Below are 139456 nucleotides of genomic sequence, written 5' to 3'. Positions count from 1 at the left end.
TATTTTTTGACATTTTGGGAAAGCATGGGTTCACTTCTCAAGGAAAACATATACTATTAAAATCTATATTCTAAATTGTGTCGTGGGTCACAGTCTGCCAAATTAATGAATATTAAATATAAGTAATCAATAATAAATATAAGTTAATTAGTCTCAAATTAGAAGTATAAACTGGGCCTAAAACTAACTTTTTGCCACACCTGCCACTGGCCGATTTTTTTTTTACAAGCCATGGAACTGCTTTTGCAAAAACAGTCAGTTATGACACCAACATTTTAGATACAATTGAAAATTCACAATTTTCTATTCCAATTTCGATACCACAGCTAACCAGTCATTTAAAACATTATTAAAGACAAGTAAATAGTCAGTAATAGCACAAATAAATACAATATGGTATACAAATGAAATAAGCTTCTTTTCAGGTAGGTTTTTCATGGATTCATGTATACTAAATAAACAAAGGGTGTAGATGCATTCAAGCTATTTTAAGATTGAATGCATGGATCCAATATACTGATACATTCTGTACACATGTGTTTTCTAAACTGTTTACATAAACATAACCAACTATGTTTACTAGGATACTCGCGTGCTGAGACGCGGCTTTCTGGGTGCGCTACCGATGTTTAAACTTCCACAAAGCGTGAGTAATAAATTGAGTTCCCTTTCACATCTTATTGCGCTTGAATATTTAAATGAGCTTAAACTTTCGTGACAATGCAGCACTATCCCGTCAACTGTCCTGTGCGTTGTTCACATGTTCTCACAACATTGTATTGTTAGAAGAATTCATAAAAGTGTTACCTGCCAACTGGTGATTGACACAGTTTTATATATATTTGCCAATGCCAATTTTTACTCGCATTTGGCTCTTGAGCATTAATTTTTGGCCCTGGGCACAAAGAATTACTCCAAGATTAACTTAAGAAAATAACTACACAAAGTCGTAAGGCCAGGACAGACCAAGCCGACAGTCAGCCGTCGGGCAATGTCGTGCCGTTTTTTTTCTATAGTTTTTTGTGTTCCATCGGTGAGAGAGAACTCATGGTCAGCTTAGCGAGAGAGCAGTGCACAAGAATAAAAGCGAAAGTGATGAAAGCGAGCAAATAAGTCAAGACAGTACAGACAGAAGGCTGTTATAATTTTACGTCATCTTACCTGAGCATTTAAATGCACAATTATTTTCAGCCATCTGGAATGAAGAAAGTGACCAGTGTGATTGATAATCAAAATGGTAAGCAAGCCCTGCTTTGTTACGGTTTGTCTATATTGCAGTCCCTGTTTCGGTTTCCCTTTTTGAATGGTGAAAATAGACTATTGATACCTGCTGATATAGACAGATATTTACTTACACGCAGACATGTGTACTTACACTTACATTTACTTACATTTGTTAGATTTTTAATAAATGTGTAGCCTAAAACTAGCTATTTATTTAGAAATATTACCGATTGTATATTTTCATGTTGTAGGAGGAGACCGGGTATATAATATGGGGAGAGTTGTAACACCACCAATTCCACCAATCAGGGATAAGCTCAGAGTCCTATGATCATTTCTTTATTTACCCACTTCATCCCAGATCCCATATGAACGATTGTTAAGGCTGTAAACATACATGCAGAATTTATAAAGAAAAAGCAGCTTTTTAGTTAAAGGAACCGTAAGACTGTGGCCAAAACTGGTACTGCAATCACTTTCAAATTACTGTAGAGCGGTGTATCCCCTCCCCCTCCCCCCTGACTCGAGGTTGCCAGATAGGCTGCAGGATCCAGCACGAACGTTTGTAGCTGCAGCTGTGGTAACTAGAGCAGAGCTGGCAACCCGGATGCTGAAACACAACTGACTTCGTGATTGGTAGATAGGTGGAGGGTGGAGCATCAGGCCAAAACACAAGATGACAACATCAACATCAGTTGAGGGCTGCAACTTCACTTTTTAAATGACAATATCCTGGCCGGACTACTGTTGTCAGTGATATAAGTATTTGAAATGAACATGATTTCTTAATGTCTAGTGACGTATCAGGGCCATTTTATGATTAATTGAAATATATTTCTTACATACAGCTCCTTTAAGAATGGAATTTGTTTTGACTAAAACTATATATTTTTTTAGTACTTAAACTTTTGCTGATAAAATCATATAACTTATATTAGATTAATTTGTAGTTTCAATTCAAATGTAATGCATTTTTAACCTGCCAATAACAAACTATTATGCTAAGATGGTTAGCTAAACACTGGCTGACAGGGGTGGGGTGAGGTCTAACATCTACAACCATCCCCTTATATACAACTAAGAAAAGTTTCTTTTTAATAATCTTACATAATACATAAACAGTGGAAAAGAGAGACAGATAGACGTGTGCCGGCCAGTGTTTAAAACAAAAAGGAACTGAAGAGGTTTCAAAAAAGGGGAGGTCAGTCAGATCAGTTGGGAAGACAATGTTTATTGGCCATTGGTGAGGATTCTGAGACCTCAGACAATGAAAACTTTTATGTTGTCTGTATATGGAGCCATTTGGCAACTCAAAGTCGAAGGAACTGTGGGTAAAATGTTCACTATGCAATCTCTGGTCCCACCAAGCCTGCACTCCAGGATAAACAACACTGATTTTCCACCATTGTTCTGATCTTTACATCTACCCTTAAAGTTAATCCCGTCCGAATAGGGCTTTATTCACACACACCTGTACAAACTCCTGAGTCAAACAGTAATTCTTTTAGATTGTTTCAATAAACCTGCTTTTGATGCATATTGCATGGTGTGGCCGCTGTTTTTGTAACAAAGGCACACCATGTATTCATCGGGGCTGTGATATTCCTGCAGATTTGAATTTGTGCCTTTTGTAGTAAACAAATGTGGGTATTTTGTATAAATTTTTTTGCAAAAAGTGTTTAAACCATACCCGGTCTCCCTACTAGCATTTTTTTTTAAATACTTGTTTTAACCATAAACTTCAGTAATGTAATGTTTTCCATCCATCCATCCAATGCAGTGAGAAGGCTTGATGCAGTAGGAAAAACTAAATGTTAAATTAAATAATCAGGCCTTTTCTCTTCTTTACTATTTTATATCCTAAAATCCCAAATCTATCTAATTTACCAAACCCATTTCACTCTCTCTTCTCTCTCTGTAACACTTGAGGCTGTTGTGCAGCTTTCTAGGATTTACAGCATAAATTCACTGCGGTGATTAAAGCGCTAAGTCTTGCTCTGAAATTGATTAACCTCAGCACTGTGCCCAGGGACTGCGGACATTACACTATAAAAGTGCCGGGGAGTAGGAGAACATGGATTAGAACGGATCAATACTAACAGAGATAAACACACTTAAGAATAAAACATGAACTTCCAGCATGCTGCATCCATGCAGTCTGAGATAATCATGGCAGATTCTTCAGGGACCCTGCAGATTGTGAAATAATATCAATTTCTCTCCGGTTGCTACCAGAATAAGAAATATCCAGACTCAGAACAGAAAGAAACTCTCAGGGAAAATGACCTTCTGGGGAGTCTTTTATAAGATTTCAGTGGGTTGCACGCCTACAGTGCTGGGTTCAAGGTCAGAATAATTTAGGAGGAAATGACAAGTATGAAGCAGCCCCCAAAGTGATCATTAGGAAAAAAGAGAGAGAAAGGAAAGACATTATTTGTCAGCCAAGAGGAGATAACAGAGGTGAAAGAGGAGTTCTGTGCCTCTGGAGGGAGGGATGCTGTCACACAATGAGCTTTAAAGCATGTTTATCCTTAGTAAATACTCATCAGACCTCAGCTTCATGCAGCCAGACTGTAAGATCATAGTTTCTGGCAAGACTTATTATGACAAATTAGCATATAAAGCAGTAAAGTGAGAAATTACTGCATGTTGAACTCTGCATCTTTGTCTGCTTTTCATGTTTTTTTTCAATAGAAGGAAAATTTCCTAGACAAGACTACTGAAGCATAATGACTAATCATGAAAGTACATTCAGGTAAAGCAATGCAAAAGACAATTTTCCATCAAAAATTAACGGTAATACAAATGATGATAACACTTTATAATAAGGTTCTATTTGTTAACATTAGTTAACTACATGAAAAGTTAACATGAAAAGTACTTCTAAAGCAATTATTAGTAATATTACAGTATTTAATGGATTTGAGCTGAAGGGGGTGGATTCTGGAATCCACTGCTGCTTAAATGTATCTAATGAATGAGTGATTATAATCAAGGTATTAATTCATATTTTTTCCATTCCTTAACATCACGAGTTGAATGACTTCTCAAGGCTTATGAGATTTTACTTTGTTATAGAAGTTACTGAAATGTTCTTTTTATGTATTCTCTGTCTGTATTTGATGTCAGGAACCTTTCTCAGTTATAGGAACACGCCGACTTTTTGGGACTTTAGCTTATTCACCGTATCCCCCAGAGTTAGATAAGTTCATACATACCCTTTTCATCTCCGTGCGTGCCGTAACTCTGTCTGACGCAGCCACCGCTAGCCTAGCTTAGCACAAAGACTGAAGGTAAACGGCTCCAGCTAGCATACTGCTCCCAATAAGTGACAAAATAGCACCAACATTTTCCTATTCACATGTTGTGATTTGTATAGCCACAGCGTATACAAATAACAAGGTCACATGAGGCACAGCCATCTTCTAACCGTATACATACTGGGAACTATATTCTCAGAAGGCGAAGCACTGCTGGACCTATCTAACTCTGGGGGATCCGGTGAATCCGCTAAAGTCCCAAAAAGTCGGCGTGTTCCTTTAAAGCCTTACTTTCCAGTCAGACTAAAGTGCCCTCTCCTTGAGAGAAAGAACGCTTTATCTTGATGTTTTGAGAGGACTCTCCTGTTTATAGTTAGAGCCTGGCCAAATCCAACCTTGGAAAAGCTGTGTGTCGGTGTGTGTGTTAGTTTTCTTGGTTACAGGTTAAGGAACAAGCGGCATTATTGGAGATTGCCTGAGTTGTTGTTCTGTACATGCTGGCTCCCAGCAACCCAAGTCTGCGACCAGGAAGGTCACGGCGTGCCTAACTAAAGGGTCCGAGTGTCAGCTGCATAATCGATGGAGATATGCTTCAGTCTATCTGTATATGTGTGGAAAATTACTATGTTTATCTATTTCTTAGCCAATCAGAAACTGCAACTTGAAGTAAGGACGTAGCTTAGACCTTGGTGAAGGGTATAACTGCTGTGATCTTTGTAACTGTAAGTGGGGCGGCCTACAAACTCTCATGTGAGTCTTGAAGCTGACTTCTGCTGATGAAACTACAAACTATCTTCAGTAAAACTTTTCTTTAATTTATTATAATTCTGACTCTGGGTATTTGACTGTAAATCCCCTTACAGAGCTAACATGAAATAACATTGAAGAGTTGTATTTTTATTATCTAACATTAACAAAGATGTAACTTTTTTGTTCAAAATTAACAAAATGTAAATAATGAGTCAATACATCATCAATCCTTCTTCCAAAGCATATTGTCTCACCCTGATTCATGTTGGTAAGCCTATATAACAGTTTATATTTTAGACCCGACGGGATGGTTTTTGCTGAATAAATTGCAAACATTAATCACTTACCCATGCATGTTTTGTTATATTCGAAAATTGAGAAAAGTTGCTCTAGCTACTTCGGTGTGAATGGCATAGGCTAGTTGTCACAACCATAGATATGTATGCGTAGATGCCATGTTCAACCGCTCCAGACACGTCCATCGTGGAACGGTCAGTGTGTCACCACTCACAATCACAGTAAGAATCAAACTGGTTGTGAAACCGCCGAGATTTAAATTCCCAAAGAAATGGGATAACCTTTTAGGTAAGAATGTGTTGGTTTGTGTTTTTACATCAACTCAATATTACAGGTTTTTACTATGGTACTTTTCATGTTTTTACTTTTACTATGTTATACAATGTTCACGGGCTGGCTTTGACCGTTCCAATATGGCGGCCCATAGATTGGTACAAGCACGTCACTTTGTAGGCCAAAACGCGGAAATAAATTAGCATTTTACTTGCACATTTTGTCCATCAAGATAATTACAGATAAACACAACTTTTTTATTTTATTTTGAAGCCTACATGTAGTCGCCAGGAGTAAAAAGCTAAAGGTAGGCTATAAATGAACTACACCACGATCCCACAATTTCACCACCACTAATCTTCCGACAACTCTTTCAGTTTTTATCTAAAAACCTTTTCTCAGAATGTTTGAGTTAGAATAGTTTGTAAGAGCACAATTATAATCATAACGAGGCTGTAAAAGCAGACTGATCTTATACTTTTTCGGCGTGATGACGTTTAATGTCCTCGACAGCCTCTGTAGCCCAATTTAACCACTTAGCTTTAGAAAATCACGAGTGGGGCAATATTGATGTATTTTATGTTGTGGAATAAAGTGTCTTGAGCTTTTGTTCACCACATCACAGATCTTATTTCAGCCATTTAACCAAAACCCCATTCAAAAAACCCACTGACTTCGGGACGATGGAACCGGAAGTGCTAAAATGCTAACTCGCTTTTTGTTGGCCTATAAGTGATGTCATACCTGCACCACTCTGTAGAAACAGCTGCTAAAGAGTCATCTATGTACAGACCCTTTCCAAAAAATTTGAATATCATGGAAAAGTTTATTTATTTCCATAATTCCATTCAAAAGGTTAAACTTTCATAGATTATAGATTCAGGGCCCACAACTTAAACGATTTCAAGTATTTAGTTGTTTATTTGTACATAATTTGGGCTTCCAGCTCATAAAACCCACGAAAACAGGATTTCAAAAAAATTAGAATACATGAAATCACACAGTAATTACACAGTGATACCATGATCATTGAACCAGGTTTTGGTTCTTTTGGCAGTGTGGGCAGGTGCAAATCCTGCTGGAAAATGAAGGAAGCATGAAGATTATTATGATCTAATTGTGGTTTCTTAATGTGAGGTTTTATAACTGCCAGTTTAAATGTTCTTGGAACATGACCTAAAGATAAAGATGAGTTAATATTATTGAGGAGAGGCTCTTCCACTACAGGTAACACTTCTTTCAGTAGTTTAGTTGGTATAGGATCTAATAAACATGTTGTTGTTTTAGATGAAGTGATAAGTTTATTTAACTCTTTTTGTTCTATAGTTGTAAAGCACTGTAATTGTTCTTGCGGGGGGATAATTGAGGCTGAATTATAAGGCGCAATTGAGGATTGAACGTTTACAATTGTGGTTCTGATGTTTTCTATTTTTTCAGTGAAGAAGTTCATGAAATCATTACTACTAAACTGTAACGGGATATTTTGTTCGGGTGACGTCTGTTTATTTGTTAGTCTAGCCACGGTGTTAAATAAAAACCTTGGATTGTTTTGGTTATTTTCTATTAGTTTGCGGAGGTGCTCAGCCCTGGCCGCTTTTAGGGCCTTTTTATAACGTGACATACTGTCTTTCCACGCGATTCTAAAGAACTCTAAATTAGTTTGTTTCCATTTACGCTCTAAATTACGGGTTTCTCTCTTTAGAACATGCGTAGTATTATTGTACCATGGTGCTTTAATTTTCTCTCTGACCTTTTTTAATTTAATGGGTGCAACAACATCCAATGTTCTAGAGAGAATGGTGCTCATAGTGCTAGTTAGTTCTTCTAGTTCATCTGTTTGTTTGGGTTCAGGCAGCAGCTGAGACAGATTAGATAAGCAATTTGAGAAATTATCTATGGTGGATGGAAGGATTGATCTGCCTGGTCGATAACGCGGCGCAGCATGACATATTACAGCAGTACGTAATATGCAAGTTACCAAGTCATGGTCGGTGACATCATCACTTTGTGGAATGATATCTATATCGGTTGGATCGGTTCCATATGATATAATTAAATCGAGTGTATGATTAAGACGATGAGTTGGTCCGGTGACGTTTTGCTTGACCCCAAAGGAATTTAATAAATCTATAAACGCAGCCCCTAACGCATCATTTGAATTATCTACGTGTATGTTAAAATCTCCAGCAATTAATGCTTTATCGACATTGACCAATAGATCTGAGAGAAAATCTGCAAACTCTTTTAGGAAATCAGCGTAAGGCCCAGGCGGTCTATTTCTAACATCTAAGAGCGTAACATTTAGTACAAGTACTTCAAATGAAATAAACTTATAACCCGTTTTCTGAGTAACATTGAGAACATCTCTATAGATTGTTGCAACACCGCCGCCACGACCAATCAGACGGGGCTCATGCTTATAGGAGTATCCAGATGGAGTAGACTCATATTATATGCAAAAGAAAATTCAGGATACACTCATTTTCCCCCTTTTTTGTGAAATTCACATTGGTTTGGAACTAGATGAGGGTATTCAAATGATGACAGTTGTTTAATTTTTCGAAAAGCTGTTTCTGCCATTAAAGCAGACATTCTCACTTTTGTGGCTTTTCCGTTAGTAACAGAGAGATGTAGCTCCTCTCACCTGTCAGTGGGGGTGTGTTACCCGCTGACTGCACCATATAGGTCCCCTGTCTGCAGGTCTGGATGAGTATCCTGAATGAATCAGACACTGATTCACCAATGTGAGCTGAACAGAAATGTGCATTCACAGAATGTCTTTAAGAAAATGAACCTATGAGAGAATCATAAAATCATAAACATTATCAAGCATTTCTCATGATTCACAACATTTTTCAGAATGAGAGAAGAAAGCACAGATGACTGGTTCCCTTTTAGTTCCTGAGCTTTAAATAACAGCTCTTTACAAAGAGGTACGTGTATGGCTGCAGAAAGAGAGTCGGGGGTCGTGTTGCCTGGACAACGCCATTTGAGGAGCCGTCACACGTCATTTTGGAGTGATTTATTCTCCTGCTGATCATCAGTTAGATGCTGTGTGGGTCGGAGGAAAGAAGCGAGGTTGAGTATTTCTCTTCTGCTGTCCGGATAAAGTGCTCCCCTGTTCAGCTGTTTACATGTTTGTGACAAAGCTGGGTTAGTTATATAAGTTCATGTGAGCTCAATAAAGCTCCTTAAGCAGAGAAATACTGTAGACTGTTTTCACTTTTTTTAAATAACTTCATAATTAAATTAAGGACAAGTAGTATAGCCTCACACATTTTTGCAATTTTTTTTCTTTTAATAGACTAATTAACTAAAACAAGCTGGAAAGCATCACGTCCTCCTTTTACCTCCTCTGCCATCTAACTCTTTGCTGTTTCTCACTGGCTGGTTTGTTGTTCTGAGTTTTTAGCCATCTGTCGAAAGTTTTATGCTCACCAATAAATTAATACTGAAGTCCTCTGAGGCCATTTTACCATGGTTGATAATTGCTTTGAGTCACAATTAGTTCTAAGTTGTGGTGCTGTGCAATACTGATCGCATATGCTGCTCAATGCCATGTTCAAACAATCAAAATCAAGTCTTTATTTTATTTTAGTTACACACACACACACACACACACACACTCACAGAGAGAGAGAGACATGTATATATATACACATGATTCTGCAGATGTTCTCTTTACTTATGTAATGTGTTTAAGGCACTCTTTTGAAGATGTTGTTCTCATTAAAGTTTGATGTGCTCCCTTGACTGAATTTACCAGAAGCATCCCAGGTCCTTGAAAGTTTTGCTCAGATACAGGCTTCTAATAGCCTGGAAATCCAGACCTAAATCTAAAAGATTAATGGTCTGGCGTCGACTAATGAAAATCGGCCAGCTCGAGGGGCGGCACCAAGCATGCATTTGAAAATCTCACTGCACGCACTTGGATAACACTACGACCAATCACAACAATAACGTCTTTCTTGCAAAGGAACGATTCGAGCGGCGTCTTCTGTTCCTGTTTTAGATAATAAGCCAAGTCTAACTCGATCATTGTAGCGGCCAAAGCTGTTTCAAACAACTGGTGTTCATCCATAGCCATCTTGCAATGTTTACTAAGGACTTTGACGTCGCAGCGCTGTCGTCATCTGTTCAGCTCACCTCTGGCCCGCCTATCAGATAACCCGATGTGATTGGTGCAGCTCAGATCGAGGGGCATATTTAATGAGCATCATTACTCGACACCAGAGTAACTCGCTGAGCAAATTCAACTTGTGCTCTCGCGAGAACTCTGGATTACCAGGGTAGGCTTCTAATACATTCTGAATAAAATAAATAAATAAATAAGAGCAAAAACTGTAAACACAATATTCTGCTTGCTAGTAATTCACAGCATCTGCTTTTTAACATATGCAAAAAGTTATAGGATTTCACAGGATTAAAATATAATTTTTTTTTGATTTGTTAATTAACTCTTTCCCAGCCATTGCTGAAATTTTTCATAAGAAAAAATAAGACATAAAAAATTAGATTTTTTTTTTTTTTTTTTAAAGCAGAGGATCTGTTCTTTCTTTTGATATATTTTATGTTCAGTTATTTGGATATTCATGCAAGAAAATATTCTGGGGGCCATGAAATTTTTGTTAAAATTATTAAAAATGCTGGAGGTGGCTGGCAACTGTAAAAAAAAAAGCGCTGGCAGGGAAAGAGTTAAAAAAAGATAATTGGATTATTGTTTTACAAGAAAATACTACTTAAGTATTTCTACTTCAAAATTGTATACAATTTTATTAAAATGTTATTATTATTATTATTATTATGTTATTTATAAAATATTAAAACATTGATTCGCGAAAACAACAAAAAACACTGTATTATGCTGCCAGGCCAGTAGTTGGCGGCGATGCTACTTTTACTATTGACAAAATAGTGAAGTGAATTGAAGTGAAGGCCAAGTATGGTTAATTTAGCCCATCCAAGTTAGTGCACACACATTAGCAGTGATGCGCATGATGTCACCATTTTCATAAATTTGCGTTTTTGTATTTACTTCGACGGAGAAAATAACGGTATTATTTGAAAAAAACTTGCACTTTGAAACCTGTTTTCAAAAGTTTGTATTTTCAGACCCCCAAAACGCTGTTGTCGTGTAAATGAACGGCCAAAACGCATAAAAAGTTTTCTGTTGTTTTCTGTCGTGTAAACGGCTGGCTGTTACTGAGTGAAAATTGTTTCAAAGCCATTTTCTCAGTGATCTTTTGAAATAGTGAGAGCCTAAAGGCCTTAGGAATTTAGGAACAAACTTTCAGACTGTAGAGCAGGGGTGCCCAATCCTGCTTCTGGCGATCGACTGTCCTGCACAGTTCATCTCCAACCCTAATCAAACACACCTGAAGCAACCAATTAAGGTCTTCAGAGCACGCCAGGATCACTTGAAAATTAAAGGCAGGTGTGTTTGATTAGGGTTGGAGATGAACTGTGCAGGACAGTCGATCGCCAGGAGCAGGATTGGGCACCCCTGCTGTAGAGTAACAATTTTATTTTATGTTCCAGGGCAGTGTGCAAAAGATAATGCATAATGAATCCCAGTCCTGTCAAGAGTTCTGGTTCACATCCTGCAGTTTGTCTGTCATCAGTATGTCCACATTTATATTTTAACAGTGTCCCATAATCAATGTATGTGGCACCTGAAAAGAATATCTGATACATGAGATCAATTTATCAAACATTCTGACAGAAAGAGGTTTGTTGTGAGACTGAAAGGCATCTGGCAGTGCTGATACTCCCACAGGCCCTGTTCCTCAGGCTGCGCTGAGAGTGCTCTGCCAGACTCTCTTCGAACATTTGCACACGAAACAATCAGCAGCGGGAAAGAAGAGGGAACTTTCTGAGTGACACTCATTCAAGCAGACCTTCTATAAAAGTCCAAGGGCCTCATTTATACAACGTGCGTACACACCGATTTGATCTTTGATGTGGAAAAGTCCTTAGTGTCTGCACGTCAGATTTCTCCATGTGGCAGACAGTTGCAGTACTGCAGGTATTTGGAAAACTATATTTTAGGGAAGGTTAGTTACCATGTTGCCTCCTTCAGGAATCACATCTTTTAAAGATTGTGCATCCTCTTATATTTCTTAAACACAAGCTTTGCTTGTGTGTTCTTACTTCAGTGAGAAACTCCACAGTCAGAATTACATAATTGTTGTCCTGACCCACATAAACAAGCCCTCAAAATGTCCTTCAAGCATATTCTATGCTCTACGAGTTCTCCAAACAGTTCCCTCGCTCCTCAGAGTAACACTTTTCTTTGTAGGATTACTGTTCCGTCATCCTTCCATCCACTATCGGAGCATCGCTTGCTCTCTCTCTTGTGGGTTAATCTGTTTGCTCTGTGTCTTGGGAAATATTCTCTGTGTCTTGGAGAGCTGGGAGCCGAGCAGGGTCTGGTGTGAAGGTGATAACTCTAAAAGGATTAAATTCACAGAGAGAGAGAGAGAGAGAGAGAGAGAGAGAGAAGAAAGAGAAACAACAAGAGAGTGGGAGAGTCAGAAGAGAGTTGTGAGAACTGGCTTGAGAGAATAAAACTGGCAGTGTTGGAGTAAGTCAAGGACAGTCTGGCTAGTTACTGGGCTGCTCAAATTTACACAAACACCATATTATCAGAGTTAATTACATCTTTCTTTGTGCCAGAGCTCATGTTCCCTGTCTTTAACATGGAAAAACCCCATTTAAACCAGTCTGGTTTGTGTAGAGCTTCTTTTCATTGGCGTATACAATAGTGAAGACGTTAGCATCTAATGTCTGATAGTGTTTCTGACTTACTTTTTGCACACAATCAAGCATCCATAACAACAATGGCACAGCTATGGCTTGTTTGAGGCACTAAGTAGCATGTTAACTAGTTCTGAGTTATGTTGTGAAATAATCAGTATACTTATTACTTTTGGTCCTCTTTTTTTCTATTTAATAATAAAAAGGAAGAATGATGTGGTGGGATCTTGAGATTCCTTGTTTGATTAATGTGACCATCTTTTTGTGTTTTGACATTTTCAGAGTTTTCTTTTTACAGTTTTTTTATTTTATTATTATTATTATTTGGATAATCATTGACTGCAGGCCTTTGATGTTTTTTAATCTTTGAATAAATTTTTTCAGTGTTTTCTGTACAACTGCTCATGGTTGGTGGCCACTTAAGATGCCAGTCAGACAGTCTCTTTCTTAGTGGGAGGTTCTTGGCCAGAATAAGCCGCAATGAGGACTAGACCTCAAGCTGCACATCAAAAGTCTGGCTGCGTGAGATGAAGGTCAACCTCTCTCAGACTGGATGGTTGAAAGTGCCATGAACAGTGCTTCTTTGAAAGGTGATTCATTGAGTGTATAGATCCAGCCATCCAGGGCCTAAAAAGGGCCAAATGCGAGTAAAAAGTAAATGAAATGGTGTCAATCGCCAGTTGGCCGCTAAGAATGTTATGAATTCTAATGCAATGTTGAATGTAAATGATGCACGGGGCAGTTGACGGGCCAGCGCTGCATCGTCACGTAAGTTTAAGCCTTACCAATTTAAATATTCAAGCACAAGAAGATGCGAAAGGGAACTCAATTTGTTACTCGCGCCCTGTGTGGAATGTTTTGTGTGCGAATCCGAAGCGTGCACCCAGAAAGCCTTTCACGTCTTCATGCGCTTGAATAGACAAATCCATATAAAATTGTCAAAAATGCCTGTCTCAGCGAGCATAAGTAACATAGTCGGTTATGGCTTGTAAACGTAAACAGTATACTGATCCAATACACTGATACTTACTGTTACACATGTTGTCTTTCTATATATAGAAAGACAACATGTGTAACAGTATCAGTATATTGGATCAGCGCATTAGTCTTAAAATGACAGCATCCTAATAATCCTGCTGCTGTCTGTGTTTTTAAAGCTACACTGTGTAGGATTTTCTCCCATCTAGCGGTGAAATTGTATATGACTACCAACTGAATATTACTTTCTAGCCCCTCCCATTCTGAGGGCGTTTTAACTCCTACAGTGGCCGTATTATTTCAAATCTGCCAGCGGTCGTGAGTAATCTCCCCCTCGCATTCGTCACGGTGCCACTGAGTGTAAAAACGTGAAAGGCAAAGCTTGAATTTCCAGGTATGTCCCTCTTTGGCTAATGTATTTTCAAGATGGAGGTGCAACATGGCTGCCGCCATTCGAGCGACTCGCTCGTATGTATTCTAAATGGCAGATTCTACGCTTACGAGAATACTTGATTAGTTGGTAGAAGTAATTACACATTAATGAGCACATATCATTTTGAAAGAACAAAGTGTTTTTTGCTAAGAATCAACTTAAAAAATTACACAGTGTAGCTTTAATGTTAATCAAACAACAAAAGACAAAAAAAAAAAAGAAAATCACTCACTGCTCTTGACTGAATAACTTTTGTAACTTCAATAAGGATTAAACAATGTTTATACAGTGAAGACTATCCAGAGTCATTTTACATTTGATTACTTTATTCAATGTCTCTACCTGAAAACTGTTACTTGTCTTTAATAATGTATGTTTTTAATTTAATTGTAAATTGTAATTGTAATGACATTTTTAAGTACAATCGACTTGGATTTTTAAGTCATTTCCACTTAAATTACATTAACTGACTTAAAAAAATTTGTTGAATCTTGTATAACATCAAAAATGCTTAATCATAACAAAAAAAAGTTGAAAATTGCTTAATCATAAAATGTTTTACGATGTAGTTAGGCTAGTAGGTATCAAAGGTAGTAGGTTACGCTGTGGTATCAAAATTGGGTTTTTTTTTCCCACCGGTATCTAAAAGTTTTGGTGTCATTACTGCCAGCAAGGTAATTATTTCATGGCCGGTTCAGTCACCGGCCAGGTGTGGCAAAAAAGTTAGTTTTAGGCCCTGTAGATCTGATGACTTGTTCCATTATTTCTGTTTCTTGAGAGTCGGGTTTGCTGTACAGGATGTACAAGTACAAGAAAAAAACAGTACAAACAAATAATCCCAGCTCTGACCTCAGGTCCTTTTTCCAACAGACTGGAGCCCTTTTAGTTCTGCCTACTAATTAACTAAATAAATACCCTGGATGCTTCTCATTTGGACAGATTAGCACTGTAATTAAAGCGATTTGGAACAGAAAATTAAGCTTTGCTTGTTCAGTCTGAGGTGCCATATGCCAATTTCCTAAAATAAGAGCACTGCTTTCTTTGATGCGTGACTTAATTCAGTAGCGTGAATGACTGGCGGTCTATTACCTTTGTGATACGATGTGCAGCTTTATGGAAGGTATATTTTTACTCTATTATGGGGAAATAATGGTTATGTAATGTTGATTGAAGTATAGAAACTGAATGGTCAGCGGGAGTGTTCCTTGCTGTTACATGTGCATTTTAATGTTCTTATGATTTTGTTTTGGTTGCCTTGACGTCATCAATTCCCTAATTTTAGAGTGTGGTTGGTTATGTTGTTGCTAGGTTACCAAGTCCTATGCTCAAGCTTCCTGTCGCCTGAAGAAACTTGAGGCGTTGGGAGAAAAATAAGGAGGCAAAACACAATACAGAGACACACAGAGGCAACAAAGGTATAGAAAAAGAAAGCACTTAGCGTATGACAATCTCTTTAAACAAAAGACAGACTTGTGCTTTTAAAGCGTATACTGTCATTCTTATTGAAATCATTGGACTGCCCCCCTGTCTCTGTCACTGTCATCTCTTCCTCTCGGAAACTGTTTTTTAATTACTGTCTTCAACCATGTAAAAGCCCATAAAGGCTGAATACAAACAGGGGCCCGTGTAATTAAATGGCTGATTAGTTGTATCTAAGGGAAACTGCGAGGCAGGGCTCAATTCAACTGCCACAAGTTATCAAACCGAACTCGCATGCACTTACAAGCACACCCACACTAATACTTATATTAATATTGATTAATACACACACACACACTTCCATCTTTCACATACACTCAAATATATTTCATATTCAGTGGCTTTGCAAAAGTAATTGGTGAAATGTATGCACAAAGAAAGAGAAAGGGATATGAAACAGAAAGGGAATAAAGAACACAAGGTTTTACCATTTGCTCTGCCAGGCGGGCAGCAGCCGTTTGCCCGTTTTGTCTGCTTTGCGGCAGGATAATTACAGTCATCATGCCATCTCTCTGTGGAAAGGATGCAGGGAAAAATAGCAATTATATAACAGCTTTAGTTAGGGCCATTGGACTGCAACCCCGAGAGACGATTCTGCTGTAAAAAGTAACGGCGGAAGCCATCCCTGGATCATTATCAGTCAGGGGTCAGCATGTTGTGGGCTGGAAGACCCCCATTTTGTGTGTGGGAGGAAGAATTAAGGAAAATCAAATGAAGTATGACACAGTGGGGTCTTTTGATTCCTTATTTGACCCCTTTATCTGTGTTTTGACATTTCTGGGATTATTTCTAAATGATTTCTTCTGTATATGTGTGATTGTTGAGCGCAGACCATTAAAAATATATTTTGTTTTTTTTTGCCTAATGTACCTTGTCTGAATCTTTTCTCTTGTTTTCCTCGCTCGGAAGCCTTGGGTGCGCCTGGGCTTCAGATCACAAATGGAAAAGTGCTCGTGCTGCTAAAAAAAGCCAAGTGATTTCCAGTCAAGTGAGCTCTTGATTGTGAGACGATTCGTGTCAGTCTTTTGCACTTTCCCCTAGACTTCTTGAAGGGTATAAAGTAAGAAATCAGTGAGCATTTTAGCTGTATCTGCAACTGAATCACTTGGTAGAATTTGTGTTCTTTGTGCATCTTTGAACAGAATATATCTAAAGAAAACATGCCATCATCATTATTTTTTTCCATATTATATTTGGGAAGACTGAGGCTAGTTGTCACATAAGGAAGGTGTCAGAAGGGCTCTATTTTGAATCATTCAACAAGTCAAGTGTTTTCTCTAGCTGTGGCTTTATATATTTTCAATGATCTAGTTCAAAATGTTTTGTGAATTCTGTCATTCAGACTAAAATTTGAATATAATCATATTCTTGATGAATCAATGAATCAATAAACACAATAAAACCACAGTAGCATACTTTCAGACTGCAGGGTCAATAAGAGATTCTGTGTTCTCAGAACTAAACTGCCTATCATAATAGTAAAATCATTACTATATTTGTTTGCCAAAACTGTTGTTTGATATTTTATGGTACCGTTAAACTTTTTTTTTTTTTCATTGGTTCATAATTATTTTTCAATTTTAAAATTATAACTATAATAGGCTGTTCAATGCCATTTATTCTATATACTGAGACAACACGCCCATTATCTCATGTTAAATGAACTGTATAAATGAACTGTATCTGTTAGATGAACTGTATCTTTTCCTGGTCTTTCTTTTTCATATAGGTTAGGGTTAGGGTTAGGGTTAGGGTTAGGGTTAGGGTTAGGGTTAGGTAGGCTATGTGACTTAACTGACCTTCACGAGTTCACACTTACGTACAATTTGAGGGGGTAAAATTGAATGCGTATTTGGCGTGCTGTCCGGAGGGCTCCGAGCTCCGAGTACGGCCCGACCCCAGAGTACCATTTTTATGTTATTGATAAATCATCACATAAAACTTAATATGACAATCACAATGAAATTGCTTTTGTAAACGTTTTGATGTTATACTACATGGTGACTGTCAACTTTTTTAATTCAATTTAAATTATTTAAATTTAAAGTAGTTGTGTTTGCTCGGGTATAGAAAAAGCATGCAAATGCACCCAATATGGGTACAGGTGTAATGTAATAACCAAAGAAAACAAACAAATAAAACAAAAAACACACCGTTTCGACTACATCAGACATTTTGTGCCCCAGTTGAAGTAATTTCTCCCAGTACCTTTAGAACAAGTTCCAGATAATTTATTTAAGGTTAAATAAATTATAGGCCTGTCGGCACACTATTTTAGCTGGCAGACCTGACCATGTGATCAGGTGGAAATGATGAGGGAGTGTTCTGTCCATCTCTCAATCTACTGTATATTAAGCCTGTGTGACTAGGAGAAACATGGCGTCATGTGCGTCTGTGTCAACTCCATAACTAAGAACCATAAACATGATTTAAAAAAACAAGTGATTTTTATTTTAGTATATGATCTGTAGTTCACTATAGGTTCAAAAGCAGGAAAATGGTAAGTGTATTCTTTTGGTGACTTTCATTGCTTCTCATTTGATTTATAGAAAATAGTTTTAATCAGACCAACATAGCTTCACATGCAACTGACAGGACATTTTTAGGCATTGTGAATTGTAATGTGAATGTATGAATCACTTAAGATCCCTTAAACTGGATATGTACATGCAACCTTTCAGTCAAGAGAGTTTCCATTTTCTTTTATGTTTTGTTTTTGTTTTTTCACCTTTTTGTTGATTTTTATATCTCTATAATTTACTGATCATTGTAGCTGTAATGTTATTTAATCGACATGATGACTGACTGCTGTCAGATGTGAACACACGACTGGAAAAGAACATGTGGGGAAATCAGCACACAATCAAATGCGCTCACACACGCGATTTTGTGTTTTTTAGTGCATTTTAGATGTACAAGTATAGATGATTTAATTGAAATAAACACTCAATATGAACACAGTTTTTCTTAAGATTATTCATGCATATACTGTATATATGGTGTATTGTACGATCATACCATGTAGGACTGTTTATGTCAGGTGATGCCCTGGGACACAGTGTAATGTTTAATTAAAATTTCTGAGATATTAATGATAAACCAAATAAACCACATCTTCCTCTAAACACCCACATGCAATTTCTCATGCCAGTGAACATTTCTCAGGCATATATTTAAGTCTGTACTCACACACTGACTCATAGATCATGCAAATACATATATACTTTTTATACCTGTTTGTCTACCTTTTAAATGCTGATTTTTGTCTCGCTGCCTCTCTCGCATACTTTGGTCTGATATAAAGTCACTTTGTCAGTGTGTGGGAGGTCCTTTGAGGAAATAGGGATAAACTCTTTCTAAGTTAATTAGCAGTCTCGAAAGACCAGATCAGAGAAGCGAAGTCCTGATAGAACTGTGGATCTGCCAGTCTGAATCAAAAGACTTTAAAATAAAAACAAGCATCCTGAAATAGTCATTCTCTGATCTTATTGTACAATTCATGAAGGGATTTCATCTCCCTCCCTCTCTCTTCACCTTTACCAACAATTTTGTCACCTTGAATGAGGCTGATGGGAACGTGTGTGTGGGCGTCGTGCGTCAGGGATCGGATATCTATCCATAGGAAAAATTGCCTCTAATCGTATCATTATAAGCGTTCATGGTGAAAGGCAGTAATTGGTTGGGGGGTGACGAGTAAGCCTTGCTTAAAATGGGCTCGAAGACGATAGTACCCCACAAGGCTCTTGCAAATCAATATGGTTGGCAGGATGTTTAAAAGCTGGAACTTACGGACATCTCCCCTGCTGTGGTTGTGACATGCAGGGGTTCCCCATATAATTTTCGGTAATGGTTAGGAGATGCTTAGTCCTGAAAATATATCAGAAAAAATATCATTATTACACCTCAAAGCAAAAGGTCAAGACATTTAAAACGTGTAGATGAAAACTCATTTTCTATGAATAACTTAATCTGTCTGACAGTCTCAGATATTTCTAATCTTCTACTACATCATATATCTATTATCATCAAGTTACTATTTTTGGCGGGTGTTTTGTGATTGTGTGATATGCATTCTGAATTCAGTGGCTAATCTCTTCTAAATCAACTGTTTGTGTTTGCATGTATTTGTGTTTGTTTTTTGCTAATAAATGCACATGACAGCACTGTGTGCGACCCAGTCATATAGGATTCAATTCCATTGAGTCAAACAGCAGAGCAAACAACAACACTCTTCAAATGGATTTAGGTGGGCTGGTCATGCTGGCTATACTGCTATGGCACAAAGTTGGCCATTCCTTTTATTGAATTAGATAAATCCCGGATATATGGTAAAGATCTTTATTATTAGTTTTAACCATGGTTATTCAAGTCCAGTCCAATGTTATTTCTTGTCCTCTCATTTCTATTAGGTGTGCGGAACCGGACCTGTCTGACTCACTGCAGGTACAACATCACCTGCACCCCCTAAAGCTGAAGTCAGAACTACTGTCACAGTGAATCACAGGCTTTACTGGACTCAGCTAAATTATTTAATGCCATGATACGGTATGTGAACTCAGTTCAGCCCACAGCCCAGAAAGAGAAAATCAGAAACTGCTCTCTAAAAATATGTCAGAAGAAACTGTTAAACTCACAGCATTTAATTATGAAAATTAAAATGTTGCTTAAATTGTTCTTTTTTACTTTCTTCTCTTTCATTTACATCTTTGTGATTAACCTGCTGCTTCTTATAAGTTAGCACGCATATTATGGAGTATACCGCCCCCTACAGGGCTACAGGAAGAAGAAAAAAACCTGAAAAGCCTGATAAAAGAAATATTACATAGTACTGAAAAGATTGTATAATAATACTTTTTTCAGACAGCAGATTTAAGCACCACACACTCACACAAGAATCTCAGGAACTATGTCTATAAGTCCATTTTTGGGCCTTGGCTGGTCAATAATCTGGTCAACTGCTCAGGTCAGGAGACTCTATAGCACAAACTCGTAAACTTTATATAGAAGTAACATGACAGTATGCTGTGAGAAAACAACTGAGCTCAACATAAACGTTGATATGTTTTACATAGTATTGGGACAACATGTCAAATTCATAATACAATTATAAAATTGTATTATTTGTGTCTTTGTTGGATTTTTAATTTTTTTTTGTTGTTTTTTTTTAAATGTTTGTGCCCTTTAAAGGGTTAAAAACACATTTCAAACATTATGATATAAATATTATCAAATGTTTTACAATAGAAAATGTAAGAGACAAGTTATGTAATTGTTAAAGGCAGTGTTGTTTTAGTAGGCCTATCCTTGGTTTACTATTATAGGGGTTTTAATATTTTAAATTAGATTTTATTCTTATATTTTGTTTTTGTCATTTTTAAATTAGTTTTTGTTTTAAAATATATAGTCTATAGTTTTATTAAGTTTTAGTTTATTTAGTTTTAGTCATTTCAGTACTTTTGCTTAAACTAAAGGGCAATGAGAAATGTTGCCTTGGCAACTAGCTGTTTTTTATATTTTATTTTCATTAATGTTTATTTTATTTCAATGAATTAAATTTATTTATGGTTTAAGTTAACGATAAAAAGCCCTGCAGGAGATATATTTTATGTTAACAGAGCAGGACTGTGATCTATAACCTCTCAATTAGTGGCCAAATGTCACAATGGAACAATCCATCTCTGTTTGGGAAAAGATTTTCCCAGTAGCAGAATCACTCGTCTCTAACCTCAGTGTGAAGGAATCTTCTCTGAAGTCATACTTTTTCAATTGAGCAGGCCATGTTTGTTCTCATTGGCAGTTACCATGTCCAAAACTGCAGCTTTGGATGAATTAACTGCCACAAACTTCATCAGGTTAGGCTACTGTTTGTCTGCCGCACGTAATTGAGAACATTATAAGGGTAAATGTCAATGTGTTTTTCCCTTAAATGTTCATGATTGAGCAGTGCTCTTTTATATAGGCCTACATGCACTGTTGTGTCACCAACCTGTCAGTCTTTCGCTTTTGTAATGCTCATTTGCTCTCGTTGCTGCAGCGGATGTCTCGCCTCCTCGTGAATTAACAAAAGCTTTGAGAGGGTATCCCAGCATCGCCCGGCTGTCTCCAGGGGAAACGTCCCGGGTAAACAAGAGCGAATCTCCGCGCAACCGGGTGTCAGCAGCAGCAGCCCCTCGGCTCGTGTTGTGATTGCAGAAACTAGCGCGCGCGACACGTCCATCCACCTCAGAGCAAGACAGAGCCCTTTTCCCAAAAAGAAAGTCTCTTACATTGAGTCACCATTTTAAAAGTCAATAGGTTAAATGAACTTTACAGTGGCTTAAAATTGTGTTTGGTTGACAAGCTCAAGGGCTGTGAGTGATGGACAGAAAAGGAAACACGCGGCGCGCCACTTCGGCTGGGTACCGTTTACCTGACCGACCCAATGGTCCACTCGCATCTCAGTCCTCGGTCTCAGTGTTCAGGAATTCAGCGGACAGGACACGAAACACCGGTGACACACCGGCGCAAGGCGATGATACCCGAGACCCGGTAAAGCAAGACCAGGTTTGGAAAGAGTTTGTGCGCGCGGAGAGAACCGGTATGAAAGAATGGTAAGAAAGAGAATTTAATTCACTTTCAGTCGAGTTGCATGTTTGTTACTCACTTTCCCTGGAGTTACGTTACTAATCTTTTCTCTCCCCTCTTAAATGTGCCATTGTTTGACCCGTTATTTGATACGGGATGGATTGTGGTTTGACCAGGTGCCCCCTGGACGGTGTGCGTTACGGTTACTCATCCTCTTTGACAACTAAATATACAGCCGTGGTTAGCCTACTGTACACTCAACCACCATCATATAAGCTAATAAAACGATGAAGATTTCGCTTCTAAATAATGAATTGCATCGTATCGTCTGGAGAGATAGGCCTAATATCGCGTTGTAAATTATTCATGGTTGTTTTATGACAGGGAGAAGAACTGGAGTTTCCTCATGAACTTTGACCAGCTGGTAAGAAACCCAATAACCAAGATCTGTTGCTGCTTTTTTTTTTTTTTTAGAATATTGTTTAAATGTAAATATAATTTACACTAGTATCCAAAACTTTGGAGTCAGTAAGGCTATACTTTTATTCAGTAAGGATGCATTAAATTGATCTGAAGTGACAGTATAAACATTTGGTACAGAAGATTTATTTAAAAATATTGCTGTTCTTTTACACGTTTTATTCATCAAAGAATTTTCTTTATCACTTTTCTTTTTCCACTAAAATATTATGCAGCATGTTTTCAACATTAATAAGAAATTGTTCTTGAGCTCCAAATCACCACAGAACAGTTTTTTCTGTATTAAAAAAAAAAAAAAAAAAAAACGCAGCTTTGGTGAGCATTTGAGACTTCTTTCAAAAACAATAAAAATCTTACTGATTTCAAACTTTTGGTATCATTTATAAAGAAATAGTGTTAAAATGATTGGCATCTTTTGGTTTAAAAAGTTATTGCACTTTCTAATAAATTGTTATTTTGTGTTATTTGTATACTTTTGAGAAATATCATTAAAATGAGATGAAGGTCTGTCATGATCCTTCTTGTGTGGACTTTTATGTTATTTCTTGTTCTGTGCCATGTTTGTATTTTTTCTTGATTCGTTCTTTGCTAGTTCCCAGGTGTGTCTTGTTTGCCAGTAACCCCTTGTGTATTTAAACCCCTGTGTTTCATGTCATTTATGGCCGTGTGTTTGGTGCGTTCCTTCTGTTCCTAGTTCATGGTTTTCATGTTTGATTTGTTTATTTTCTGTAATTATAGGTGAACTCAAAAAAACGAGGGATAGCTGGATCCAAATGCAGATATTTTATTAACAAATAAATAAACATAAACGAATCAAACAAGAAATAACACAATAGTCCAGGGGAACACAGGCTGGGATCATGACAAATATAAAAAGCTTTTATTTTAGGCTACATGAAGCTGGTCACACTTTGTGTTCATGTGACTAGCCATATGCAATTCATATATGGTTACTATACTACTGATAAACTTCCTGCTTTACAAAGCATTTCATATTTTATATATGATTTTTTATTTATTTATTGAAGCTGTCATTTATCTTTATTTTTCAGTGAATATTTTCATGGTCAGTTTCATGATGGAGTAATACATAAAGCTGCAAACAGGCCTAAATGTTGTTTTTGTTAAATTAGTTGTATCATCCTCACAGGGTCATCCGCGTAAAGAAACCTCTCTCCCCAGCTCTGGGTCTTTATATTCAGACAGAGTCCCAAACACCAGTAACCAAATGTTCGGCAGCGGCCTGTACACTGAGTTGGGCAAGGAGATGATTCGCCTGGACAACCTGCTAATCTTGACAGCGAACCACCGCAAGGCCAAAAGGAATCCAGAGATGCAACCGTGCTGAGGTTTAACAGACACAAGATGTGTTAAAAACAGTGTATCAGAGATCTGATCCCTTCTCTCGTCTCTTGCTTTTATACTCAAGAGTGTTCAGTGGGTAACAGTTTGTTTTTTTGGATGTGTATGTTTGTGTGTCTTTGCTGTATGTTTTGGCAGTGTATTGAGAGCTTTTTTATTAGATTTTGTGTTGACATTAATATGCATCTCTCTGAGTACTGTAATATGCTGGTGGAGGCAGTAAAGATGACCCTATATTTAGAATAAACTATTTGCATATTCATTTTTTTAGATGAACACAGGTACTTTTCAGCGTATAAATGCAAATTAGTTTCAGATTTGAATTAAAACTATTTTGTCAGAGCTCTGTGGTATATTTTTCTGTACTTGTACATTGTTAGGGTTAGTTTTGAAAACCTTTATGCATCTCATTCTCAAGAGAAAAATAGGCATCAGATGTGTTAGTTAATTCTTCACAGTTAAGTTTACATATAATCAGCCAATTCAGATATTTTATCCATGAAGCATTAGGAGGAATAGAACTGGAATATTTTGCCAAGACCTATTTATAATGTTTTAAAAAGCTTGCCAAATTATAACCCAATAAAGTTTTTCTCTTTTCAGAAGGTTTTTACATGTATGTGTCCCTTCTTTTTGGTTCTGAAGGTGTGATCACAGTCAAAATAGATTTAATAATACATTCATATATTTTTTCAGTTTTTTTTCCCCTTTGAATTTTGAAAGAAAGAGGGGTGTAGATGAGATTGTGTACAACAGTTTGAACTTTTATTTTCCTAGTAGTTTAATGCGTAATAATGGCAACTGAGTTGAAATTTGAGGGAGATTAATGCAGAAAACAGCAAGTCAGTTTAATCATTCTTGTGAGATATTCAGGTAATATTAGTAGAGCCAGGTTATTGTAGGCCTATGTGCCATTAGAGATATAACGCACCCTCTAGTGGAAGAACTTGCCCTCTTAAACACTATCAACAAGTGAACATTACTTCATGTACTTGCACCGACAAGAGGTCGCTGTTACACTCTTTCATTGGGAAGTTTCTTTGCTTCTTCAGTGTTCCCTCGCGAATTTGAAAATCTATGCAATAATTCCTTATATTCACCGAATAAATACATTTTAATGTATTAAAAATAATGAACTAAAAAGTTAATTTACAATGTACATCACTGAAGCAACATTCACTGTGAGTTCAACTTTCAACATCATGTGTTCAGTCATCTCACATTTTATAGGCCTACTTAATTGACTTTTGGGATGACAATGTGACAAAAGCCGAGTGATATGGTCTGTGATTCTTCAGTGGTAGGTGTGAGAATTTTATCCGCCGGAGGAAATTTGCATTCTCCCGTGCTACTTCGTGGGCGAGACAAACAGTCAGAGAGAACAGAGGCTTATGGGTAAAGACTGCTGTTATCGTCGACGTTGGTGATGGATTCATTTAAGCGGATCGGCTCTTTTAAACAACTCATTCCAAAGAATCGTTTACAAAAGCGATTCACCAATTCTTTCACGTCATGACGCAAATGCACTATCACGTGATCCTTGATATACTAGCATGGCATATTGCATAGGGTAAAACCTTAACACAAAGCTATAAATAATATATAAATGCTGTTTTCGTTTTAATTCCATGATTTAGAACTTGAATTAATTAGTCGCTAATTTGAGAAGTTCCGCTCACACGAATCGCTTTTGTGAGCCGGATCAAATGATTCATTTAAAAGATCCGAGTCAAAAGAACGATTCGCTCACGGATCGGACATCGCTAGTTGATGTCAGAAAAACGAACTCGAGGCTCGAGCTGCATGCTGGAATACCGAGGAACTGATCCGGGGTTACCGGCGCGAGCGAGCGACCTGCGGAGACACTTTAGGAAAGCGCTTGCGAGTAACTTAACAAAATTAACTTTATCAAAAATATAATACACATAAAACGCACTGGTTCCGTTTCACGTCGCAGTTAAGTGTGTTGCAGGAATGCGTTGGAGTTTGTTCGACTCCAACAGATGCTCGCCTTTGAACAACAGCAGCGTTGTTTATGAACTGAGGAAGATTTGAAGTCAGGCTCAGCCAGTCCGGAGCGCCTGGGAGAGGGGGAGAGAGAGAGGAGACGAGAGAGAGAGGAGACGAGGGGAGGGAGGAGAGAGAGAGAAAGAGAGAGAGAGGCGGAGAGGAGAGGGGCGCCCAGAAAACGCCCTGCTGCTGAATCCTCTCAAAATTAAAACTTTATCGCGCCATTGACGGTACGCTCTCATGAAAGGATGAAAAGTTTGATCCCGCTCAGTTGTTTAAAGTAACCACTTAACAGACTGTTTTGAGGGGAAGTTTGGAAAACCTCAGTTGCTCCCATTGGATTATTTTTTTCTTGCTTTATTCTGGACGAGCCCGGGGTACTTTTTGGAGGGCGGCGAGTCGGAGGCTGTCTAGGCCTGCTGCTCTACAACTAGAAAGAAGATCTTGTATCTTTAATGTGAACCAGAAAAGTTGTGCAGATCGCTCTTCATTGCTCATACTGGCGCCAGGACAAGGTAAAAATGTCGCTAGGAGCGGAGAGAAGGATGGAAAACCGGCTGAGACAACTGGAAGCCATGATCAAAGAGCCGCGGTCTGCGATCAACTTGGAAAGTTTGCTGGTAAGTTCACCGTCATTTTTCATGAATGTTTAATGCGCCTCGAAGATCCGTTGCCTAGTGACACGAGGGGGAAGAAATAGCACGCGAACAACTTAACCGCGATGGTGCTTTGCAGAAATGAACGTGTAGGGAACGTCACAATGAGCTGTGAGGAAGCGCTGTGTGCACGTTGATGTCTCTTTTATTGTGCTCGGCATTTGTACACAAACATCGCTCCCACTTCCTACTTTCCTTGTCAACAACTTGCGGGAAACCTCAAGTCCCAATCTCCGCGTATAAAACTATTCTCATGTACACTTGCCATATTTGAATAACTCTGCTGCGTCAAGTTCTGAGTTCATCTGTTGCCTCTGTCCAAATATAGTAATATTGTTGGCCTGCAACATGACAATTTCGTAATTCCCCCTTCCTGCTGTTGAAGGGTTGTTTGGTTCTGGAAGTAGACTCTGCCATTAACTCGCCTGCAGGTGAAGGCATTTGACACATATTTATGAGGGCAGGAATATTTACAGGTTGATCTAATCTATATCCAAATAGATGTATATATTTTTTTGTCAACTGATAGGTGCTAGTTCAGTGTGTGTTTGTGGGCACGTGATGCTCGACTACACGCCAGAACAGTTGGTGCCAAGTGATAATATTTGGCGAGCCTGTCAATCGGTTTATTTCTGATTTAGCTAATGCCTCCTTTTGGGGACATCATCATACAGAACATTACTTTTACATTACAAAATAACTGCATATACTGTAAATGAAAATCATTTGAAAAAGTTTCTTTTATTTGCAAACAATAGAAGTCAATTGTAATGCTTAACATACAGTTTTTTCAGTGACTGACACTGTCTGGGGCAATATTTATGTGATATATAGGCTAATCAAATTAAATTAGATTTGTACCGCTCTACCATTCAGAAGTTTGTAATCGGTAACATTTTTTAAAAGTAATTAACACTTTTATTCAGCAAGAACTTTACATTGATCAAAAGTAAAATAAAGATTTTTAAGTAGCAGGTACGATTTCTATTTCAAATAAATGGTCTACTTTGCACAACAGTTTCAAACTTGATAATAAGTTTCTTGATCAGCAAATCAGCATATTAGAATGATTTCTGAAGGATCATGTGACACTGAACTGGAGTAATGATGCTGAAAATTCAACTTTGCCATAAATTACATTTTAAAATATATTAAAATAGAAAACAGTCATTTTTAATTTGAATACTATTTCACAGTAGTACTGTTTTACTGTATTTTTACTCAAATAAAATGCAGCATTAGAGACTTAGAGAATAAAATAAATAAAAATACAATAAAATTACCGGATAATGTTGAGCTGGTTGTGATGCATAAACTAAACTGGTCCATGATTTGAAAGCACAACAGTATTCACACTGTTAAGGGAAGCCAACCTACCGATGGCTTACTTATTACTTATATTTTGGATAAGAGAATCTATTTGCATGCATGAAAGAAAGTATTTTAAAATAAAAAGCCTTAGCTTTAAGCATGTGCGTTTGAACATCATAGCAGATGCATCACGTTGGTGTAAAACTTGCTGCTCTCAGTGAAGTGATTCATATGAGGCAGTCAGGGAGACTGTTCTTTTGGTACTGGATGTTCTTTCATGTGTAAACTGTATGTAAAAATGTCAGATCTGTTTGGCTGATTAAAGTTAATCTGGTCCAAAAGCAAACAATACTCGGCAGATGCTCGATGAAGCATGATTTGACTCACCGTATATCTGGGCCACAGTTTGGACTAAACTCTGAGAAGCTGTCTGAGAGAAAGATATGGGTCATCTTTTCTGAGGGAATTGGTGTTTATTAAAGAGGTGTGTTTGTGTGTGTGTGTGTGTATGACGCTGTCCACTCTGTGAGTGTTGGTGACAGAGTTTCTCCATTGCGGAAGAATGTGTGTGTTTCCTGAGAAGGAGATGAGCAGAGGAGAAGTGGGAAGCAGTGAGTGGGAGTGAACAAGCCTCACTCTCTTTGTGTCTTTCTCTCTGCCATTTATAGCTCAAGTCCCTCTCTGGTTAAGCTCAGGGCAGGAGATAGCTCTGTTTGAGAGTTTTTAGCTGTACCGAGATGCTTCTAGAAAACGCATCACACAGATATTTTCATTTCTTCTTTCTCCCTTTTTGCTCTCACCCCCTCATGAACTCTTTAACTTGTCATTAATTCTAGCTCAAGCTGATTACTGTCAGTTATCCAGCATAATGCGATTGATTTCAGGCCTTTAAAACACGCATTTCAGCCTGAGATTATAGCCGCTTTGGCCAGTCTGTGTGTGTTTGGCAGAATGATGCCAAGTGAATCCATCAGGAATTTTCCAGGTTTGTCTCGATTGGTAATCACTAAATTTGGCCGATCTCGCGAACCAATCCCAATTTGATGACGTAAAAAAAACGTATAAAGTTGCCGTCGGCGTGCATGTAAACAGTATACAGATTAGGCTTTTGAGCCACATTCTGCTTTGTAACTTTGCAAAACATTAGGTAGGGTAGATCTTAAAAAAACTTGACTAAAGCTATAGGACTTCCTGGATCTGTTCACGTCTTAATCATGATTTTCCAATGTCATTTGAAAGTTTAACCAATGGAAACTGGTTCTCAAATATGGTGGGTAGGGACAATGTGTCGAGACCAATCGGACACTGTTTTACAGCTGGAGCGCGCTTGGGTTGGATCAGTCGATCTGATTGACAGGTCTTGATTTAATGTGCGCCATAGAATAGGAGCACGCATCTGAATCTATCTATCTATCTATCTATCTATCTATCTATCTATCTATCTATCTATCTATCTATCTATCTATCTATCTATCTATCTATCTAAGTATTATAAATATTGTTATGCTTTGTGGCGTTCTTATATTCAGTAAAACACTCAGTTCACTTGTTTTGAGATGTTTTTGGACTTATGATAAAAAACCTTGGTTTCAAATGCCATAACTGTTGATTGCTTTGAAATATCAACACAAAATTTGGCCCCAGCTGACATGATTGCAAACATTTTAATGATTTTATGACCTATCATATATACTTTGTAATAGTCATCACATCAAGCATGAATAATAACAATAAATTGCATCACATTTTCTGGGGTTTTCTCAGCAGTTTTGTAACATAAGAACCTCCAAATGTGATTGAAATCTATTTTCTTAAAAATGTGAAAGGTTCTATCAAATAAGACCATGTACTTGATGATACCTTGTTTTTTTTGTAGAGTTATAAGCCATTACTTTTAAGGTTGCCACTTGAAATCACATCAAATCATTCATCAAAATGGGTGTAAGGGGTTAACAGTGACAGTCAACAGAGAGCTCACATATCACTTATATAAAGTTTGAATGATCGGGATCGGTATCAGCTGATCATGATGATGGCCAAGAAATCGGAAGTCAGTAAATCCTGATCGGAGCATCCCTAGTGTAATCGAAGCCTCCTTTTTTACTGTGATTATTACATTGTCTTACTGCCACTTTGGCACATTTACACCCTTAACTTCAGTCCAAAACTGCTCCTACATAATGGCACCAAAAGTTCTTGAATTTTACATGCGGTACACAATGCATATGACATAGCAGTAGGCCTAAACTGTATATTAGCCAAAAAAACTTTATGGGCCCTATCATAAACCCGGCGCAATGCAGCGCCAAGCGTGATGCAAGTGTTTTTTGCTAGTTTCAGCCCGTCGCAGTTATCATTTTCACATCCTGAAATCCAGAATCCGGCTTGTCCCGTAGATGGTCTGCTTGCATGCTTTAACCTCGCGCACGAGCAGATCCGTTTCCTCTCAGGAGAAGCGTACAGTCTTTCCGCTTGCAAATTCTGTTGTGTATCCGCCATGGCGCGGATTTTAAAACGGCCTTTTAAAGGGAATGGGAGATGAGACTCTGATTGGCTTATTTCACGCTACACCCAAAACACACCCATTACACATTAAGGGAATAGAGACAACCCTTTTAGACCATGCGCCGCGCGCCGAAACATTTTTCCCGTCGTTGAACTAGCAAAAGTAGATTCAGACTAAGTGCACTTGCGCCGTGCGCTTTAGATCGCCCATGCGCCATGCGCTTGGATCGTTAAAATAGGGCCCCATATATAGAAAGACGGTGAACTCATATTACTATGAAAGAGCAACGCACAATACGGTGGATTAATTGCCGCTTTCAAAATAAAAGACTAAGAGCCAAACACCAATTTGTAAAGTCACTGCAGCTGTCGTCAGAAGCTCCAGTTGATATAAAAAAGTTCTGAGACGCGTGCTTATGACTGCACATGAGCATTGGCTGGTCAAGTCTTTTTTGTCATGATTTGAGCGTTTAGAAACAAACTTTTAAATGCATGAGACAGTTGTTGTCAGATTTCATTGAGAATTTAGCCCCTTTCGCACCGGGTATTCTAGGAACTAGCCACCAGGGTGGTTCCCCTAGAACTAAATGTTCCCTTAGGGCCATTTTCCTGGTTTCATTCACACAGCCAGTAGGAACAGCGCAGTGGACTTTATTTTGAAGACGCTGAGAACACCAGAGCCCAAGCACACAGCGCTCCCATTCTCGTCTTTATTAGTTTACGATCTGTTTAACAGTCCTGTCTAATATGTTATTAGTCTATACGATAGAAAGTAACGATCTGTTTAACAAAATAACCGTCTTGCTTCTGACACTTATAAGGCAAACAGAAATCTATCAGCTTATGCTAATAATTTCGAATCTCAGTGTTACGGAAGTAGGGACAGATCTTTTAATCTCTATTGTGACGTAGTGTAATGGATCCAAATGTAAAGGATTATCGAAAAGAAAAAACTGTAGGGTGAGGTAAGGTATTGGTTCTATTCATCGTTGTTGATCGGATGGAGGGAGATCTGAATGTGAGCTCGCAGTCGATTGTACAAAAGGGGTGGGGTTTATGCCCACTAATTGATTGGAAAAGTCCAGCATATTAATTAAACATGTGCATGAACAAATTATTCATTCACAATAAGATCTTTAGCGTGCATTTAGAAAAAATCATGCCGGAAATCAAACTTTTAACATGCATTTAAATGCACGTGATCTGTTACAGTATTCTAATCCAGACGTGACCTGTTGAAATGAAAATTCAGAAATGGCGTCCGTTCCAACATTCCAGAGAGCAGATTTCTCCACTTCACCTGAAGATCATGTAATATTCAGATCATGCAAACTTGAGTCAACAGCTAAACAGACCCACTATCTCTGAGATTAAGTGTTTGAAGGTTTGCCACAAACTCTTGTATGTTTAAACAAATGATATTTCATATAGCAGCATGGTGGATGATCATTAAGGTGGTTCTCTTGTACAGTTAAAATAGCTTAGCCTATTTAAGATGGCCAGGTGGCAGCGTGGTCTGAGAGAAAGGGCAAAGGTCAGGCTCAGGAAAGAAGGTTAATGAATAACCTGTCTGTCATTTATTTAGTGGCTGTCAGAGAGGCAACACTTACAAAATAATTGTAGCGGACACAGTCCTAGGTTAACCGTATAACCAGAGTGCTATTCTTTATTCATAGAAACCAGGTCTCGTGTTGTTTGGATTGGGTTAAAGTGGAATGTTTCAGTTGTGGGGTGTTTTTTAGACACTTAGTTTGCAACCCTGAGCTAAGATAACCAGCAGTCACGTTGTAGGCTGGAATGTTGATGGGCCTTATCTCTGTTCCCTTTTTTCCTTGAGGTGTGTGTGGATAGCATCTGCTTGTGTGTGTTTGTGTGGTTGCAGTGGGTAAGAGATGCTGACCACAGTCTTCAAATTCCACCCTTCTTCCACACATTCACATTAGACCTGTGTTTTGAACTCAATTTTTTGGATGTAATAAGCAATTTTTTTTGGATGCACATTGCCTTTAATTAAAAATGTGCATGTCATTCAGCTTTGGATATGTCCCAGGGATTGATTAGATTTCAAGATTTTTATAGATTTTTCTTGTTCTTATAAAGATCACTTTCTTTGAAGCTTTTTTTTATCATGCCTTCATTGTTTTTTTCCCTTCAAACTTTTCAATTCCCTTTTATTTATAGATTTTTATAGACCTTTTATAGACCTGTGATACATGCTTGCATGACGCACTGTATGTAGACAAACTAAAGCTATAGAGCGTGAAGTGTTTCAGAGTTTTTGTGTTTACAGGACCAAAAATGGCACAGTTGAAGAAACACCCATAACTTCCTGTTGAACAAAAAATTGACATATTTTGACAAATCTTCACATATACATTTTCCATGCATATTCTTAAAAAAAGATAAAGGTTTTGGGGTCAGTTAGATTTTATTTTAAAGAAATAAATATAAATATTTTAATTCAGCAAGGATGCATTAAATGCTGTACTTTTGAACTTTCTATTAATCAGATAATCTTGAAAGCATTTCAGTTTCCACCAAAATAATAAGCAGCACAACTGTTTTCAATATTGATAATAATATAAAATGTTTTTTGAGCACCAAATCAGCATATTATAATGATTTCTGATGGATCATGTGACTCTGGAGACTGGAGTATTAATTATGCTGAAAATTCTGCTTTGCCATCATAAGAATAAATTACTTAATAAAATAAATTAAAACAGAAAATGATTTTAAATTGTTATAATATATTTCACAGTATTACTGTTTTTACCTTGGTGAGCATTAAAAAAAGTTCATCGACCCCAAATAGTTGAATGGCAGTGTAGGTTCAGAACAACATATTCTTTTAAAAGCAAACCATATACGATGTTAGAGTCTCTGAATCTATGTGCAGGTGTCTCACTGATCTCAGTTACTGTACATTTACAGTAGCGTTACCTCTGGCCCGTCTTCCACACTGAAACAAAAACAGAGCTGTAGTACGGATGACGGCTCTTCCCTGTGACGTGAGTACACACTCCTGTGAAAGCTGTTGTGTTTGTAAAGTTTATCCAGGAACATCTGGGATAAGCAGGAGTCCAGCTGGACCCCGATACTGTTATTGTTTGCTGTCTTTGTTGGATCTTATCAGTCCACAGCAGGTTTAATCTCATCAGGAGAGGATCTGTTCTGCAGCAGGAGAGGAGATGTGGTTTCGTGGGGCTAACATCCATACCTGTCCTGTGTTCTTTCCTGTACGCTGGATATGGAATTTAATTGGATGCTGTGCTGAGTCCTCCCCATATTCTTGTAAACATTTTGTGTCTTGTATTGGTTGAGCTGGGCTGGGTATCACATTGCTTATGTCAACACCATTAGCAGGTGCTACTGTTTTGCAGGAGAATCAGAGAAGTTCTGCTTCTGTAGAGAGAGTGTGTGTGTGTGTGTGTGTGTGTGTGTGTGTGTGTGTGTCTGGAGGCAAATGGAAATATGTCTCCGGAAGAGGGATTGATCATCCTTGAAGTTTCTCTTTTTAGACCTGAAACTCAAGAATGATCAGGTTGCTGTGACACCTGATATTTAAATACTTTAACATGTGGTGTAATTTTACTATTATAAAACATTTAATGGGGTAGTGCACAAAAAATCTAATCAGCTAATCTGCTTTTCGAATTCGACTTTATCACACAGTGCTACCCCATAGCAACCACCCAAAATACCCTAGCAACCACCTATTAACACCATAGCAACCACCCAGAACACCCTAGCAACCGCCTAGCAACGACCTAGCAACCACCCAGAATACCCTAGTAACCACCTAGCAACCACCCAGAATACCTTAGCAACCCACTAGAAACACCCTAACAACTGTGCCGAATTTTGCCACTGCAAGCACCACTTCACTAGCCTGACTACGTCAGACTTCGTACTTCCGCTCAATTTCATTTCGCTTCTGTACTCAGTCTGAGACAGCGTCAGAGCTTTCCGTTTTCCTCCGGCCTGAAAACAGCCGGCCAATCAACGAACAGAGGGCGGGCTGAGAGCCGTGACGTAGACGCTGATTGTACCGTGGATGCGTAGATTTACTTCACAAAATCTGCAAAAGTCGTTCACAGCCATGTTCACTCCGGTATTTCGCTCGATGGTTTTGTTTTCGCATCATACATGCGTTTACAGTGGAAGTTAGATGCGGCTGAGCATGCGCATAACACACGCCATAACCAAACGTTATGTGATTGGCTTACGGGTAACCAATGATTTTAAACTTCAGACAAGCGCCCCCCCCGCGAGAAAGAAAACGCTTTTCAATTATGCCATGCCAGACTCTGTCTACGAAGCAAAGCGAAGTAGCAGAGTTTGGTATTACCAGGCTACCACTTCACATTTTCTTCAGGAAATGTACATTCTAGTTTTTATTATGCTTTTGCATGCTTTTCGAAGCTTCATTGACCTAGTTTTTTTTCATTTTCATTAAGACTGGCCCAGAGAAATTCTTGTTGGTTTGGAACAAAATAAGGGTGTGTAAATGATGACAGAATTTTAATTTGTGGGTGAACTAATCTTTTAATGAAATATAACTTGTTCTAGTTTCTGAAATATGGTTTCTGTGAAAATATTGGGTTGTCAAAATGTTCTCTCTGGACACCTCCTTCCTAGAACAGAAATGGTGAATGAAATGAAGGGTTTGGCCAGTGTGGTTTCTTTATACCAGACCTGTTGGTATATAATACCAGAATGCATCAACCACATCGAAAACTGCCCAACAGTGGTTTCAGAAGTGATTTAAGGGGAAATGGTACTTCAGAGCAAGATGTATTTAATGCAGAGCTTAATCACAACCGTACAGCAAGATGCACACTGTAGTCTGGACTGAACCTTGTTTTTTCTCTATGGTTTCATGTTTGTTTGGCGTTATTTGTTGTTTTTTTATGGCATGGCATTGTGCTGTTGAGAAGTTCCACACCCTTGTTCTGCGTTGTCATTAAGGTTGATCTGATTGCTTTGGTGGACGTGAGATATGTCATCTTCAGGGGGAGTGTGTTTTGAAGACTTCTTTGTAGCAGTGTTGAAAGAAAACCTGTATTATATAATTATTAAATTGTTTTAACCATTCAAAAACTACAGATTTTGGGGTCAGTAAGAAGTCCCTTATGCTCACCAGTCACCACGGCTGCATTTCTTTGATCAAAAATACAGAAAAAACAGTAGTGTTGTTAAATATTACAATTTAAAATAACTTTTCTATTCTGTGATGACAAAGCTACATTTTTAGCATCATTATCCCAGTCTTCAGTGTCACATGATCCTTCAGAAATCATGCTGATTTGGTGCTCAAGAAACATTTATTATTATTATCAATGTTGAAAACAGTTGTGCTGCTTAATATTTTGGTGGTAAGTGTGGTACTGTAATCCTTTTTTCAGGATTATTTGATTAATAAAAAGTCAAAAAGAACAGCAAATGTTTGAAATAGAATATTTTGTAACATTAGGTTTTTACTGTCATCAATTTAATGCATCCTTGCTGAATAAAAGCATTAATTTCTTTAAGAAGAACTGTTGTGTGCGTGTATATTATATAGATAGTTGAGTGGTAACTTGTCTGAACTGGTTTATTGAATTGTTTATTAAATGGTTTATTGACTTGTTTATTAAATTGGACTGAAACGGATTGTTATCGGTGGGATTTTTGAACAGATGTTTTGAATGTTCCTTGTCCGCACTGAAATATTGCTTGTGGTATCTACTCTGTGAACACTTAATCCTGTATCTACTCTGTGCGTTGAACTATAAGACCGGTTTTAACTGGACTAATGACATTAGCAAATTAGACTAATAAAAAAGTGACTAACTAATGGAGGATGGCGAATCCTGTTAAACACTCTGGCGCAATCCTGCGCTGATCAGCTTCTTGATGTAGAGTTTACCGTTTCATTGGAATCGGATATGATTCATGATCTTTTTATTGTACTGGAAAACTTCTGCTCTACATTCTACTTAAATCCATCTGGCTGACACTTTAATAAACACATGGGCTATGGAGCTGCTGCATTAGGTGTGTGTGTGTGTGTGTGTGTGTGTGTGTGTGTGTGTGTGTGTGTGTGTGTGTGTGTGTTTGGGTGGGTGGGTAGGTGTCTTAGAAGGGAGTGATGTGGCGTACCTATCATCACATTTCTATTTCTATCAACTCAAGCCTGTGTACTTTGTTTGCATTCTGATCTCTGATGAATCCTGTAATCCAGCATTATATTGTTGATAAGCAGCTGTTTAATGGTTTATTTGTAGCTCTAGTCACTTCTCATAAATAATGAATAATTTTTTTTTAGTTACTGGATCTCTCTGCAGTGAAATGTGGCATCTCCGCATACATCGGCTGCTCAGCTCCTAAACCTAGTGAGCCACCTTGCCGTCTACAGAGGCTGCTGTCTTCTAAGGTGGCATCATAACTGAAATGAATATTGGAACTATATGCAGAAAGAAACGCATACAAATAGCGATCTTCGGGTGAGAGGACTTTTGCTTTAGCATATATACAGTATTGCTGAGCTAACAATGCAATACTCTCACATACTGGGTAAAATAGTCAATTTTTAAATATTGTAATATTTATCATATTTCAGAATTTTTTTTTACTGATCTGGTCACAGTTCGTTATGGGATTGCTTTCCCACATGGCTAGCCTATATGATTTGGGGAAAAATCTAATTGCGTTTTCTTTTCCTGATTAAAAATTGTGATTTTTGTGAGAATTGTAATATTTCACTGTAAAATTAAACAAGTAATTAAGAAAAATAATAGTGTTTTATTTATTTTATTTCTCATTTTACAATACAACTGTGAAATTGCAATATTAATATTTATGGCTGTCTTAATTTCTTCATTTTCAAACAATTAAATCAACAAGCTTTTATTTTGGTGGAAAAACTGCAGGGAGACCATAAAGCATCTCTTTTGTTAAAAACAGCTGATTTATATGCGCTTCTTTTTGCAAGTTTTGTAAGATGGTTGGTGCAACGTTTATTGTTTTTCACAGGTGGATATGCTGGACTTCTCATGCCATCGATTTGTGTCTGTGTGCATTCATTAGACAAAGGGAGGAGCAGGAGCACTCCGTCTAATTCATCTTCAGCACATTTTAATTCACTAAATAGCCGTTACAGGAAAGATCGATTGATGGATGAGTGGAACACGTTATTTTTGCTACCACAGTTTCAAGAGAGACCCCAAGTAGAAATCGTTTATTGGACAGTTATCAAAGGCATGAGTTACAAAAACATTTGTAGTTCTTGTCCTGAGGGTGCTTGGAGAACGACTCTGACTTTGATGGATAGGAATGCGTATGGTCTGTTTTGACAGGTCATCAAGTGGGAATGAAGCAGATGAATTCGTCATTTGTCAACGGATCTCTATGTGAGAGAGATATAGAGTAAAGTTAAGTTATAATTCATGAAGAAGCTTTGACATTGTTTGCAGATTGTGAGATGGGCAAACTATTACACTGGCGTTTTACATTTACATTTAGTCATTTAGCAGACGCCTTTGTCCAAAGCGACTTACAAATGGGGACTAAATTAAGCAAGTCATCGTGAAGAGGTTTTACTGTGTATTGTGTGTGTGTGTGTGTGTGTGTGTGTGTCTTCAATGAGAAGATGAATATATAAAAAGATCTTTTAAAGTTTGACTTTTTTTATTCTTTCCAGAGCTTATCAGGTCCCTCCCTCCTTTCATTTGCTCTCTCTCTCTCTCTCTCTCTCTCTCTCTCTCTCTCTCTCTCTCTCTCTCTCTCTCTCTCTCTCTCTCTCTCTCTCTCTCTCTCTCTCTCTCTCTCTCTCTCTCTCTCTCTCTCTCTCTCTCTCTCTCTCTCTCTCTCTCTCTCTCTCTCTCTCTCTCTCTCTCTCTCTCTCTGTGGGCAGATAGGAGAAACACTGCCATATAAGGTGGTGTGATAGTGGCCTTGTCCATTTTTACCCGGGAACAGCAGCTGTTCCTCTCGCCCCCTCAGTCAAAACAACCAGGAAACCTTTTCCCAATGCTCTCGAAATGTTACAGAAATCCTGCCCTCTGTGACACTTTATCTGTCTGCCTATAGTTGACCAGGTCCAGGAATTCGCCTTAGCGTGGTAAAATCATGCACAGGCTCTTGTGTCCTTTTTAAAACTGCAGCAACAACATAATATATAAATCTATATATTTGATAACATTATAAATGTCTTTACTGTCACTTTTGATCCATTTGAATGTGTCCTTGCTGAATGAAAGTATTAATTTCTTTAAAAAAAAACAACCTTTTGAACGGTAGTGTAGATGTTTAAAAAAATCGTTACAACAAAACAATTTTGATTTTGTCATGAAGCTTTGAGGTTCTGATTTTAGTTTTGATATTTTTTGAGTGATGTGTGAGAGAGGTTTCAGGAAATGAGCCTTTGTAAGTGTGACAACCTGTAAAAGCTTGGTGCTGGTGACGCATTGATGTATCTGTTAGACCACTTAAACAAGCAGATTTTTTTCATTTTGAGATTATCTGCATTGACTGAAAACTGCATGGTGGATTTACAGAAGTAGTTCCCATTTTGTCTGTTCTAAGATAGTAAACATTTTCGGAAGTTTTCGTGGTTAAATTTGAGTGAATATTGTGCAACGTTGTGCATTTCATTTTTGCATGTCTCAATTGTTATCATAAAAGTTTATTACGTTTAAACATTGATGTTACATCAGCCATCTGTCACCCTTTTCTCTATACTGGCATCAGCATCAGTTCATTTGAAGTGTTTTGGCTTCCTAAAACCGCTCTTAACTATATATACAACAGGATGTGCAACGGTGGGAAAGGATTACTGCAAAAGGTATTTTAGCATGCAGATGCGACAGATTTCTCATTTCTACAAAAACAACACGCAAATTAACTTTCCAGGTTGTCACGTTTGTATTGGGGCATGTTGTTAAATATCTGGGAGAAAGATAATGTTAGAAATATTCAACTTTGTATATTCCGCTTTCCTTTATTTTATTTAAAATGTCTTTATTTTCTCTACATATTTTTGAGAGAATTTAACAAAAAGAAAACCTGGTCTCAGTTGTTCAGACTTCAGATTATCTTATCGACTGATGCTTATTTTTAAATTGCTAAATATCTGTCAGCTATTCAGCCTGTTATATCAGTATACTGATACACTAATTGTTATACACAGGGAGGTAATAAACTAAGATGTTGTTAGTTACATGAGGTTGAAAGTGTGAGAGTGAGAAGGAGTGTCAGAGCGAGAGGATGTCTGCGGGTTTAACTGAAGCGTGGATAATCATTTGTCATTATTGCAGTTAGTGTTGGAGGTGGTGTGTTTGTGTGTAGTTGGGAGTGACTCACAGTTTGTGTGGTGTGTGTGTGTGTGTATGAGGGAATGTGAAAATGCAGAGAAATGCAGTATTTTTAACTCCCACTCAGGTTTCAGGGTTTTCATTCGCCATTTGGATTCACTTACTGAATGCTGTTTTGTGTTCCATGCATCTTTCATAACAACCATGTTGTTGTTTTTCATTAATATGTGAGTCTCTCAACTCAAAATAATAAACCATAAAAATAAATGGGGCTCTCCTCGACTAAAGATTTTTCTAGTCGACTAGTAGTCGTTCATTTAAGCCATCAATTACTTAAATATATACTGGGGGAATACTAAACCATAATGAGTCTTTAATATACAGTGAGGAAAATAAGTATTTGAACACCCTGCTATTTTGCAAGTTCTCCCACTTGGAAATCATGGAGGGGTCTGAAATTGTCATCGTAGGTGCATGTCCACTGTGAGAGACATAATCTAAAAAAAAAAAAATCCAGAAATCACAATATATGATTTTTTAACTATTTATTTGTATGATACAGCTGCAAATAAGTATTTGAACACCTGTCTATCAGCTAGAATTCTGACCCTCAAAGACCTGTTAGTCTGCCTTTAAAATGTCCACCTCCACTCCATTTATTATCCTAAATTAGATGCACCTGTTTGAGGTCGTTAGCTGCATAAAGACACCTGTCCACCCCATACAATCAGTAAGAATCCAACTACTAACATGGCCAAGACCAAAGAGCTGTCCAAAGACACTAGAGACAAAATTGTACACCTCCACAAGGCTGGAAAGGGCTACGGGGAAATTGCCAAGCAGCTTGGTGAAAAAAGGTCCACTGTTGGAGCAATCATTAGAAAATGGAAGAAGCTTAAACATGACTGTCAATCTCCCTCGGACTGGGGCTCCATGCAAGATCTCACCTCGTGGGGTCTCAATGATCCTAAGAAAGGTGAGAAATCAGCCCAGAACTACACGGGAGGAGCTGGTCAATGACCTGAAAAGAGCTGGGACCACCGTTTCCAAGGTTACTGTTGGTAATACACTAAGACGTCATGGTTTGAAATCATGCATGGCACGGAAGGTTCCCCTGCTTAAACCAGCACATGTCAAGGCCTGTCTTAAGTTTGCCAATGACCATTTGGATGATCCAGAGGAGTCATGGGAGAAAGTCATGTGGTCAGATGAGACCAAAATAGAACTTTTTGGTCATAATTCCACTAAACGTGTTTGGAGGAAGAAGGATGAGTACCATCCCAAGAACACCATCCCTACTGTGAAGCATGGGGGTGGTAGCATCATGCTTTGGGGGTGTTTTTCTGCACATGGGACAGGGCGACTGCACTGTATTAAGGAGAGGATGACCGGGGCCATGTATTGCGAGATTTTGGGGAACAACCTCCTTCCCTCAGTTAGAGCATTGAAGATGGGTCGAGGCTGGGTCTTCCAACATGACAATGACCCGAAGCACACAGCCAGGATAACCAAGGAGTGGCTCTGTAAGAAGCATATCAAGGTTCTGGCGTGGCCTAGCCCAGGGGTTCCCAAACTTTTCCATGCCAAGGCCCCCCAAATACCACTAGGTTCTGGCCAAGGCCCCCCGTATTGAACCCATCGACAATACTACGGCACATGTATAAATAAATAAATAAAACATCTAGGTGAACATCAGATTATGTGATGGTGTTTGATACCAGCCAATCAGAAAGATGAGATGCACCGATTACAATTTTCAAGGCAGATTCCGATTTTTCAGTGAGTTTGACCTGCAGATACAGATTTAAGCCGATTCTGATTTCATTTTTTCTAACCACTTTACAGCACACACAAATATTTATTTTCTATATATATATATATATATATATATATATATATATATATATATATATATATATATATATAATAAAACACCACTTTTACCCAAACTGGTTAATAAAAACAAGTTTAAATGGATACATTCTCTATAAATATTTTTGTCTTCATTTTCTTTTCTGACATAGCCTACTCCTTGTTAAAACACACTATACATGCAAATTATGTGCATTTTTTTGAGTGAAATCATATTTATGTTGTCCATCAAAAGTGTGCTTTCACTTTAACTGAGCGTGAGCAGCGCTACAAAAATAGACTCGGCGTCGAAACCCTCCGCTTCACTGCTGCTCATGCGACGCTCCTGCTTGACGCTCACGCGCTGCTCCAGCTCGCGGTGTGAATGCACTCACTGAACATGCACGCCGAAAAAAATTCGCGCTGCTCACGCACCGCTCGCGATCTGAAACGGCCGTAATTCACAAGGTTTCCTACATGTGCGTTCTGTGTGCATGTGTGATGTTGATGTTGCGCGATGTTATTCATGCGGCGCCCGAGTGCATTTGAATCAGCATATGTCAGACTGAAAATCACGTGAAAATCGGCCAATTCTTGTCACTAGCCGATCAATCAGATATCAGATAGGCTATGCAACAAATTATTATAATGTTTTTTCATAACAATACTCATATTAGCAAATATTTATTTTTTAACTTTTTTTTTTTTCAACTTGCTGCGGCCCCCCTGGCGCCCCCTGGCGGCCCCCACTTTGAAAACCCCTGGCCTAGCCAGTCTCCAGACCTAAACCCAATAGAGAATCTTTGGAGGGAGCTCAAACTCTGTGTTTCTCAGCGACAGCCCAGAAACCTGACTGATCTAGAGAAGATCTGTGTGGAGGAGTGGGCCAAAATCCCTCCTGCAGTGTGTGCAAACCTGGTGAAAAACTACAGGAAACATTTGACCTCTGTAATTGCAAACAAAGGCTACTGTACCAAATATTAACATTGATTTTCTCAGGTGTTCAAATACTTATTTGCAGCTGTATCATACAAATAAATAGTTAAAAAATCATACATTGTGATTTCTGGATTTTCTTTTTTAGATTATGTCTCTCACAGTGGACATGCACCTACAATGACAATTTCAGACCCCTCCATGATTTCTAAAATAGCAGGGTGTTCAAATACTTACTTTCCTCACTGTAGGGCTGTGCCATTAATCGTGATTGATTTTTTGATTCCGATTTTAGCTTCCAACAATTATGAAAACGAAACTCGGCGTAAAATGGCGTAACAAAAATTATTGTGCCGATGCCAGCGCACCTTCCTTTCCTTCACAGCGGTGCATTTTCATTCCTCCCTAAGCCAAACTTACCATCCAAAACAGCTGAATAAATGAGTGTTGTAAAATGCAGTCTACTGTTGCTAAACTGCAGGATGTGCTTGATATTAAACAGTGTTATTAAATGTGCATTAAGCTGCTAAAGAGATACCGTTCCCTAGGCGGCCTCCTGTGCGCGCGCTCCGAGACGGGGCAGAACACGCATGAGCAACGTATACTGTGGGCTTCAGATACGCGTCAGATCGACGGGAAAATGTAGTATTAGTGCATCTCTACTTATAAGCAAGTCAAATACTTAATTCATGGAAAAGCAATCTTCACATCTGTGTTTGAACGACACAGAACGTGTTTTTCCCCCACCATCTCCGCATGTTGATTCTGGGCAACTCTTAAATGCTTTAATGGTGCTTAGACCTGCTGGACACGCCTAATATTATAAATAATGTTACGTCCCCATTTTATTCTTGGAACGGAGGAACATGTAATAGAATAATAATGGTGTGATGTGTGAAGGCAGCAAGGTTCAATTCCCAACCCCAGTGCGAATCAAAAACAAGTTCTTTTATTTTACAAATGTGGGAGGATTCCAAGGCTTCAAGAGGAGACAAGGCCAAAACAACTAACATAAACCGTCTAACTAGTAGGGAGAAACTAACTCAGATCAAAATGGAATTGCACCCACCTATCTACTTATCCCTTCCCAAAGAATTAACAATATAAAGAACAATAAAACTAAGATATATACAAACAAATAGTAACTTACAAACAAAAAAGGTTTTCTTGTTGAAGGCACCAATTACAAGAGTGTTAACACAATAACACTGAAGAGAAACTCAGGGCTTTTTTTACACTGGGCACATTTGCTGATGTCCGAGTCTGAGCAGGATTGTTCCAGCGTTGGTCTAGTTTCACACTCAACTTGATTCTGTCAAACCCTGGTGCATTTGCGTTCATCTTGCGTCATCACAAACATGTAATGCAATATATTGTGTGTTTTATTAATTTGGTGATTATGCACAGCTGAGTAAACAACACTTGGGTTTACTGTATGTGCTTTGCATTAAGGCGGCTTTCTGCTGCTTGAGACTCTTTTATGGAGACAGTGGATTGCCATTAATTTGCCGCCCTGATTGCACTCGCTATACACGAATACACTGCAAGCTCACATTGACGCATATCCAAGGTAAATCAACAACACTTTCATCCCATATATGTGTTTTATTGAACTAAATACATCGTAATTGGCTAAAACGTATGTGCAGGTTACTTTACTTCCTGAACAAGTGTGTTCCCGAGTCCGTGTTGCTTTCACATTCACGCGAATCACGCCACAGTTCGAGTGCAACCGAACTCAGATCACCTCCTTCAGGTAGTCTGGGGTTCGGCACCCCAGTGCGCACCCGGGTCCACATGACAGCTTTCACATTACCAGTTTTTCATGCAAACTGTGCTCCTTTCCGAACTAAACTGCCAGTGTAAAAACGCCCTCAGTCAACAAGGTATAATCATAAACGATTAGTAAAGCTTTTGAGTTGAGAATAGAAGCCCTAACAAAGCAACACACACACACACACACAGACACACACTGCTCCATGGAATGGTGCTGCTTAAATCTGCAAAGGTTCTTCTCATCTTCCAATCACAGATAACCAATCATTGGAGTCAGATGGCAGCCATTACTTCCTGCTTATGAAGTAGAGAGAGAGAAACAGGGAGAAAGGGAAAAAAAATGAAGAAAACAAAACAAATACGTTCTTGGACGTGAGAATAAATATTTGTTTTTCTTTATTTCTTTTATTTGGAATTGCCTGCACTTTGGCCTCTAATTCTGGAATGACTGAGTGCATATGATTAATAGAATGAATTAATTAAAGTCAACATAAAATGGACTGTGCAACCCATATTGCTTTCGAAATTTTATTTAATTTAATTCATTTCATTTTTAGCCTTTGCTTTGCCTGTGGATCTGAAATGAGATGATGGTCAAGTTTAACCTTTTGCACGTCAGCAGAGGTTTGTTCAGCTCTGTAAGAACTTTCAGTTAAAGTTTAAGTGTTAAAATGCTTGTCTCAGGTTAATGTGCAAAATGGCACATGAGTGGTGTAAAAATGACACACTTTCAGGTTAAACTTTAAGCAATGCAGAGACAAAAGCAGTTGAAATTCTTCATGTGTTGGATTGAAAATGGAGCTGCAGATTTAACCTGAAGATCCAGTGTGGTTGACGTCCATGTTGGTGTTTGTACAGGTGGTCTGCATGTGTGTTCATGGGTCGTCTAGTAACGGTGGCCCCTTGTATTTCTGGCCTGAGGAGTGGGCTTTTCAGCACACCTCACACTATCCTCATGTTTTAAATGTTTACTTTGGTGTGTTTTGGTATGTTCTGTTTCATGTCTCTGATGACTATATTGGAGAACGGGGCCACAGGAAGAAATTATGTCATCTCTAAACTGCACCATGACACTACAGCAGTTTCACTGGAGCCTCTGGTGGCAGGTGTCATTTCCTGTCTGTGCGTGCTTTGAGATAGACACTGTGTTTTTCCTTAAAGGGTAACTAAACCCCAGGTCAGAGCCTGACTCCACCCACTGGCAATATTTGAAAAATGCTAGAAAAGTTGGCAGACCCCAGCGGAGATAGAGGGGACGAACCGAGGGCGGGGCTGAGCGGGGGGGGGCGTGCACCTGAGACCTGCAGTGACGGATTAAATGACAGCTGCTGTCAGACTCTAAAATGGAGAGTGACTCACAGGGTCGCAAGACGACGTAAAGTACATGCATCTGATGAGTTTTATCGAGTTGATGTCAATAGCGCGCTCTCTGTAGGCATATTCATATTTTGCCAATCCTGAAAAATGCGCCGGCGCGTTTGTCGACCGCAGAGCATTAACTTTAGCCTAACCATAAATTGTGATTTTTTTTATTTTTATATATATATATATATATATATATATATATATATATATATATATATATATATATATATATATATATATATATAAATAATATATGATCACCAGGGTTACCACGGGTCCTTGAAATCCTTGAAATCCTTGAAAGTTTGTGAATCTGAAAAAATGTTTTCAAGGCCCTAGAAAGTTTTTGAAAATAAACATACATAGAGACAGGTGCTTGAAAGTGCTTGAATTTATTTTGTGCAAGAAGTTTTCTGGAAATAATTCCATATTCACTCCAATCTCCTAATGTGTTATTTCGCCAACACTTCATGGCCTTTGCATACTAGCTTGCTTGATTTACACTAGTTAAGCGCATTTACGCGTTAAGTTACCAGGGTTTTTCCTGCATAGAGAATTATGAGGCGGCCGCCTCCGTCAAATTTTGTGCTGCCTCCGTCTCTCGACAATAAAAAATAACTAGGGAATCACCGAAAACGTGATGATGATTCTGTTTTATTTCATTTAAAGTAAGTGGTGATTGATAGCCTATAGCCTATAGTTGATAATAATATAGGCCTACCTAATGTACTGACGGTAACAATGTAGCGCTGTTGAGGCTCGCGCAATTATTTATAACATATTATAGTTAAGAAACAATATATAGCCTAGGCTACACGCGACCAGAGAGCTGTTTTCCTGAATGCCATCAAGATTGAAACCGAGACTGATTTCATAATAGTTCAATAAACAAATAGTTAAAATTAAGTCACTTACATTTTAGACGCCATGACTGTTTTTGTTCTGTTTCAGCAGCGAAAATAGTTCCAAACAAAGATCACAGCAGAACCATCGCGCATCTCGCAGCAACACTTGCTGCAGCAGCATTACTGAATGATTCAGCGTTTTGAATGAATCGGTTGAGTCAAAGATTCAATTACCCATTCATAAACTGCCTCATTCTGAATAAATCAGCCGATTGAACGAATCGTTTGAATGAATGACTCAATCACTCGCTCATTAAGACGGTCGCCTGCCGCCTCCTACTGGCGGTTTAGTTTCATAAAGTATCATTCTTTTCAACATTCCTTATTTGTATATTCAAAAATATTTAAAATAATCGAATTTAATACAGTTATAATTTTTCAGTGTAAATTATTTAATTTGATTGGTAACAGCCTAGTGTCTTATCATTTTAATTGAATATATTGATCAAAGATCAGATGAAGGGAAAAAATGCCCTTTATAAAAGGTACAAAAAATTTGTGTATTCAAACAGTAATGTAATGAAAGATTGAAACAACAATGAAATTAAACAATTTAAGTTTGAAGGGAGTAAAGCCTCTGTTTAGGCTATTAGGGAATTATGTAATTTTGCCAAAAAAAGAACTTTTATTTTAAATAAATGTTAATTTTTAATCATCACACTTCAGCGTGATATGTTACCATATTATCATGCTTAACACTGAGAATTTTAATAATTGTAATGTGATGATCAGATGCAGATATCTAAATCAAAGAATATAGGCGGTTTGCAGGTGGATTATCTATTTTTAACAGTGGATTCGGGCGACTCAAAGTGCACCAGATTAATGAATTTATCTTTAAAATGTACAAAATTTTCTTACGGGGGGGCAAGCCCCCGTACCCCCCTAGAGGTACCAAGCTCTACCCACAAAAACAATGTGGGAAACACATTAGGCTATATGCAAATACTAATTTTATTATCTTTATTATTAAAATACATTATTAGGATTTTAACACATCCGCCTCATTTTGAGCCAGGAAAAACCCTGAGTTATGTTAAGTGTTTCCCGCATGAGGTGCTTTGTGTTGTAAGTTGCCATGAAGTTCACATGCACATTAAACTACGATGGTACCTCATCATTTGTTGTTGGACACAACAAATGTGTCCCCACATTAAGTCCTTGAATTTGAGGGTATTGGACCTGGAAAGTCCTTGAAAGGTCCTTGAATTTGAAGTCAACCAAGGTGTGGGAACCCTGGATCACTCACATCAAGACGCCGCTGCAGTGGTGGAGTCCATGTAGGAGGAGCAGCATTTGGCACTGTGTCGCTTTTCAGCGCGAGCTGTGTGGAGAAGCCCATTTCCACCTCTATTGCGTTGGAGAAGCAATCCCGCGTAAAATGCAGGTTGCACACTTGAGCTCCACTTTCGCCTTATTTCCAAGCCTGCTGGAAAGCTATGCAGTCCAGCAGTGCTGTTGCAACCAGCAACACTACACCTACGGACCCTCCTGACCACTGTACTAAATACAGATAAATCTACGCTAACTTGAAGCTATCCTAACTGATGCAATACTATGCGTGGTAGCTCGTACCAAGGGAGGGCGTGGTGAGCTGGAACCTGCTTACGTCACCTGCCACCGCTTGCGTCACCTGCCACCGCAAACATCCAATAGGAAAATTCAACTGCAGTAGCCACCGTTCAACCTGAAGAGAGCAGCACTCAGACGTTTTTACACCATATATTGTAGAATTAAAACTTTATACCCAAATGTCAAAAAAGTTACTCGAATCAATGAACGGCACTAAAAGCCCCATTCTTACAGATCATTAACTAAAAAAAGTTGGTTTAGGGTTTAGTTACCCTTTAAATAGAAGTTTTAGATTTTAAGTTCCCTATGCTGGGAAATAGGGTGCTGATATGGTGAAATATAATTCAATCATGTGTCAGCTCTTGTCCCATGATGCAACGCTGTGTTTCCTGCAGAGTTCAGCAGAATAGGCACATGTTGAATATGTCATAGCTGGGTAACCCTTTATTTTACAGTGTCATTGTTACATGTGTTACATGTACTTACCACAGTGATAACAGTAAATTATGCATAATTAAACGGTAAGTACATGTTGTTAATCATTATTGCTGCTCAGTACTTAAATATATATTTACACTGTAACAATGACTCCTTAAACTAAAGTGTAACCCAGAGCAGTTACTGAATTAACAAGTTGAATTGATTCAAACTGAGTTTACCATTTGAAACATGTTAGTAGTCTAACGTTAGCCAGTTTACATGGCCGCTCGCTCTAACGTTAAGTTAACCTAGAAGACAAATATGCGCATATCCAAGTGTTTGTGTGGACTGGAGTGTGGAAGCATGATATGTTTAACTTTACGTGCAATGAATTTACAGAGAATCAGGGTAGGTATGGGCATTTTTGTCAAGTTTTTTATTTCTATTACTGATAGGTCTCAAAAACAAGTACTCAGGGGCGGGGCGTGTCCATCATGGCGATAATTTAATTAAAACGGTGTTCTGAAAATGATCAATAATGCATCAATTTAAAAAGAAACCTCTTCAATTTGAATTTCAAATGTATTTGTATAGCGCTTTTCACAATACATATCGTTTTAAAGGAGCTGTAAATGCATGTGTCTACATTACAATTTAGAGTGATCTGTAATGTCCATATCTCAGTACAGAAATGTACAGTTCTAAGGAAATACAAATCTTGTAGTTAGCTAACTTTTTAGGAAGAAACAATGAACTAAAGTAATTATTACAAGTTGTGAACAATGATTACAATATATAGAACATTTTGCATTGGTGTATGTTGGTTCAGAGTTGGCGTCCCTGGCAGCAATTGGAGTCATCTCTTCACAGGTGTTGGGTCACCAGTCTTCGTAAGAGGCTGGATCCAAACTGGAGCTGGCGTGTAGTCTCTAGTTACCTCAGGATGGGCATCCCGAGAAGTAAATGATTAGCATAGCTGCTAATAACATCATAACATTTCGAGCAAAGATAACCATTTGTGCATTTGATCTGATATAACTGGAGTACAAGGTTATGAGGTATATTATGAATGCTTGGCTAAAGAGATGTCTTTAATCTAGATTTAAACTGGGATAGTGTCTCAGTGTCTTCCATCATCAGTAAGGCTATTCTAGAGTTTAGGAGCCAAATGTGAAAATGCTCTCCCTCCTTTAGTGGACTTAGATATCCTTGGTACTACAAATATCCAGAGTTTTGTGACCTTAAAGAGCATGATGGATAGTAGGACGATAGAAGATTGGTTAAATACACATGAGATAAACCATTTAGGGCCTTATAGGTAGCAATACTTAAAGGAATATGGACATAATGAATACGTAATCAATATGGAACCTAAAGGAGTAGTTCACTTTAAAATGAAAATTACCCCATGATTTACTCGCCCTCAGGCCATCCTAGGTGTATATGCAAATTGGTGTTTTCTGATCATATTTTCTTGACCTGGTAAGAACTCTAGCAGCTGCATTTTGGACCAATTGTAGCTTGTTTATTGATGATGCAGGACAACCAGCTAGTAATGCATTACAGTAATCAAGTCTAGAGGTCATGAATGCATGAATAATTTTTCTGCATCTGAAACAGATAGCATGTTCCATAGCTTAGCGATGTTTCAGAGGTGGAAGAAAGCTGTTTTTGTAACATGAATTATGATTTTCGAAAGACAAGTTGCTGTCTAATATAACTCCCCAGGTCTTTTACTGTAGAGCAGGGATCGGCAACAGGCGGCCCCCGGGCCAAAACTGTCCCACCAACAATAATATCGGGCCCGCACCCGCAGCCAGATTATTTTAATAGTGGCTGGGTCTGAAATAGGTCTGTCATGACAGCAACAGTTACTCACAAAAACTTTGTCTTTAGTGATTTTGCCTTCAAAATATAAGTATGTGAACATTTTGCAGCAATGCTTTATTTTTAGATGAATTGAGAGCTTTTAATTTGAAAAGTTCTGAAAGACATTCAAAAGAGTCTGTGGATCGCTTTGTTGCAGATAAGACACACCGGCTTTGCATTCACAAAACTAGGTAGAATGAACGCATAGTTGTCTTTCTATTCTTCTTTGAATGCCCGTTTCACTGTCAGCTTTCCTCTTTAGACTCTTTGATAGTGCCATTTTCTCTCACCTGCTAGCTTAAATGTTAACATCACTCTGCACACAACGTAATAGCGTACCTCCAGCACGCCAAAAAAATTGTATGTGAGTGTAAAAGTAGGCTACGTTAAATATTTATTACAATAAGTTCCATTGTGTAACAAGCAAATTAAAATGATACACATGTATTATTCACAATATGGAAAGAGGAAATAAAACATAGTTCGTTAAGAGCATGACTCAAACATGCCATTAATGGGCTTATTCAAGTCCTTTTATTTTTTTAGTTATTTTTATCCATTCTGCATCTCCCACATACGTGTGTTTTAGCATGCGGTCTGTGCATGCAAGTTGGTGAATGAAGATACTTGGCAGGTTACGTGTCACTACTGCTTTATTAATTTATCCAGTGTAAAACCCCCAAACCGCCACACAAATTTGGCTTTTTGTAAATGACTGTCCTACTACAGGATTTAACAGAGTTAAAGCTCGCTACCAGTTACAAAAGACACTGTTAACAGTCTGTCACAGGCAATTCTAGTTGCATTTTTCATCAATTAATTTCTTAAATTTATAATTTATTATAATTTCTTAAATTCCCTTGACCATGTTTTGGCCTGCCATCTAGTGGTGATTTATTTTTTTTATTTTTTTTGGGCCCGATGACAAACTTACTTGCTGACCCCTGAGGATGAAATAACATATCCTTCTAAAGATGAATTGTATTCTAAGAAATTCTGTGTACAGGTTTTTGATCCAATAAGTCTTCAGAGAATCCTCAGTCTTATCTGAATTTAATAGAAGAAAATTACTGGTCATCCACTGTTTTATATATTTAACACACTAAATTGATAATTTTCAGATTTCATCTGGTTGTGATGAAAAACAGCTGAGTATCATCGGCACAATAGTTTAAACGAATTCCATGTTTTCTTATAATATTAACAAGTGACAGCATATTTTAAAAATAACAGAGGGCCTAACACAGGTCCTTGTGGCACTCCATTAATTACCGGCTTTATCTTAGATTTTTTCCCGTTTAAATAGACGAAATGGTAACAATCTGATAGGTACGATCTAAACCACCTTAATGCCTGTCCCTGAATGCCAGTGTAATTTAGTAATAGTCAATCTAAGAGTAGGCTATGTTATGATCTATAGTGTTGAATGCAGCACTAAGACTAGTATTCAAGTAAAACTAGTATTCAGATACAGCCTTTGTCAAAAGCTAGAAGCAAGTCATTTGTATAATGAGTGCATTTTCTGTGCTATGATGGGGCCTGAATCCTGACTGAAATTTTTCATAGATATAATTATTTTGCAGTAAGGAGCACAATTGAGCGGACACAACTTTTTCTAGTATTTTAGACATAAATGGAAGATTCGAAATGGGTCTGTAATTTGCCTATTCATTGGTGGTTTCTTAATAAGAGGCTTAATAACTGCCAGCTTGAACGGTCTTGGGACATCTTAAAGGAATAGCTGCGTGAGGTGAAGCTGAAGAATGAATGAACACCAGTAAACTGAAGCCCAGTCTATATGACACCCTGTGTGAGATTAATCAGATATCCTAGATACACAACATAAACGTAACATTAGAACTTTTATTTGCCCAAAAGTGATCTTGGAAGTTACATGCAAGCCAGAGAATGTTATGGTGCCGGGAATGTCGGACATTGCGGTTTGAGTTGATGCTGAAGAGTGAATGAACCGTGAATGCGCTTTGTTAGTAGGTTAATAAACTCAACCAAACGCATCCTATATGAGATTAATCAGATATATACAACATAAAAGTAATATCACAACATCTGCACGTGAATGCGCACGTGAACTTGACCATGCTTGTCTAAATATGTAACTCCCAAAGTGGATGCGCTCAATATTAACTGTAAAATACTGTAACTGTATTTTCAAAAATTGATTTCAGGCATCACTGCGCACTTTCAAATTCATATTTATAGTTAAATCTCTTACGGTGCCCACCATTCGAAAGCGAAAGTAAAATACGCGCGGCCGCACCTGCATTCATGTCTACTGGCGCAGTGCAGAGCGAGCGATTTCAATTAATTCCAATGGAAGTTGTGCGAGCATGAAGCTTAACTTCCATAGAAATAAACTGAAAATGCTTGCACTGCTCCGCGCCACTGGACCTGAATTAGCGGCAATGCGGGGGCGGCAATTGCTTGAATGGTGGGTTCATTATTATTATTATTAGTGAAAATAATAATAATAATAATAATTCGTTACATTTATATAGCGCTTTTCTAGGTACTCAAAGCGCTTTACATGAAAGGGGGAATCTCCTCAACCACCACCAATGTGCAGCATCCACCTGGATGATGCGACGGCAGCCATATTGCGCCAGAACGCCCACCACACACCAGCTTACTGGTGGAGAGGAGACAGTGATGAAGCCAATCAGTATATGGGGATGATTAGGAGGCCATGATGGACAGAGGCCAAGGGGCAAATTTGGCCAGGATGCTGGGGTTACACCCCTACTCTTTTTCGAAGGACATCCTGGGATTTTTAATGACCACAGAGAGTCAGGACCTCGGTTTAACGTCTCATCCGAAGGACGGTGCTCTTTGACAGTATAGTGTCCCCATCACTACACTGGGGTGTTAGGACTCACACAAACCACAGGGTGAGCACCCCTACAGGCCTCACTAACACCTCTTCCAGCAGCAACCTGGTTTTCTCAGGAGGTCTCCCATCCAGGTACTAACCAGGCTCAGCCCTGCTTAGCTTCAGTGAGCTAAACCAGTCTTGGGCTACAGGGTGATATGGCTGCTGGGTAAAAACACAACTAACCATTTGTAGGTTCCCTATTAGCATTGTGTTTAAATGTAAAATATTGGCAAATAGGTGATTTTACATTTCGCTTTGAAACCAAAACTTCCATCTTGTCAGTCAGCTCGCCTCACTCTCGTCACGTGATAAATGAAATCTGACTCCTGCTGCTAAACTGTGCTGCGACTCTCGTTCAGATCATGCTGAATTGAGCGGACATATTCAGTTTTAAGTGTAGTGTCTGTTCTCTAACTGAACTAAATGAGTTTTATTACTATAGAAAATCAATATTTTCAACCACACAGTATTGTTGTTTCTTCGTTGAAAATATTCGAATTATTGCAGAATTACTGGGATAAAAGTTTATTGTTTGTATATAAACATATAAAATGCATATAAATCTACGATTGTGATCAAAATAGACACCTTTTGTGATTAACGATTCAAATAATGATTGCATTGATTACATCGTTACACCACTAGATGGCGACAAGTGACTGTTAATTTATTTTTCAATGAATTATTCAGTCAAGAGATTCGTTCAAAAAGGCTGATTCATCCAGCAATGGAACAAGTAAAGTATTTATAAGCGAGTCATTGAATCATTCATACAAACCGATTTAAAAAAAAGAATTCATTCAAATGAATTGAACATTTTAAATAGACTGCAGCAATTAACATTTTGTCAGAACCTCTGGTAAATGACATGTTATTTTAGTTGTCTGTTCAGAATCATGATCTCTACTTGAACCAAAAAAAATTGTGATTCTCAAATGATCCAGAATCGTGCAGCTCTCATTCAAACGAACGAATGAACTCTTAAATCGGGTGTGCACCAAAAGTGCTAGCATGAAAGCACCCTTATTGTGCTGGTACTCACAAGTCATGACATGAGCAAAATTTACCTACTGGTGCAGTATTTATGTGACTTAATGGCCAATTAAAAAGTGCATTAAAATTAATGTTATGTTCACAGTGTTAGTAATATCTGATAGAGTACTATAGAGTGAAGTGAGAGAACAGATGCACTTAAGAAAAAAGAGAGAAGTCCATAAGATTTCACATTGTGCAGTAAGGGTAGAGAACTTTTTGGGAGTTGAAGGCAGGGCAGGAGAGAGAGTGAAAATGAAGAGGAGGGGGAGAGGTGTGGCTGTTGGACATTCCGACTGCTTTTCCGGTAAGGGTTTCCAGCGAGACCATGCCTGGTATGTCGGTCACAACAGACCTGGTCTTGCTTCAAATCACTTTACAAGCGCAGCAGTGCAGTAACCGCCGGCCGTCACCTCAGTCTGCATGTGCAGAAACAAATCTATGGCTCTGGTGGTCTCAACATCTGCTTAATTATTTTAAATGCATTTCCGTTCATTATACGCTGCATTCCTTCAGGACAGGACATCATCCAGATGCCCAAAAAAGGTGAATTGTGTTCTGGGTAACAAAGGCAGTTAAAAATATTTTTTGATTTATGACTTTGGCTACATCAGCAGGAGTGAATGTTCTTTTATCATCTACTGACTTTTTATAAAGCCTTGCTGACTTATCAATCTTAAGATTTCTTCAGGCTAGAAGTTCTGCCTAGCCATTTAACTTCCTGTCCTTGAAGTATGCCTGTAGCTAATTCCACTCGGAGCTTAAATAAGAGATAACTTTCGATAGCGTTTGTTTGCCCATGTTTTCTCACACAGATAGACATTTCCAAAGCAGTAACCAGATGGGATTAGTTTTCTGAATTGTTAAATTGTGTTTAGCTACAATTATTTATATAAAATGCCTGTCATTTCATGTACCATTTCTGATTGTGTGTATATATATCGGATGGGATGCCAGGAGCAAATGAACCACTATCTGTTATGCTACCCTGAAAATTGGCCAAATGGCCAAATGGATAATGAAAGTGCATCAGGTAGCAAGCAACAATTTTAGCATTAGGTATAGTGTTTGACAAAGGTCAAAATAAATGAGAAGCATTGTGAAAATGGATGGAATCAATTTCTAAGAAAAACAGACATGTTCATTTTGCATGAATATTATTTGCATGGAGGCCATTATTTTAATCTTTCACTCAAAGTGTTTGTCTTTCTGTTTCAGGACTCCATGAATGCCCTGGTTTTAGATCTGGACTCTCCGGCCTTACGTAAAAATAAGAACATTGAGACCTTCTTGAACAGATGTGAGTATCTGCTTTTAAGAGACCTAGATTTTCTCTGATTGTTGTTCTGTGTTATTCTGTGGGTAAAGGAAATACTTAATGGTGGCATCATGTTTTACAATGAGGCTGCTTCCTGCTACAACGTCAACAGCATTTATATGAATTGAAATGTTTTGAGTGGCTCTTCCTAATTTGGGCCCCTCACTTTAAAACACTGAAGCTCATCACATAAATAATGAACTGTCAGTGTCAACACATCCTAGAGCTGCACGATTGGGGATTAATTGAGGATGGAGATCACGATTCTCCCACGATTCTGAACAGACAACAAAATGTGTAATAGCGAATGAATGATTCAATTACTTTAATATTCAGTTTGTTGTCATAAGTGATCTTTGATATTTGTTTAAATTCAGTGCCTGTGTGAACGCATCTGTGTCTGTTTGCTCTATTTATGCGCTGTTAAAATTTTCACTAATTATCACATTCTGTCCAGATTTTGTTCCTCACTTTGCTTGTTGTCATGGAGACCATAGGGCTGTATGGATGTTATAATGTGTGGTTTGGATGAGAGAGTGTGACTCAACAGTCTTCTCATCCAGACTGTGTACCCTCTCTACTGGCCTTTGATAATTGTCATTCCTGTTGTTGATGTCGATGTCCTCAATATTTTAATGAATAACTACTAAGCGTTACAATATATACTGAAAATGTGTAGGGTTTTTTGTAGGGCATTGTTTAGTAGTGGTAGAACAATGGCTATATCTAGAAACCATAATGGCCGTAGGCCGATTATAATTCAAATGTGTTTGTGTATAAGATAATATGAAAATAATATAATTTAGTATGATTTAATGATAGCAAATGAGATGTACACAGAATTTACTCATAAATATTTGAAAACACTTCAGGTACTTAGTATGGTAGCAACTATCATTACCATTTACAGACCTGACAGATCACCAGAAAACAAATTCTAGTTCTTCAGTCATGACATGACCAAGGAAATGTGATTTTTGATGTGTTCTGTGTACAGATGAGAAGGTCATGGGCCAAACGAGGGAGCTGCAGATGAAGCCAGAGGATTTTGACCGAGTGAAGGTGATCGGTAGAGGAGCATTCGGAGAAGTCCAGTTGGTGAGTGTGTTTTTGTGAGATAATTTCAGGATAATATGTATGGATTCAAAAGTATATGTGATATTAAATCAAAATGGACCCTATTTACTTTGTTAGTGCAAATTACTAGTCTTGTTATGAACAATTAATCCGTGCAAGTTGATTCACACACAAAAAAAAAAATTTTTTGTCTATGTAATCTTTGATCGAAATCTGAAAATGTACTTCCCCTCTGGAATGGTCTTCCTTCTCTGATGACGTCAGTTTGAACATCCCCTCCAATGGTCTGCTGTGAGCTTTGACAGCGAGCTGAACGGAACGCCCACTTTTCTAGATCCAATCAGTTCTTAGCGGGGGAAAACACGCCATGGCCTGTATTTTTCTCCTTCAATATTCCGTTTCACTTGGAAAATACGTCACAACACTGAAGTCGGTCACAACTTCCGGTTCACGGTGATTCTTCCGGTTCTCTTTAAGAGAACTTACAAGAATAAATATGTTAAATGTTGTTAAATTTAACAGTTAATTTAAATTTACCTAATTTGACATTCCAACTGTATCTTTCTCTTCTGTCTGATGTCATAATCCTTTAGCAAGTTTATGAGTAAATTAGTGCTAAGGCTATTTATTTATAGATCAGACCTAGATGGGACTTTTAACAGAAGTAAAACAGGGTCCCCGCGGGTCCTTTAAAAGAACTTAAATTCAGTTTGAACAAATTTAAGGCCATAAAAATTCTTAAATATCTTAAATGGGACAAAAAAATTCTTAATTATCATTTCAAGAGGTCTTAAATGTGGTGATGAAAAAACGATATCACGATATGGCTTAATTTGATTGATTAATAAACTTCAAAAGGCTATGATTTAATTAAATGTTCAAAGTAAATACATGTCTCTGTTGCACTTTCTACAGGCTAATGATTTGCATTTTCATTCAGCTCACACAGCAAAATCGACCCGTATTTTTACACAGTGTTGATAACTGGTGGATCAAAAAGAAGCAAATGTGCATACATACACACACACATATACATAGAATTGTTTAAAGGGCTGTTTTATTATTTTATAAAACTTTTTGTTTTTGTCCAAACCTGTTCTTGAACTATAATTAAAGTTCAATCATTTCAAAGTCAATTATTGTGGCTTTTACAGTCATTTTATTGTTTAGGATATTACCATAGACATTGTCCTCCTATGCATACATTATTAATTTTATTTGTGCAGGTCTTAAAAGCCTTAAATTTGATTATAAAAAGAAAACCCTGCAGATACCCTGGTAAAATACATTAGAGAGTCTTTGTATGATGTAATTAAATGATCAAAACTCAGCAATTGTATAAAAGCACACATAAGTTATACTGTTAAATCAATCTATGGCATTAATAGAAAATTATATGCTGCTGTATCCATCACATTTTGAAAGCACAATATACATATTAAGGCAAATATGAGCAGGTTTGAATTGTTAACGACTTATTAATTGCAATTATTTAATCTATTAGATGCCACACTTAAAATAAATGTAGTGTGTAATTGTCTGTATGTATGTGTTATACCAAATGCTGCAAGCAGTTCTGTGTGCTTCCTGTTAAATGACCCCATGTAATTGTATATTTACATATCAGATGTATAAACAATGGAGAGACCATGTGTAGTTTTGTATTGTGTCGTCACTCTGGGTGTGTGTTTGTGAAAGTCAGGGGAGAGATGCAGTGGGATGAGTCTGAACAAGCCTGCAGACACAAACAACATGATTACCCAGTATTCTCCTCTGTCAGTTGTCTGACAGGGGCTGTGTGGGTGCACTGAACCTAAAGCACAACAACAGAGGGTGCTTTAAAATTTGGCTGTCTGTGTGGAAGGCAAAACAGCCTCTCACAGAGTGTTCGTTGGTGGTATTTTTAAATTGTTTTGGGAGCGATGCACAATATCTGACAGAAATTGAAAATGTTGGTTCATGAGTGTGTTAGTAATGAATTAGCCTAAGTCTCACAGAAGGTATGTGATGTGTTTTTTGTTATGATGTGTTTGTGTAGGTCAGGCATAAGGCCTCTCAGAAGGTGTACGCAATGAAGGTGCTCAGTAAGTTTGAAATGATCAAACGCTCAGATTCTGCCTTCTTCTGGGAGGAACGTGACATCATGGCATTTGCCGACAGCCCATGGGTCGTACAGGTATGATGTGCTGACAGACATCTAGTTTTTTTGTTGTTCTTTTTTTCTCACAAACTTGTCCTGCGTGTGTACGCAAGCCTTAAATGTGCAGCAGTGGTTTTTCATATACAAATACTCTCTATGGTTTGATATGCGTAAAACGAATGTGCTCTTTCCAAACATTAAATATCACATGACTATCCAATATGTGTGTACACTACCATTCAAAAGTTTGGAGTCTGTTAGATTTTATTTTATTTTATACTTTAATTCAGCAAGGACACATTAAATTGTTTAAAAGTGACAGTAAAGTCTTTTGCATTGTTACAAAGAAGCCTAGAAAATACATTACGGTCTTCACAAAAATATTAAACAGCACAACTGTTTTAAACATTGATAATAATAATAAATGTTTATTGAGCACCAAAATCAGCATATTAGAAATATTTTAGAAAGAAATCATATAATATAAAGAGAATTCCGCTTTGCTATCACAGTAATACATTTCATTTTAAAATAAATTAACATAGAAAATAGTTATTGAATTGTATTAATATCCCCAACATTACCTTTTTCACAGTATTTTTAATCAAATAAATGCAGCCATGGTGAACATGAGGCTTCTTTCAAAAAACATTGTAAAAACATTTTTTTACCGGCCCTTTGTTTTATTTTTACTGATTTCTTATGATTATCTTGATCATATTTAAATAATGAAACAGGATGCTTTGTTTTTCAGCAAATTTAAAAGCATTATATAAGAGTTCATCAGTCATTCAGATTTTAAGCTTTTAATTAACCACTATTTTGTTTCACTCGAGTGTTGTTGTTTTTTAATTAGCTTGGTGCTCAAGTTAAAAATGAAATTATGTGCTATCTTTATTGGACCAGAAATATTATGCCAGTGCATCTCTAGCTTGAGCACATACACAATGTCAGACTACTTAAACATATTTTCTTTTTTTCTCCCCCTCTTTTCTCGATTCTTTCTCATCTTCTCCTCAGCTGTGCTGTGCTTTCCAGGATGACCGTTCTCTCTACATGGTAATGGAATACATGCCAGGAGGAGATCTAGTCAATCTCACCAGCACATACGACGTTCCAGAGAAGTGGGCAAAGTTCTACACTGCCGAGGTTGTGTTGGCTTTGGACGCTATTCATTCCATGGGCTTTATTCACCGAGACGTCAAACCAGACAACATGCTGCTGGACCGCTACGGACACCTCAAACTTGCAGACTTTGGGACCTGCATGAAAATGGATGGGGTGAGGGGGTCAACCAGTTATTGCAAAACAAAAATTTTAGTTGTTCACAGGCTCTTATCAAAACTACAGGCTCTCTCTGGTCAGCTTCTGACCAAGTATTTCACCCTGAGCGCAGGGATTTCTAGCTCGCTCCTGGATGTAATTGCATGATAAATACCTTGAGCACATGCCAGTTCTTGTCCAAACTTAAGGGACTGAGCCTTCCTCTCATTCCTTTATCTCTGAATGAGGAAGACCTCAGGTGGTTTCAGAGGTTTAGGGTCATACTGGGGCTAAAAAGCTGTTTTACTTTAAAAATGCTCAGTTTATGTTGATTAAAGATTAAAGGGATCGTTCAGCCAAAAATGAAAATTCTGTCATTAATTACGTTGACATTGATGTTTCAAAAAGTTCATAAAGCGATCGTAAATCTAATCCATATGAATTGAGCGAATTAGTCAACATTTTCTGAAGAGACTATCACTTGAAATGATGAACAGATTGAATTTAGGTTTTTATTCACATATTAACATTGATCAGCGAACATAAACAGAAGCTCAACCAAACCTGCTTGACGTGCGAGAACAAACCTCTTGCGGAAGCTCGCAACACAAGAATGAACCTCTTTGGTTCTCGCACGTCAAGCTAACATGCTTGAGCTTCCGTTTACCACAAACTGATGTGTGAGTTGATGAATGTTTATATGTGAATATAAAAGCCCAAATTTAATCTGTTCTTCATATAAAGCGGGCAAGTCTCTTCACTAAACCATACTAAACAGCTGTTCAAATGGATTAGTTTTATGATCTCTTTATGAACTTTTTGAAGCATTAAAGTGTCATTTGTGTAGCTGTCAATGGAGGGACCGAAAGCTCTCAGATTTCATCGAAAATATCTTTATTTGTGTTCCGAAGAGGAACGAAAATCTTAAGGGTTTGGAACGACATGAGGGTGAGTAATTAATGACAGAATTTTCATTTTTTGGGTGAACAAACCCTTTAATATCTGCTTACACTGTTACACTTTCTATTTTGATGACATTTGTAACATTGCAACTAAGATGTCAATTTATTCTACTAACCCAAACCTAACAGTCTACTAATACTCTTGAGTAGAATGTCTAAAGTGGATTATCGAAAGTGTAACCAATATTTTTTAGCATTTTAATTTAGAGTTAGATTATTTTAAGGTATTAATAATAATTTATCAACTTACTTAATAATTTATTGACTTAAGTCATCCTGTGGCCCCCATGGAAGTTTGCTGAGCCCTCAGAACCACTGTCCTAAACTACCACCACATCAAATACAAAAGTAGCCTTAAATGTACAGCATTATAATTAAATGAGTTATAATAAATTTTGCTAGGATACATACAGAAGAGATCTCTGCTCTGTTAGTCTGCAGAGATCTCTTCTGTATATCATCAGTGGATGTTGATATATTTGCTGTATTAAGTCTTAGATTGTTATTCACCTTCAGCGTTTTCACGGCTGATTTTAGCTGGGGTTTTTTTTTTTTTGTCTTTTACATATGAATCATATTACATGTTATTACATTACACATTAGCTATTCATTCAACAACAATGAACTCTGAGATGATAGATACTTCATAGCTACTGTGTCTGCAGGGGCACTGAACTCAGACTAGATAGGCCTAGAATAGAATGTTATGAAATGCATCAAATATTATATAACATTCGAGTATATGGAATTCACTACAGGGACGTTGTTTGTCCCACTTTTTACATATTTGAGCCATTTCTGTCACTTTTATTGCCCCCCCCCCCCCCCCCCACACACACACCCCACACACCCCCCAAAATACTCCTGGTTGAATTGTGCCCCTGCCCATGAGTGCCAAGGCTGGACATACTGTTTGTGTGATATTACAGTGCCATCTACAGTACAGAAGCAGAACTACACACTCAGGATTTTTTTTTAAAATTTGAATATTTTTTTTAATTCACACAGGTTCAATGTGAACACTATTATACATTGTTTATATTGCTGCGTAGAGTTTATAGATATAGACAGACATAGATGGCATCCTTTAACCCATAGATTGGTTGATTGATTATAGACGGGGATGGTTCATTGTGACACTGCGGTTGGAACCCCTGATTACATCTCGCCGGAGGTTCTCAAGTCTCAGGGAGGGGACGGATACTACGGACGCGAGTGTGACTGGTGGTCGGTGGGAGTATTTATCTATGAGATGTTGGTTGGTGAGTCAGGAATTTGTGTGAGTTTGTCTAAATTATACATCTGTTGTATTGGTTTATTAAATGAGCTAAATGTGTGTGTGTGTGTGTAGGTGATACACCGTTCTATGCCGATTCTTTGGTGGGGACCTACAGTAAGATTATGGACCATAAGAACTCTCTTAACTTCCCTGATGACGTTGAGATCTCTCAAGAAGCCAAAAACATCATCTGTGCCTTCCTGACTGACAGGTGACCTTTTACATGCACAGATCGACGTACATGCAGTTCTCTTGTCTTTATGGATATGGATGTTCAACTGGCAGGGTTCTGTCTTTTTTTGTGTTTGTGGATGTTTGCATTTGGTAGGGAGATTCGCCTGGGCCGAAATGGCGTAGAAGAAATTAAAAGAAATCCTTTCTTTAGAAACGACCAGTGGACCTTCAGCACCATTAGAGAGAGTGAGTAAAACACCTGCTTCCCCCACTTTACCACAGATTTTAGAATTCAAATACATGTCATACACATTTCACACTACACTGAAACAGAATCTCTACTATTAGCGCCCTTTACCTGAGCTGTTAAAAAAAACACACACACACAGAACCGTTTTTCCCCTGTTCTCTCCCCAGCTGCAGCCCCTGTGGTTCCAGAGCTGAGCAGTGACATAGACACCAGTAATTTTGATGAGATAGAGGAGGATAAAGGAGAAGTGGAGACCTTTCCTACACCCAAAGCCTTCGTTGGCAATCAGCTTCCCTTCGTGGGGTTCACCTACTTTAAAGAAGACCAGTAAGAGATTTCTGTTTTTGTCAGTTCTGTACACTAAACTATTTCTTGGTGTTGGATCTCCACTTGATGTTATGAAGCAAAACCAGTTGATATTAACTGTCACATATAATCTGGTGTGTTTTTGTGCAGGTTGTTGAATGCTGTTAACAGTTCAGCAATGAAAAATGATCTCCCAGTATCTAAGAGAGAGGTACGACACGGATACATTCCTACCTTCATCAGCTTATTTTAATTTAACTGCTTTATGGTCTTTAGAGACTGGATTTACCTCATACAGTAGACTCTGGTTAGAGACTTAATACTAGACTTGGAAAAAACCTGAAGCTTTTTGGAGGCAGGATTAAACTGATTACTGCTTCTTGCGACTTCGGTTGTAACTAATCTTTTCATTGTTTTTTTTTTTTTTTTTTTTTTTTTTTACCCACAGGACAATTTAGCAGTAAGTGTTCAGTCTCTCTGCTTAATACACAGCTTATTAGGTAATTTATTATTTTAAGAGACTGATGACATATTAAATAAAGATCGCTTTATTTTCCACTCAGCTCCAGAAGAAACTTCATTCTCTAGAAGAGCAGCTCAATATTGAAATGCAGGCCAAAGATGAGCTTGAGCAAAAATTCAGAAGCAACTGCAGCCGCCTAGAAAAGATCACCAAAGAGCTCGATGAAGAGGTGAGTGGGTGTCTCATCTCTGGAACTTCAGCAAAGTTGTGTGTAGGAATATACAGTGATCTTACTGCATCAATCACGACATACATGCAGTTCTCTGGTCCAAATGGATATGGATGTTCAACTGCCAGGGTTCAGTCTGTTTGACAATGGGTTTTTTTTTTGTGTGTTTGTGGATGTTTACATTTGCATTACATTGGTGCTTTGCACATGTGTTTATAGATAAATGGCAGAAAAGTGTTGGAGACGTCTCTGAGACAGCTGGAGAGAGAGAAAGCTCTCCTGCAGCACAAGAGCGTAGAGAGTCACCGCAGAGCGGAGAGTGAAGCCGACCGCAAACGCTGCCTGGAGAATGAAGTGAACAGTCTGAGGGATCAGCTGGATGAAATGAAGAAGAAAAACCAGAACTCTCACATCTCCAATGAGAAGAACATCCATTTGCAGAAACAGGTTTGTGGGTTTGAGGAGAGCCTATCACATCCAGAAAACTTGCTATCTCTGTCATTCAGGTTCATAATTCAAGAGCATATGGTCTTGATTATCAAATTTTTTGAAGATGATCAGAGTGGCTTCATTTGTTAAAGTGTTATAACTTGGATTAGATTTAAGGTGTGTGTAAATCTCTTCGCAACCAGCAATGTCATGAGAAATGTAACAAATCATGGAAAAATGATTGCCTTATCCTGAGAAGATAATGATCAAACTTCCCAAATCTTTGCTTATGAAAGTCAATTATGTATCATGTATTGGGTACGTTATCATCTCTGACAGACAGCATGTTGAAGCCGCTCAGGCTGCCATTTTCACCCTCTTCTCGGAAAGTGATAACGCATTCAAAACATCCGGTAGTGTGGGTTTTCCAGGAAATGCGTGTACTCCCTGGACCTCTGCTTCTCGTAAATACTACCATGTATTGTGCACGTTATTTTTTTGACAGACATCGATGTCGTGATATTCAAATGATGTGGATTTGAAAACAGATGGATCGTAAGGTAATAATTATTTCTTAGCCAGCAAGTATTCAGTGAAGTGATTGATGCCCACGAGTGTGTTATGTTAGTTCTAATATTCCAACCGACAGCCAGACAGAGTTTTTGACGGACGTGATAATGTGCGTGAGGGGTGAACTATGTTTGATTTTTGGGTAATTATAAAATGTGCTGGAGACGTTCTAAATGCTTTTTGTGAAGATCCATGTAATTATTTTACTGAATGAAGTTTATTTCATGGCTTGAACAAATTACATGTTACTCAAGAGACAATGTTTGGCTTGTCAAAAATGTTACATTTAGCTGTTGCAAATTCGTTGACTTTTGAAAATCAAGTAATTATTATTATTTTATTTTTTACCAGGAAAAGGAGTGGTTTTGAAGTTGTTTTTATTCTCTCAAAACACAAATCTTTTATTTAAACCCATGGAAATGCAGATCCTGTTTTAAATAATTGTGAAAAAATCACTTTTTAAAACTGTTGTTCCATTATTAACCCTTAGCCAATTTTGACTCATATACATTATATTGTACATGCTACTGTTCAAAAGTTTGGGGTCCATTTATTTATTTATTTTTTTTTTTTAAAGAAATTACTTTAAAATACTGTTATTGAGCAAAGATGTATTAAATTGATAAATCTATTCAGCACTGTTTTCAACATTGATAATAATAAGGAACGTTTCTTGAGCAGCAAATAAGCATATTATAATGATTTCTGAAGGATCATGTGACACTGAAGACTGGAGTAATGATGCTGAAAATTCAGCTTTGCCATCACAGGAATAAATTACATTTTAAAATATTGTATAGAAAACAGTTATTTAAATATTAAAATAGAAAAGTTGTTTTAAATTGTAATAATATTTCACAATATTACTGTATTTTTGATTTCAATAAATGTTTTTTTTCAAAAACGTTTTTAAAATCTTACCGATCCCAAACTTTTGAACTATAGTGTATATAATATATAAAATGTGTGTTTTATGCATAAATATATATATATATATATATTTTTTTTTATGGTTTGAATGACAAGTAATTCATTCAAGAATTGATTCACAAAAGATTTATGTGAATATTTTATACTTTTGTGACATTTCGTTGCATAGTCTTAAATCAAATGAATACAGTGTCTGTTAAAAGCAACATTCGGTTTCTCAAAAGTAAAGTTCCCAGAATTATGGGTCTGTAGAAACCTGTTGCTATTTGTCTTTCTCATGTGTTATAAAGTAACAGAATGATCCTAGTAGCATACTGTCATTTCTCTACGACAAACCAGTGTCTCTCTCTGGCAGCTGGATGAGGCGAATGCGTTACTGCGGGCAGAATCTGATGCGGCTACACGGCTGCGTAAAGCTCAGACAGAGGGCTCCAAACAGCTGCAGCAGCTGGACGCTCATGCGAGAGAACTGCAGGACAAATGCTGCATGCTGGAGAACAGCAAGCTCACGCTGGAGAGAGAGAACATCAGCCTGCAGGCAGCGCTGGACTCAGAGAAACGAGAGCACACCCAGGGCTCTGAGACTATCTCTGATCTACTGGGTAAGTGTGGATCCCTTCTTTTGGAAGTATCATAGCAATTCACACGCAACAGTGTTCATTTACAGTCCACCTCTTATTCATAGCACGAATCTCTGGTTTGGAGGAGGAAGTGAAACAGGTGAGACAAGCCCTATCTAAAGCTGAGACGGAGAAAAGGCAACTTCAGGAGAAGCTAACAGACCTGGAGAAGGTAAACACATACTTTTTTTCTCATACTCATTCCCTCCCTTGTTGTGACTCATTATAGGCTATGGTTGTGGATTCAAACTTCATTTGTACCTTCTTCATTCCCAGCGTTCACTACTTAGAAAGCTATGAAGTTGATGAACTGGTGTTTACTCTCTCTTATTATGGCATTTTATGTTCAGCCCCTCTTCTAATATCTGTGTGTGTGCCCAATAGGAGAAGAGCAATAACCAGATTGACATGACCTACAAGCTGAAGGTGTTGCAGCAGGGTTTGGAGCAGGAGGAGGCGGCACACAAGGCCACAAAAGCTCGACTTGCCGACAAGAGCAAGATCAGCGAGTCCATTGAAGGAGCAAAATCTGAGGCTGTGAAGGGTATGAGAGCTAAGTGATCCTATGAAACAAATTTTGAATGTAGTTTTCTTTCCTGTATTGGCATATTTCCTTTATTAAAACAGGCAGTTTACACAAATTGAAGACCTCAAAACGTACAGAAATGGACTAAAAGCCACAAAACTCCAATTTTTATTTCATTTTAAGAATAGTCCATGACCGTGAAGTGCATTTAAGGATGCAGTGGAAAACATGTTAGTTTAGATTAGGGGAGACAATACCAGAGTTACATAGGATAATTGATTAAAGCGTTGAATTGCTGGTTTTTGTAAATATTACAGGATTTTATTGCTGGTTAACATATCTGTTTTTGTGTGTTCATCTAGATCTGGAACAAAAGCTGCAGGAGGAACGTTCCTCTAAACTGCGTGTGGAGAACAGGGTGTTAGAACTGGAGAAGAAGAACTCTATGCTCGACTGTGATTATAAACAGTCACTGCAGAAACTAGAGGAACTGCGGCGACATAAAGAGAGACTCACAGAAGAGGTACTGCAGTGTATTCATGTCTTTTTGCTACACCTGCCAATGGCCGGTTGATTAAGAAAATTTACTGGCCATAAATGTCTATTATTGCATTTTGCAATATGTATTTTGCATTTATTACGTTTTTTTTGTATTTAAGTGAAAGTAAAGACATTTATAATTTTACAAGAGATTTCTATTTCAAATAAATGCTGTTCTTCTGAACTTTCTATTCATCAAAGAATCCTGAAAATATATTATGGTTTCAAAAAAATAATAAGATGATAAGAATAATAAGAATTTTTTCTTGAGCAACAAATCAGCATATTAGAATGATTTCTGAAAGGTCATGTGACACGCAAAACTGGAGTAATTTCTACTGAAAATTCAGCTTTGGTATCACAGGAATAAAGCACACAGATCTACAGATTCTCCTGATCTTTCTCTTTGTCTAGGTGAAGAATTTTAGTCTGAAGATTGAGCAAGAAGTTCAGAAACGCACTTTGACTCAGAATGACCTGAAAGTTCAAAACCAGCAGCTCAGCACCCTCCGAACATCAGAGAAACAGCTCAAACAGGAGATCAACCACCTGCTGGAAATCAAACGCAGCCTGGAAAAACAAAACATGGAGCTGCGCAAGTATGCAACACACATGCATACGAACTCATTGTATAGTACACACAAAGACACGTCTTAATAGCGGTGGCTGAGAGTCTTTCTTATGTTTTTACAAAAATATTCAAATCATTCATATATTGGATCATTTTCCGTCTGCGTTTCTAGGGAGCGCCAGGATTCGGATGGACAGATGAAGGAACTGCAGGATCAGTTGGAGGCAGAGCAGTATTTCTCCGTAAGAAGTCTAAACTCTTTCCCTTGCAGAAAAAATCGAATACTCAAAGGTCTAACAAGATTGTGTGTGTGTTTGTTTGAGTGTGTGTATATGTGTGTGGTAATTGTGTGTGTGTGTGGTGATCGTTTTGGTCCCCAGGAGTAAAAGAGCTTATAAATCAAATAGGATTATGTTTTTTGAAAATGTACTAATGCAGATAATTTTATGTAAGGGTTATTTAGGGGTTAGGGGATATAATATACAGTTTGTACAATATAAAAATCATTGTCTATGGAAAATTCTCATAAAACATGGAAACCCAACGTGTGTGTGTAGACGCTGTATAAGACACAGGTGCGGGAGCTGAAGGAGGAGTGTGAGGAGAAAAATAAACTCTATAAAGACATGCAGCAAAATCTACAGGAGTTACAGGAGGAAAGGTGAGATTTATATCCAATTACAAGCAGAAAAATCACAGCCCAGTGTACAAAATAAGTTTTTAATCCACTGAATTATCAGAAAATATGCATTACAACATGGTTATACCATAACATTTCTGGGTCAAAATGCCAGAAAACATAACTTTTTTTATCATACTGCTAATTTAAAGTCTAAACATGTATGTCAGTTTAATTTCTATGTACCTTTTTTTCTGTTGTCTCTTTTTCAGGGATTCTCTTGCGGCCCAGTTGGAGATCACACTAACGAAAGCTGACTCCGAGCAACTGGCACGCTCCATTGCGGAGGAGCAGTATTCCGACCTGGAGAAGGAGAAGATCATGAAGGAGCTGGAGATCAAAGAGATGATGGCCAGACACAGACAGGAGCTCGCTGAAAAAGACACCACCATCACCTCTGTGAGTTATACTGCATTTCAGCTATAAGCCATTCACAGAGGTCACATTTAGTTGAGGAACTTGTTGGATTTAATTGTCCCGTCTTTATACAGTTGGAGGAAGCTAATCGCACGTTGACAAATGATGTTGCAAACCTGGCCAATGAGAAGGAAGAGCTCAACAACAAGCTAAAGGAGGCACAAGACTGTAAGTGGCAGAATATGTTGACATCTATGTATATTATATAATAATTTTATAATTATAATTTTTACATAATTTCAAAATAATATTTTCAAATATTTAATAAGAAATTTAAATGAACATTTGCATTTTCAGAGCTGTTCACGCAGGAGTAATTTAACATTTCCACAGCTTCAGTAGCATATTTAAGATATTCAGTGCACATACCCGTTAATTTATCTCTGATTTTTGAAATCTCAAGCTCTTTTCTACATATTTTTGTATGCCATCTGCATGGAACTTTTTACAGCTTAGAACAAGCATTGACCCTCATCATCCTTAGCAAACTCATGATAGTCAGAGGAAAGCTGTTGGGGATTTCGCTGTAACTCTGTAAAATTTGATTTTCAGACCTGCAGAATCTGAAGAATGAAGAGCAGTCCATCACTCAAGTGAAACTGGCCCTTGAGAAACAGCTGCAGTCAGAGAGAACTCTCAAAACACAGGTATACCTTTGAGCAAATTAATAAATCAAACTCAATTTGAGTCAGATTTGCTCCGTTACTGTTACGGCCCTTAATCTAATTTTGGCTCTTTTAAAAACACACAAAAGACAAGGACCGAACATATCAAAAATCACAGACGATTGGGTAACATTTCTGACGTCAACCACGCCATAAGTTTTAATGAGAGGAATAATAGAGCACTTCAAAAAACGGACAAACAGTAATCATAAATCAACAACACAGGTAGGGCAGCTACGAGAAAACAGGAACCCTTAACTACACCTATTGTTCCAGGAGAGATCTTACCTAGCTCCCGAAAATAACGGTAACGGGTGAATCTTCCGGGCAACTGCTTACCTTCGCTGTACTAAATAAATAACAAAAAGTGTACTGAGAAAATAACACCACTACCTGGTTTTAAAGAAATAAAATAGAATCAAAAACACAATCATAAGGATCGCTCCAGCATGGCGAGGCGAAGCGAAGCGAGAGTGAGCTCGCCGCAAGGCAAGAAAGCCCCAGCTGGCAATCAGGCGAGGGAGGCGGAGAGAGCGAGAGAGAGCCACCAACACCGTCACGGCTTAAATAGCAGGAACTCTCATGACGTCACTTCACTTCCGCGGTACAGGGAAAATCCCTTCTCAAAACTCCACCTACAAACTCAAAGAAAATAAATCACACACACTAACGGTTCAATATTATACCCACACGTAACAGTTACTTATTTTTCTCTTTTCTATTTATCAGGCGGTGAACAAGCTGGCAGAGATCATGAACAGAAAGGAGGTCAGAGGTGGAGGCAGTCGCCGTGGAAATGATACAGACGTGAGGAGGAAGGAGAAAGAAAACAGGAAGTTGCAGCTGGAGCTTCGTTCTGAGAGGGAGAAACTCAACAGCACCATCATCAAATACCAGAGAGAAATCAACGACATGCAAGCAGTATGACCACTATTCAGTGTCTGAAGAATGCCACACTGCTCCACAGGCAGCCAGGATACTCGTGTCTTACTCTTCTTTTATTTCCTGCAGCAATTGGCGGACGAGTCTCAGGTGCGTGTGGAGCTGCAGATGGCTCTCGACAGTAAAGACAGTGATATTGAGCAGCTGCGCGGCCTGTTGAACTCTCTCAACGTCCAGTCGCTCGACTCGGCCAGTATGAGCAGCGGCCCAGACATGGACATTGACGAGTCACTACCAGGTACGGTTAAGGTCTTTTCCAAACTTCTTTCATTCTGTTGTCCCTCTCTATTCTTTCATAGCTTTTTCTTTTATTCACATTCCTCTTTTTGTTTTTCTCCACATTGTTCTGTCACCCTCCCTTGTTTCTGCTTAGTTTTACTCCGATATTCAGTTCAACTTTCACCCTTCACTTCACTGCAGAGCCTGAGCCCAAAGGTGACCTGCATGGCATTCAGTGCATGACCTTTTGACCTCTTAAGACTTGACTGGACATCATGGCAGGCTTTTTCTCTGGTGTATTTTTATAAAGCTGCTCTGTTTTATTATACATGTCTTCCTTTCTGTTGTACAGAGATCAGACTGGAGGGCTGGCTGTCTCTACCAGTAAGGAACAACACCAAACGCTTTGGGTGGGAAAAGAAGGTATGTTTTTAGATGAGTGTATTGCATTTTTTAAAGCAAGCAAATAGATAAGAATGCTATGATGCTAAAAAATGTCCATGTCTGGGTAAGTATGGAAAAATATTTTCCAGACTATTGCCCCTATTCAGTTTATAAAATATATAATTAAGAATTTCTAAAAATAAATGTATTGTACAAGCGGAGTGTTTTCATTACACAAGTGATTGTCGAACACAACTGAATGAATTCAAGGCACACAATTTCATTGTGCGAAACTGTTAGTCTTTATTATAAACGGGTCTCTTTTGAACGAATGCGCGTGTGCCACTCAAACCAGCAACAGATAAAGGAGCAAACAATCACCTCAATCAGACTGTACTTTGCTGTTTGGTGATCATGCAATATCAAACCATGACTGATGTGTCGGAGATGAAGATACGCAGGTTTTAAAGCGTTTAATGTTTCTTCATAACATTTAAGTGCATGTTATCACTTCGTGAAAACCAATGAAAATAAAATATTTAGAGTTGACTGTATTATATACAAAATATAATGCTGAAAAAAATTGTTCTTACACCATTAATGTTAAATATGGTCTGAAAAGTCTACAGAGAGATTTGGGAATTTGAATCTGGAAAATGTGCAGGAACCCTGTATTTACATCAACATGACATAAAAATGGACCAATCAATTAAGTAATCAGTGTTTACATTTTTTTCCCAGATTATTCAAAACAAATAAAAGTCAAAGAAAATGGAAAATAAGAAAATTAACTACAAAGAGTCAAGTTATAAACAAAATTAACAAATAATAGTAGAGCCAAGATGCAAATGAATTAAACATTTTAACTTATTGCTGTAGTCTTCATTGTATTATCATATATGATGTCATATATACTATTTCATAATAGATCTAAATTAAATGCTATGACATCAGGGTGGATGTATATGGGAATGTAAATTAGTTTTAATTAAGCTCATTACATGTGTGGTCAGTGTTCTCATCGTTAACTAAAACTATTAAAACTGATAGTGAAAACTGAAATAATAGTGAGTGAATAAAATAAACCGATTTGATTTGAATAATTAACCAATTTCATGTTGTCTGCAACCACATGACAAATACTAATTACTAGGACTAAACCTCAAATGTCTTTGTGAACCAGAGCTAAACCACTAGAGCTGCAGTGCTAGACTGCACAGTTCCATGATACTTCTGCATCTGAAATCCCATCCAACCCCATCATGCAGGATTCAGTGAGTCTTTTGTTTCTTCTCTCTCCTCTAGTATGTTGTGGTGAGCAGCAAGAAGATTCTCTTCTACAACAGCGAGCAGGACAAAGAGCTTTCCAATCCTTACATGGTGTTGGACATAGAGTGAGTCCTTTCACCCTTCAAATCCATTTCTTTAAATCAAATAAGCTTGTCCCAGTCTTGTCCTGTATCATTTTGACTGACTTGAGTCCTCTGTCTTCTTTTCTTTATCTTAATTTCTCTGGTATTCTTCAGTAAACTTTTCCATGTGCGTTCGGTAACTCAGACGGACGTTTATCGTGCTGACGCCAAAGAGATCCCCAGAATATTTCAGGTATAATGGCACACCACAGATACCACAGGCAGGGTATCAAGGTTTCTTTAATCTTGAAACCTGTTGAAGTTTTATAAGGCATAAGGATGACGGCTATCACTTGTCATTGGTTCCTCCAGATCTTGTATGCTAATGAGGGTGAGAGCAAGAAAGAGCAAGAGGAACCTCTTCCTGGGGACAAGTCAAGCTACATTTGCCATAAGGGTCATGAGTTTATCCCCACCCTGTACCACTTTCCCACTAACTGTGAAGCTTGTACCAAACCCCTGTGGAACATGTTCAAACCACCTCCAGCCCTGGAATGCAGACGATGCCACATCAAGTGCCACAAAGACCACATGGACAAGAAAGAAGAAATCGTCGCCCCCTGCAGAGGTGAGAAGAGGCTCTCATCTTACTACCCTTAATGGTTTTAAGTGAATTTTAAGTAAATGTTGTATTAAAATGTTCAAACTAAAATGACTCGTATACAAAATTGCTGTTTACATAATTCTGTATGGTTCCCTGGGTCCTGGAAAACCTGGGAATATAGTCATATATAGCTTTTTACAGTATTTATTCAAGGAGAAATTACATTTTGAGTGCGCAAAAGTACTATGAAATGGTGTAAAAAATATATATATTTCGTCTTTTGTCCTTTATTCATCACACATGGCTGGAAAAGTCATGGAGAAAGTGGGAAGTATTAAAAATGTAATACTTTTCAGCAGGACACATTGCACTGATCAAAAGTGACAGTATTACATTTATATTGTTCTGTTCATTCAAATTAATTCTGTTCTTTTGAACACTTTATTCATCAAAGAATCCTGAAAATAAAAATGTATTGTGTTTTCCACAGAAATATTAGGCAGTACAACTGTTTTCAACATTGATAAAAATAAGAAATTATTCTTGAGCAGCAAACCAGCATATTAGAATGATTTCTGAAGGATCATGTGACGCTGAAGACTGGAGTAATGATGGAATAAGGAATAAATTTCATTTAATATCATGATATAAAATATATTAAAAGAGAAAAGTTATTTTAAATTGTAATAATATTTCACAACATTACTGTTTTACTGTATTTTTGATCAAATAAACTCAGCCTTGAGAGACCATTTCAAAAACATGTTTTTTGAACTCATTTGTCCCATTCACATGTTTGACTCTTCTGTGCTTGCTTTCTCCACCCCCAGTGAACTACGACGTGTCTACTGCTAAAAACCTGCTGCTGTTAGCCTTGTCTCAGGAGGACCAGCAGAAGTGGGTTAGTCGGCTCATGAAGAAGATCCCCAAAAAACCTCCAGCGCCAGACGCCCCTCACCGCTCCTCTCCCAGAGTTCCTGCTAAAGTACAAAGCAGTCAATCCTTGAGGAGACCCAGCCGACAAATCCCTCCCGGCAAACCCAGGTGAGGAGTTAGCCTTGACATGCTCATTTTTATGCAAAAGTTTGGTAATTATGTGGCCGTGACCAGCTCTATCTTGTGTTTTCATGTGGCAAATGTAGTTTATACTGTGTCAGTTCAAATACATTGCCCAGATTGTTGTTCATAAGAGAGGAGTACATAAAGGCCTGGTTTACATTCATGCTTGGTGACCAGATCCTTTCAAACCAGTTTGTTAAAACATGAAAAAACTGTCATCATTTACTCAACCTCACGTCATTTCCTGGATGTCACAAAAGGAGATGTTTAGCAGAATGCCCAATCCACTTTTACATACACTACAAAATGTTTTTAAAACAGAACAGTGCTGATTTTGAACTGATTTTAGAATAAATTTATTTCCATTTTTTCCATAAAAGTTACGCTTATTCATTTTTACATGATTATTAATCTTCAATCCGTGACAGATTCTGTGACTGTGAGCTGTTTACATGCGGGATAGAAATGGTGGCTAGCAAACAAAAACAATCTCTAGCGTTAATTTTAATCATGGCTTTCCTTGATTCCTTGAAAAACAACAACAAAAAAACAAAGACGTGTGTGGAGCAACTGGTGGTTTATTGTTGTCTCACTAATTGCGTCATCAAGTTCTACACTCCTAATAGTTTTTGATATGACGGTTGTCGTAAGAGAAGCCACAATGTAAGACTTTTTTCGAAGGTAAAATATTATCACAATGGTCATTAATCGGCTAATGGCGAACATGTCAAACTAGCGAGCCACATTTTGGCCCAGGATCAGAGGAATCTCAGAAATTAAAAAAAATCTTGCAATTTGTCTCAGACAGCCAAATCATGGCCAAAATCATACAGTATGAACCTGGCTTTAAATTATGTATTTTTGTTAAAGCATTTTGTGGAAATGACACTTTAAAGATTCTTAATCAAACGACCACTAAAGGCCCCGATATACTCATGGCGAAGTTCTTTTTCGTTCTTCGTTTAGGGGTAAAACATAGTAGCAATATACTGTTATTGCACATCTGATGCTGCCCACACTGCTGAGAGCGACGGTTAGATGAAAATGTAATATGTGCTGTGCTCTTTCCTCTCAATAAAATACACAAACAACAAAACCGAGAAAAGTAGTGGAATATAATTGTGCATTTGCAGTATACTCTTAGTATACTTTTTTTAATAACAAATACCATAGAAACAGTATAGTTACTTTTTACTATGGTAGTGAGATGCAATGTGGGTTTTACCTGTGGTTAACATGATCCAAATACTATGGACGACCAAATTTTACCGTATAAAACAGCCCTACTTGGACATTTTGTTAAATATCATCTTTTTGTGTTGCATGGAAGAAATAAAAGTCCTACAAGCGTGGAACAACACAAGAGTGAGTGAATGATGACAATTTACACGTTCATTTTTGTGTGAACTGTACCTTTAACATCTTGTTCTGTAAAGTCTGATTCAAAAATGGCCATGCATAAAATCAATGCAGAAGCTTTGGAACCGGTTACACACTAGAGTGCTACTCTACTATATGATACACAGGTTTGTGCACAACGTAAAGGAACCAACAGCATGTGCGGAGAAATCTGGCTTCATCTACCACAAGGGTCATGAGTTTATCCCTTTATTCTACCACTTCCCTGCAAACTGTGAGGCCTGTACCAAACCCCTGTGGAACATGTTCAAACCTCCTCTGGCTGTGGAATGCCAGAGATGCCAGATCAAATGCCACAAAGAGCACATGGACAAGAGAGATGAAGGTCTCAGACCCTGTGCTTCAGACCAGTTCAGCACTGGGTGAGAGGAGAACGCGACCGACCTGGAAGTTGGATGGAGAAAGTGTTGATGTTTATTGCAGAAAGCGTTAGGATGCTTCAGAAACATCATACAAGAGCATTCATGGTTTGAATTGCGGTGCCTAACTAGCACAATAACATTTATGGTGGCTAACCGGATGCAAAGCTTGAACAGTGTTACGCTGGGCTACTTTTTGTAACTTGGGATGCAAGGTGACAGCTTGGGCATTAACAAAGCACTTTTTCTCTTTTGCATCAAACTCAGGTTTTTAATTGTGAATAGTAACATTTGAATACTAAAAGCAAGCATCAGAAGATTTACATCTTCACCTTTAATGCACATTTAGCATCAAATGCATACAGATGTATAGGTTTCAAAGCTTCAGTAGTCCTTGATCGGTGGTAAAGTGGTTTAGCTCAGTTATAGTAATTACCTCTGTCCAAATGTGCAAAGGTGAAGCTTCACCTTAGCAAACTACCTCACTGTGGGGAGACCGGTTAAGGCTTGGCTGAATGCTCTCTCCTCCACCTGCAGGCCTCTGGATTTGGAGCTTCAGGACTGGCACTGGGCTCTGGATGACGTGGATGATGTAGATTATGACCACACGTTTAATTTCTGAGGAGCATGTTTAGGGTTGAAACAGGGTAACCGCTTACATAGGGGCTCTGTTCCAAAACCTTGTAAGCCACCTACGTAGGCTGCATTTAGATTGACATCAAATACACACTAAGGTAATCTTTAAAAACATTAGTGATTTAATAAGATTATAATTCTATTATAATGTCTAAACCTAATTTTACTTTTTAACATCAAACATTTACTAAAAAACTACCGTTCAAAAGTTAAATGTTTTTGAAAGAATATATTTATTTATATTTTATTAAAACATTTTCCGAATGTTTTAAAATGCAATTTATTCCTGATGGCAAAGCTGAATGCTGATGTTCAGAAAACATCACTCTTCAGAGTCACATGATCCTTCAGAAATCATTCTAATATGCTGATTTGGTGCTCAGGAAATAACGTCACTTTTGATCAGTTTCATGCTTTCTTGGTAAATAAAAGTATTAATTTCCTTAAAACCGTACTACCCTAAAACCTATGAACAGTAGTATATGCAAGGCATAATGCAAGTCCAGCCGGTTATCTCAGAATTAACCCCGACAGGGTGATCAGGCATCAGCCAGCCGGCTGGATGTACATTATCCCTCTTATTACACACTACTTGCCATATAAGTAAATAATTAGACATGAAATATTGATTTTAGTTGAAATATTTTATTAGCTCTTTAAATGCAAAGCTTCTGCGGAGAAAGCAGTTGCTAGCGCGGCAAGTTCAAACTAGACGGACATTTAAGGGATACTGTACTAGTCATACCACTTATTAGACAGCATTTTGCAACATAAATAATTATTGGGATAAGAGATGTTGATTTGAAATTAAATTGTTTTTAAAATCTTACCTGTTTGTTATCTTATAGTTCATTACAGTGTACAAAACAATAGTCGCAAAATGGCAGAAGCTGCGTTTGTATGAAACGAGAGCGTGTCCATGATACTGGATGGCCTAATTAAATAACTGTGCACAAAATATTGATTTGACCAGTGTTTTAATATTTTATTAGCTCACCAAATGCAGAACTTCCACGAGGAAAAAACGTTCCTAGCAATCGCGCTGACTTCAGTGACAGATACCCGGATGAGCCTGTGTTTTTAGTTTTTAGCGGTTGTTATCGGGGAATAAGATACCGCTGGATGGCACGATTGGCCAATCAGAATTAAGTATTCCACAGTGCCAAGTAATAAGTCTAAAATAGTCCATCCAAATAAAATCAAACTATTTCATCTAATATTTGTATGTGCATTTGTATTTTTATGATCTTTAGAGTATCATGTGCTACACTAAACTCTAGGCTGAACACTAGGTTTTGGAACAGTCAGCGAGTGCAGTGGGACTTGTTTGGTGTTGAAGCAAATTTAAGCATGTGAGTGTGTTCATTCTTATTGGTGTGAAAGATTTGGCCAATATGGGATATGGAGAATTTTCCATAACCTAACAGATGTTTCTGTACCAATTCTTCTGCTCATAAACACCCTCTCCACACTCCAAACCCACAGGAAGACACTCTTGAATACAACAAAGCTGAATAGTTTCTCCAATCCTTTCCCATTTACTACTGAAGGAGAGGAGGTTTGTTCAGAGAATTGGTATTTGGCCTGCTTGTGTTTCTTATTTGACCTTTGACCCTCTTGCCCTAGTCCCCCTCGACTGGACGCTCCAAAGATGAGGCGAGAAGACTCCTCCAACAGCATTCTGAACAAATGAGTCCATTGGCTTACAGTGTTTACAAACTAGAAGACATTTCAACTGTACTGTAAAAGGAAAAAGAATGAGAGAATGTGCAAAACAGTATTTTTATTTTTAGGGTTTTCTTTGTTCCCTTTTGCAATAAAAGTTTGCAACTGTTGTGTGTTTGCAGGTGTATTAATCTGCTTCTCTTGAGCATGATGGCATGTACGCTGTGGTGCTTTTTTTATATTATTACCGAAGGATTTTTCTTTCCTCTTGGGTTAACATGTAGTGAAACTAACTTTCTCTTTGTCTTTCTCTTTCTCGATTTCTCCCTCTTTCTCTAGTTAACCTTATATTGGGAATCTGGTGCTGCTACATGGTGATTTGGGGTTCTTCCTGTCACATCATCAAAAGACCTTTGTCGTTACTTTTCGCACATTTTGGCAAATCCAAAAATAGTGAGAGATGCACAAATGTTGATGAAGGCTTTGCTGGCGTGATATGGCTTTTATTTTCTGGGCATGCGGTTGCTTCGACTTCAAGAGCACAACAGATCTACACAGAACTGAAGGGTCAGCGTCACACCAAACTTCTTATTCATTCAAGGCCAGAGTTGACCTGAACGCTAAGACTGAACCGGCCAGAGAATGTGGACGACAGCTGGTTCTGACCGTAGTCTTTTTTTATTTTTTATGGCTGAATATAGACGGTAGTGCAACACGCCACATAAACGGCTAGAAAACACCACTACATATGTTTCTCATTCCTTCATAAATGCAAGTGCAACTCTGGTGTTTCTTCTTGTAGTGTTTTTATCTTTATTTACCCCCACTGTGCGATCATACCCTCTTTGATCATGGATGCATCCCATAATGCTCTCCTGGACACCTGTGCGGCTCACTCCCTAGAATGGGTTGACTTTATTAATGGGTGTGATTAACAGTGACCAACATCTAAATGTGAGCTGTGCATGTGGGCAGGAGTTTCTCAAACGTTTCCAGATTTGAAACTGATCTGCAGTCTGTTTTGGGCTGGTCATCTTATGAATTTGGTCATTGGCTGTTAAAAGTTGAAATTTTGATTTTCATGCTACAACTTGAGACTAAAACTGATTCACCTTGCAAGCACATAACTGAAATGTTTATAAGACGGTGGAATGTCTAAAAAACCATGTTTAAATTTACTAGAGAAGTTTTTTTGTGATTTGAAGTGGTCAGTTTGTTTTTTGTGTATCTTCACCTTAGCAAACAGTGTGTATCTATGGGTGTGCTGTGAATGCATATCCGTGTTCTTTTACACATTATATATATATATGAATATACAGCGTATATTTGACCTGCCATCTTACCAGTTGGTTTGCTATTTATACAGGTCTGGGCACTTTTTTTATTTTAAAGCGTTGCCTTCAGATTTGCATGTTTTATATTGATGTACTGTTTGACCATAAAATGAAAAGCATATGTAGCCGTGTTGTTTGGAGACCTTGTATAACATTTGCTTATTTTTGTAAACAAAAGTAGTCAGTTAAATAGGTATATAGCTGTGAATGTAGTAAAAGGAAGTAAAGTTTTAATATAAACAATGTGGTCATTCCTTTCTGTCTGCTTTTATCACACACACATACATTATATATATTTAATACATATGTCATCTATACTGATGATAGTTATTGCATACACAAAAAGTCCTTTAAAAAAATGTTAAAGAATATTTTGTGTTAAAATACATCTTTTGATTTCATTATTTGGGGTAAGCTGATTACCACAAAAGAATGGTTCAGAAAATTGTTAAAAATATATTTATATTATATAATTAAAACACATTTCCACATTAAAGGAATGTTTGATTTATAAAATACAAGTCGAGATCTATTAAAGTACTTAGGAAAGAGACAGTTGTGCTTTAGACCTTAAAATCATTGAAAACTTAATGAACATTAAAGCTGCAGTCCATAACTTTTTGTGTTCAAAATGTACAAAAATGATACAATGAGAGTACACCATTAATCAATTTTACAAAGCGTGTTTTTGACTTATCCTGAATCACTACGGTAAACCTATAATAAGTGTTTATATTGGGACTATTTTAGAATGGTACGGGTCGTCCCACTGCGGAGTAGCCCAGTACCTGCGTGACTCGTCATAGACACAAACAGAGAGAAGGAGCTTCGGCTACAATGTTCTTCAGCAAGACGCATGCAGTTCTGTTTATTAACCACTAGAGCGGCAAAAGTTACGGACTGCAGCTTTAAGTAATAATCTTGTACTTGAACATTGTTTGATCTGAGTGACTTTTTTTTTTCTTCAATAATATTATAAAGTGAATAGGCTTATCACAACATCAGTAATATGTAAAAGGTGTCCAGTTGAGAAAACTCTGCCTTCATTATATCAGCATATGATACAGCTCAGTACAAAACATTGCATATTTCAGCATATGTAAACATCATCCCTGTGTTAACTACAGTAAACAAACAGTCTGATCAGCAACCTGATATCATTAATCAATTTTAACAGTTCTTTAGCTGAAAACTGGTCCAAAACTATTTGCCTTTCTGAGAAGAAAAAGACAATTACTAAACTACTAACTTAAAAACCATAACGGTATATCTGAACATGTACAAATGCAGGAACTTGAAACAACAGTTCAGGGAAGAAACCTTACTGGAAATAGAAGCAAGTATTAACAATGGAAGACTCGGGGGAGGATATTAGGTTTCATAACACTATTTGGTCAGACTTCTGACGTGACATGTAATTCATCAATTTGGTTTCCACAACATTCACATCCGAAATTCAAAGCAATTATACTGAAAAGAAAATGACTCTGCCCCGGCCACATCTCAAAACAAACTAGATTTGCATGTCCTGAAGAAAATACCAGTGCTTGCAAGGTAGAAAAATAGAAGTGTAGAAAAGTTTAAGTTGAACAGAAGAATCAAAGTGTCTAATCGCAGTTCATTATTCAAATAGATATATGAAAAAAGATATTGCAATTCAATATGCAAATATTGTCATCACTGTTCAAAATGTAATAATTTAGTATTAAATTTACAAAAATAGATTAGCTCACCTTAGATTCAAATTCTCTACAAGAAAGTATGAATGGTGCCTTGCAAGCACTAAATAAATCATATGGAAAGCATTGTGATAAAAAGTTTTTTTGGTTGTAGTACATACTCACCCAGTCAGTAAATCTCAACATCCTTTGCATTGCCATATAGAAAGTGCTACATCCAATAGCAACTGACCTGAATCCAGTTCATCTCTTTAAAAAACCTCCAACCCCACACTTAAAGAATACATTGTATGCAACAAAAAAAGTGTGAAGTCTTAATCCTGTTTTATAGCATGGGGTTTGTAGTAGATGACTGTAACCGTGACCCACATGTTCAGAACGGTCATGACGACAAACCGAATGAGGACTGGAGGAGAAAGAGAGGAAAGGTAAAGATGACATCTTAACCAAACAATCAACACTTGAGCTCTTACTGACCTTGTGTGTCTGCTGTGGTGATGACGGTGGTGAAGATCCGCGCTGACAAAGAGAGCAAACACTCAATATCAACATGACAGACTGGAGAAGTGCTTCATTTCCCTGTGTGTGTGTCACTTACCCATGCATGTGTATGTGGCCAGACCCCAGGTGAGAGTGCTGACCTGCCCAGAGTCCTTCGAGCGCCACAGACACTGAAGCTGTGCCAGTTTACTGCTGGCGCTGATGAACGTGCACAGACTCTGAGAGAGAACGGCAAAAACAGAGAAAACTCGTATGTTGTGTTGTTGTTTTTAAATAAATAATGCCGTTCAAAAGTTTGGGGACAGTAAGATTTGAAAGAAATTGCATTAAATTGATCAAAAGTGACAGTAAAGACATTTATAATGTTTCTATTTCAAATAAGTGCAGTACTTTTAAAATTTTAATTCATCAAAGAATTCTGAAATGTATAACGGTTTCCCAAAAAACATTAAGCAGCGCAACTGTTTTCGACATTAATAATAATAATAAATGTTTCTTGGGCAGCAAATCGGCATATCAAAATGATTTCTGAAGGATCATGTGAGACTGAAGACTGCTGAAAATTCAGCTTTGTCATCATCACAGGAATATTATGTTTTAAAATATGTTCAAATAGAAAACAATCATTTTATTTTAATAATATTTCACAATATTACTGTTTTTTCTGCATTTTTCATCAAATAAATGAAGTCTCTGTGACATTAAGAAATCTTACCGACCCCAAACTTGTATAAAATTGTCATACAATATTACACTGAGAAGTGTAGAATTTCTGTGCCACTAAATGTAATCAATCAATCAATCAATCAATCAATCAATCAATCTCTCAATCAATCAATCAATCAATCAATCAATCAATCTCTCTCTCTCTCTCTCTCTCTCTCTCTCTCTCTCTCTCTCATATATATGACTGGACAACATTCAATTTGTTACGAGTAATTTATTCAATTGTTTAATATTATAATGATGCAAAAAGACGCTTTTCCTTTAATCTCAACCTATTATGTTCAAATTAAGATCAAGTGTAAATTTGACACTAATGCAAATTCATATGAAGCAGTAATTGCATGTTCTCACCATGGCCAGATCAATCACCCACTTCTGTACTGTAAGAAGCTGCCACCCACCCACAAACCTGATTCTTGCAGTTAAGGAGATGGAAAACTATATAGGCTACATTAAATATTTTAAATCAGGCAGGTTTTGAATGTTATTGGGACCTTTTTGTTTCACTCTGTGTCTAGAAAAATAGCATAACCTGACAATAAGGGCTTGAAGGATACAGTGCTGCGTATATGAGGCTGTGCTTCAGGTTTCTGTTGTAGTGCAGGATCAACAGGAGCACAATGACATCTGTGGACACACAAGCTTTAACATAAGCACTCAGAATCCAGTCTCACTTGTGAATAAGCATCAGAATGTTGTCTCACCTTGTGCAATGAGGATGGGATACTCCAGGTATGTGAGGGGTGGGTAGTCATAGTACATCTGATAGGACATGAACACTAGAAACCTAAACACACACATACACACACTAATTTTGTGCATATGACAATTGGATACAATTGGATTTTTTCATTCAATGTCTGCATTCAGGGAAATTAAAATATGCCACGACCACATCAATGATGCAGCTCATTCTGGGTGTCTGCGTCTAGCCTTTCATGCATCAGTCCTTAAAAGATTGATTTCAATCTACTGTCTGTCAGTGAAGTTCTTACCCGACCAGCTCCAGCAGAAGACTGTTCAAACTGACTCCAGCGCTCGTTCTGGCCCGCATCAGCACGAATATCTGCGGGAACTTCAGCACCATACACACGAACAGAGTGCTGAAGTTGGCCAAATTCAGCGTCAAGTTACCGTCCATCTCTGTAAACTTCTGGTCCTTTAATTATCCGCTTCTTGGATTCTGGCACGAAGCGTTGTCCAGCTGTTAGCATCTGAATCAACGGCACTTCCGCACACATCAGCGCGCGAGATTTGACCCTCCACAGCGCCCGTAGCTCACCGCTTCAGCTCGTTCTTGAGAGTGATGGTGATGTGGTGATTGATTGATTGCACTTACCTTCAATTCAACTGAATAGCTGGGCCATTCGCAACAAGTATGGTGACAAATATTCCTTAATTAAAAAAAGATTTAAAATGATCAGGAATTCCCATTTAAAAGGTAGGCTACAATTACACAACCAAACATGATAATAAACACTATAATTTTTTTTGACTGTTATGTTTTTGCATATATTTAAATTGATCTACTCACTTTATTTTCCATGGTTAAGTAGTGTAAGGTCTAACGAGTGTGCAAAAAAACAAAATAATAATAATAATTATATATATATATATATATATATATATATATATATATATATATATGATTTTATATATTCTATCTCAATATACTTTAAAATATAATTTATTTCAATTAATTACAACTTTTTCCAACATTGATAATAAATCAGCATTTTAATGATTTCTGAAGGATCATGCACTGAAGACTGGAGTAATGATACTGTAAATTTAGCTTTGCATCACAGAAATAAATTATATTTTAAAGTATATTAAAATAGAAAACCATTATTTTAAAATGTAATAATATTTCACAATTTCGTTCTGTATTTTTAATCAAATAAATGCAGGCTTGATGAAGAGTCTTCTTTCAAAAATATTAAAAATAGTAATGTTTCCAAACTTTTGACTGTTACTGCATATATATTAATGCTGAAAAGGGGAATAATTCTTAGATTCAAATGTGAACATTGAGAAAGTTATTCATTTACCTTATTTAGCTTTTTTTTTTGTTGTTGTTGTTGTTTTTTTGTGTGGATAATTTCTGTCATTTCTGTACACTTGTCTTTGGTGTTACGTTGTGTTGCAGCCTGTTGTGTTTGTTTTTAAAATGAGTTCTGTTTCTGTTCATGTTTGTGTTATTGAATTAAAACAAATGAATGTTATATTGTATTGATTTTAGTCGGCTCAGTGGTGTTTTGTGATGCTATTGTTGCCATGAATAAATCAAGCAATTGTTCAAGATTGTTCATTTGTTTGAGAATGACAAAAATGAATGAAATAAGCAATCAGAATAAAAATGAAGAGCATTCTTGGAGAAACAAGAATTGAAGTGTGCCTCTATTTATTTGTTTTTAATAAGCAATTCACTGGGTTAAACAAATACTGTTACAACACAAAAATGATACATTTTAAAGCAACAAGTTTTATAACAACTTCATAATCAAAAGACAAGTTTATCTTTTTTTCTTTTCTCTTGCATTTCCTTAATTTAAAAAAAATCAAAAAAAAAAAAAAAATCAAACAGACATACTTTTCATTGAGCAGCTTTGCTGCCTCTTGCTACCCTGTTCAAAGAACCATCTCTCTCGCTTTTTATTATTTGCAAATGCAAAGGCTTGCCAGTAATAAATAATACTATAAAATGTTCTGCAAGTACACAAAAAAGATTGAGAAACAACAACAAGGGTAAATGTACAAGGTTTCGGGGTGATAAGGGTGGGACGAGTGAGGGAGGGCAAATAACAAAATCTCAGATTCATACAGGACAGACAAAGCATCTATACATCCATACTAGCCAGATAACAAAGTTGATTTTATTATTCGTGTGTGTGTGTGTGTTTGTTTACAAAGTGTTTTTTTTAAAACAAGCAGGCTTTGTTAATTACAGAGCACAAAGAATAATTAAGGCAGCTCAAATGTTCGCCTCAAAAAAGTTGAAACTCCTTAGAAACTGCAGTTTGCTCTTGTTATTTTACACAGACATAGTGCCTCTCACACAGAGTGCAGAAATAAGATTTTGTTGTTGCATAATTCTGGCTGTTGTCAAAGCCATCCTCTTAATACCGCCGACAGGAATGATGGGAAAACAGGTTGTGATATTACTGACCCCATACTGTGTAAGATGAAAACTCACTTCTAAGCTGCCTCTCGGTTTTTCCAGTTAGAGCTGACATTGCTGTGATGTTTTATTTGAGTTGTTTAACACTGCTCGATGAGGGATGCACTGATTGATTGGTTTTGCTGGTATTTGAGTTGGGTGTGTGAGTTTCCACGTCTCCATCTTGTTACTGTGCGTGTGGCTGATCTTTCACCACAGCAGTGCTCATGTTCCCCCCGTCTGATTAAACGGAAGCCCTCCAAACATTTCGAACTCACTAATTTTGGTGAATGAAAAAGCCAAATGCTCTTTGTGTACACAGCCTCGGGACTGAAAGACACTTTGGCCTCTAAAACAGGCGCCTCTCATGAAAATCCTTTGAAACGCTCTTGGATTACAGTATTGCACTCAAGCTCTATGGTTTGTTATTTCAGTTCATTTTAACTCATTGAGTCTCTCATCTGTCCTGCTTTGCTCTTGTTGACAGAGCACACTTCACTTCCCTCTGGTGGACCAATGTTGCCATGTCGGGGTTTTTTTTAAAGTCACTTACAAATATGACAATTGTTTTGAGTTCATTTCCATGTCCTTGTATTTATTTACATGAAAGTGTGACCTGACCACTAGTAGCAGTTGTTAAATATCTCCAAGTTGTTTTCCTCCCATGTTTTGTCATTTTTCACCAAAAAAAAAAACTGCTTATTTTTCATTTCTGAAGGATCATGTGACACTGAAGACTTAAGTAATGATGTTGAAAATCCAGCTTTGCCATCACAGGAATAAATTCAATTTTAAATCGATCCCAAACTTTTGAACGGTACTGTATTTTTGTGAAATATATTTTGGGCTTGATTTATCAGACCAGGTTAGGATGATCTGGCAACCCTATAATGGACACACTGAATATTTCTCACTCTGAAAACTCAGGATCACATGTCATTTAGAAAGCACAGGACAGCAAATAAAAATGGTTAAATCATTTTTTTGTGGCCATTTATAATAGTTTACACAGTTTTCACTATCTCTTCCATGCAATATACACATACACTCACAGTGTCTCCCTGCTGTTGTCAAGGACAGCTTCATCTGCTATGTCCCACACACAGACACACACGCGCGTTTTGCTGGTGTCATTGTCTTGTCTGCGTGGGACCGCAGACACTACAACAGTGTTGGGTTTCAGGGCTATATCTGTCCCAGCCCAGTCTGTGCTGCTCTGGTTTCAACAGCAAGGTCACACACGCACACACACATACACACAAACACAGGGAAGTGATAAAAAATAATATTTCATGTCTGTGAGATAAGCAGTAATGGGTATTTGGGTGGTGTGTGGAAGAGTGAAGAAATCACGAAGAGTGATTTCTTTAAGATGTGACCTTAAATTGTCCTTCATACACCCTGTCAATCAACATCTGAGCTTCTTAAAGAGCAAATCATTATAGAAGTTTGAAAATGGGAATAAAATTGTATAGTTCAGAGTGAATAATTTTTAACAGGACATCTGGATATCAGAGTAAAAAATAAATAAAAAGGTAATTACGACTTAATTTTAAATATAACAATGTGACTATCTTGCCATCGCAACATTGAATTTGCTAAATTGCTACTGTGTATCTTACAACTGAGACTTTATTTTTTGCAATTGAGACATTATATTTTATAATTGCACCTCTGTCTTGCAATGTGACTTTGTATCTCACAATGTGATTATGGGTACGTTTACACGACGCCGATGTACTAAAAACGGAAACGTTTTTCCTTTGCGTTATTATGCTGCCAGGCCAGTAGTTGGCGATGTCACTTTTTAAAGAAAAACTATAGTTTGAACACACAATGCGCATTGTGCATGACGTCAACGTTGTCACAAATTCGCGTTTTTGTAGTTAACAGACACAATAACGGTATCGTTTTCAAAAACTCGCAATTTCAAACCAGTTTTCAAAAGTTTGTGTTTTCAGGCTCCCAAAACGCCGTAAAACCGGTGTCGTGTAAATGCCCCCTCAATCTAGCAATTGCGATTCATTCTCATAATTGAGACTTTATATCCCACAGTGTGACTTCATTTCTCACAATGTGATTTATGTTCTTATTTTAAACTCTCACAATTACATTTTTTTAATTTTTTACTCTTTTTTAAGATTAAAACAGGCTTCCATAGGTATAGTACACTATGGAATATTTGAAATACTAACTTAATAAATAATTACTTAGAGAAGTAAAAGAAATCAAATAAGAAGGGAGAAGTAAAAGGGCTCAGTATGAAAGAGGAGAAGGAGAGAGAGGGGGGAAAAAGCGAGGAAATTTGAGTCAATAATGAGAGCGACATATGATGCTGTCGCTGGCTCCTCACGACCAATCCAGACATGTAATGTACGTTTGGATTCACTGCACACACAGATCAACACTGAGATTCACTGTTTCTCCCTTGCGCTTACATAAACACAACAAACACAGAGATTGACCGTGCACTTTGTGTGTGTGTGTGTGTATTTGTGCTTTGCTGACATTTTGCCCTTTTTATCAATCTGTTCTCTGTAACACCTCAATCCAGAAGGAGGGTCAGCCAGCCGTATCAGGACTGACAAAATAAATCTGACACAGGAATGTGTGTGTGTTTAAATCTGACACTGGAATGAGACTCCGCCACATACAAACCCCAGAGAGAAATCAAGTCCTTACTCTAACCAGTCACAATTAGACCTCTGAGCCCACTCTTAAAAAAATATACCACTGTGAAACTGAATCCTGCTGCAAAAAAGTACAGAGGGATAGGGTAGGATTGCACTCCTCTTTGTACATCGTCCAAGAGCAGAGAGCAAAAAAAAAAAAAAAAAAAGAGAGGGGAAAAGAGGGAGAGAGAAGTGGTAAAGGTTGAAGGCAAGAGAGGGGAGATCAGTGTTGGCCAGTTAAAATAAAAAAGAACATAAAAAAGTAAACAAAACAAAGACAAAAGACAAGGAAAAAAACAGAAAAAACAAAGACAAAAGACAAAGAAAAAAACAGAAAATACACAAAAAATGTCTTATCTTAAAATCTGCTCTCAGAAAATTGTTTAAATAGAAAGGGAAACGTTTAGGTCTTATTCCTCTTTTCATGTATAATTGAATTTTTTGTCGATAAGTATTGTCGATAACACTTTGCAATAAGGTTCATTAGTTAACATTAATTGACTACCTTAATTAACATGAACTAAGAATGAACAAAACTTCTTCAGCATTCCAACATTTACTTATATGTTATTAAAATCAAAGGTTGTATTTGTTAACATTAGTTAATGCACTGTGAACTAACATGAACAAACAATGAACAGCTGTATATTTATTGACTAATATTAACAAAGATGAATAAATACTGTAACAAATGTATTGCTCATTGTTAGTTCATGTTACATTAATATTAATGAACCTTATTGTAAAGTGTTACCGTATTGTCAAATCGCCAGAGAGTGTGTGTTTGATCTGTGTCATTTGTTTTTATCCTCATTGTGATTTCTATCACCTTGCATGACATATTTTTGACTTGAATTTTAGACCTTCTCCCAAAATAAATTGGCAAACTTGAATGTTTTGTCAAACTGAACTCTGTTTTGGCCAGAAATTTGATACACCTTCTCCCACACACACACACACACACACGCGGCTTTAAGGTTCACTCCTCCACTTTAGTCAAAACAAATAACCTGTGCATTTAGGTGCTAACCCTGCATTCGGATCTTTCAGTACTCTATGTAACTAAAATCGTTTTGGCTCTATGTCCACCTAGCCAACTCAGTCCACATTTAAGCAAAATGTTCTTGGCATCTGGTGTAAGTGAACTCTACACTAAGGGCACCTTGGAACTAACTGAACTGTTCCTGTAACCGTAGCTGGAAAGGAAGTGATGAACATAATTTAGCACTGATTGGGATTTGGCGAAAGAAATAAAGCATAAAAAAACACAAATGAACCTCAGGAATGCACCCTTGACACCAGCTCACTGCTGCCCAAAACACTTACTGACCTCTCCACTGGTTTTGATTGTATTCTGATAGGAAACCCAGGAGGGATTTTTCTTAAATAAGAGCACCGCAATATGATGGACAATGATAAATAATGAGAAACCCAACCCAAATGCCCCTGTGGACACTGATTTCAATCCAGCCATCTGATACATCAGGGCAGTGTGTACACAACCCACCAGCAGTGTTAGACAGACTCTTGGTTGAGCCATGCGGCATGGCAATGAGCATTTGTGTGATGGAACAGACTGGGTGGGACAGTCTCCAAGCCAATGGCCACAAAGCTAGCAGCCATTTTAACAGTTCGCCAAAATGCTTGGTGAGGTCTGTACCCTGTAATCCTCAAGTCAAATCGATGAGTAAATGAATTTTCATTGGTTCACAATAAACCAGCAAACAATCCACAAACACGTTTCTCCAGTAGTACAGACTACTTATCTTCTAGTTTTCTCCTCCAACGGTGGATGACTTTCCAGCATCTTCCCAGCGATGAAATGAAAGTTCACTCCATCCTTCTGTTTTTGTGCTCCCGCTGTGATTTTTGTACTCCCTCCAGGTTGTGTACGTTTCTCTCTTCCTGTCATTTTTTTTGGTGTCCAGTTCCGAAACACCTCTCCCTCAGAAAGGACAGAAAGGAAAGAGGTTAAGAAAGACTACAGAGTGTTTTGCTGGTGTTGCAGATACTGATACGCATAGTCAGAGGAAGTGAGGGGGAGAGCGAGAGAAAGATTTGAGCGGAGAGACTTTTCAGAGAGTTTTCTGTCCATCTTTCAAAGCGGCTCTGCATCTGTATTAGTCTTTCTAACTGAAGCTATTGAATGGCTAGCATCAGACCACAAACGTGCAGACAGATTAAACCGAACTTCTTTGAAATCACAGGCAAAGCAGAAAACTGGTCCATCCATCTGTGGCAGGATTTAACAGGCCCTGTTCCAATTTCAGATATTCATGAGCATGTTTGATTGGCAGCCTGGCAGACCTATTGTGTTTGGCTTAAGCTCCGCCCTCTTTGAAATCTGTATATGTACACCATTGACTTGCACTGCAATGCCGCCTCCAACCAGTAGGGGGAAAATCTTCTCAACAACAAGACATGGATGGAGGGTCGAGTGAAGAGGACAAGAACAAGCAGACTGAGAACAGACTATGCCTGAAGACATCGCAAGTGAGGTCAAACATCACAGCCAATCTACTTCCCAGGTTAACACTTTGTGTCAGTCTTTGTTTAGCCGAAAGGGGTGGAGACGGAGCTGACTTCTGTCCAATCCGGATGATCTTTGTGCATATCAAGTCAGAACGTGTATGTGAGGGTTTGGAAAGGTGGAGAAAACAAGGCTGACATCTTGATTGGCTGAATTGTGGAGCCTGTGGACAGCTGATGGTCTCTGCTGTAGTGCAGTCCTCTTTTTCCCTTTGGTGAGATGTTAACATCTACGAAAGAGAGGTGGGGAAAATGAAAGAGAGAAGAGGTAGTGATAGGTAAATTATTGCATTCAGACTTGTTGGTCTTTTTCGATCAGTTTGAATGGTTCATGAGGCTAAAGGAACAATTCAGAGATAAATGTAAGAGTTATCAGAGTATTAAAGGGATAGAGTATTGAACAATGAATCAGTTGATCTAGACTAAATGCCTAATTCATTAATCTGACTGATACCACTTCTTGGGTTCAACTGACTGACGGTTAATAACCCACTTAAGTGGAATATTTCCCATGTATTGTATAATAATGTTGATTTATAACATATTATAATGTAACGTTTTGCTCTGTCCATAACACAAAGTTATTGTATAGGACTATATGCATAATACTACTGAAAAATTTAAAGTCAGTAAGATCTTTTTTTAAGGAATACATTGTTCAGCAAAGGTGCATTAAATTTAACAAAAGTGACCATTAAAATAAATGCTCTTCCTTTGGACCTTCTATTCATACAATATATATAGTTTTTTGTTTTAAATTAAGCAGCACTGTTTTCAACATCTGTGACACTGTATACTGGAGCTTTTAAATGGCTGCTGATGAACAAATCCTCTCCAGTGGCCTCATGGGATAGTAAAGTGTCCATCATATGCACACTTCAGAATTTCGTTGGAAGTAGTAGATCATCCAGGTAATATGTGCCAACTATTTTATGAGTCCTGTGAATTCGGACATACTTCTTTTGTGACAAACTGTTTTTTGCCTATAGGGAAGTATGCGATTTCGGATACAGCCATGGACTTTTTTGTGATACTTTTGTGGTGCTTTTGCTTCCTGCTTGCATCCATTTAAAAGCTCCAATTCCTTGTTTAATTGCATGGAATAATCGATAAACTACAATATTCATATCATGCTTTTGTCTTTTACAGAAGAAAATTACACAGTTTTGCAACATGGGTGATGTAAAAATAAAAATATGTTTGTGTGTGTGTGTATGTAAACTATTCCTTTTAAACTAATTTGTAACAAAGCACAGACATATTTGACAGCATTTGTAGTGCTTACAAATTTTATGTAAAATTTTATTAAACTTATGACTACTAAGAAAGTTGACAAAATCTGATTCTCACCTGTCCTCTATTTCACTTGTTCTGATTGCGGATACGCAGACACCTTCTCTTCAGCGGAGGCTCCATTTCCATTGGAACGGTTCCCGTTAATGGGGCTGTCAAGCCACAGGGCAAGATGGCAGCAGTTTTGTCAGCAGGTTTGGGCACGGGCTGAATGACACAGCCAGGTTTGGGCATTAGGGGCAGGGCATAAGCATGGTCCTCACCAGATGGGTCATCTTCAGGGCTCTGAGGTTTGTCCTCCCCTGTTCCCGCTGTAATGGCAGACTGGTCATTTGAGCTTCTCTTACCTGCCAAGTCTCTTTCTGTGGCCAAGCAGCTGTTCTCTTTCAGGTCCTCTCCTTCTAGATCTGCGCCCGCAGGCTCGTCGCACACAGCAGCAGTCCTGCGGCAGGGCTCCACCAGAGGGCGCTGCTCTAGCGAAGGCGTTCTGATCGAACTCTCTGCTGGAGGCACGTTACAGCTCCCGTTAACGATCACATTGCAGGGAGTAGCAGAGGCAGGCTCAGTTTTAGATGTGGTGGTGTTGCTAGAAACAGTGGAGGCGCTGCACGTGATTGGTTGAGAAAGTGGCGGCGTGCCGCTGCAGAAGGACGGGTCAGCACAAGGCAGAGCCACACTAGCCAATGGGCTTTCAGCATTTCTGTCTCTGATGTTATCTTCTATCGTCCCTATGCTAGAACTAGCTGACCCATCCACCTCAGTTTCACTTAAAAGTGCAGGTGGTGGGCTTAACCCGGGCTCTGCTTTTACCTGCACACAGGATACAGCCCTCTGGATCACTAGCTGTTGTCGGGAACGCCAACTGGTCGTTAGATCAATGACTCCGTCTGCTGGTGTGTCTTTATGGGAGTGTCCAGAGCTTTTGTTACCAGAGTTTTCTGTTTTAACCAACAGATCAGCCATGTTTGTCCTACCCTGGTCCATCTGTTTGGAAAATCCCGGTGAGAGTTTATCTGAGGTGGGAGGGTCTTGGTGAAAGTCCCTTTCTTCCCCTCTGGAGGAGCCGGGAGAAAATGACCGCGGTGCTTTTGAATAGCTCCGCTCGCTTGCAGCATTCGGAAGTGTTCCGTCGTTTCCTGGTCGGTCACCTGATGCCTGCGGACTGAACGGTATGGGCACCGGAATGGGTATGGGGACTGGTAATGGCACAATCACTGGATAGGGCACTAATAATGTTGGTGGTGGCACTAAGGGGGCCAGAGAAGGCATGCCAAAATTCATAATGGGCGGAACTGGGATGGGTCCAGCTGACATCATGTTAACTGGGGGGAAAGGCAAGCCTGGCATGTGGCCGGCATGGTGAGGGGGCATCATACCTGTAGGGTTCCCAGAAAGGTTTGGGTTGGAGGACGGGTGTAAATGGGGGGAAAGGAGTGGGCGGTGCATGGGGCTTGATGGAGGACCCAAAGTCCGAGGAGGTGGTGGCGGCCCAATGCCAGGAATCATGGGATTGGAATGAGGGCTGTTGGGGCCTGGGGGACGTAAGAACGGAGGCCGCATCTGCTGCATCATCTGGTGCTCCATAAAGAGAGGGAGAGGGACCGGGCCACGGGGTGTCATGACCATCGGCGGGCTACCAGGAGGCATACCCAGAGCTGGATGTAAACCTGCTATATGTGGTTGAGGGTGTGGCGGTAATGCGGGGCTTTCGTGTGGCCGTGGTGTGGGGATTTTCGTATATGATGAAGACGAGGATGACGAGGACGAGGAGGAACACACAGTTCCGGTTTCAGATGGTGACCCCGACGTGGATCCAGAAGGTCCGGCTACAGTGGTGGCACCCCCTGGTGAAGGCACCCTACGACTGCGGAGCTCGCTTAGAGGTGCACTCCAGGACTCAGGTGTAAGGAGCTGTACACCTCCTCCACTCTCTGATTTCGTATCACTCGTGGGGAGAGGAGGGTTACACAGACCCCCTGGCAGTGCGGCCTGAGTCTCTTTATAGAATATGTCCATCTTATATTGGTTCAGACACTTTGCACTGCAGAATTGAAGCCGCCTCTCACCCGCTCCAAAATCCAGGTATTCCTTAGTGTGGCGGATGTGTTTGCACCAATCGCAGACCTGTAACATGAACAACCGCAAAGTGAACAATGTAAACTAGAGCTTAATTATTCACAATGTCTATTTTAAAGTATACAAATTCTAAACTAAACACTCTCCATGGACTAAGACATCATTAAAAGAGTATGGCTGTCCTTCTTTATGACTAAGAGAGCCACTTAGAACGCAGTATGTGTTTTTTGTAAAGTGTCAGATCTTTGTAAGATTATAGGGTTTAAGGGATAAAAGAGATAGCATTATAACCACCTAAGTGTGAAGAGAAATGTGGTTTATGTCATGAAAGATTAAAATAAAAAAAGCTCTCAGATGATCATCTCTCACAGATTACAAAAGTTTATAATAAAAAATATATGAATTATAAAATAAATCATCATAATGAAATAATATTGCAATTAAATATTTAATTAATAAATAAATATTAAATAATATAATAAATATAAAAAAATGCCAAAGGAGAGTGTGATTTTAAAAATTAGTAATAGTTTTTCTCTGATTAACGTTCTCTAACTCTTCCTAACACAATGTCTCTGTATTTTTAACACATACATCCTCATACACAGACACACTCATTACAAGATGTCAGGAGTCAGCTGCCTAAGGCAAGCTGCAGGGTCAAACTGACAGCTACGACTAAAAGGTTTTCCCTTCAAGGGGCAATTATGCATGTGGATTCTGAGTGTGTGTGTGTGTGTGAGTGTGTATCTGTGGCACAGCAGATGACACTAACTGAGAAAGACAGTGACAACAGACTGAGATAGACAGGAACGAGGGGCTTAAACCTGGTTTGCGTGAGCATGTATGAGTGCAACAGAATAGAAAGGGAGATGGAACTCTGGGTAATTAAAGGATATGATGTGTTTTGCTAAGACAAAGAATGGAGTAATTTAACAGGGGGATATACACACCATAGAAAGATGAACATAGCCATGAATATCCAATAATAAAGTACTAAATGATTAACCACTTGTTCTGTCTCTCACTTTTTCTCTGACACTCTTTCTGCCAGGATAGTTTTGTCTGTCTAACCACTCGACAAAAGTGTCTTGGAGTTGGTAAGGCTGTTATCTCCAGAGAGGAGGTCAGTTGAAGTAGTTGAGTGCAGATAGACAAAAATTTGCCTCAGGCCTGGCGAGTAGAGTACATAGAAAGAGGTTTGCAAACATTGGCTTGTCAAAAAGACAGACAAAGTAGACACAGACAGACCTGGCAACACAACTAACTGCAGACAGAAGAGGGAATTTACAGAGAATGTATTACGTTGTTAATTTGCATGCACTTTTTTTGGGGGGGGTTTTAGCTTCCAATTCACTTAAAGATTTATGCAGATTAAGTAATGGTGCAAACACACTCAAATACTTGAAACTCTCCATCTTGTGAGTCAGTTCTAAGTGCTAGGTATAGCTATCCATTATAAGTCTAATTATTATAGAAAACAGGCATGTTTTGCACTAAAACACTGCATGCTAAAGTGCTGCAGGTAGAAACAAAATTACACTTCTTAATCTAATCCCGTAACTCCACACACGCTGAACACAATAGAAATCGAATAGCTACAAACTCCTATGCCTGCTTATTTTGATATGTGTGGTGTTCAAAAGTGTGTACCGTTTACTAATGCGTTGGCAACCTACGCCTTTAATTTTAAAACCAACAATGCTTTTTTGAATCTGAAAATGATTTGCCCCAGGCCTGCCTAAGCGGACTGCAGAGACAGAGATTTCTCTTAAGACTAGTGAATTGACTGCCAAAGCCAGAGTTCCACTGAAGATAATGAAGGCATTTATCATATGCCACTACTGTCAATGATGGACATTCATCACACAGATAAAGAGAGAGAGAGAAAGAGAAAAGGAAGGAAGGAAGGAAGGAAGGGAAAGCTGGATTATGTGAAATCACTGGCTTGGACGAGACATGGTCACATATTCACACATAGTAACACATTCAGACACAAAAACAAAAACACATCCAGTAAAAAAAAAAAAAAAAAAAAAAAAAATTTTTTAAACAAAATTAATTTACTTTAGATAAGTGCATAAAATAAGACTTTTCAGATAAAATATATATTGAATTATTTATTAATATTTTTGACCCCACGAATAGTTTTTTTTTCTTGCTGTATGCACAGCTCTGCTATATTACAATGAGGTTTTTGTTTAAAATAATTATATATTATAGTATATATATTATATACTATATTCTCTGAAAAGTCTTATTATAAGACTCTGCTTCGCGACAACATTTATGTTGTTTTAAGGATGTTTAGATATTTTTACTGTAAAATACTGATTAATAAAATTAGTTCAAATTAATTAATTTTTTTTAGTTTAAGAATCCATTTAAAACAAAAACATTTTGACACGACGTACAGCACCTGAGGAGATCAAATCAATATGGCAGACTGTCTACATACAAATCTTACATACTTAGTATTCCAACCTTGCTGAAATCGGCTTGATATGGAAGAAGCTGGGGCTGACAGACGTCACTCATTCATGAATCCATGTGATGTTCTAATGAAGTTTTAAGTTTTAAATATGGAAGTTCTAACCATGCCAGTTAACAAGCACAAAACAGCTCAAGGCGAGCCTGGATATTCTCAATTATAAATGATTTTCATATTTCCTGAGTTTAAAAAGCGAGACAGATGGAGACCACTTAACGAGTCACGGCTCTCTAAGAGAAATTTTACTGCACATTACCCTAATGGACTTCTTTTCTCTCTCTCTCTCTCTCTCTCTCTCAATCCACTGTCTCTCTTTCTCTTAATCTTTCACTCACCCTTATTTTGCCTTTCTCTCTCTCTCTCTCTCTCTCTCTCTCTCTCTCTCTCTAACATGGTTGAGAGGTAATTACTGTCATTTACTTCTGCTGTAGCCGTTAAGCCGATGTCCGTGACCATGCTGCGAGAAGCTGTACGCTCTTTTACTGTAATTACCTGCTAACGTACGGCTGCAAACTCAATGTTAGAAAGGAAGTTTCCGTGCTAATGCTTTTCTTTTCGCATCACACACACCCTCTGTCCCCAGAATGCGTCTGTTCTCGACCAGCCATATGCTGATTTTATACACACACACACATGCACATATCCCACTTGTCCATTCATGTGGCAAACAGTAACATTCAATGCAGATTGACAATGTTTAAATAAAAACATGAAAAATGGAATGTCAGAGATGTATAACAAACTGATTTTACAGCTAATAAAATAGATGAGCAGATATGTGTGATATGACCAGTCTTGTGTCAAGTGCTAAGTCTTAATCAACAGAAGCTAAAACAATTTTGCGATGCTGTTTTTGCACTATAAAATAATGGCAAGGAATTTCTGGGTCATATCTCACTCCAAAATATAACAAACACATTAAGACGTTATTTTAGAGTCGTCATGTTTTTGATTGTGACATCATTCTCATCACTGTAATGCAAAATATATATATATACATTAATAATGATAATTGCCGTAAAGTTGATATGATTGGTATGATATATCTCATCACAATATTGACTAGGAATGATATCTGACCTATAATACCTATTATTATAGGTATTGATATTGAAAATAATCTTTAAAAGCACTCATTTAATCATTTAATATCACTGCTAAATATAAATTGTAAAAATTCATGTTTCATACTGTATATATTATTTGTAATCTGTAATCTGTAGCATTTAAAATGACAGATTTTGGTTTTTAGTGCTTTTTTAACATTAATTTAAGGAATTTTAATATCGACCAAATTAGCCATAACATTACAATAATTATTGGTTTATCAGTATTGGCTAGGATTTTAATATTACTGCATACTTAATAAAATAATGTCACAATACAAAAAAAAAATATTTTAGAACAAACAGGTCAAAAGTTTTGTTTTCACCATATTTCAAAATTATGACTTAAGACTTTCAGACATGGTCACAATCACACAATTTTTCTAAATCATTTAATCAATATGCATATGCTGTTTCTACATCTCTAATTTTGGGGTGTTAAATGGTTTATATCTTACAAGCACATCGCTGTTTGTCTTGAGGACAAGTCTGGGCGTGTCTTTGGACAAGCTGTGCTTCGGAACGCCCTCCTCCTCTCTGGCCTAAAGGAAAAACATAATGTCCCTTTTTATGCATGGCCAAAATAAAATAAACACATACATAACAGATGTAGAAAAGAAAGAAAGAATGATGTGAATGAGGGAATTGAGTGAGAGAATAAAAACAACATGTGCTGAACTTAGACAGAGAGAAAAGAGACATTCTGTGTGTGAGTGTGTGCCTGTGTGTGTTCAAAATCTGTCTGTAATACAAGGTTACACTGTATAATAGTATGGTAGATTGAAATGAAATGGTTTAGATATTAAAACACTGAAATATCTCAAAAGCAGATTTTTTTTTTTTTTCAATTCAGAAATATTCTAGAAAATTGGGGGGAAAGCAGTGCTGAAAAAAAGAAACTAAATTAAATAAAAAAAATCATAAAATAACACTAAAAACTGATCTTAAAAGATAGCAATGTGGTTTACTGTGTATCCTTCATATTCTCAATGATTTACTCTCTCTGAGCTGTCTGAGTATCTCAATGCCACTGCTGATAAACATCTCACATACGAAAATACTGAAGAACATCAGTCTTCTCATACACACACTTGTGACATCTTCAGTCTTTATTTTGTGTAGTGGTGTCTGTGACCCCTCTGGACACGAGCCAACTCATTTACATATAGCACTAATGAGGCCGCACACACACACACACACACACACACACACGCACAAACGGCATATCCGCAGTCTTAATGACTTGAGGCATGATGGTGCTCCAAGAAATAACCACACACACCATTCATTTACACCGTGCAGCCTCTTTCATACACCATCACACAGATAAAGCACATGCAGACATACACTACTCAGTGTACCTGACGGCTTATTAAGTGACCAAAAACTGCAGAGCGGCTGAGATGGATAGTATATGAAGACAACTCTGTGCCTTCTTATTATAAATCATGCCACAAATTCTAGCAGTTTGTGTGTATAATGCCACCGGGCCTTTAGCATTTTAACCACATCTCTGCCAGCGACCATCTGGGCATCACACAACCCAGCCCAGGTGTGTGTGCGTGTGTGTGTGTGTGTGTGTGTGTGTGTGTAAGAGAGAGAGTTTTGCACATTGCCAGGTACAATGTATTTCTCCAAGGACATGGAAGGGACACATATGAGGCACATTCTGGAACACCAATGAACACACATGCATGTTATCTATCTATCTATCTATCTATCTATCTATCTATCTATCTATCTATCTATCTATCTATCTATCTATCTATCTATCTATCTATCTATCTATCTATCTATCTATCTATCTATCTATCTATCTATCTATCTATCTATCTATCTATCTACCATTTTACAATATCCGTCCATCCATCCTGCATTTGGCAGTTGACATTAACACCTTAACTCTATATAAGCATTTCTCCACTGCTCTGACATGTTGCCCAGGGTGTGTCCGTAATATGTGTAAGTCTATATATGTGTGAGAGAGTGATTACAGAGTGTGTAAGCTTGTTCTCTTGGCTAGAAGCTATGAAATAATCACCCTGCACCATGAGTCACAACGCCATGGCAACAAGACCTCAGGAAGCAGAGGCCCAATAGCTTCCAACACACACAGACACATTGTTAAAGAGTTTGTTTCGGAGACTGAGAAACTGCACTCCAACTTTCAAAATAGTCGAACGTTTGTGAGTCCTGCAGTAAGTTACTGGTTATAGATCTATGCATGTTCACATTTGCTATGAGTAAATTAATGAGATGTGTGTAAATCAACATTACCATTTACAGGCTGATAATTTACGCTCCGTCAGATTTTAAACACTGCAATCAAATTTAACATTTAAAAGAGTTACAATTTCTCCAACACCTGACACACGCACACACACACGCACGCACACACGTGTCCATCTGCTAGTCTGTTTAAAAGGATTGTTTTGCCCAGATGTTCGAGTTCATTTGTGTTTTCTTCAATTGACTCTTTTCTTTGACTGACTATTTTTAATTAATTTGACAGTTTTGAGGACATTGATCATTTCTAATGATAACACAATGTATTTTGATTGATACCATGGTACTTAATGATTCCCATTATCATTTACTTAAGCAATAAGCAACTCAAGGCCATGCATTACAGTGATTGTACTATGGGTAAAGGATTCCTAAATGGTAAAATCACTGTAATGCAGCTTGTTCTTATAAAATGGTGCCAACAACATTATAATAAGAAACACCATGTTTAGTAAATAGTTGAATTTATTAGTTGAAATAATTAGAATTTAATCAGAATTACATATAATTATTTATTATAATTTTTTATATAATATAATGTTTTTTTTTTAAACTTTCTATTAATCAAAGAATCCTGTATCATGGTTTCCATAAAAAAAAAAAATCTGCAGCAACTCTTTGAACAGTTTTCTTCCTCAATCGCTTTGATTTATTTTCTTTTTAACAGTCTTAACATTCTCTAAACTGCAACTGTTCTATGGGACATCACAACTATTGCATGTCTGCAGAATGTAATAACTCAGCCAGAACATTTAATTTAACTGCTTCTAAAACCAGTTATTGTGTCAGGAAATTGGCCAATGGCACCAAAATGAAAAGTTTTTATCGCATGTGAGCCAATGTTACACGTCTGTTTGTTTTTGGACTCTATTCTTTGTTTCTTTTGTTCAGTTTCCCGCCATTCATTTGTTCCCATGGTAACCCTCCTCATTAGTTTGTTTGGTTCAGCTGTGTCTCAATTATCTTGTCAATCAGTTCCTCCCTGTCACCTGTGTATTTAAGTCTTAGTCTTGTACTGTCTAGTTGTCTGTTTTCGTCTTTGGCTGCGTTCCAGTCCACTTTAAGACACGCACTTGCAAACTTCCCTAAGCACTTCCCCTCGTGGGAATCCCTGCCGCCATTTTGAAGTGCGTTCCACTTCGTGAAGTGGACGAGGGAAGTTTATATGGACAGACCCTCGCTCCCTCGATTTTGACTGACATATACCACAATGCAACACGATTGTGACGTCAACGCATATTGCGTTTAATTTACCCCACCACAAACAACTCTATGATATATATATATTTTTTTTTTAATTCAACAACTCAAACACACCTATATACATATAGAATGCTGCATTAAACAATTTTGTAAGGGAAAAAAATTAATAATAAATCAACCCCATAGTGGATTCTAAGTGATCAAGGGCTTAGCACGTTCCAATTCAGCCTATTGCAAAGGTTCCGCCAGTAGTGGGCACTCATGCAACGTAAGCAATGACATACATCCGAGTGAACGAGACGGAGGGAAGTTAGCGAGTGAAGGGCATGACAATTTTGGACTGGAACGCAGCCTTTGTTGGATGCTTGTTTTTGAGTTTCTCTTCCTGTTCCTTATGGGTTTTGATTAAAAGACTATTTCCTGGAATCATCCTTCGTCGTGCGCTTCATTGACACAGCCATTCCGTAACTTTTCAAAATGTTAAGAAGGGTTTTTTTTTCACCATGGCAGTCAGCCCGGGAAATACAAAAAATGTGAAAAAGTCGTCATATATAAATTTCATCTTTGTTTTACTTTTTTGTTGACACTGACTGTCAGCTTTATCAAGCTGAATGCGGTTGTGTGTCAAATACAGTTATAGAGTTTAATAGAGTTTTTTAAAATACAGATTTCAACAGTTTACTAGGGAAAGTCAATAGTACACCGCACATTTATATATAATATAATGTGCTAAGTGTAGACAGAAAACTTTCTATGCCATAGAAATTTATGGAAAATACATATACAGTATGTCTGACAGATTTTTATAACTGAATGACCATTTTGCATGAGGTGGCTCACACGATGAAATAATGTTTAGAAGTTGTGAAGACAATTTCACCAAGAATCAACATCAGTTTTCATCACTAAGCCATGTGAATTGTGTTACTGTGCAACGTTTGCACATGTGCCAAAAAATGTGCAGTAAGAAATTCAAATCTGGCCTGAACAAGAAACTAAAAGATATGAACTTATTGTTTTGAGAAAATTTCTGAAGGATCATGGGACACGGAAGACTGGAGTAATGATGTTGAAAATTTAGCTTTTCAAATTCCACCAAATTCATGGATTCTATTCAATTCCATCAAATTAATAAATTACATATTCAAATATATTAAAGTAATTAATAAATTGTAACAATATTGAATAACATTACTGTTTATTTGGTGAGCATGAGAGACATATTTCAAAAACAAAAAAAATCTATATATATTTTTTTTTTTACAAATTATACAGCATGGCCTCAAATACTGTACGATATTGCTTTTACAGCTACTACAAAAAGGCTACTCCAATAAAATATTAAGAACAAAATGTTTATTAAAATTAAATTAGTAAAGTCTGAACTATCTGTTCTATAAAAAGATATTTCACATGGTACTCCAAGGTCCCTAATACCATGTCCAAAAGTGTACATGTCTGAAGAAAATAATACTACAGAAATTATTTCCACTTCTTTGATAGCGATGGCTAACACTGAGACTTTCCAACATTGTCTTTGATATATTCTCACTATAATTGTGTTTTCCTAATGGCAACTGCCGCTGAAGACCAACAATAAACTCTCACTGTAACTGAGTTAGAGTGACCCAAGTTCTTTCTAATTCAGCTTGTTCATCACAAACACACATTGCAGTCCTATTCACCTCAGTCCAGAACAAATCACTATATATGGACACACTTCTCTGTATTCAAAATATTAAATTACTCTAAGGTTTCATGAGGCCTAAAAATATCTTGTCAAAACTCATTACCTCAGCACACACACACACACACAAGCGCGCGCAAATATGAGGATTTGGACACCGTAAAACGAGCCCACCGTCTGACACAATAAACACAATACAGTAACAATACTGTTTTTGTGTGCGTGTCTGACAGACACATTTCCTCTGAGGAAGACACTCCTTATTCACACAAACACACACACCTTTAATGGGGAGGAATTAAAATCACCTGAAGCAGCTGGTGTGAGGATGTTTCACTACCTAAGTTGGGCCGGTGGGATGATAGAGAATAAAGATATGTATTCATGTATTCTCTTTTTCCGTTCTGAGTTTCGCAGATGTAGCATATTTACTGCAGTAACATCAGACCCACCGCCCCTCCCAGTGTCTTATTTCACACATACTCAACACTGCTTATCTTTACAGCCGACCTTGTGGTGTACATGACAAAAGAGAAAGAGGAAATGTTCATATAATCTTAGAGCGTAATAAAGTTCCCCCTCCTAATGAATTATAGAAATAAAGGTGGAGTCGCAGTGGTGGCAGAACGCCAGGAGAATCGTCAAAGGAGCGAAGTAAACAGCTCTATGATTGGTGGGATGAAATGAACATGCTCCTGCCAGACGTTCGTTTGGCATTCCACAGACATGTCTCCTCAGAGAACCAGATACAGCATCCAAACATCTACAGACGTGCCAAAACGACCTCACAGTTTACACTATAATAATAACAGACTACACTGACCGTATCAACATATCAGATGATGTCATTCAGCACACGCTTTCTGTTCTCTTCATTATGCGTGAGACTCTAATAATGTTTAATAACTGGACTGTACTAACATTTTTATGATAAAAACACAGACAATGGAAATTAGAAAACACATCAACATGTTCAATGTTCTGGTGAATCTCACAAAAACATATGGCCACATTCCTCCAATAACTTCTTCTACAGAAGTTGAAACAGTTCGCACAAACTAACGTTGCACAAAATCACTTCACAAATGTATAAAAGGGCGAATCTCTTAAAGTTTAGGTCATAATCCACCCCAAAATCAACAACAAAATAAATCGACTAAAAATCATACTGATATTTTTTTTCATTATGTTAGCACATTTCCCCCACAAAAATCTCTTTACCATAATATGTCTAGGTATTTTTTTTTGTGTGTGTGGAAATTTCATTAGATTATCATTACTTTAGTCTAGTGGAATGAGTTTTTTTTAATGAGCATAGATTCTAGGGCAGATATAATAAATACTACCATGATGTATAAATATTTTACTTCATTGTTTTCTTTCTAGTACAGTAATGAGAAAGAGAATCTTTTTCACTATGGTAATAATAAATATTTGAATACTTAATTAATTCTCAACTGTCATGAAATGTCACAATGCAAAATTGATGGTTAATTAAAATAGCCTTCATTTTTAGGACCATTAATTTTTCAACAAAATATCATTTAATTATTTTTATTTTTATTTTTTGGGGGGTTGAAAAATAACCCAAAATTATGAAAATGGCTTGACCATGTTGTGAATTCATGGAGTTAAAAGTCCCTCTGTGTTTGTGTAAATTTTTGCCTGCACTTTCATTTTCTGAATATATGTGTACATTTACATCTATATGTCTGTAAAATTCATGTTTTAAATTCAGCTGTGTGAATGATATGATTTTTACACATTTCACGCAGTGTAATCTTAACATTTACTATGTCTATGGTTTCTATAGTCAAGAAAAAAACACCAAAGTATGTTTTTTTACACTTTTTTTTTTTTTTTGCTCTGAAACTGCTCTACAATTCATGAAATGTATACAATTGTTTGTGTCTGCTTTGTGTATCCACATGTTTTGTGTGTGTGTGTGAGAGAGAGTACTGTATATGTTTGTGTTTGTACATGTGTGTGGTAGCTTCAGTAAATCTCTGGTCATGTTTGCATGTTTGTTGGTCTCTTCATGCTGTCCACTCTATCCTCAAACACCACACACTTAGCGAGGGGTGGCTGTGAACAAACATGCATGCATGTGGGAGTGTGTACGCATGCATTTGAAACTCTTGTGTGTGTACGTATGCGTGTGTTATAGTGAATTTGTGTGCTTTTGTTTACATGTGCATAAGCCTGTGTTTTTTTATGCATGTGTATGTGCATAATATATGTATGTCTGGGGGTGTGTTTGCATGCGCCCATGATATTATGAGTTCCATCAGTGTGTGAATAAGTGTATGGGTCTCTAACACACACAAGGAGAAATCCAAACACAGTATACTTACACTGCAATTCCTCACATATCCAAGCTTAGATAGAAAAGAAAACACACAATCAATATCTGTCTCACTATGATGGCATGAGGTCTAAATCTAAATGAGGTTCATTGTTGAATATTCTTGTGTTGGGGGTAAAGCAGACTTTCAGAAACATTACACATTATTAATCATAACTAAGAGAATTAACAGGATGGAAATAAAGTTAGCAATTGCTCTGTGAGGGATATAGAGAGTTAGCTTATAATTTCTGTAATTTTATCAAACAGGGTGAAGTGAGACAAACCAGCTAATATTACAAAACATCACAGAGATTATCTCATTCTAATCCATTGCTAATACTCAAAGCTGCTTATGTTTTTCCCCCAGCAAAATTATTGCATTTTCTTAGTTAAAGGTAATATAAATGTAAATAATATAAAAAACTAAAATGATGTGAAGTGATATATGATAAAGGAAAACTAACCAATATGATAATCTCAATCTTTATAATTGAAGTATATTTTACTACTGTTGAGTATATTTTATACAGTTATGTTTGATAAGAACATTAAAATGTACTGCATAATAGGAATAACCCATGCCATCAGCTTGTCTTTGTGAACCAACCATGTTCAAAAGTATCAGTAAAGTACAAATAGGCCTACCAATGAATGAAAATGAAAAATTACTTAGTGTTTCAGCTGAGAATAATAATAACCTAATAAGGACTCTAGACATACTGCTACTTGTGAAAAAAAAATGACTGTAACTGTGATACCTTCTTAAAAAAAATATGTCTTATAATGTGTCATTTAACAGAGTAAGAGTCATTTACAGTTTTGAGCCAAAGAATTTAGTAACACTGAAAAAGGTTAAGGCAGAACAGAAGAAGTGACATCAGACAGAAGGAGCCTGATTGGCTGAGGGGACAGGAAGAGGTGGAGACTGGGCGTTTACCTTGTTGCGTTTGAAGTAGGCACGTCGACAGGCAGCGAAGCATTTCTCACTACAGAAACTCTTCAGTTCAGAGCCCATACTGAGAGAATAACGCTTCACTCCCACCTTCTGACACCACGCACACATTATCTGAACATTAGAGGTGTCCTCCTCTGAGAGAGAGAGAGAGAGAGAGAGAGAGAGAGAGAGAAACAGAAAAATAAAGAATATATAAGGATCTATTCAGTCAACTATTTGAAACATAGTCAAATTTTAGATAGCTTACAACATGCATCGTTGTTGACTGAAACACAGAGAAGTGAGATAGACTGAAGTGCTTTTGCAATTCATAGTAGAGAAGTGTGATGTCATATACCAGATAGTCACCTCAAGAACTATTTAATTTTCCACCCTTACACATTTAGACACTGATTCAGATATGATGCAGATACACATATACTCAGGGCTTTTCACACTGTGCTTAACCCCCTAGATATCATTGCTCTAAACCTCGCTTTTAACCCCAGGTAAAGTGTGTTTAATGACCGAAGGGAATCTTTCCCTCACCAATCCACAAGGGGTTAAGAGAAACCTGTCATCATGCATCACCCCACACACTTCAAGAAAATATACACGTTTCTTGGTGTGTGTGTGCGTCAGTCAATCTGCCTACATCACATGTCACAAGATATTAGATCTTTCCCATCGTGCTCCACTAACAGCCAAAGGCTTGGGGGCACGAGTGTTCGGGTTTGGATGTTTGAAGTGTGTTGCATGCATGTGTGTGTGTTTGGTAATAGTGGTGAGCGAGCTTCTAGGGACCACAAAGATACACACACACACTGATTCAAATATAACCGACATTGCCACAACGGAAAACTGTTCATTTTTTGGCGTTTTCAATCTTCTGAGATTCCCAACCTCAGATTCAGATTCAGTGTGTGATTTTTTTAATGCATCTGCCCATGTCAAATGATTTCTCCTCAGAGATCTTTTACACTCTCACCCTCTAGCAGCTGCTTAATGATCAGATCAATCTAAGTGTGTGGAGAGAAAATGTCTGCCCATTAGACTTAACCTTTCCTTTCACCCCTCTCTCTCTCTTTCTCCTGTGTCTTTTGTAATGAGTGTGTAGACCAAATTATATTTTAAGATAGAAATCAACTCAGAATTATGTTAAACATTTCTCCATAGGCTAAACTCTGAGCATAAAATGTACTTCAGTAGTCAGATCCACTTCTGACCAACCAAATTAAACTTTTTTTCAGTCATTTCTGCATCCAAAGTGGCAAAAAAAATAAATAAAACATTATTGCAATCTGTTTAAGCATCCCAACTAGGTTGAAACTACAACATTCTCTCAACCAATGGTGTGAGATGGGGATTGGGATACCTATTTGAGACTTTGACTAACTTACTGTTTGAAACAAGTAATTCATGATTTAAAGGGATAGAACCAGCAGGGCCTAAAACGTTTTGCCACACATGCCAATGGCCGGTGACTTAAGAAAATTTACTGGCCATGAAAGTGTTTTTGCAAAAAACAGACACCAACATTTTAGAGAGATGGTATTTATGTGAAAATGTACAATTTTCAGGTACAGAAATGTAATGTGTAAAGTAATTAAATGTAAAATAACACTGGCTGCATAGTCTTCACTGTATAAACTAAACCGATTAATTCTTATTAAAAATATAAAGCAGTAAGTGATTTTCTCTTTGTCTTTTGTTGTTTGATTAACATTAATGAGGCAGACAGGAGCAAGAATATTAGGCTGCTGTCACTTTAAGACCTGCACGGATCCAATATACTGATACTGTACACATGCGGTTTTTTTCTAAACTATTTACGTTCACTTAAGTCATAACCGACTATGTTTACTAGGATACTTTGTGTGAATTTGTCCTTTCAAGTGCAAGAATATGTGAAAGAGAGCTCAATTTCGTATTCGCGTACTGCCTGAAATGCGGCTTTCTAGGCACGCTCTTCGGATGTTTGCGCACCGAAAACTTACCACAGCGTTCAAGTAATGAATGAGTTCCCTTTCGCATCTTCTTGTACTTGAATATTTAAATTAGCAAGGCTTAAACTTCTGTGACGATGCAGCACTGGCCCGTTAATTTTAGGCCCTAGATTGAACACTCAAAAATTCTGTAATCATTTACCTACCCTTGTGTCATTCCAAATTATTTGTCTTTCTTCTATGGAATACAAAAGGAGTTATTTTGCAGTGTGGACCAAATTATCTGAATTCACCCACTGTTATAGTGCATTTTTGACATGTTCAGAGCTTGATGGTCTTCCCCCGCCCCATTTTAAAAAGCTGCAGATGCACAAAAGAACATTCTGCATAAAAAAAAAAAAAATCATCTTTTTTGTTTCACAGAAGAAAGAAAGTCATTTGTGTTTAGAATAGAATGAGTAAATGATAAAAAGACAAATTATAAAATACAATTTTTTTTGCATGAACTATTCCTTTATGATTCCAAAACTTGGACTATAAGCTGTATAATATGCAAGCTTAAAAAAATCTTTACAAATATTATTGAAGATTTGTTAATCTACACTTCATCTATACAAATTCTAATGTACAGTACTTTTTGTTCTCATGTCTTGAAGCAATTTTTATTATTTGAAAGAAACAGCAATAGAAGCTCTGATTCAGCAGGCTGGAAAAAGTATATAAAAAGATTAAGACAGAAAGAGCTCGCCTAACAAACAGCATCATACAGAGCAACAAAGACTCAAAGTGTTCCTCTAAAACCCTCAAAATACAAACATCCTAATATAAAACGGTTGCCATGACACTTCTGTTTGTTTTTCCTCAGCAGTCTCATTGCTCCATCCGAATCCTTAATTTAAGAGAGATTGTGCAAATGTGTGTGTGTTTGTGGAACATCCAGTGGTAGAGCAGCACATACCTGCACTTCAAAAGCCCTCTGTCACTATGCGCATGCTCATGAATTATTCAAGAGGGCCACAGGCAAGGGGCGGGGATGGGGAGGGGGGGAGTTGGCTTCTGTTGCCGTGGTAGTTAGCGAGTCTACACCATCTGTTTCTCACCACATCACACACATTAACGCACACATAAATACAAGCGCACATACATAGGCACACACACACACACACACACAAATACACCAGTGCACGGTACACTGATTTAGGGATGCACCTCACCATGGTGCCGCCCCATTAGACACCATGACTGTAGTCTGCTGCGCTACAACACAGTGTGTGCTCAACCAACAATGAATGTGGACTTTCAGCGTTATATTTACATTTATCATCAAGGACATTTTAATATAAATAATACTGTCTAATATTAAATATAAAAACTCTGACTGAGAATGCTGAAAGAACAACCTGTCAGTAACTACATTTAAGTTTCAAAAACCTTATATACACAAAACATGCTTCATTTCGAGACAGAAATCACTGAAAGTGAGTCACATGTTGATTCAGAAATCAGCCCGAATGATTCAATGAGTTATTTCAATAAAAGATTCGGCAGACCGATTCAAACCCATTACTATGGGCTGCGTCCGAATTCACATACTCTCTGAGTAGGGTACTTCTTTTGAATAAGTAATTACTTTGCAAGTGTTAAAAATGTATGTTCTATATGGTATGAATGTGTGTAATAATATAGATGTACTACATTCATCATGCCATTCACAAATCCTCTCCCGTGGCCTAATAGGATTGTAAAGTGTTCATTGAATGCACACTTCAGAACCTCGCTGGAAGTAGGTCAGGGGTGTCCAATCCTGCACCTGGAGGGCCACTGTCCTGCAGAGTTCAGCTTCAACCTCAATTAAACACACCTGCACCAGATAATCTAGCTCTTACTCGGCATACTAGAAACATCCAGGCATGTGTTGAGGCAAGTTGGAACTAAACTCTGCTGGACAGCGGCCCTCTAGGACTGAGTTTGGACACCCCTGTACATATGCTGTCTTATACAGTAGGTAAAAATTGGACATAAATACCATCTCAAGTCGTATTTACCACTGGGAAGCTCAGGGAAAGTTTTCAGGTTCCCGAGTTGGGCGTGCCATAAACTTTAAACATAGCTGTGCTTATGGTTGTCAATGAATGGGACTCTAAATATCATTTTGGCTTTAATAAGATTTTCCTAATAAATAGGCAAGAATAAACCTAGTGTCCTCCATGATTCCTGTTCTTTCTGAAAACAAAGCACTTGAATGCGACGAGCTGGTAATCACAACTTTAGAAGAGCATTAGTAGGTCCTCCGAGTATAGGTACTTTTTGCCTATTGTTTCATGAATACTATGAATTCGGAAATACTACTTTTTTCATGGCATGGTTCACAAATGTACGGTGTGAATGAATACTAGACACCTGACTGATATAAAGTATGTAACCTGGGATTACATTTACCCAGCGATAAAAAGAAGTATGAAGTGCCTTCTGCACAATTGTATGTGTGTGTATAAGTTAGATACTCACATACTGTCTATTGTGTTTCTTACCTGCTGGTGCTTTAATCAGAGGGGGCGGGATTAAGGGCACTATGATTGGCAGGCCTCCGTGCTCTTTAGAGGAGGAGGGGTTTACAGACGCTTCGCCAGTCACTCCATTCCGTGACGTCGGGGTAGAGCTAGAGCTGTTGGCGTGTGGAGGAGAACCACTGCTGTTCTCCACTGTGGATGCTTTTGGCAAAGAGTTCTCTAGAGAGGAGAGAGTGGTAATGGCGAGTCGGTTATGTCCCACAAACCAGTCACAGTGTGAAATACACAAGGTTAGTGGGATCTATGCTGTTTGTTGTGCGAAATGCCATCGGTAGGTTTGACTGTCATCAAATTCAAAAGGTCATGATCATTTCATTGTAGTCAATAAGAAATCACCATTTACATTTACATTTACATTCTAAACAAAATGGTTAAGAACAAACCATGGACCATGTTATTCCAAATTTTTCAGAAAAAAACCACTCTCTGAAATTGCTTTTCTTTTCCGCTGACATCACTTAAGTTAGGCCACAGGGGTTGTTGGAAAAAGCCATATAGTTATTTGGGCATTATTTTAACAATCTCGCATTCAGGTCTGGCTCTGTTCTGGTATATAACAGTCATTTGACACTATCGAATGATTTCCTGATGGATAAAATTGAGTACTGATATATTTACCTTTTTTTCCTGTTGAATATGCTGTGTTACTGAAAAATATTACATTACAGAAGTAAAAAAATATGAAACAGGGTTTCATACTGACTAAAGATTTGGCATGCATGTTCAATATTTACTGTGTATGAAGATGTTATACATCTTTCTTTGTGATTAGTGTTTCATTTTTAAATTCACAAGTCATTCACAACTCTGGAACCTGAGACTTGCGATATCTCAAATGCACACCCCATATTACTGTTTTGACCTGATGCATGACAGAAAACTGATTAAATAGCTCCTCTGAGTCCCGAGAAGACTTTCCCATACTACACATACACACATCCACCTGCAGCAAATAAGACAAGATTCAACAAGAGCACCCAAACAGATTACTGGTAGATAGCAGAAAAAGCCCATTTGTTACTCTAACGGCTCGTTTAAAGACGATCACGGCTAAACGAGTTAATTAAGTCTCATTGTCCTTCGCCTAATCTCTCCACTTCCAGCTACGTCAACTAACAATAGTGAAATATCGTAATCTGCGGCTGTGGATTTGTCTGATGGAAGGAAAGTAATTACGGAGAGCATCACATGGCAGGCGTGGTAGGTTGGAGAAATGTGGCTGAGTGCATGTTAGCTGGGAACCGTCTAACGCCTAAATCACCATTTTCCTTAATGGAGGCTGGAGTATGGACTTAGCAAGGAATTAGCCAGCTCATTGTTTCAGCATCTCTTTCTCTGTCCCCATAGGGCCGCAGAAAAAATGGCTGACAGTTTAAGACCCTCTAATGCTCTGGCACGGAGGCCAGCCAGGAGACAGCATGGAGGGTGCAAAGATAAAGCTGCGGGTTAATCGGAGTGCTCTCGGGGGAACGACAGAGGAAGTTCAGGAATTTAACAGTGCGTTCTCTTTTTAACATTTCAAATCTGACAGTCCTTGCTTTGGGTCCTGTCCTTGTCAGGATTTTGTGTCTTATTATTACATCCCAGAATTCCCTCTAGGTTCTTTCTGCAAACAGGTTTGTGAAATTAACCTGATACAAAGAATCTATGGGGAATTAAGGGATGATAAGATAAAAATAAATGAATGCAAGTTCTGCATATATTAGTGTCAAGTGTTCAGAGGGTCCAGAAGGTATAGTTAGATACTGAAACTTTCTCTGAATACATAAGTGTGAAGAGTACTGGGTTGCAGAGCAAGAAGAGAGTTCAGTCACTCATGATGCGTAAATAATCTAATCGTCTTGACAACTAATCAAAATTACACTTCCATTCTGAAGGTTAAGGTTGGTATGATTTTTGAAACGTTTGTTTTTGAAACAAGTATCTTATGCTCACCAAGGCTGCATTTATTTGATCAAAAATACAGTAAATATATGAATGTTCTGAAGTATCATTACAACTTTAAATAACTCTCTTAAAATGTTATGTATTCCTGTGATGGCAAAGGTGAAATGAAAACTGATGTGCTGCTGAGATTTTTGTGAAAACTGTGATACATTTATGTCAGGATTATTTGAAAAGTATAAAACATTTTTTTTTAAATCTTACTGACCCCTAACTTTTGAACTTGTACTATTGTGGTTTTGTTGTACTAGCTTTTGAGACCATCTATTGCTATGTGTAAATCTTCTTTTGCCTGCCTGCCGTGGGTCGTGAAGGCCTATCTGTGTCAGATCTCACCTTTCAGGACAGAGATGTGTTGCCGCATTTCTCCGTCAGGGTAGTTGCGGATCTCTATGTCGTCTGAGTCTCGTAACTCCACTTTGTCATATCCGTACCATCCAAGCAACTCATTCATGGTGTTTTCGGCAAAACTCTGCAGAGAGAGAGAGAACAATTTAAAATGCAATTTTCAATTTTGATTTTTTCAGGATTCAACAAATTGATGACATTGCAGATACTGCTTATGCATCATAGGTTAAATCGAATAAAACCATTTTTTATATATCAGAATTATTGATTTCATAATCCATTCTTACTGAACACACACACACATACACACACACACACACACACATGTCTGGTTTACTATCTTTGTGGGGACTCTCCATAGACTTAATGGTTTTTATACTGTACAAACGGTATATTCTATCTCCTTACACTAACCCTACCCCTAAACCTACCCATCACAGGAAACTTTCTGCATTTTTACATTTCCAAAAAAACTCATTCTGTATGATTTATAAGCTTGTTTACCCATGGGGACCTCTATTTAGGTCCCCACTGTGACACGAGTCCCCATGAGTCTGTGTGCATTCAGGTTGAAGTCCCCACCGGGATAGAAAAACAGGTACACACACACACACACACACACACACACACACACACACACACACACACACACACACACACACACACACACACACACACACACACACACAGCAGTGAATCTTAAATAGTAAATAATTGCAGTCTCTTTAGGAGGTGTTGCTGCATTGACACAATCAATGTAAAAAAGAAAAAACTCTTGATTGGCAGATTTTGCAATGCGGATAAACAAAAATCTCCACAGGGAATCTTATGTTTGTGTGGCTACTGTGAACCAGGGCCAAAAGGATTTTCATCCAAGAAATCCTCTACAGTGGCTCAACGACAGACAAAATCTGACTGTAAATAGCTTCAGACGTTTCAGCTCCACATCCCTTTAAGAATGAAATCTGGAGAGGCTATAAACTGTCCAGGGCATCAAACAAACATCTTGCAAACAACACTTAAGCCAGACAACCAGAGAGCAGAGGAGAAAGACGCATTATTAACAAATCAGAGCTGACCGGACCAGAGCAGAATCATGTAGATTTAACATACATACTAGACAAACAACATGGGCCATACTTTGAGTTTACATTTTAATACCCATTTGCCCTATTCAAATTCTAATTTTAAGGAATCACCTCAAAAAAGTAGTTATACATGTCAAATATATTTGTAAATGTTTGCTTAATGAATAAAGGCCTGCTTATATTCTGTGTAGACTTAGCGTTAGTGGTTATGGTGTTAGTTTTATTTGTAGAGAAAGTATAAATCAAAGGTTACACGTTATTTCAATGGTCCACTTTGGACATTAACTATAAGTAACTTTGCAACTAACTCTCATTAGAGTATTAGTAGACTGTTAGGTGTTAGTGATCGGGTTAGTAGAATAAGTTGACGTATAATTGCAAAGTTACTTATAGTGATGTGGGAGCATCAAAATAAAGTGTTAGCAGATATTAAGCAGACGGTATACTAATACTCTAATGACTGGTAGTTGACATGTAATTGCAATATATTGTAAAATGACATTAAATATATTAATTATATTAAATTATAATTTTATTTCCCCATCTGCAGTGTATTCATCTCTAAGGCATACAGTAAATGAGCATCTAAACATTCAGATATGTATTTATTTCCATATATGTATTATTTATTTTTGTCAGTTTTTCTGTTCTAGTCAATCTGAGGGAGGCTCTCACCATCAAGTAGGGCGAGTTGCCATGGAGATTGCCTGCCTGCCCCGCCCCTGGGAGGGGCCGATTGGACGGGACCTGATGAGACACGAGTCAACAACTGTCAATCAAACATAGAAACTGTCAGTCAATCGCATTAAACTGTCAAGCAGCACAGGCCTACTATTGTTCTGTGTTGTCGGATACATACTTAATTAATGTAGTTTGGATAGGCTTTAACATTTACTATAGTAAATCACTACATCGTACAGTAACAATTTTACTCTCCAGCGTAAACTACTACAGTACAATAATAAACATACACACACATATGATCTAAAAGAAAACAGGCCGAATGAGGGATTCACTCTTATTGAGGCGTAATAAAGAAACAAATCATTTTTCATAACTATTGAATAGTTGTATGTACAGCATATATAAAGCACACAGCACATCTCCACTCCTCCCCTGCACTTCCTCTGTACGGCCACCAGGTGTCTGTCCTGCCCCTGCCTCTGGTCTCTGTAAGGTGAGGCTTCTGTTTTAGGATCGAGTTCACAAGGTCATTCACAAAGCAGTAATCACACCCTGTCCACAGGAAAACCTCCTAGACAGTATCAGCACCGCACGGATCAATCTAGAATCACCTGAGCTCCGCTCTAAAGTGTTTTGGGCACTTCAGGAGTCCTGATTGGGAACACCAGCTGAGCTGAGTTTAGAGGTGCCCAGAATTTCCTCAAGAGGGCTGACCTGACTTGCAGTGTTAACAAGTTGTATATATACATATATATATATATATATATATATATATATATATATATATATATATATATGTTTATATATATATATATCTTGCTTGCTCCTCAAGCCTGCATTTATTTGATTAAATACACAGAAAAGAAATGTGAAATATTATTACAGTTGTGCTGCTTAATATTTTTTTTATAATGATACTTTTTTCAGGATTCTTTGATAAATAAAAAGTTAAAAAGAACAGCATTTATTCAAAATAGAAATCCTGTGTAACAATATACACTACCGTTCAAAAGTTTAGGGTCAGTAATTGTTTTCTCTTTCTGTTTTGAAAGAAATTACTACTTTTATTTAGCAAGGATATGTTAAATTGATAAAAAGGGATAGTAAAGATTTATATTGTTAGAAAAGATTTCTATTTTGAATAAATGAATCCTGAACAAAAGTATCACAGGTTCCAAAAAAATATTAAGCAGCACAACTGTTTCCAACATTGATAATAAATCAGCATATTAGAATGATTTCACTGACACTGAAGACGGGAGTATTGGCTGATGAAAATTCAGCTTTGCACCACATAAATAAATTATATTTTAAGTATATTAAAATAGAAAACCATTATTTTAAATTGCAATAATATTTCACATTACTGTTTTTTTCTGCATTTTTGATCACATAAATTATTCATATATACATATGTACAGTATATATATTATATATATATATATTCACTTTGAAATTTTTTTTTTTTATGAAATCTGAGAGCTTTCTGTCCCTCCATAGACATCTACTCAACTGACACTTTGATACATCAAAAAATTAATAAAGAGATCTTAAAACTATGAATTGATCGGTTTAGTCCAATTTTTTTTGAAGAGACTCTGTTCATCATATAAAGTGATCATGTCACTTCAAAACATTTTAATTTAAATGGATCAGTTTTACGATCTCTTTATGGACTTTTTGAAGAGTGGTAGTTGCGAAGCTGTCAATGGAGGGACAAAAAGCTCTCAGATTTCATCAGAAAGATCTTCATTTGTGTGAACGAAAGTCTTACAGGTTTGGAACGACATGAGGGTGATTAATTAATGACAGAATTTTCATTTTTGGGTGAACAAACCATTTAAAAGAATAGAGAGAGGGAAATACATAGAGAATTTCTGAACAAACCGAACATTTAAGCACTCCTAAAAATGGAGAAAAAGCTATTAAAGTGACACAATAAAAAAGGTAATGCTAAACTATTCTATCCTTTAAAACTAGAATGTTTTTTAGTGTTTTTTAATCATCCAATCCAATTGCATAGACAAATCTATGCATGCACGTGATCAATAAAAAAATGAATATGTTTAGAAAATGTTATTACAAGCACAGAGGAAAACTAACCATTTAAAACGTCCTCATGTGCATCATTGCTGTGTGTTTGTCTTTTTTAAGTGCTGCAGATCAGCATGATTTCTGTCAAATGTTCTGAATTCTGCACTAAATGTCACTCCATACACACAATTACTATCTGAAATTCCCCGCACTCCTCCCCTCTGAAGGCCGCACAATAATTACACATGCTCTGATAAAAACCAAAGAATCACAATGAAAAAAAAAAAAAGATAGAGAGGAACATTTGCTCCCCTCTAGAGACAAAATCAAATCGGACATGTTTGGAGAGAACTCTTTTCACGGCAGACTGAAACATCAGCGAGAAAAGTTAAAAGATACAAAGCAGCAAATCTCATTCCCTCTCTGCCGCCTTCCCTCTCTGTTTGCCGTGATTGTGACGGCGGGGGGAATCGGACACCCTGCGCGCAGTAACAAGAGTAGGTCACTGTACACCATGATAAAATTCCCTCCTCCCTTCACCAACTTTCCCTCTGACCAACCACTCTTTCCCAGTCTTGCTCTCTCTCTCTCTCTCTCTCTCTCTCTCTCTCTCTCTCTCTCTCTCTCTCTCTCTCTCTCTCTCTCTCTCCTCTCCTCCCAACCCACACTTTTCCATTCCCTTCTTGCTTTTTTCTCTTGTCCCTCTCTCATACCGAATATCACTTTTTCTCTCTTCCATATTCTCTCTCTCTCTCTCTCTCTCTCTCTCTCTCTCTCTCTCTCTCTCTCTCTCTCTCTCTCTCTCTCTCTCTCTTTTTCTCCCCCACCACTATGCTCTGCTTTCATTTCCATCTACCTTCCTTGATATTCGATCCGGCCTGTATTCTCAGCTTTCAGTTTTTACAGCTTAGGCTGCCTATTGCTGTATACATTCCTTTCTCTTCTCCCTCTCTCTCTCTCTCTCTCTCTCTCTCATCCCCCTCTCCATCGGGGCAATCACCAGCACGGGGCTTATTTTACCATGCTGCACATGAAAGCAGACGGAGATGAAGGCAACACTGTCTGACGCCTCTTCTCTGTATCTCTCTCGGAGGTATAATCCTCCACAAGGCCACATTGTTTACAATCTTCCGTATCTCTCTTGTTCTTAGCGTTTGCCATTTTTCTTTTGTCTCTTTTCTTGGAGGTAAGAGAAAAAATAAACAAGAGAAATAACCGCACCAAAGCAAGGGACTCCTCATAGTCAGGGTGTGTGTGTGTGTGTTGGTGGAAATCTGATACGTGAGAGGGAGAAATTCATAATGCTCAGGTCTCAAGTTCTCACTGAGGCAATAAAAGGGAAGTGCAGAGTAAAACGCAGATTATATTTGTACACACACGCTCTTTAAGTGTTACAGTATGCTTTGTTTGTGCATGTCACGAGTTATTTACATAGGTACCGGCCATCAAATAGGAAGTGACTGTGAGAAAACAGAGGAGTGAACACTTTTCCTTCACCGTTAAAGAACAAGCAACTTGACTTCCTAGAGTTTACAGTGGAAAGCATGAACTCAATGAGTTTGGGGAAGGGAAAGAACGAAAAAAAAAAAGAGTGAAAGCCGGTAGACGCATTTTGATAATACAGATGGGATGGAAGTATTCAGCCTCGCTGCGATTTCCGACACCTGTTCGCTCATGTATCTCAAACCCCTCAAACAGACCCTTGCTCTAAACCCTCCTCTGGTTACTCTACACCGCATATCAAATTTAGCTTTGATTCCACAGAACCTGATCTGTGTCTGTTGACGCAAATGTTTGGGGAAAAGTTTTGTTTTGTCTCCATGGCTTTGCTGTTTCCTGTTTTTCATGTTACATGGGCCGTGACACATGCACATTGTTCATCGGTGCGGTTTGCATATGCATGGGACCACCGCCCTCAGCTGTCCCGGTGTTTCTGTGGTCTATCTGCAGTAACTATATGGGGTATCTGGATGGGGTATCTAGGGCACCTGCATGTGTCTGGTGAAGATGTATGGGATGTTGTTGTACGGATGTGACCGCGTATTCTGAATTAGGGAAACCTAAAGTAATTATTTAAGAAATAGTATTTGAAAAAATAACATTGATTTTGAATATTGCTTTTTTGAATTCTATGGGAAATATATCCCATTTAATACCTAGGTGGTTACGACCCTGCTTTTATAGCGGAATCTTTATACACACGTTTAGTATTTTTATAGGGTACAGAAAAAAGGTGCAAACGCCTTAACTGGGGCAGTACCCATTTAAAAGGTACAACTTTGTACCTTATATACCCCTAAAGGTTGCATATTAGTACCTTCTTAAAGAGTACCACTGCAGTGACAGCTTTTGTACCATTTTTTCTGAGAGTGTATGATCTTTTAAGTTATCTTTCAGGTAAAAATATGTACATTTTTTAGCTAAAACTGTAACAGAACAGAAAAACAGAACGTATAACCCTTAAATGCATGAATGTTTCAACAATAATAATTACATATTCGGATCTTTAGCGACCCGGATCTATCTCTACCTGTCGCGATAATATAAAACTCTCCTGATATTAGAGTAACAATTACAGAAGAATAAAATAGAGCATATTTTGTTACCTTTTGGAGCTTGGAAAGGTTCAGTTTGAGCAGATGTTTTATACCATCATCACTGTCCAAATCAGAGCTCATTTCCCAGTACATTCAGCATCTGGTTCATATTCGTGAACTCAAACATATTCTCAAAACTATCATTTTCAACACCTTCAAAATCAATATTTTGATCACTAACAGCGAATTCACCAGATCCACCATCAAGTGACAGTGACACTAATATTTGATTGCGTTTAGTATTTTCTCTGCAGTAAATCGCTGTAGCCATTTCAAGTTTAGCTGATGATGCTTCCTATTCTTTTGTTTTCTGCCTGCAGTAACATGAGTGAAACGTCACTTTATAATTGTGTATCAGACATTGCCACCTTATGGCATAAAGGTGAATTGCACTTTCAATTGCACATATTAAATGAATCCTTCAAAATATACTTACACTTACACTCCTCGGGTCGTTAGTGAACCTACACAATTTTACAAAAATTTAATGGGAAAATAGGCATTATTTTATAAAAAAAAAAACTGTTACATTGTTTGTAATGAATTGATTGAGGAATACTAAGAAGGTTGATGTCTAACTTTAAAAAATAACTGAGGAGGGTAGTGAATGACGTTTAAGGGTTAATAGATGCGAGTGGCCTGACATTACAAGCATTAGTAACATCAGAGCCAATCTCATCTGTCATCACATTCTCTTCATTATTAATTTTTGCAAAAAAGAGGCATTTAACTTGCGGAATCCTATCAGATAGATCAGGATGAGAAGTTTTTTTGTGGGTGGTTGTCTCTGAAAAACACCTGAGTGTTTCAGGGTAGCTGAGGGAATAATGGGTAAAAACCTTTGTCGATTATTTGAGAAGTTCGCATGATGGTGAAGCATACCTAAGCAAAAATGATATTCTATATCTCAGACTTTATTTGTTTTAAATGTGTATATATACAGTAGCACTGCCCATTATAGGCTGATTTGCTGTTAAATTTGCATGTTTGTGTATGTGTTACTAAGGTAGAGCCTTATCACCGGCAATATGTTTTGTCAAGGTGTGTGACCATGTTATCATATTATGTATATTCGTCCGACAGTAAGTAAGGTGAATTGCTGACAGCTGTTGGATGCTGGATGATCACAGACACTCTATTGGTCTCTGTCAAAATTAAGGCAGAGATCAGCTTTATCCACAGCCTTGTGGTCAAAATGACAACTCTACGGATGAAATGACAGATTTGTGCCTGACTTGTACACACAACACCGCTGACAAGACCAACACTCACCACAGGCCTTTGGAGATGCACATTGTGCAGAAAATAAAGACTAAACACTGTGTTACAGATTTGAAGTATTGGGAGAAATCACTGAATTGTGCACTATGGATTACAGACAAGAGAAGTGCATATGGTGACAATTCTTACAGAATCTGTCCATCTGCCCAACTTCACCATTATTCTTTCCAAATTGTATTCTCTTATTTAGTAACCCAAAGCACAGCTTGAGTTGAGTTTCATCCTCAAGCTCTAAGCAGACAGAATGCCAAATCTGTTTATATACACTACTTTTAGTACAATATCAAGGAATGTAAAGGACATAATGGAAGGCAAGCAAAAAAATATTTCAAAAAAGATATTTGTTCCAATTCCTTACTGTCAAAAACTGATTGTAGAAAAATGGATTCCTTATTAAAGGAAAGGTCAGCAGTGTGAAAGACAATGCAGACTCGTTACATATATAGGCAGTGATTTATTTCACTCTGTTCATTGATAAAAAGCAGACAAAAAAGGTCCTTAACACTCAACACTCATGTTCACAGGTAAGATGTCACTTTTTTAGTCTGGATCTTTTTTCTTTTTTTCTAAATTAATTGTGATGTTAAATTAACTTTTATGACGAGCAGTTTTCAATTTCTGAATTAAAATTGATTTTGATAATCAGAAACATCTAAGTGTTGCAATTGTCAGAATACTGTAAAAACTAAAAGGGTGTCAAGTTTGACATTTTTTTAAATAAAATTGTATCATTACTTTTATTGTTATTTCTTTTTAAGTGCTTTTGTTGTCATTTGACATAAACAGGAAATTATATCAGAGGGGTTCAGACCCCTGAAACCCCCAATAATTCACAATTCACAGCTCCAGAATGAGTCAGTTTCTGCAAGTACAGCATTGCTGTGTGTGTCTGTGTGTGTGTGCGCGCGTGTGCTTTTAAGGAGACCGGGGAGACGCACGCTTGTATCTCCGCTACAGGTCGATCAATATCTGTCAAATTTAGAGCCCCGGCGGACCGGTGAGCCTCGCGCAGGTTCAGTCAAATAATCACTGACAAGAAAGAAAGCGAACGGAGCGAAATCACCAAAGCCACACGCGCGTTTACAGTGACCTAAACACATGATCAGATCAATAATAATATTAATGAAACGCGTCCCTGTAGACCACGATGTTGCTATCAGAATGAATGTAGCTTGTTCTGATAAAAAGCACAAATAAATTCTGGCGTTTCCAAAACATTAGGCTGCATGGCAGCGGATGCAAACGCTTCAAACAATGAGCACCACACAACCAGGAGACAAAGCGCCTGTGTGCGCCTTCAAAACATACAAACACACGGCTCTCCTCAAACAGAACAAAAAAGTGAAAGAGTCTCCTAGATCTTGAATAAACGAAACCATGATTGCATATTGCAAATACCCCCAAAGGGCTTTTGAAATATGCATTTGTCACGAGCAGACGGCGCTCAGTCAGTGTTGAACAGATGCACATCTGGAGTGACCGGCGCTTCCCATCACAACAGCTGGAGAGATGCACCCTTCCAACATGCATTCCGTTTCATTATTGAGTTTTTACTCTGTTCTGATGTTTATGTGGTGTTTAGCAGAGATATAGTAACGCGCTAGTAGTAGTAGTAGTAGTAACGCAGCAATTTGACGCGGAGACTGACGCACTGGATTTTCCATCAACTACAGTGGAGCCAACAAGGGGATTTCACTCTAAACCATCTCGTGATGTGACTGGGAACATTTTATATTTTACGTGCATATGATTTATAAACTCATACAAATATGTGTTTAAATAAAAAGCCACAATTTAATATAAAAAATAGATCTCAAGCACTGGAAAGCGAGACCAGAGTGGTCTGGAAGGTGCGTGAATTAAGCTAAAAAAGAAACGGGAGGGAAATAATGCCGACCTGTTCAGCAACCCCCCCCCCCCCCCCCCCCCCCCCCCCAAAAAAAAAAAAAAAAATCAAAGTTAGCTGATTAACCCCAAACACACAGCGCTTGAATGAATCGGTTCTCTATATTCAGTCCGAGGGCGGAGCGGCGGTGCGCTCAACGCATCCAAAAATGACAAGCCTTTATGGGCGCCAGTGAGAGAGAGAGCGCGCGCACAACCTACCTTCATCTCTGCGTTAATTTCCCTCTTCACGGGGTGAGCTGGCTTTCTGCTCCTCTTGTTTTCCGGAGGTCTTCCCTCTTTCTCCATCTCAGCCATGTTTTCTTTAAATCTCTGTCAATATTTGGGGGTAAAAACCCCGCGGGCGCACGGCACGGAGCGAGGCGGGGCCGTTTCAGAGTTGCGGAGTGGCAGCGAATGGCAGGCGCGCGAGAAGCCCTAGTGAAGTTGATGCTGGTGCTGGTGCTGGTGTTGCGGGCTCACCGTGCCCGGTCGAGTCAGCCATCTTCTGCCTGCTATTTCTCAGCGGTCTGAGCGTGAGCAGGATCGAGCCCTCTCGGAAAGCCAACCAAGAGGTTGAGAAAAAAAGAGCGAGCCAGACAGGGGGAGGGGCCTCCACCGCAACTCTATACGGCCACGCTGATCCCGGGAAGGCTATTTCCTCCCAATTTTCCACAGATCGGTTTTCACTCAGGACTCCACGCGTGGCGGAGGTTGTCGCGCGATAGGAGTGAATAGGTGCCGTTGTCTGATGTGTTATCATTCACCCCGCGCGCGTTATCAGCGCTCCGCAGGGGGTGCTTGATATTGTCGTACGAGACAATTAATGGAAATGAAACAGTCAAGGGGTCCTAATCGTTTCCTTTTAATTAAACATCTTTGCGGGTGGAATTGTCATAATGGGTTGTATGGTGTTTATGAGAGAGATATCTACAGGTAATTAAAACCCACGCTGGAGTGACAGACAAGTCTTTACAGGGGCCAAACAAATGTGTTACAAGCAAGAGAGGGAGATATGATACATGACCCTGTGACACTAAATTTTGCACCTAAAAGCTCTTAATTTAACTTGTCTAAGGTATTGTTCAATCTCACTCACTCACACATTTAGTCAAAAGTAGCAGATCTTCAATGAAGCTTGAAATAAGTGAACAAAAAGTTCTAAGAATCAGACATGTCTTTAATTACCATGAATCCCAAAGGTCCAACAATGAGCAAACATGGCAAAACATGACAAAAATTGATACATTTGTAAATAATAATGATAAACTAAATAAAATAAAAAAGATGTATATATATAAACATGGAACAAATATTGTATTAATATTAAGGACAGGTGAATTTGCAGCAAAATATTTTAAAACATTATTTGAGTGACACATGACTTTTGATGCTAATAAAAAAGGATATGGGAAGTGTTTTATTTTTTATTTTGCTATGCATGATTGCATGGTGAGTTGCATTTTAATATGCCTGTTTAACCTTATTTTTCACCTGGTGTCCTGCAGCCTTATCGAAACAGACCCGTGACCCATTTTTGGCTCACAAAGAAGGGGGGGGGGCATCTTAAAGTGCACACAGGTCCACCTGCAACAAACAAATCACATTCTAAGCCTCTTTTATTTCAATATTTAAGGTAAGGCTGATCTCTTACAGACCAGTCAAACCTGATATTCTGTGAGGAACATGCCTACAACTTTGACAGAAAGAGTTAACGGACTGTAAAGATGGAGATGAAAGTCACACAAATTATTTTTTGTTTGTCTTGATGTAAAAGAAAGAAAAATCTGAATGTTTAACCAAAAATGCATCACTCCCAGTTTCCCTCCTTCTCTTTTTTTGCTCCTCCAATCCACTGGTGAATTCACTCTCAATCATGGCACATGTAGGACACGGTGGCACGAGACCTCCTCTCTCCTCTGGATCGGACCAGAGGCCGTCGTCCTTGAGAGCGTATCGACGTACCGTCCCAGATCACTAGCAGATGCGCGACGGCCTGAATGAGTGCATTGTTTAGCACACACAGCTCTGGCAGCCCCTGCCGAACACTAGCCCATGATAAACAGTTACATTCTAGCAGGGATACTGTTACCCCTCTTGATACTAGAGGAGGTGCTTCAGCCCGTTTCTCTAACAGCCCAAACTGTGTTTTCTCCAGCGTGGATTGGCTTTCACTCCGATTCGATTCCATAGCTCTTAGCCTTGTGTATCAAGTGCAGAGGAATATGGTTTGTAAACACAAGTAAGGCCCTAATATGCAATGACAAATAAGATTAAAGGATGGAATTTACATCTCTTGGGAAACGCCTGGTGGAAAAAGTGTGGTCATGAGACAACATCAGCCTTTTCTGTTCTCATTGTAATCCCTGCTTGTTTATATTGTGTGTGCATTGTGTCCGCTGAAGTGTGTGTGAGAGAATGCGTGTGTTAGTGGGTCTCCATTTCAAAAAGATACTTATGGGATTTCTACAAGAGGGAAGTATTACAAAAGGAATTAAAAGTAAATGGAAAACAGCTGGATGCAGAATCCGTTACTGGTTTGTGAAAAATAAACATTCGTTTTACAATCACAGGGACTGATGAAGCTTCTCTCTGAGATGTGTATAACAGTCTCATCTGCCGTAGCATCATATCTTTATTTCACAACACAACTGAATTCCTCCCTTCATTTAAAGGCAGAAACTCACCTTATATTATCTTTAAATGGGACTCGGATCACCCGCAGGCTCTATGCAAAATACAGCTTTCCACTGAAACACACAACAGCCGTCAGATGAGGGTCAACAGATGAGGGAATTCAAAAACAGCTGTTTGAAAAGTACATGCAAGTGGGTTTCCAGTGCAGATTGCTTTCAGTTGTTTAATGACTAGCCAATTTAAATTTTTCCTTTAGATTAATTTGATACCTCTTTAAATTAAGACAACTGGCACCCAGTTTTTTAAAGATAGTTCATCCAAAAATCATCTTTTACTCACCCTCAAGTTGTTCCAAACCTGTATGAGTTTCTTTCTTCTGTTGAGCACAAAATAAGATATGTTAAAGAATGTTGGTAACCAGACATTTGACGGTAGCCACTGACTTCCATAGTAGGAAAAAAAATACTATGGAAGTCAATAGCTACCGTCAACTGTCTGGTTACCAACATTCTTCAAAATATCATCTCTTTTCATATAAAAAACAAACAAATATACGTTTATGTATTTCTACTGTAACAAACTTATTTTCTGTGATGTTTTTCCACAAATCACTTTTGATGCACTGAGGTCTACCATTATACCAGATCCTATGGTTGAACAGGAACTTTCAAACATACCACAACAGTTTGCTGTCTTGGTTAGACTATCTCCAGTCCCATAAAGACAACTCTATAGAAAGACAAATGTTGCTTGTGAAGTTTCAGTTTGATTAAATTACCTCTTGAAGTAGGCTACAACAGACCTCTTAATTATGTGATGATTACAGTTTTAATTTGTTAATTAATCATAAGTGACAACAATTGAAAGAATGACTAGGATTAGATCGAAGAGACAAATGAAGCTGTGAGCAAACACTGTACTGCAGCAAATAAAGAACGACAGGTGAATTGAACGTGAAGACCCAAAGCAGAGCTCTGCAGGAATCATGTAGCAGATGGTTGGTTATTTGTGTTGGTATAATTTCACAGAGTGCCATTAGAAACATCAATGTTTTGAACTTGTAGAGGTGTTTGTTGGCAAATGAGCAGAACTTTTTATGAAAAACGTGAAGGTTGTGAAAAAAGGTTGAACAAATTGCAACAGAAGCAAACTCAACTGATTTTGTATCCTCAATATGTCCTGAGTAAGGAAAAAAAAAGTCCCGAAGAATCCCATTAGGGGAAAGTTTCGAAAAAGACCCAAATATAGCCTATACATACGCCTATTCTTTTTCTCACGTGAATAGGGTAAAAAATGTAACCTTTAGATATCACCATGAAAATTACTGAGTTGATTACTTACATCAAGACAAACAAAAATTCTATTACAAGTTTTTTGAAATTGTTTGTTAACATGGACAAACGGTGCATAATCTAATTACGTATGTGCTGATTTGCATAAATGCCACAACAGATCTAAACATTGGGTATAGCCAGGTGAAAATGTCTTGTTGAATCTTGTTGACATATAACAGTAAAATACTTAATATTAAGGTCTGAATGGAACCCATTTAGGCAACCCATGAGCATTAATACATAGAGGCAGGAAGAAGTACTTTGAAACCAGCCTTTATTAATTATTATTGCAGAGATGGGGTTTGGGGCTGGGTCCGTGGGACTGTTTCTGGGGATTCACTTTTTATTTTGCCTACCTTTTGTCTTCTGCATTCTCCTTACCATTGTCTCCTGTTCTTCCTTCAGACTCGTCCCCCAGAAACAGTCCCACAGACCCAGCCCCAAACTCAATCTCTTAAAAATTAAGAGATTGATTTTCACCTGGCTATACCCAATGTTTAGATCTGTTGTGGTATTTATGCAAATTAGCACATATGTAATTAGATTATGCACCGTTTGTCCATGTTAACAAACAGTTTCAAAACACTTGTAATACATTTTTTGTTTGTCTTGATGTAAGTAATCAGCTCAGTAAATTTCATGATGATATCTAAAGGTTAAAAAAAATGCATAGGCGTATTAATAGGCTATATTTGGGTCTTTTTCGAAACTTTCCCCTAATGGGATTCTTCTGGACTTTTTCTTTCCTTACTCAGGACATATTGAGGATACAAAATCAGTTGAGTTTGCTTCTGTTGCAATTTGTTCAAGGTTGACCCCCATTTTGTCTTAAAATGACTGGACTAATAGGGCAGTTGACATTTCAGAGATGTAATAAGTTAACAATTTCTGAGGCTGGACTGATTTGGTTCCTGGTTTATGCACCAAGTTGCTCCAGCCTAATCAGATATTGAAAGCTCATAACAGTTTTAATGATCCACTGTTAAGAAATTATATTAGTTATATCAGTAATGATAAGGGCACCAGCGTTACCATACAGTCTTTTGGTAAATGACTTCTTAGACAGTTCATTGTAAAATAGCTGAGGGGTATTTGGGGGAATCTGAGATTCATGTGCCATGTGTTGTTGATTAAAGTAATGCAACCTAGTCTTAAATAGAAGGTCGAATTTATTGAATTTCAAAGGGAGAGGAGAGCAGAGAGACCCTTCATTTCTTCTCTTTCTGTCAGTCTCTCTCTCTGCCCAAAGCAGCATGTGTGAATATGTAATCACATTGGAAGTTCTCTGCTAAACATCTTCCTGCTTTTAAAAGTGTCTTTCAATTTTCTCCAACCTAGGCTATAGGTTCATTTTTCATGTCTACAAAATTAGGCGGTGTGGCATTGTGGTTAACATTGTCAGAAAATTGCCAGTTTGATACCCTCTAAAAACAAGCCACAAGTTTGCATTACTCTTAAACAGGGGGATCCACGTATACGGCAAGAAATATATAGCAGTTATACATTTATGTAAATATATTTTATCATCTATATTTGCAATATTATTTTTGTATAATCACACACACACACACACACACACACACACACACACACACACACACACACACACACACACACACACACACACACACACACACACACACACACACACACACACACACATATATATATAAATATATAGTAGATAGATAGATATAGTATTTTCATTCAGGTCAGTTTTATATTCATAATAAAAAAAAATTTAATGTCCGCTGTTATATTTTGTCCTTTTCAGGGGTTTTCCGTCACGTGCCCTAGTTATTTGTCAGTTGCGTCTTGCTTGTGTTCACAAGTTTCAGTCCTTTCAATATAAAAGTCTTCTCTACTGACTGACTCACTCGTAAAGACAGTCTTTGTCGCCATCTAATGGCGAAATAATGTATGTAACTTCTGTTGCTGTTCACGGTCAGGGAGTATTTTTTCCAGCGGAAGGAAGGCTTTTAGTGATTTTATTTCATGTAGCTTACTTCAAGTTGTATAGATACATATTATTCGGCTTTAATATTTGTATTGTGTGGTAACCGTTTTATAAAAGAAATAAGGTACTCGAGTCGAGGCTAGTGCTGTATCGTGAATAAGTCAAGGCTGAAGGCGTTGCAGCCGTGACTTGTCCACGATACAGCACAGCCTCTCGTATATATATATACAGTCGAGCCCAGAATTAATCATACCCCTGGTAAATATGATCAAAAATGACTGTAAAAAATAAATCTGCATCGTTTATCCTTTTGATCTTTCATTCAAAAAATTGGCAAAATCCTAACCTTTCATTTAAGTAAAATAATTGAAAGTGGGGGGGAAATCACATTATAAAATAAATGTTTTTCTCCAAAACACGTTGGCCACAATTATTCATACCCTTTTATTAAATACCTTTTTGCAATCTCCTTTTGCCAAGATAACTGCTCTGAGTCTTCTTCTATAATGCCTGATGAGTTTGGAGAACACCCGACAAGAGATCAGAGACCATTCCTCCATACAGAATCTCTCCAGATCCTTCAGATTCCCAGATCCATGTTGGTGCTTCTTCTCTTCAGTTCACTCCACTCATCAGGTCTGGGAACTGTGACGGTCATGGCAGAAGCTTCATTTTGTGCTCCCTAACACATTTTTGTGTTGATTTTGATGTTTGTTTTGGATCGTTGTCCTGATGGAAGATCCAACCACGGCTCATTATAAGATTTCTAGCAGAAGGCGTCAGGTTTTGTTTTTTTATCTGTTGATATTTGATAGAATCCACAATGCCATGTATCTGAATAAGAAGTCCAGGACCTCCAGCAGAAAAATAGGCCCACAACATTAAAGATCCAATGGTATATTAAATTGTACACATGGGGTACTTTTTATCCTTGTGTGCACCAAACCCATCTAGCATGTTTGCTGCCAAAAAGCTCTTTTTTTAGTTTCATCTGACCACAGAACCCTGTGCCGTTTGAAGTTCCAGTCGTGTCTGACCACTGAATATGCTGGAGTTTGTTCTTGGATGAGCGAGGAGCATTTTTCTTGAAACCCTCCCAAACAACATGTGGGGATGTAGGGGTTGTTTGATTTTTTTTTTAATAGGCTTTCTGACCCCAAGACTCAACTAATCTCTGCAATTCTCCATCTGTGATCCTTGGAGAGCCTTTGGCCACTCAAACTTTCATCCTCACCGTCCATTAAGACAATATAGACACACGTCCTCTTCCTGGCAGATTCGTAACATCTTTAGTTGATTGGAACTTCTTAATTATTGCCCTGATGGTCAAAATGGGGATTTTCAATTCTTTAGCTATTTTCTTACAGCCACTTTCTATTTTGTGATGCTCAACAATCTTTTGATGCACATCAGAACTATGTTCTTTGGTTTTATTCATTTTTGATGGATGATTCAGGGAATTTGGCCTTTGTGCTTCCTCATATTTAAACTCCTGTGAAACAAGAAGTCATAGCTGGACAATTTCATGTTCCTAGTCACCCAGGTGTGCTAAAAAAAGGTAAATATTAATGGGAATATACTTTAGAGATATTTTATTCATAAAAAATTCTAGGGGTATGAATAATTGTGGCCAACGTATTTTGGAGAAAAACATTTATTTTATAATGTGATTCCCCCCCCCCCATTTTCAATTATTTTACTTCAATGAAAGGTTAGATTTTTGCCAATTTTTTTAATGAAAGATCAAAAGGATAAACAATGCAGATTTATTTTTTACAGCCATTTTTTATCATATTTACCAGGGGTATGATTAATTCTGGGCATGACTGTATATATATGTGTGTGTGTGTGTGTGTGAGTGTGTGTGTGTGTGTGAGTGTGATTATACTAAATGGCATTAAATGTAAAAATGGCCAAACATACATTGCAAATATATAGATGCTGCTTAAAATTTTTAATTTTCAATCAACTTGAATGTTTAAATTTCAACGACATTAAACTGTCTTAAAAATTAGTTGAATCTTGTATAACTTTTTAAAAACTTATCTTGATATAAGCAGCTCTATTAAATATTTATCATTATTATCTATTTCAAATATGCAAGATTTTTTTTTTTTTTTGCCGCATGTTTACTGATTCTTGATCAGCTTCAGAAGACTAAATGAAAGATGCCCTGCAATTGAGTCAAATAGGATAGCAAAAATGTACCAGATCACATAATCATTGTGACCCAAGGCATCAGTTACCAGACTGAACTGGGCTAATGATCTTAATCTTTTAACTTCACTGTCTTATATCTTATAGCATGAAATATAGTATGCAAGGTCATAGTTTAGTAAATTATGGATTTTCTCCTTCCTTTAAGGTTAATAAGGCATACTAACCATGTGTGATTATATGGTTAGTTGGATTTTATTATTTGCACCTTCCCATTGTTTAGCCTGCATGACCCTAGAAAACACTTGCGACCCATTTTTGAGTTGTGACCCACCCGATTGAGAAACACTGCTCTGTATTGCATGTTGTAGAGTGATTATTCTGGATTTGTGATAATCCCCATATTGAGATCATGCCAGTCAAATGAATCCCATGGGACAACAAATTCAGCTGTATCAACTGTTAAAAGCCAGGAGAGAATTTCACTTAAGCGCAAGAACATTAATGATGTCAAAAGTTACTTTTTACACAACCTGAATTGTGTAATTGAAGGACAATGTATTTATTTGGACACTGCAGCCTTTGTTGGGAAATTCACGTTTTTGCTCAAACCTATCACAGATGGTGACACTTTTGTATGGCCACAATGTTACCACTCAGAAAGTTAGTTTTCAGCGTTACTGTGTTTGAAGCAGAAAGGAGTTGACGATGTTATTCTAATATGCATTTTATTATGAAGATGTTTTTAAGATGATCTAGTTTTCATTGTTTTTATCAAAGGCTGTATGTGTAATCAACAAGTGTAGTATTTTGGTGCACATTTAACGTTCACACAAGACAAATTATGCAGATACCAATATGGACAGGTTAAACAAAACTAAGCTAAAGGTAAACAAAGATATAATTCAAACTACATTAATCAATGTACTCTGGTGGGTTGGCCCTTAAAGTCCCACTGAAGTGCCTTGAAACTGCATCATTATTCAATGTGTTAACGTAATTTCCACTGAAACAGGAAGACAGGGCAGGACATATCGAACAGCTCCTCCCCTTTTTTTAAAGAGCCAATGGCATTTAGTTTGCTATTTAATCTCCTCGATATCGCTTTAAAATACATTGTGCAGAATTCAAATGTGTCCAATACGTTTTCTGGTATGCGCTGACTCTCGCAGATCCACTCTGTGCTATCGTGTCTCTGGACCAGAGCAGACTGTGTGAACACTGAGGCAGCATGACACTAATGTGAAACCATTCGCCCCCCATGTAGAAAATAGTAAATGTGTGAAAAAAAGTGACAGATTTTAGCTGCAGCTTCAGTGTCTATTTATAATTTAGGGGGCGAGATGTTTAGATTCTAGAGAGCCTTTGATTGGACAGAAAATCTGATGAGAAGCTGAAGTGCAGAGTGATGTCATCAAATCACTGATCCATTTTGGCAGAAGTGAGATACTTATCTTACCATATGCTTATAAAAAAATAACTAAAAAAAGATATGCTTCTAAATGCGAATTTTGTCATTGTTTCGAAGCACATTAGCTTAAGGCTAACAAATTCATACTAAAAGCCAAAAAAACTTCATTGATTTCATGGGGACTTTAATGTCCAATGTAAAATAAGAAACACGGATATAAAAACCTTGAAAAGATTGCTGTTTCCAACCGATTCAGAAAAAGAAAAATTCATTTATTTAAGAAATGTAAAACTTTTTTTCTTTAGCCAGATACCAAAATGTATGGTCTCAAGGTTTTGTTGAAGAGGGTTATGGTGACGAAGGGGTTAATCGCGCAGTCTTTACGACAGACCGTAAACTGATTCGTAGAAGATGGCGACCCGGTGCAGCTGTCAAAACGTGAGAGTTTAATTTCGTAGAACCGGACACTCGATAAACAGCACAGACCACCGGGTTGTGCAAATGTACTTGAATTAACCAGAGACCATCGCTCGATCAGCGAAGGAGACTTCTGTGTTGAAGAAGATGCAGTTTTCTTCCATAAGGAGGTGACATTGGGGAGGACAGAGGCTGCTGGATTTGACACTCAAAAAGTGAAAGACAGTGTCAGATTCCTGATGTGAACTTATCTGAAAGTACCAATGAACATTCATGCATTTAAATAACTAGTCTATTAGTTTTATTTGTTTTAAAAATGGCTTGGAGGTCACGGCTCTCTTACATTGGACGGAGGCATCTGAGTATTTTCTCCAACCCTTCTCCCTCTAACTGGACTAAAGTGGTGTCTGATGCGGAAAAGATCGTAGGATATCCAACTTCATTCCTGAGTTTACGCTGTTTACTTAGTGACGAGCTCAGTAACGTGGCCATGCATGTTAGGAAGCTTGTGGGAACGAAACATCCTCTGCTAAACACCGCCAGGTACTGTGTTTTATTCATGACTGTCTTCTGGCCACCAGACAGAAAGACTTTGACAGTTTTTTCAGCATTCATATGGAAACAGAGTTGGCTGTAATGAATATTACAACGTGCAATAAGAAATGTTTCATAAGCACTAAATCAGCATATGAATCAGAATGATTTCTGAAGGATCATGTGTGAAGACTATTACAGCAAACTGTAAAAACGGCTGAAAATCCAGCTTCACCATACACTTTAAAATATTGATATTTATTTTTGAAATAGATTTATAATTTTAATTAAAAATATATTACCAAATTCAACAGTAAAGGATATCTACAATTTGGATATTAATTTTATTCAGAATTATAGTTTCTTGATGATGGCTCCATTAACTCACTTGATAAATATCAATTGCCAACGTTCTGGAGAAAGGCTGTACACACCAGTTTAAATTGGGGGATTCCAGCCTGATTTCCAATTAACATTTATTATCAGTCTTACCGTTATGTCAGTGATCCTAGAGAATGTTGAAGAACAATTAATAAACTGTAACCTCCTCCACCACCATCAGTTCGGGTTTAGACTACAACATTCCACAACACAGCATTTGATAAACAAAAAAAGAATTCAGAAATGTTAAGGATCAATCTAAATTGTTTTAAACTTATTAGACAGTGTAGATCTCAAATCAGGCAGCTCATCTTTTTATGCATGCAATGATCTTGCCCTGTATTTCTGACTGTATAATAGATTAGACTCAAACTAATGAGTCCGTAATCAAAAACCTAAAGTAGTAGAACTACCAGAAGTGCAGCAGGTGTAAATTGTAGGATTGACAACCGCATAAGCACACAAGGACAAAGAGCTTTTTCTGTAAAGCTTTTCTTTTTTGCAACTCTGCAACATGTTGTCAATTGAAATTAAAGCAGCACTTGATATAAAGACTTTCACAATGACGGTTAGCCTAAGTGCTGGTTTACAACTAACCAGGGCCCAGTTCCCCAAAACGTTCTTATCGCTAAGTAGTTCTTAACCTATTCCTTAACCTCTCTCTTAACGTTATGGCACGATTCCCGACACGTTCGTACGCTAAGTATATCTTCTGTAAGTCACACTTTCGTAAGGTTGGTCTGGACCACTCTTAGCTTTACCTTATCACTGTTGCAGGTCTATACGAATATAATTCTGAAGTTTTAATACACCCAGACAGTATTCAATTAGGCTAATTCAAGTGTTTTCATGCAAAGAATAAAATTGTCATTACACTGATTGTTGTTACATTTTTAATTATATTATTATACAATATTCGGACGCTAATATTGTTTCTCATGGGCTTGTATGGAATTTTAAACATTTATAGGGGTGAGTCGGTGATTTTAGTGCCGTCCGAATCCATAATATCAGTGTTTTTTCTCACCCAACCCGCGTAAAAATCCCTGGCCAAATTAGTACCTACTGATTTTTGACAAACAGGTCGTGTGGTAATTTAATTGCCGTCTGAATCCACATCTCTGAGTTTACAAGAAGAGATTCAAAATCCACTGTTTAAACCCTTTTTGATCACTGCCGAGCACCGAGATGTAGGCCTACACTTTTATTACTGAAATGCTGGAAAGTATTTCCAAGAACAATATTTCGTCGCAGCTCCACCTCAGCGAACAAAAATGGGAAAGAGAAGAAAGCACGTACAAATTTGAAATGGTTATTATGGCAGCAATATATGATACAATTTAAAAATATGTAGGCTAGGCTATTATAGGCTATTATAGTTTGGATTATTTTTTATAATATCCCATGAGTCCTAATAAATGCAATTTCAACTATTTCTGAAGTGCTTCTTTTATAAAGAACACCGCTTTCTTTCTCACATAAACAGCCCCTGCACGAGAGAATAATTGATTCTCGAGCCATCGATATCAACCAATTCAGCACCATCGCCACGGACAGCACCGGGTAACGTCGCACGTAAGAAGGTATATCTTAAAGGAACACTCCACCGTTTTTTGAAATAGGGCTTATTCACATTCTTTCATACATTTAGATAGGTGGGCAAATGCATTTTTGTCTCAGTGCATGCGTTGTTTTAGTTTGACAGGGTCGGCGCTAGCTTAGCTTAGCACAATGAAAGGAATCCTTTGTTGCCAGCTAGCATGTCCTGAGTAAAAGTGATAATAAAAAAAAAAAAAAAACCCACCTAATTACTTCTTGTGGCCTGCGTATTCACAACGAGTACAAATAGCGATGCAGATTAACACTAGGCGATTTCCTAGGCAGATATTGACTTGGGACTATATTAGGGGGAAGCACAGGCGAAGCACTGCTACTTGGGCGCAGAGATATCACGCAACACATGAAATGTGAATATGTGGTATAATATGTGAATGTGATTACAGGTATAATATGGGTCGATCTATACATGTGTCATGTTTAAAATAATCACTTACTCTGTGGACAGCTGTCCATTTGGTCCATTCAGCGTGGGGCGTTTTTTCCAGTTCACTTTATCACACCGGGAAAAAAAAAAGAGTAAAAGTTACTGCAGGATGGATCAACGCTGTGAAATCCTCGGTAGCTGTGACACAACTGCGGGCACGCTCATCTTGATCTGACGCGCTGAGCCTGGTCATCGATGGCAGAAACTTGTCCCACTCTCCACAGCACAGACACTATTTCAGTCGGGATAGATTGGCATATTCCCCCACATTCACACCACCAGTTCGTGTTGGCTCTCATCCTCACGTCCTCAGGCTGTTGAGCGATTGCAACCTCCTCCTCCTGTCATTCTATTTCCAAAGCACGCAGCTCCTCTTCTGAAAACTCAGGTATGGTTCTGGCTCTGTATCTTGACTGTCTGAGAACCCTCTTCGTCTCTCACAAAATTAGCCATGTTCATCGCCATTCATGTACTGTAGGAAAAATAGCCAGCTACTATTCACGCTGGTATGTTGACGGAAGTCGTGGGATTTCATGTGTTGCGTGATATCTCTGCGCCCAAGTAGCAGTGCTTCGCCTGTGCTTCCCCCTAATATAGTCCCAAGTCAATATCTGCCTAGGAAATCGCCTAGTGTTAATCTGCATCGCTATTTGTACTTGTTGTGAATACGCAGGCCACAAGAAGTAATTAGGTGGGGTTTTTTTTTTTTTTTGATCACTTTTAGGGTAGGGCAACAGGACATGCTAGCTGGCAACAAAGGATTCCATTCATTGTGCTAAGCTAAGCTAGCGCCGACCCTGTCAAACTAAAACAATGCATGCACTGAGACAAAAACGGTGGAGTGTTCCTTTAAGCAGCTTCCTAAGGTATGGTTCGGGGAACACACTTAGGAACATAAACAACTTTGGTAAGATATATCTTTCGAGTCTTCTTAGCGCGCTAAGAGTGAGCGTTATCGGGGAACCGGGCCCAGAGCTGTACGTGTAATAATAAATTGTGTTGTTTCTAATGATCGAATGAACCAGTTCGTTATAAATCAAACTTACCGTAACCAACATGCATACGTCTTCTAGCTGTCATGGGGCCTATTTATCAACCCTATATGGGTTAGGCCTGGTTCATGAATATTGATTAGGTCATCTTGACATTGCTTGGTTACTTTATTTGAATAAACTGCCATGTCACACAATTAATGTTAATGAACCAATAGTAGCGTTGCTCAAATAAATTTCCGACCAAGTGCCAATTTGCTATCGTCTGCACTTCAGCCAATCAGTTATAAGTATAACGTAACCTGGTTAATATACATGAGCCAAGCCTCCAGTTTAGCAGGATTTGAAAGATCGTAGTGTGTAAAGAAGCCCCTGATGTGCATTCAAGTGTCAAACTGATTTACACACTGGAGTATCACCTGAATATAGTGGTTAAAGATGCAGGTCATTAGCACAAGTGGCTTTTGGCTCTCAGAGGACAAATTAAAAGGCATAAGAGTTTAACATCCTGCTGACCCTCTGGGTGCTGACCTGTTCAGTTTGTTCATTGAAAAGCAATGCAAGTCTAGTCATTTCTTCTATAAATCAATAGGCTGGATGATGTTTTCTTGTAATTCCTCACTATAGTCCTGTGCTATTGAATCATGTAGCACACATAAAGCTGTTTTGTTGGTGAAAGAATGAAATCGAAACTACGAATCATATGTCAAATAATGTGCACCAATTGTATTTTTCAGGCTAGTCCAGTTAAAGCATGTTCATTGAGCGTGGAAGACTTAATAAATGAGACTTTTGTCCTCTCCTAGGTCTACAGGTGAACGTTACCTAATGGTTTTGCATCTTGACTGCAGAAGTCAACGGTTCAGTTCCGGTTAGGGGCGAATTAGAAATGGGAGAGTTATTGAATTCACTTGAGCAAGGCACTTAACCTCTAGGTTACTCCTAGAAATAGAGTACTTAAAAGTCACTTTCAAGTAGCCATGGCCAAATTAAAGCTGGCTCCCTCCAGTGGCTGCCATTTGCAGTTCCAGTCTGATTTTGTGCAACTTTTGAGACAGACAGCCCACTCTGTGATACCATAGATCAGGTTCATTTTTTTTTACACTGCTGTGAGCTTCACTTTGTCTCTATAGACTATATTCATTAATTTAGCCTGTGATGTGCCATGCGTAAATGTTAGCTTTAGGTGTTTGGTGTAATAAGTTGGCTGAGTCAAACCTTCTGATCAGTTTTCAGTGAGAGAACAGGTACAGTCTGAACTCAAGAGGCATATCTGGAATTTGAATCTGAACCATGAATTACCTCCAAACACAAAATATTTTCAAAAGGAAACTAAAAAAAAAAAAAATCCTAAAAGGGATAATTCAGGGAATTTACTCACCCTGTGTGAACCTGTATTTCTTCTGTGGAACACAAAAGAAGATGTTTTGAAGAATGTTGGTAACGGTTTTGGTTACCATTGACTTCCATTGTGTGGACAAAGAGCACATAGACATATTTTTTAATGTTCCACAGAAGAGAGAAAGTCATACAGGTTTGGAACAACACGAGGGCGAGTGAATGATGACAGAATACATTTTTTTTGGGTGAACTATCCCTTGAACTATTTTTCACCTGAGTGCTGTCTAACTGAATGACATACAGAAAGTTTTAAGAGGAAATAAAGACTGAGTGTTTGTGTGTGTGCGCTTAGTTTTAGAGGGAGAGAGAGTTCGGAAACTCAATCCGGCCCATCCAGACGACAGTGCTGGAAACAGTAGCCCAAGGGTGTAATAACCTATACACCTAAATCTGATATGACAATCCATTTGGGAGGGGACCCTGTCTTCTCTCCTCAGCATCAGTGCAGATTCAGCCGTCTCCTAAGACGCGCCATAGATATTTATATGCACAATTGCAGGCTGGCGAGTCGGGCAGCTCACGTTCCGCTTTGCCTTTCGGTTCATTCTTTAAAAAAAAAAAACAGACCTCAGCGAAGTTCAGAGCAGTTTGCGGTTGCGGCAAGAGCTTGCGGAGATGTCCGTGACACGTCAGGGGAAGACCTTCACAGTTACACACACAGATGTGTTTTTCTCCATACACAGGCACTGTGACAGGGTGGTCTCACCGAGGTCCTCTATGGCAGGGCTTTTCAATATTTTACGACGAGAGACCGCCATCCTAAAATTTAAAAGGCATCTTTTTAGGTTTTTGTATGAAGACCCAATTTATACTGTGAAAAATTTATATTACAAATAAAATATTATATGGAAAATATTTAGTGTCTATAAAAATGTTCCGCTCCTTATAGTACTGTACTGTTATTAATTTATTTACATTTTAATTTATTATTTTATTATTATTATAATTTTTTTTTTTTTACACTGTTTTTCTGTAAACTTTTCCACGGACCCCAGTTCGAAACCCCGAAAAACGAATTGGACCCACCCAAAACATGTTGTCTCAGTCTCCATGTCTTAAAGTGATGGCCCTGCTGCAAACACACATAATATTCCAGAAGAACAGAGTGCAGTGATGTAATGTCACATTTTCCCAGTGACATCATTCGCTGTGGCGTTTTGATTGATATTTACAGCAGTTTTCTTTTTTAGCTATTATGGGTCGTTCACACAGGACACACTAATGTGGTAAAAGCAGCTAGATGAAGCATAGTGTATTTAAAAAGATGTTAACAATATAAGACCCCCCCCAATCTAAACTATCCAAACACTGGTTGAGAACCACTGGTCTGTAGACTTGTAAATATGCTCATCCCACCCCCAGATTCATCTGATTGGCCCATTATTTTATGACTGGCATTTATCCCCTGTGACACATGGGTATCTTGACATTACTCATGGTGCAAGATGTGGAACCCCAAGAGAAAGATTCACTATAGGGGGGGCCAAAGACATC

General features: G+C 37.9%; 5 protein-coding genes across 8 annotated transcripts in view; 3 read left to right on the top strand and 2 right to left on the bottom strand.

Moving 5' to 3' along the window:
* Nucleotides 1–21586: 21586 nt before the first annotated feature.
* Nucleotides 21587–24456, top strand: cimip5 (ciliary microtubule inner protein 5). The gene is made up of 3 exons (XM_084092181.1): nucleotides 21587–22040; nucleotides 22399–22438; nucleotides 23645–24456. The coding sequence occupies exons 1-3, from the start codon at nucleotides 21808–21810 to the stop codon at nucleotides 23840–23842; spliced, it is 471 nt and encodes a 156-aa protein (XP_083948307.1). The 5' UTR covers nucleotides 21587–21807; the 3' UTR covers nucleotides 23843–24456.
* A 1148-nt stretch (nucleotides 24457–25604) lies between these two features.
* rock2a (rho-associated, coiled-coil containing protein kinase 2a) lies at nucleotides 25605–79874 on the top strand. Of its 4 annotated transcripts, none has more exons than XM_084093269.1 (31): nucleotides 25605–26486; nucleotides 55469–55550; nucleotides 56566–56666; nucleotides 58684–58821; nucleotides 59806–60066; nucleotides 62128–62272; nucleotides 62362–62500; nucleotides 62618–62709; nucleotides 62881–63040; nucleotides 63170–63230; nucleotides 63468–63479; nucleotides 63583–63711; nucleotides 63931–64158; nucleotides 65996–66242; nucleotides 66326–66432; nucleotides 66645–66804; nucleotides 67149–67309; nucleotides 67741–67925; nucleotides 68070–68139; nucleotides 68455–68558; nucleotides 68789–68975; nucleotides 69068–69161; nucleotides 69546–69640; nucleotides 70388–70579; nucleotides 70670–70838; nucleotides 71172–71242; nucleotides 72509–72597; nucleotides 72730–72808; nucleotides 72928–73183; nucleotides 73990–74203; nucleotides 78637–79874. In XM_084093269.1, exons 1-31 carry the CDS (start codon nucleotides 26388–26390, stop codon nucleotides 78638–78640), a joined length of 4131 nt encoding a protein of 1376 aa, XP_083949395.1. In that variant the 5' UTR covers nucleotides 25605–26387; the 3' UTR covers nucleotides 78641–79874. The 4 variants fall into 4 exon arrangements, with proteins under 4 accessions (XP_083949395.1, XP_083949394.1, XP_083949393.1 ...); XM_084093268.1 differs by having other exon boundaries at nucleotides 78259–79874; XM_084093267.1 differs by lacking the exon at nucleotides 78637–79874 and adding an exon at nucleotides 75745–76138.
* Nucleotides 79875–80076: 202 nt separating this feature from the next.
* slc66a3 (solute carrier family 66 member 3) lies at nucleotides 80077–83803 on the bottom strand. The gene is made up of 7 exons (XM_084093271.1): nucleotides 83533–83803; nucleotides 83242–83324; nucleotides 83095–83164; nucleotides 82889–82946; nucleotides 81909–82029; nucleotides 81788–81829; nucleotides 80077–81716 (listed from the first exon to the last, which is right to left on the bottom strand). The coding sequence occupies exons 1-7, from the start codon at nucleotides 83676–83678 to the stop codon at nucleotides 81625–81627; spliced, it is 612 nt and encodes a 203-aa protein (XP_083949397.1). The 5' UTR covers nucleotides 83679–83803; the 3' UTR covers nucleotides 80077–81624.
* A 1121-nt stretch (nucleotides 83804–84924) lies between these two features.
* Nucleotides 84925–123365, bottom strand: sobpa (sine oculis binding protein homolog a). Its single transcript, XM_084093386.1, has 9 exons — nucleotides 122920–123365; nucleotides 114893–114964; nucleotides 113118–113253; nucleotides 110799–110996; nucleotides 106325–106476; nucleotides 105395–105418; nucleotides 98323–98406; nucleotides 92249–94315; nucleotides 84925–91128 (listed from the first exon to the last, which is right to left on the bottom strand). Exons 1-8 carry the CDS (start codon nucleotides 123013–123015, stop codon nucleotides 92261–92263), a joined length of 2817 nt encoding a protein of 938 aa, XP_083949512.1. The 5' UTR covers nucleotides 123016–123365; the 3' UTR covers nucleotides 84925–91128; nucleotides 92249–92260.
* A 9206-nt stretch (nucleotides 123366–132571) lies between these two features.
* Nucleotides 132572–139456, top strand: part of pdss2 (prenyl (decaprenyl) diphosphate synthase, subunit 2) — a 32383-nt gene continuing 25498 nt past the window's right edge. Inside the window, exon 1 of the mRNA XM_084092585.1 lies at nucleotides 132572–133153. Within this exon, the coding sequence (XP_083948711.1) occupies nucleotides 132927–133153 (227 nt within the window). The 5' untranslated portion in view covers nucleotides 132572–132926. The remainder of the gene's footprint in view (nucleotides 133154–139456) is intronic.

This window comes from Abramis brama (assembly GCF_963993115.1).
Source record: "Abramis brama genome assembly, chromosome: 19".
Classification (NCBI taxonomy): domain Eukaryota; kingdom Metazoa; phylum Chordata; class Actinopteri; order Cypriniformes; family Leuciscidae; genus Abramis; species Abramis brama.
Note: the sequence above shows the minus strand (reverse complement) of the source record. Positions and strands in the feature narration are given on the sequence as shown.

Excerpts from the sequence above, each read along its gene's own strand:
- rock2a (XM_084093267.1), top strand. The coding sequence starts at position 26,388 with ATGTCGCTAGGAGCGGAGAGAAGGATGGAAAACCGGCTGAGACAACTG. Across the intron at positions 66,433-66,644 it reads AGCTAACAGACCTGGAGAAG|GAGAAGAGCAATAACCAGAT; the intron begins GTAAACACATAC and ends TGTGCCCAATAG. Across the intron at positions 69,162-69,545 it reads GCTAAAGGAGGCACAAGACT|ACCTGCAGAATCTGAAGAAT; the intron begins GTAAGTGGCAGA and ends TTTGATTTTCAG.
- slc66a3 (XM_084093271.1), bottom strand. The coding sequence starts at position 83,678 with ATGGACGGTAACTTGACGCTGAATTTGGCCAACTTCAGCACTCTGTTC. Across the intron at positions 83,325-83,532 it reads CTTCTGCTGGAGCTGGTCGG|GTTTCTAGTGTTCATGTCCT; the intron begins GTAAGAACTTCA and ends GTGTGTGTTTAG. Across the intron at positions 81,830-81,908 it reads GGCCACATACACATGCATGG|CGCGGATCTTCACCACCGTC; the intron begins GTAAGTGACACA and ends TCTCTTTGTCAG.
- sobpa (XM_084093386.1), bottom strand. The coding sequence starts at position 123,015 with ATGGCTGAGATGGAGAAAGAGGGAAGACCTCCGGAAAACAAGAGGAGC. Across the intron at positions 105,419-106,324 it reads CCTACTTCAAACGCAACAAG|CTTGGATATGTGAGGAATTG; the intron begins GTAAACGCCCAG and ends TTTCTATCTAAG. Across the intron at positions 98,407-105,394 it reads GATATGTGAGGAATTGCAGT|GCCAGAGAGGAGGAGGGCGT; the intron begins GTAAGTATACTG and ends TTTTTCCTTTAG.
- cimip5 (XM_084092181.1), top strand. The coding sequence starts at position 21,808 with ATGGACAGAAAAGGAAACACGCGGCGCGCCACTTCGGCTGGGTACCGT. Across the intron at positions 22,041-22,398 it reads AGAACCGGTATGAAAGAATG|GGAGAAGAACTGGAGTTTCC; the intron begins GTAAGAAAGAGA and ends GTTTTATGACAG. Across the intron at positions 22,439-23,644 it reads TCATGAACTTTGACCAGCTG|GGTCATCCGCGTAAAGAAAC; the intron begins GTAAGAAACCCA and ends TCATCCTCACAG.